General features: G+C 34.9%; 13 protein-coding genes and 1 pseudogene across 13 annotated transcripts in view; 3 read left to right on the top strand and 11 right to left on the bottom strand.

Moving 5' to 3' along the window:
- The window catches only part of LOC143532822 (beta-fructofuranosidase, soluble isoenzyme I-like), an 11462-nt gene extending 2976 nt beyond the window's left edge, over positions 1 to 8486 (bottom strand). Inside the window, exon 1 of the mRNA XM_077027760.1 lies at positions 8411 to 8486. Coding sequence (XP_076883875.1) covers positions 8411 to 8453 — 43 coding nt within the window. The 5' untranslated portion in view covers positions 8454 to 8486. The remainder of the gene's footprint in view (positions 1 to 8410) is intronic.
- Positions 8487 to 24030: 15544 nt separating this feature from the next.
- LOC143532797 (trehalose-phosphate phosphatase A-like) lies at positions 24031 to 27177 on the bottom strand. The gene is made up of 11 exons (XM_077027742.1): positions 26387 to 27177; positions 26153 to 26293; positions 26016 to 26087; positions 25840 to 25938; positions 25686 to 25742; positions 25488 to 25589; positions 25309 to 25386; positions 25150 to 25219; positions 24992 to 25062; positions 24286 to 24378; positions 24031 to 24195 (listed from the first exon to the last, which is right to left on the bottom strand). Exons 1-11 carry the CDS (start codon positions 26669 to 26671, stop codon positions 24145 to 24147), a joined length of 1119 nt encoding a protein of 372 aa, XP_076883857.1. The 5' UTR covers positions 26672 to 27177; the 3' UTR covers positions 24031 to 24144.
- Positions 27178 to 31012: 3835 nt separating this feature from the next.
- LOC143532821 (E3 ubiquitin protein ligase RIN2-like) lies at positions 31013 to 34703 on the bottom strand. The gene is made up of 10 exons (XM_077027759.1): positions 34248 to 34703; positions 34098 to 34175; positions 33858 to 33944; positions 33663 to 33784; positions 33467 to 33563; positions 33112 to 33375; positions 32908 to 33045; positions 32749 to 32816; positions 31297 to 31852; positions 31013 to 31182 (listed from the first exon to the last, which is right to left on the bottom strand). The coding sequence occupies exons 1-10, from the start codon at positions 34506 to 34508 to the stop codon at positions 31126 to 31128; spliced, it is 1728 nt and encodes a 575-aa protein (XP_076883874.1). The 5' UTR covers positions 34509 to 34703; the 3' UTR covers positions 31013 to 31125.
- Positions 34704 to 50947: 16244 nt separating this feature from the next.
- LOC143532774 (uncharacterized) lies at positions 50948 to 52935 on the top strand. The gene is made up of 4 exons (XM_077027725.1): positions 50948 to 51628; positions 51711 to 51980; positions 52191 to 52268; positions 52347 to 52935. Exons 1-4 carry the CDS (start codon positions 50948 to 50950, stop codon positions 52821 to 52823), a joined length of 1506 nt encoding a protein of 501 aa, XP_076883840.1. The 3' UTR covers positions 52824 to 52935.
- Positions 52936 to 54526: 1591 nt separating this feature from the next.
- LOC143532796 (putative glycerol-3-phosphate transporter 1) lies at positions 54527 to 56446 on the bottom strand. The gene is made up of 2 exons (XM_077027741.1): positions 55479 to 56446; positions 54527 to 55257 (listed from the first exon to the last, which is right to left on the bottom strand). Exons 1-2 carry the CDS (start codon positions 56413 to 56415, stop codon positions 54692 to 54694), a joined length of 1503 nt encoding a protein of 500 aa, XP_076883856.1. The 5' UTR covers positions 56416 to 56446; the 3' UTR covers positions 54527 to 54691.
- Positions 56447 to 64080: 7634 nt separating this feature from the next.
- Positions 64081 to 66413, bottom strand: LOC143532773 (putative glycerol-3-phosphate transporter 1 pseudogene; annotated as a pseudogene).
- Positions 66246 to 67115, top strand: LOC143532795 (peroxisomal membrane protein 11-4-like). The gene has a single exon (XM_077027740.1). It carries the CDS (start codon positions 66412 to 66414, stop codon positions 67087 to 67089), a length of 678 nt encoding a protein of 225 aa, XP_076883855.1. The 5' UTR covers positions 66246 to 66411; the 3' UTR covers positions 67090 to 67115.
- A 568-nt stretch (positions 67116 to 67683) lies between these two features.
- Positions 67684 to 69710, bottom strand: LOC143532794 (large ribosomal subunit protein eL15y-like). Its single transcript, XM_077027739.1, has 3 exons — positions 69540 to 69710; positions 68126 to 68323; positions 67684 to 68043 (listed from the first exon to the last, which is right to left on the bottom strand). Exons 1-3 carry the CDS (start codon positions 69654 to 69656, stop codon positions 67798 to 67800), a joined length of 561 nt encoding a protein of 186 aa, XP_076883854.1. The 5' UTR covers positions 69657 to 69710; the 3' UTR covers positions 67684 to 67797.
- Positions 69711 to 71880: 2170 nt separating this feature from the next.
- Positions 71881 to 76153, bottom strand: LOC143532793 (uncharacterized). Its single transcript, XM_077027738.1, has 8 exons — positions 76053 to 76153; positions 75900 to 75954; positions 74129 to 74168; positions 73802 to 74037; positions 73635 to 73695; positions 72710 to 72792; positions 72391 to 72630; positions 71881 to 72195 (listed from the first exon to the last, which is right to left on the bottom strand). Exons 4-8 carry the CDS (start codon positions 73862 to 73864, stop codon positions 72052 to 72054), a joined length of 591 nt encoding a protein of 196 aa, XP_076883853.1. The 5' UTR covers positions 73865 to 74037; positions 74129 to 74168; positions 75900 to 75954; positions 76053 to 76153; the 3' UTR covers positions 71881 to 72051.
- Positions 76154 to 77893: 1740 nt separating this feature from the next.
- LOC143532792 (uncharacterized) lies at positions 77894 to 81397 on the bottom strand. Its single transcript, XM_077027737.1, has 5 exons — positions 81332 to 81397; positions 80299 to 80440; positions 79996 to 80219; positions 79414 to 79671; positions 77894 to 78324 (listed from the first exon to the last, which is right to left on the bottom strand). Exons 1-5 carry the CDS (start codon positions 81371 to 81373, stop codon positions 78004 to 78006), a joined length of 987 nt encoding a protein of 328 aa, XP_076883852.1. The 5' UTR covers positions 81374 to 81397; the 3' UTR covers positions 77894 to 78003.
- A 9313-nt stretch (positions 81398 to 90710) lies between these two features.
- LOC143532772 (U-box domain-containing protein 35-like) lies at positions 90711 to 98131 on the bottom strand. Its single transcript, XM_077027724.1, has 10 exons — positions 97937 to 98131; positions 97733 to 97851; positions 96738 to 96859; positions 96487 to 96666; positions 93950 to 94011; positions 93431 to 93699; positions 93240 to 93347; positions 92572 to 93000; positions 91075 to 91827; positions 90711 to 90996 (listed from the first exon to the last, which is right to left on the bottom strand). Exons 1-10 carry the CDS (start codon positions 98127 to 98129, stop codon positions 90817 to 90819), a joined length of 2415 nt encoding a protein of 804 aa, XP_076883839.1. The 5' UTR covers positions 98130 to 98131; the 3' UTR covers positions 90711 to 90816.
- Positions 98132 to 114027: 15896 nt separating this feature from the next.
- LOC143532791 (F-box protein At5g07610-like) lies at positions 114028 to 116362 on the top strand. Its single transcript, XM_077027736.1, has 2 exons — positions 114028 to 114391; positions 115389 to 116362. Exons 1-2 carry the CDS (start codon positions 114028 to 114030, stop codon positions 116297 to 116299), a joined length of 1275 nt encoding a protein of 424 aa, XP_076883851.1. The 3' UTR covers positions 116300 to 116362.
- A 2316-nt stretch (positions 116363 to 118678) lies between these two features.
- LOC143532790 (putative kinase-like protein TMKL1) lies at positions 118679 to 122197 on the bottom strand. The gene is made up of 2 exons (XM_077027734.1): positions 121559 to 122197; positions 118679 to 119411 (listed from the first exon to the last, which is right to left on the bottom strand). The coding sequence occupies exons 1-2, from the start codon at positions 122055 to 122057 to the stop codon at positions 118816 to 118818; spliced, it is 1095 nt and encodes a 364-aa protein (XP_076883849.1). The 5' UTR covers positions 122058 to 122197; the 3' UTR covers positions 118679 to 118815.
- Positions 122198 to 132967: 10770 nt separating this feature from the next.
- On the bottom strand, positions 132968 to 134329 carry LOC143532770 (receptor-like protein EIX2). Its single transcript, XM_077027723.1, has one exon. The coding sequence runs from the start codon at positions 134327 to 134329 to the stop codon at positions 132968 to 132970; it is 1362 nt and encodes a 453-aa protein (XP_076883838.1).
- Positions 134330 to 144179: the final 9850 nt, after the last annotated feature.

Here is a 144179-nt window from a genome sequence, read left to right as displayed (position 1 = left end):
CTTATTGTTTATTTTTCTTCTGTTTTAAGTAATCACTACTTTCCAAACATAATTTAAAGCCATTTTTATTGACAATTAAATTATTTAACTAGAATGAAAATACAAAATTAGTCAGAAATGGTTCACACAAAACTACAAAAGTCCAATATTTTTGGTGGCGTCGTGTTATGTTGTGGGCCCGTGGCAGGCTAAATAATGATGTAAAAGTAAAACACATGATCCACGGTATAACCCTATGGCAAAGTTCTGAATAGTCCACGTCAGCTTGATTCGAATCCACGTGGTGGGGCTCCATTTGATTTATAACTATAATAATGTTGAAATGCCCATATTTGTCGTAGCACGCGATATGATTGGATATCGACTTTCAATATGTACCCCACTTTCCCAAAATATTACTCAAAAAAATAATAAAATATGCAAAGTAATTTTTTTTTGAACGACCAACAAAAATTTTATTCATCCGCTTAGCCAGCGGCTAAAGAGTATATATACCCCATAATACACCAAATAGCACCAATTCACGGAACTAAGAAATTATTAATCAGACATATACAACTAACTTCATTTAGTAAAAACATCAAACCTCCTCCAAGAATTCCATGTGATATCCGACTCCTTCGATCTACATCTTACCCACAAGTAACCCAAGGACTTTATTTCTTCGATGGTCTTTGAGTGCAAGGTTTCCGCTTGATTGAATACTCTATCATTGCGCAACTTCCATATACTCCAAATTGTAATAAGCACCATAGCGTGAATAACCTTCCTCCGCTTCTCTGTTCCTTGAATAGTGAGATGAAAATCCAAAAGATCCTTAATACTAAAGGCATATAAGGTTGGAACCTTGCACCATTGAGCAATAACCTGCCAAATAACTTGAGAACTCTGACATGACACAAAGAGATGATCACTAGTTTCATCATAATCCCCACAAAGCGGGCAACGGGTAGATTCCAAGTGGATGTTTCTTGCGGCTAGTGCCATCAAGGTAGGTAATCTTTCTTGTGCCGCCCTCCATGCAATAATACCCACTTTCATTGGAACCCAATTATTCCATTGAAAAGATGAAAATGATTGTAAACCTTGCGACTCCCGGATACATCTCTTTATACTACTAACCGAGAACTCACCCGATTGGTCTGGCTTCCAGCTCCAACTATCATTTCCTTCCAAAGACGCTACGGTTCCAAGGTAATTTTCCATGTCCTGCACCCGTTGCAACTCTGTATCGGACAGTTCCACCCGGGACCATTGCCAACAAAACACCAAGAGATCCCCAAACAGTTTTAGCCGATCCGACACCCAACATCTTTTATGCTTCTCTAATGCAAATAATTCTGGAAAACGATCACGTAGGGGGCTGTCTTCAAACCAAGCATCTATCCAAAACATAATACTAGAACCATCCCCCAATATTGGTTTGATGACTTTGTGCAGTTCCACTCCCCACTTTGATAGTTGTTCTGATACGTTATGAATTTGTTTCCACGGGCCCGACAGAGATAGTCTAGCCGGGATAAAGATCCAAGACCGTGAATTGTGATGTATTGCCCAAATAACCTTCCTCCAGAGACTGTGCTTCTCCGTTTTGAATCTCCACCACCACTTAGATAGCATTGACAAGTTTGCTTCTCTTAATGACCCGAAACCTAAACCCCCACGATCAATTGGTTCTACCACTTTCTTCCAAGCAATCCAGTTTATTTTTGATTCATCCTCCGTCCCACCCCAAAAGAAAATTCTTCTAAGTTTTTCGAGTTCATCAATGACTTGATTCGGCGCTTTATAAAGCGAAAAATAATATGTTGGCAAGGAATTCAGGACAGATTTTATCAATGTAACTCTCCCTCCGTATGACAGTGATCTTGCTTTCCAAATAGACAATCGCTTTTTAACCAACTCTATGATCGGGATCCAACTTCTAATGAGATTCATATTGGCCCCTACTTGTAGGCCTAAGTATCTAAATGGAAATTTACCTGGCTTACAATGAAGAATGCTCGCCATGTTTTCAATTTCTGATTCACCAACTCCTACCCCATAAACGCTGCATTTTTCCAAGTTAGCCTTGAGACCGGATGCTAGATGGAAGCACCTTAGAATACGCTGTAAGTTCATGGCATTTGTAACAGACCATTCTCCAAGAAAGACCACGTCATCTGCATACAACAAGTGAGAAATAGCGGGGCCATTTAGAGTACATTTCAAATCATGGAACAAACCGATATTAGTTGACTTCTTCATTATGCCGGTGAGAGCCTCCATTGCAATAACAAATAAAAATGGAGATAGTGGATCTCCTTGTCTTAGCCCCCGATTACAAGCAAACTCCATCGTCGGCGAGCCGTTTATCAACACAGATGCACGGCCCGCTCTCAGAATAGCCAAGATCCAGTACCTCCACCTTCCCGGAAACTTCATTTGTGCCATGATCGAATCTAAAAAAGCCCAATTCAAACTGTCATAAGCTTTATTTATATCGACTTTAAATAACATCCCCATCTTATGGTTAGATTTCATCCAAACAACAAATTCATTTAGCATTAGCGGCCCATCGGCAATGTTCCGCCCATGTAGGAATGCGGACTGCTCTTCTGATATCAAACTCCCTATTACCGGCTTCAACCGATTCACCAAAACTTTAGAAATGACTTTGTTTATGCATCCGATTAAACTAATAGGCCGGAAATCCTTGGGATGAAGAGGATCCTTGATTTTTGGGATCAGAGCGATGAAGGAAGACATACAAGACTGATTGAGCTGTATACCTTCGTAGAAATCATTAAACAATCTCACAAAATCCATTTCAAGACCACTCCAAAATCGTTTGATAAACTTGAAATTAAATCCGTCCGGACCCGGGGCTTTATCACTATCACATTCCCAAACTGCATTCTTTACTTCCAACAAAGAGAATGGAGCCACAAGCTCCTCGGCATCCATATCCGATATGTACGATAAATGAGGACAATTAATACCAGGTCTAACCTCCAACTGCTCTGTAAAAAGGTTTTCGAAATAATTAAAAAATTTACCTTTCACCTCCACTGGATTAGATATCCATTCTCCGTCCACCATCAACCCATTTATTCTGTTGGAAGTAGTATTACATTTAAGGATTTGATGGAAAAATTTTGAATTTTCATCCCCTTCTAATGCCCACTTAGCCCGAGATTTTTGACGAATGTCCATCTGCTTTAATCTTTCATTCTCCATAACGAAATGCCTGTATTCGGTTCTAGCATCGAGTTCGTGCTGAAGTAAAGGTCTAACCTCCGCCAATCTTTCTAATTCGGCAATTTGTTTCTCTCTTTCTATCCTCAATCCTCTTGTTCTAGACTTTTCTTCTGCCAGCCACATTTTGATCCCATTCCTAAGCCACCTTAGTTTTGTGGCAAGGGCCAAGTCTGACGGTCCATCAAACTGAAACATAATGCACCTGTTTATCACGTAGTCGTAGAAACCTTCCAAGTGTAGCCATGAGTTAAAAAATCTGAATGGAATGCGACCATAATCTGTTGCAATAACAGATAAGAGCAGTGGCCGATGGTCTGGAGCAGCTCGATCAAGTGCGGTTAGAGAAGCGTTCGGCCATCTTTCTAAAAACCCAATGCATACCAAGAATCTATCTAATTTACTTAGTTTGTCTCCTCGGTCTGACATATAGGTAAACTGCCCTCCCCCCATATTATATTCATTAAGCGCAGCTGCTAGGATGAATTGGTTAAACGCCTCAGCATTGGGAGCATTAAATTCCGAGTTCAATCTCTCACTTGGTTCCCTGACTTCGTTAAAATCCCCCATCAACACCCACAAACCTTGGTGTGAATTCCTAATCCGAAGTAAGTCAGCCCAGAGCCTGCGACGAGCTATTGCATCATTTGGTGCATAAATATTAACAATATTCATCCGAATGCCAGTATGCACAACCAACCCGGAAACAACCAAGAAATATCTTTCTTTGATTATGTTATCACAGGAAAACAATAAAGGATTCCACATGGACACTAGTCCCCCGGATCTCCCATGGGCGTCCACCACAGCCACTTCAAACATGGACCGCCCCCATAATCTACCGAACAGAAATTTACCCGAATCTACTAGTTTAGACTCCTGTATAGCTAGAAACTCCACCCCATGACACGTTTTGAGACCCCTAATCCAATCAACCTTCCTGGGATCCCCTACACCACGCAAGTTTATAGACAAAAAATTCATTGGAACACTTTATTTCCTCCTTCACCAATTATCAAATTCCTAGTTTCATCTTCAAACCCCCCCAAATCGATACCAATGATGGCACCAACCTGAGAAGTTGCTATAACCTCATCTTCCACATCTAGGACAGCTACGGTCTCCGGAACCGTTTTATTTTGACTCCCAACCAAACAATCCTGATCGCCCATTGCCGTATCTTCATTCATCATCGCGTCCGACTCACTGTTAACATCACGAACAACCGCATTTGTCGACTGATTCTGATCAGAACTCGGATGATTGGGTGGAACCGGCGAGTTTAAGTCGATAGGGATATCTATATTTCCTTGACATCGCTTTGAAGATGGGCCTTGTGTAGAACCAATTGATGGTGGGCTTCTCACTCTTCTATCCCTTTTCCCCAAAACTGGAATTGAGGAAGGCCCACCTGGAGTAAAGTGGACCTGTGAGACCTTATCATCGACCCCAGTTTTCATAATTTGACTCGGGTCCACCTTCTCCATCCCATTGGGCACAAGTTTTTCATTGCCATCCACGTTTTCATTAACCATGGCATTATTGCCTGTCCTTATCATAAAATCGGCCGCCACCTTTTCATGTAACCCATGCAAATTGTCTTCCCCATGCGGATACTTTTGGGCGGTAACTGCCTCCCCAGACTGACCTTCCGGCTTCTCACCGTTGATGCATATCTCCGGCATATCTTTTGATCGGAACTCGCCCTCCTCCAGTTCTGCTTCCGACTCTCTCCCTGCCTCTTCAGTATTTTCGACGTGACCAGTTGCAAACTTCTGATCTAATGCATTGAGATCTGACCTCCAATCATATTGACATTCCTTAACCCAAACTGGAAATATCTTGCCTTTCCAACTCAGGTTTATCTCTACTTCAATCTTTTTACCCAACGGAACCAAGATATGACAGTAGCCAATGGAATTATCCGGTTTTTCCCATGTGAATTTCGACGGGCCAACCACCTTTCCAAACATCTCTCCCACCCGATCATATATAAGATTGTCTCGCAGCTGGACCGGGATCCCGGTGATTTCCAGCCCAACAATTCTGTCTTGATTTATATCTTCTCCGAACCATAGGTTAGCCTGGGAAAACACTTGCCCCCAGATTGGCTTATGTGACTCCAAGAACTCTCTTGCCATATTTTGTTCCTTAAAGGTAATCATCAACCAGAGACCACCAATATACGAAATACCAACATCTTTAAAACTTCTGCCTATCACTGCCTCAACTTTGTTTAGAGACCTTAAGTCCTTTGCCGTACCCACAACGGACCGCCCCACACAATGATTCGGGTACATAACGCCATTGTCGTTGACCTCAAGAATCTTAACCTGAGTATTTTTTGAGCATTCCCCATTCCGAACAGCATCCTTGAAGGAGTATCCCTCCCGACATTCAGCTGACGGACCTTTCCCGGTTGCATTCGGACCACCTTTTGACGACCAGTTTTTACTACTTGAAATATCCCCTCCCCTCCGAATTGTGATTTTGTTGTGATTTTTGTCATACTTTGCTATGGAGACCGAGAGTTTGGCGTGGAGTATTTTAACCGAATTCATCATAGCCAATGTTCTGTTTAAGTCGGACACCCTTGTGTACCTGACAAAACCGAAGTTATTTCCTCTCGCATCCCTTTTCTTAGCAACATAAGCATCCGTAATGACACCATGTGGCTGAAACGCTTTCCAGAGCAGCAAGTTAGACACCCTTTCCGGTATGTTCTCCACGAAGAATGTGATCTCGTTGTCCCTGTTTGTGTTCCGGTGAATACCTCCGGCTTGTTCTCTCCCTCCTCCGACTCCATCGCCTCCTTCTCTCCCTCCTCCGACTCTTCCTCTCCTCATTTTTGACTCTATGTGCACTGTAAACAACTTAACAAGTTAAAGGATCTTGTTATCATCAAAAAAATACATTTAAATATGCAAAGTAATAATCTCCACAAACAAATACATCAATCATCCAGCCAGTTTTCTTGAAATTAATGACACGTCCTTTAATCTAGTGAGCTGTATGACGGTCCTGCTTTTACTTATCTACGATATCGGCTAAGCATTATGTATAAATGATTGTATGATTTTTAAAATTCTCTAATCATGATTTTTTTATACTGAATATAACCAAATATATTTGGGTTTTCTTTCTAAAAGCTTAGATCGGAAACCATTCGTAATGGAGCATTATAGAGGCAGCAGATAAAGACGCTACATCATCCCCGGGCATTATAGTAGCGTGAATGGGCGTAGGCGTTTCTATAATTAACTAATTCACATATTATAACTGTAAAGAGTGATGATAATGTGACAAACAATGCACCCTTATAGAACATTAAGTAATACGTATGGTGTAAGATTAATTTTAATTTTAAGTGGTTAGAAGCCACACACTTCACCGATTCATAAGCCTAGCTACAGCGACATTTATCTGTCCATTTAATGACTATATTAATTCTCAAAATAAAATACAACTACTTTCTTTTTGTTTGAAAGGCCAATATTAAATACTAACAATTGTGGGATTTATAGTTGTATTTTAAATAAAACAAAACGATTGAAGATGAAAATACAATAATATTTATTTTTCTTGAACCATTTTTCATAACGTGCCAAGTGGCTTAAAAACATTTTGTTGAAAAATCAAGAGTTAATAGCCATTTTTGTCCCTGTGGTTTGCTACTTTCGCCACTTCAGTCCAAAGTTTGAAATTTTGTCAATTTAGTCCTTATAGTTTTAAACATTAGCCAATTACGTCCCCCTGTCTAACGGCGTCCAACTATGCCGTTAGTTTTAGGGGTATTTTTGTCTTTCTCCTGTTTATTTTTAGTTAATGGTCAGTTTCGTCCCTGTGGTTTGATACTTTTGCTACTTCAGTCCAAAGTTTGAAATTTGTCAATTTTATGTTTAATTTAATCAGTTTTTATTTTATTTTATTTATTTATTTTTTTTTTTGCTACTTCAGTCCATGATGGAATTCATTGGTAAAGTGGTCAAGGTAATTCCATAAAACCGAACTATACCGAAAAAACTAAAATCGTTTCTTTGATTAATGCATAATAGTTAGGGTTTAGAGATTAACATATCGTAGTAAACATTTGGGTCGAAATCAACATCAGGAGGTCGAATATCCCACATTTCCATGTTTGCTCAAGAAATCGATGCACTAAATCGCATGTGTGTTCTTTAAATCGTGGTATTGTTCTTGAATTCGTCGAATTCAACCCTAGAATTGTAGTCGATAGGAAGAATTCAAGAACAACAGTACGATTTGAAGAACACACATGCGATCTAGTGCATCGATTTCTTGAGCAAACATGGAAATGCGGGATATTCAACCTCCTGATGTTGATTTCGACCAAGATGTTGCTACGATATGTTAATCTCTAAACCGTAACTATTATGCATTAACCAAATAAACTACTTTAGTTTTATTGGTATAGTACGGTTTTAGGGAATTACCTTGACCACTTTACCAATGAATTCCACCATGGGGAGAGTTTAGAAAATGTCTTGAAACTAAATACGAGGGGGGTATGATTATTGTTATCGACAGAGTAAACGTAAACCTGTTTTGGTCGATACTTGATGGTTTTGGGCTTGGATTATGCTCTTAAGGGCTAGAGACAAAAAAAAAACTATAATTAATTAAACATAAAATTGAAAAAATTTCAAACTTTGGACTGAACTAGCAAAAGTATCAAACCACAAAGATGAAACTGACCATTAACTAAAAATAAACATGAGAAAGACAAAAATACCCCTTAAACTAACGGCATAGTTGGATGCCGTTAGACGAGAGGACACAATTGGCTAATGTTTAAAACTATAAGGACTAAATTGACAAAATTTCAAACTTTAGACTGAAGTGGTGAAAGCAGCAAACCACAGGGACGAAAATGGACATTAACTCAAAAATCAATCATGTGTAAAATTAAAAGCCATCTTTTGTTTAAAATAATGGATAAGGCAGCTATTCATATGCGTGTGAATAAGTAGAAATATCTTACCTTTCCACAAATATTGGTAAACAAGAGTTGACCACGTAATTTTATTATTATAATATTAATAACTACTAATCGAATGTTTTAATCTTTCTTTAAGTTGCAATACTTCAAATAAATAAGTTAATAACTAAAGAACTATTAAAAATAATCAAAGATATAGGAGAACGAACATACCGTTTGGATCTGTAGAACAAGTATATGGATCAGCAGAATTCATCGATCCGAAATTAGCATCAACGGAGTTCAGAAACATGGATCAGTGATCAAACATGAAAAAAAATAATATGAATCGATATAATATTAAGGGGCAGCTATGCACACATCATCTGACATCTAATTTCACGTCGTCGGAACAGTTGTGAAATCACATGCAGGTGTTGTAGCTGTAGCATGACCCTTTCATTAATTATATCAAAGTTTAAGGTTTCATAATAATACCGTTCATCCAGTTTTTGGGTGGTTGAAAATGAAAACCGGTTCTTTGCCAAGAAAGCATAGCATTGGTCCAAGGATACACCTCCTCCACGTCGTAGGATAATAAGTTACTCTTCTCCGACACACCTTGCGGCACCCCTCTTGAAATGGGCATCGCCCTAATCGACTTTAGGCGGTCCGAGTCATGGTCAATATTAACATTAATATTATCCATTTGGTTGTGGTTGTTAAAAATGATGGCTATTAGTGACGAGAAAAGTAACATGGAGAGAAAGATTGCGGATAAGATGGTAAGGGGCCGCGGGCTGTTAGACGGCGGTATGTGGTTGTCGGCATCCGGCAACGGGGAGTATAGGGTGGAGGTGGCATGTTCGAGATCGGTGGCCATGTTGTGGTGAAGGAGAGAAAAGAGTGTGGAGTATTTATAGCAACAAATAGACATTTCTGGTATGTTGATTTTAATAGGTCAAGTCCGGTAGTTTTGAATTCAAGTATTTGCACCGGGTCGTATCAAATCCAATTCGTATTAGTCTTGTATTTTAAAATCAAATATATGATATGACCCGTAAATTGAAATGAAAATAGTCTTGTTGCTTAGTATGCGTAACGGCGCACAAACGAATCTCATGCAAAAGGTAAGAAAAGATAAAGAACATGATGATATAATGATCAATGTGACATATGTCTACGGGTACAACTATGATTTATCTCTTATTAGCTCAAAGTGTGAAGATTACAATTACAAAACAATGTAATAGAAAGACCGACTAATAAATAATTTAGCCTGACCCAAAAGCCCCCAAAGCCTTCATAAACCAACATTTGTTTGGTTCGTAGAGCAAAACCTCAATTTCAATCTTAGTGTGTTTGTTTGAAAAATAAATAAAATTATAGTTTGAATAAACTGCATCAAATAGTTTCATCTAGAAAGTTGACATTTCTTTTAAAATGCGAAAGAATTCAGTCGAAGTAAAAGTAATCAAATAGTCAAATACAATAAATTGGATGTGGTTTAATGGAAGAGCACTTACTTTACTAGTGAGAGGTAGGGGGTTCAAACCTCACTATCACCAATTTATATGGGAGATATGAGGGATGACCCTGGCTTTCCAGGGTTCGAGTCTTGATCTCATCCGGTTTTACCGGCTCCTCGCTGTCGTGCCGTTGGGCAAGCGTGGGGGTCGGGTTTTATCCGGGGAATCCCTCAATAGGTAGACCGCTAGGGGCTCCGTCCGTCTGGACTCGTGGCCGACTCGGGCTACCTTTAGCCAATGGGGGCCGCGTACGAAATATCCGGCGTTACTTAATTGGTCGTTCCAAAAAAATAGTAAATCTACATTTTAATATAATATGGTAAAGAAGAAAACACGTGTTAATTAAGCAAGAAAAATAGGTGATGTTGATAAATTACCTAACAAAGATTCATTTCCTCACATGAGTAAATCTACATTTTATTATACTGAGTAAATCTACATTTTATTATACTATGATTTAGAAACGTCGTGTTCTTCTTTTATTATAAACTAGGTTAAATACCCGTGTATATACGGGTTGGGTAACTATATTAACAAAAGATCAAAACAATGTAAAATACTTATATTAATTTGGTATTAGATGAATGGTTATGAAAATGTATTACAACGTTGAATACAATAAAATTTTCATAAAATAAAAAAAATAGATGGTAAATTTTAATTAATCTCTAAAAATTTCTTTATATACAACATTTGTAATTGCCCTATTCATTGAATATTAGAAGATTGACTCCATCTTTAATTTTAATCGAAAATGTGCGACATAAATCCTTAAAAACTTTCCATGTATATAATGCTTAAAATTTATTTAATTAACTTTTCTTACTATAACACACGATTGACACTAAAAACATAAATCATTTAGTACAAATATTAATTTGATATTGGAATTTATATTTTTAAGAAGAATAGTGTTTAAAAAAAGATTGATACAACTCATACAAATACTTAAATAAACAATACACAAAATTTTAATAAATATATTATATTATAAAGCAATATAATTAATATTTGTGTTTAACATTCAAAAAATATATATAAGCAAAACATCAGATACTAAGAGTTTAAAATAATGCTAGTTCACAAAAACTAAAAAGTATTTTAAAACATAAAAGAACATTAAATTAAATATAAAAAGCAGCTTCATTTATTCAAAGCAACAAAACATCCCAAACAACATGAAACCATTATAGGTTTGGGATAGCAACGACCGTTAGATATTTTGATCATATTTACATGTATTTTTTCTGAAAGGTATTTATTTAGATTTGATAAATATGAGCACGTAACGCCACATGACCGACAATGAAAATTACTGTTGTTAACATTTGTTTTTTTACGTGAAATAAATCAATTTTAATTAAAAAAATACAGGATAGTAAAATTATATAAAAATTAGTTTCTAAGCTTTTGAGCATGTTATTATTATTATTACTACTACTATTATTTTTGGAATAGAATAGAAGTTATAATTATAATCAGAAAGTGAAAGACTTTAAAAATCACGAATGGTTTTCAAAATTAAAGTGTTAAGTATAGTTTATAGTTTAAATTAAAAATAATTATTGAGTATAAAATCTAAAGCATTCATTTTTTATTCTGAAATTATTAAGACTATTATTTTGTACCATTAAATTGTAAGAAACAATGGAATGTCATATTAAAATTTTAAAACAAATATTGTAAAAGAGTATCATTAAGAAATATTTATTTTTGTTAAAATTAAATACTATGAAGAAAAACATGTAAGACTTTTGATGCTTTAATGTGATAAAAGAATAAGTTATGGAAAGTGTTAAATGATTTATTTTAATAAAATAATTAAGATTTAAAGAATAAAAGATAGGTTACATGGTTCCTTTTCGTTTTGCACGTGCTAAAATGTTGGTGTGAGTACCCTGTACTAAATTTTTAGTTAATGCGTTGTCTTCATCCGATATAATGCATGCCTATGCAAATTGCAAAGTTGTTTTCCTTCACATGCCCCTGTTCTAATGCAAACTTCGTAATCAACAATACATCCAACAACGATAATTTAAAATAATAATTATTATAATAATGCAACATAACACATAACGATCAAATTAAATAACACAAAATTTTGAATAAGAAAATAAAATATACAAGATTTAAAGAAATTAAAATCAAGTAATGAGTCATGAGATGATTTCCTTGGATTAATTTGGAGGTTATTTTTTTTATCTATAGCTAATTTCTTATAAGTTTATATCATAGATAAATATTCATCATTCGCAATCAGTCATACAAAACCCTTTTACCACCATCTCCACAAATTATTTTACAACAAATAATATATGTTACGTATCAACACTTGATTTATCTTTTAAATAAAAATAATACTATGCAATAGCTTTAAAAGTTAAGCTAAACGTGTAAGTCATCTCGTATTATCCAGATTTCACAAATAAATTCTTTTCTTATAAGATCTTTTGTTTATATAAGATTGAAGTCATTGAACAAGTGTTATTTAATTAATTTTCAACTCATACGTGTATTTCTTAACCATGTTCACCAATTTGAGCTATAAATGATGTTGCCAGCGATACATGCTTCAACCTAGCGACCCACCCAAATAACAAAAAAATATATTAAAAAATAAAAATAAAAACTTGTTTAAGGAATATATATTAAGCATTATTAATCAATTTCTGTCATACTTCGTACGACATTTCCTTAATAATTCAAGTTTGTAACAATAAGTAGACAATATTTAACCTCTGTCTATAACTTGTTTGACTTTTCAATGTTCATAATTTGGTTGCTTATATTAAATTAATATTCAAGTGCACGTTATATTAAACAAATATTAAATAGTTAAATTGACTAATTGAGCGTTTGTAGATGATATGCCGTGTGCGGAATTACCTATCGTTGATAAAACCTTTTTGAATAAATGCGTACAAAGATAAATTGCATTATTAAAGTATGTATATGTTAAATCTATAATATATATAAACGAAAACCCTAAAATCCTACATGTCGCGATGTGGTCGCTCCCCCTTTTTGTGAAAGCCAACAGATTGCTTGATTTTTAAATTGAGGTCTCTCATTGATTTAACCCAAATTCATGGGTATGGGTCTTATCAAAACTAGATAGCTCTTAAACGGGTTATAACATCTCATTAAATTAAAAATTAATCTTACCAATTATTTGATATGAAAATCCTATAAAATAAGGATATACAAAAATTTAATATCCAATTTAAAAAAAAAGATATTATTATAATTAATAAACAATTTTATAGTAAAAAAACATAAGCGGGTCATGGGTCACCAAATCCAGATAGCTTTTAAACGGGTTATAGCATATCATTTATTTATGAAACCCTTTTATCATTAAACCCTAAGTATATTATTAACTTTCTTACAATAAAGAAATTAAAATCCAAAAAATAAATATTAAAAAACGAAAAATGTAAAACAACCATTCTCTCAAGCCATCAGATTGTTTTATTTGTAAATGAAGGTTTCTCACGCATTTGATCTAAATTCACAGGTAAAGGTCTCACCAAACCTAGATAGCTCTTAAACGGGTTATAACATCTAATCTCATAAAATATTTGATATGAAAATATTATAAATAGGGATATACTAAAAATTATATCCTATTTTATTTAAAAAAAAGATATTATTTATAATTAAGAAACAATTTTATAATAAAGAAAATAAACGGGTAATGGGTATCACCAAACCCATATAGCTTTTAAACCGGATTATAACATATCATTATTTATGAAACCATTTTATCATCAAAACTCAAGTATATTAATTATTAACTTTCTTACAATAAATAAAATTCAAATTCAAATACACATATATAAATATTAAAAACGAATAATGTAAAACAACCCCCGTAATACAGGGGATAAAATCTAGTAAACAAATAAAAGGATCTAGATAGTGTTTGGTATAAATGAATGGAAGTTGGAATAAAATGGATCATTCTTAAGGAATGACATTAAACATGTTTGGTTGTCATGAATCAATGAAATAGATCATTCCAAAAGAATGCAATTCCTTCCGTTTATAAATTTTTCATTCCTTGAAACAAGGTGTTTTCTTTTCATTACTTCAAGAAATAGAATGAAAAAAGTCATCTACAATAATAATAATAATAATAATAATAATAATAATAATAACAATAATTAATATTATTTTATTATTTTATTATCAATATTATTTTTTCTATTGCAATATGTTTATTATTATTATTATTATTATTATTATTATTTTGTTAATTTGTTATCAATGCTACTTTTCTATTATAATATAACTATTATTGTTATAATTATAATTATAATTTTATTTATATTATCATATATATTATGATATTATTGTTATGTTATTTTCTTTATTAATTGATGAAAATAGTATGTGTGTGTTGTTTACTATTTAAAAAATAATAATATAAAGTGATGATTAATTTCATTTCTATATGGTAATCAAACAAGACAATGAAATGTTAATGATCCATTTCATTCATTTGTCCATTCCATTACTCCGCTCAGTCCATTCCCTTATTCATTTCATTACCTCATATCAAACAAGCCCTTAGCGTTTAAACCGAATAAGCTAATTGGAGTCGGGTTAAATAGGGTAAAAAAAAGTATAGATGCGAATGCGTGAATGATGTTTCGTTCATTCTTATGTGGGGGCCATGATCCTGTATTATTAAGGTCGATTCAATGTCAAGAATTTGTCTTCTCTCATTAGCGTTAACATCTGGATCAATGTCTCAATCTTTGAATCTCACTTGCGAGATATAAGAAGATGCTAGGTAGTATCCTTAATGTCACAACAAATAACATAGAAACGAGAACTCAAATGAACCTTTCTCTTATCATGTGCAACCACCCCAAGTAAACCATATCAAGTTACTGTTCATTTTGCCCCGATGGATTGCCTATCAAAGCCACAGTTTTGTTTTATCAGACGAATTGCTCACTCAAGCATAACACGTCTTAGTAAAAATGGTTTTCACTTTCTTACAAGGAATGTTTCGTTCTCCATCTCAGCCGATGTGGGGGGTTACAATACTTCTTTATAATTCTTTTTCTTTATTCCACTCAAAGAAATATAAAGAATATATAGAGAGAATGAATGTGAATCTCTAAGAGAATCATTATAGTTTCTCTATACCTATTTTCGATTTTAGAAATCCTGAGTTAGTGGTAATTTTATTGATTTCTCTAAATATATTTCTAAAATTTGAATATATCGTAGATATAGAAAAAAAAAAGAAAAGAAAACCTTTTGTTTAAGTTGTTCTTTCTAAGCAAATAATTGTAACATTTCGAAAATACCCTGTTCAATTTTGGGCTAAAAATGACAATTCTGAAACTTAAAGGGGTTCAAAATGAAAATTTTGATTTTCAAGACCCATCGCGCTACGAGATGGGCAGAGACAAGGGATCATCGCGCTACGCGATGCAGTTTTCCAAGAAACCAGGAAAAATGGGTGTCGTGCTACGCGATAGTCCTAGAGCAGGGGGCATCGCATTACGCGATGACCAGGTTAAGAAACCAGTGCCACGTGTCCACACGTGGCATTACCTTATAAATTCCGGCATCGCGCTAGGCGACGGCCTAAGGAAAAGGGCGTCGCGCTACGCGACGGTCCCCAAAACTTTGCCTATAAAAGGGGGCTACGGGTTTGAGCTAAATCATCCCACATTCACCATCACTTTCACATAGGTAACATTGGAGAACGTGCCCAAGTACCATGAAGTTCTGAGGTTCAGTTTTCTCGTGAAACGTGCAAGAAACGAAGCTCTAACGTTCCGTTGATCAGGATAAGCGAGTTAGAAGCGAATTTCTGCCAGTCTAATAGTCATTCTGCCTTAGTACTAGTATCCCGAACATTCCCTAAGGTAGGATATAAGTTTAAGTTATTTCAATTATATTATAGATAGCTTAGACTCAGTCAAGGCTATGGCCTTTAACCTTGAAATGATTTTCAAGAAACATTCACAAACAGTTTTCAATAAAACGTTACTTCAATAAGAAGTAATGTTATACAAAATTATATTTTGACGGGCATGTAGTAACTGGAAGAGGGATATCATTAGTAGACTCTTCTTGTCTAAGGTAAGTAATTCGTACAAATCTCAATCAACCGCGGGACCCGTTTACTTACCTGGAGAAGTTTACCAACGTGATAGACTCTATTAGGCCAAAGCATGCTATATCAAACGTCACACAAAATACAATCATGATTTCAAAACATTCGTAAACCTGATCAAGGTTAAAACCAGACTTATGGTCTGCAGTCTAAACAAAATACACCAACAAGGTGATCATTCAAACCTATTTGTTATAGGTTGACAATCTTTTACAATCAAGAAGGTTTATCTGACAATAACACCGACTGTACAGGTGAATACGTTAAACCTTTATAAACAGCCAAACATATTTATACTCTATAAGATAGACAGGTTGTTTGTCTTATTGAGTCAGTCAACTATTTGCATGAGATTACGTGATCTCTAAAACATTGTAATACAAATTAGAGAATAAACCAACTCAGACCAAATACACATGTGTCTGGATCCAAACATAACCGTTAAGCCTAAAAAGTCAAAGGCTACGTGGCCGCGGGCTAATGGTCATATATAGTTTCTCCGGTATGGGCTATGTGGCTCGGAGACTTGTGTGTGTGTAGGGCAGTGTCACACACACCAGATATAGCAATATATCTGCTGAGCTTGTCAAGAAAACTATATTTGTATTATGATTGTTATTTATATGCTTTTAGAGTCATAACGATTCACCAGCACATAGCTGACATATTTTAATCCCACCTGCAGGTAACTAAGTTTGATGATTACTAGATACAAGGATTAGAGTCATCCCGGAGATAGAAGTTCGTGTACTTGATGGCTCAGTTTTTGATATATCAATCCTTGTAATATTTAATAACAATATTTTGTAAACTATCAACTTGGGTATTTAATTTCCAAGTAAATTTTCAATGTAAATTAATATTATATTAAACCTTTAAGTCTTCCGCTAAAATTAACCCATAACTCTGATACATTTATAAAACAGGTACCAACTATTGGTCACACTCCTAGACCCTAAGTCGGGGTGTGACATAATTCTCTCTAAAATTAAGATAAATGTTTGTATTATATCATGTGTTATATAATGGACGATTTCCCTTTCTCCATAATAGGGGTGTTCTTCGAGTTCGTTTTTCGGGTTTCGGGTTTTTCGGGTCGGGTTTTTTGGGTTTCAAAGTTTTAAATCTTGACCCGAAACCCAACCCAAATCTCTTACGGGTTTTTCGGGTTCGGGTAATTTGGGTTCGGGTTGGGTTAATCGGGTTTCGAGTATCCTAGAAAACAAACAAAACAAAAGAAAAAAAAACACAAAAAAAATAAATAAAAATTAAGAACGAAAATGGTAAAATTAAAACAACATATTCTTATTTGCTTAAAACAAAATAATTAAATAACAAACCAACATAGCTTGATAAAACAATTCAAAAGAAGAGTAAAACTAACTCGAGCCTTAATCATATTCAATCGGGCGTGATTTGGTTGTTCGATTTCGGTTGCTATTAGTAATAAACGGAAAACATAAATTAATAATAAACAATCGATCCATAATAGTTAGAATGACAACAGTCAATTAGAGCTAAATTATGATAACTTTAGTGGCTAAGACTTAGCTTATTATACATAAAAATATATTTAATTTTAAAACTAGAAGTTTATTCGGGTTGACCCGAAACTTATGAATCAAACCCTAGAACCAACCCAAATTACTTCGGTTCGGGTTTGGGTTAGTCTTTTATCGAGTTCGGGTTCTTCAGGTCGGGTTAGTTCAGGTTCGGGTATGAGTTTTTTCGGGTCGTGTTTCGGGTTTCGGGTAAAAGTGACAGCCCTACTCCATAAAATGGTAAATACAAAAACTGATTCAGCTTTTAATAAGTGTTTATTTGCCATAGTATGCATTTCTTTTATATTCATATCAAAATGAAGTATTCTAAGTTGCCATGTGAAATTGTTTTCATATGACACATCTAATACCTTATTATATGTATGATTCAACATTTAATTTATCTTAAAACGTTTTTGTCACGAATATTTAATTATATAGTATGATAAATATTAATTTTATTTTCTGTGATAGAAAAATAAATCGAATACGGTGTCAAGTTTACACCACAAAAATGAGAGGACGATTTAGGTGGATCAGTGTAAGTCAATTAGCACGTGGGTCAGTGATGTATGTATGCACACCAAGCAGTTTGCGACAAAATGTGACAACTCAGATCGGGTCATCGGGCCCAATGTGTTCGTGTGGACCACAACTGCTTATCCACTCCATAAAAAGATATATGTATGTGGATAATATTATTTTGAAAAACTATTTTGAAAAACTTATATTATTTTTTAAGATTATAAATTGCATGGTGATTAGTATATTCATATTATTGTCAAAATACTTACATGCTTTTGTTCATTCATAAATTGTTAAAGAGGTAAAACTTAAAAGCCCATCATACAAAAGTCTCGGACAATTGATCAACGGGTATTGGAGAGAGCACTTAACACAAGTAGCGGTGTATGTTGTAAAACAAAAACATCGTACTAAGAGAGATTTCTCTTGTAACCAAGCTTCAGAGTAAGAATAAGTATTTGTTCGGCTTAACTAAGTCAAAGTTGAGTAAGACAATCTTATTTTTATTTTGCTCGGGTGAAGATGAGTTTCTATATATGTTTTTGACAGGGTGTGACATGTGGTTTTATGATGTAAGTGTTAGCCACCTTATGCAACTATCTAGTCACATTGATAGTGGCCTACCTTTGGCATGGACCACTCATTTGTACCATTTAAGACATTATGAAGCATTAAGTTTAGTGTGAGTGCCATGAGTTAGTGCAGGGGAAAGTTAAATATTTCAGGTTTCCAATGTATTCTGTTCCGCGGACAGCTAATAAATGTAGATGTTTCGTCAGTGCTGTGGCCATGGCATTATAGCAAATGTTATGTTGTGCCCATAGGGGGTGCAAATGAGCCGAGCTACTCGTGAGCTACTCGAGATTGGTTCGTTAAGAAGCTCGATCCAGGCGAGCTTAATCGAGCCCGAGCTCGAGCCTAAAAGTAAGCTCGTTTAATAAACGAGCCCGAGCCCGAGCCTCACTTATTAAGCTCGAGCCGGCTCGCAAGCCTAAACGAGCCTGTCATTTATGTAATTTTTTAAAATATATATTTAATAATTGTTAACTAAGATACATAATTTTATGAAAAAATAAATAAAAATAACTAAATAATATATATTATTTTATACATAAAATTATAATAGAAAAAAATATATAAAAACAACTATAATTATATAAAAAATAGTTGATATATAGTAAACGAGCCGAGCCCAGACCGAGCTCGAGCTTGAAAATCTACTCACAAGCCGAGCTCGAGCTTTGAAAATAGAGCTCGAAACGAGCCGAGCTCGAGCTCTGTGTAAGTTAAACGAGCCGAGCTCGAGCTCTGTGTAAGTTAAACGAGCCGAGCTCGAGCCTAGTCGAGCTCAGGCTCGGCTCGGCTCGTTTGCACCCCTATGTGCCCACATACCCGTTTGTTTGGACCAGAGACCATTCCTTTGGCCCGAAGAGGGTTCATGAGGCCCAATCCTTTAACGATGATTTACTAGGGCGACCCATGCTTTTGGCCCGTCGGGTTAGATCCAAAATTATGATCCATCGTGCTATAGAATATTGAGATGTTATCCCTTCTTTGAGTAAAGTGTCATTTTCGTTCTTGTGGTTTGGCAAATTAAGCGAATATAGTCCAGAAAGTTTATTTTTTGCATATGGAACATCCATGTTTTCTAATTCTTGCCAATTACTGAATTACATCCAAATCACTAACCCTGTTAAATTGAATCGTTAAGTCAGGGGTAGACATGTCTTTTTACTTTCTTTATTATTATATGAGTACAGTACAAACATCATCCCTGAAGTTTGCTCACATTTGCGAATTTCGTCTAAAAATATTTTTTTTCGCAATAAGACCCTCGATGTTTCCCAACCATTGTCAATTTCGTCCAAATTGTTAATTCAGTATAAATTCAACATTAACTCAAGGGTGTTACTGTCCGTTAACATGTTTGTTTACAATAGTTATTATTACACTAAGCTAAACCTTTTATATGACTAAAAATAAAAAAAAGAATAAATAAATGGATGCTATATTGGATTCAAACTTAGTAATCGTGAGATGTTATATATGCCATCGTACAAACACATACTAATAATAATAATAATAATAATAATAATAATAATAATAATAATGTAAACAAACATGTAAAAGGACAATAACACCCCTGAGTTAACGTTGAATTTAGACCGAACTAACAATTTGGATGAAATTAGTCACGGTAGGGAAAAATCGAGGGTCTAATTGCGAAAAAAAAATAGACAAAATTCGCAAATGTGTCCAAACTTCATGGACGATTTTGGTCCTTTATTCATATAATAAAGAAATAATGAAAAGACATGTCTACCCCTGACTTAACGATTAAATTTAACAAGGTTGGTGATTTGGATGTAATGGACAAGAATTAAAAAACGTGAATGACACATATACAAAAAATAAACTTTTTAGACTAAATTTGCATTATTCGTCAAATCAGAAACACGAAAATAACACTTTACTCCCCTTCTTTAGTAATATACACATCTTTTCAAAATAACATTGAATATAAAATAAGTTTCTAAAAGTAGTTATTATACTATTTTATTTAGAGAAATAAAAAATATATAAACTGTTTAATTCCTTCTTCTCTGTTGGTCAGCCTTTTAGCCTTTTAGGCTTCAATTGAACTTAAAATCATCTTAGTTTTGAACACCTCCCACCCCTTTTTTATCATCTAAAAGTCACTTTTTACAGTATCAAAATCCTAACTCTAATTCCGATATGCCGGTTCTAAACAAAATGTTACAAGCCAAGTTTAATTTTAAAAAAGTAAGGCTGAACTAAGCCAAGTTTAAGCTTTATAAATTTAAAAGATTTGGGCTCAAGCATTATCGGGCTAGTAGCTCAACATCAAACTGGATCTAACTCGTTAACACCTCTAAAATTAATCTGTTATTCATATATGGCAGTTCATTTCTTAAGATATTTGTACACTAAGTGTGTTTTGCGTAATACACAACAAAGAAGGAGAATAAAAACATTTTTATCCAGAATTAGAAGTATGGTGCATATATCAACTTGTTTGACTAGAAAAGTTGCAACTAGAAAAATGTAAAATGATACAAAAACAAAAAACAAAATAAAAAGCCACAATAGTAAAACACGGTTATATCACACTACGCTCAAGACGAGGTATATGTGACGAATAGATACATACAGTGATGAATTCAGTAATTTTATATTTGGTGTGCGGACAAAAATGGATAAGGTTAAAGCATGTCAAGTAAAAACATTATATATTATATATTATATAACATGAAAAGTTTAGCAAGCTTGTTTTACACTAATCAAATGATTCACAAAACCAAAGCGTAACAAATACATGGAATTAAGTATATAACAAACTAACTAGTAGAAAATAGAAGAAAAATATGTCACTAATCTTTTTGTGCTTAATTCAACTCATAGTCATCTGCAATTCTATAAAGTATGATAAATTAAATAAAAAAAATTCACTATATATTTTAATTTCATATTTCAAAACTAAATTGTTACTTTTATCAAACCATAGAATAATATTTTTCAAAACCATAAGTTATAGAAATACAATAATCAAATAAGAAATTAGTGGGGGTGGTGGTCCAATGGTAGAGACAAAGTCTCTTAACACCAAGGTCTTAGGTTTAAATCCCACTACCAGCAAAGAAATTTACATTTAAAAAAAAAAAAAAAAAGAAGTTAGTAGATATAGTTTTCTCAAAAGCATCAATTGGTTTGTGATGGCCCATCTTAGAAAACAGATGGGGCCTTGATTAGATTTAAAGAAAAACACTAGGGCCGTCTAAATCGCTCGCCGCTCGTTTGGAATTTGCTCGGAAAATACTCGCTCATTTTTTCGCTTGATTGTAAACGAGCCGCTCTGCTCGGTTCGGTTCGACTCGATTATTTTTAATTTATTTTTTATATAATTATATATGAACAAATATATAAATATATAGACAACACACATAAAATATAAGTATATAATTTTTTAAACCCTTTAAAATTTTGCTTATTCCGTTAATTTTATAGTTTTATTAGTTTGATTCAAGTTTTCAGAATACTAAAAGTTTGTTGACATATTCATTATATCTCACTTCAAACTTCTTTCTCCTAAAAATTTATAACCTATTATACGTTTGTCTAAAAACTACCAATTTGTTTACAAAATATATTATTTGCAGCCTTCAAACTTGTTTCGTATTGAAAATTTTTAAGTGAAAAAGAAATTAAAAAATGCTCGAAATCGCTCCATGTTCGATTGAAAAATGCTCGGTTCGATTTTTGGCTCGTTTCGTTCTTCGCTCAGTTCGGCTCGACTCGTGAACAACCCTAAAAAACACAGTCTACATTCTACACTAACTTCTTTTTATATTATAAATCAAAATTAATAAAAATAAAGCAAAGAAGATATAGGGGTCGGTTGGTGAACTAATGGCAAAGACAAGTTTTTTTAATTACCAAGAGATTAGGAGGTAGATGCTTCATGAAATTAAGTACGTATAATTGGTGAATCATAGAGCTAAAGAGTGAAATATTTATCTAGAGTTGAAAGTTTGGAGTATCAGGTTGTTTTGTTTGTCCGACATAGAATAGTTGGAACTCTTAACTAGAAAAGCATAAAATGATATAAAAAACACGCACACGCACACGCAGACAATAATACAATCCAAAAATAGTGAAACGCATATAATTGAAAAGAAGGCATTTGAATAATTTGGTTAGAGCTTTTGGGTCCATGTCTTCACAAAATAAAAGTTTGTGTTCTCACAACCAACGATACTAACTTTATCTTTTTATAATTGAATTTTATTATAAATATAAAAATATTTAAGCTAACTAAAAGCTTTGAAATGCCACTTAGCTTTGAATGCCACTGAGATAACGTAAGGTGAACATGTTGTAAGTGTGTTTGGCTAAACTTAGCTTCTTTTTTTTCTTTTTTTTTTTTTGTAAAGTTTTATTTGAATCGATATGTTTCATAAGATAGCTATAACTGAAAACGTATCATAACATATAAAGACGAAAATAAGATCTTCGTTAACAGACTAAAGTGTATTTGGATAATTCAGTTTATCAAATGCTTCAACTCTTTTTATCTGAGGTTAAATGTGGCATATGATGATATCAAAATACCTTATTTTCTTATAAAACTTTGTTTGACAAAGAAGAAATTATTGAAGATAGACTAGTCGTAATTGACAAATGGCATTGGATTTAATTGGGAATTATCCATAATCTTAATTTGACCTTTGCCCGAAGGGCACATATTAAAGAAGGGTTGTTTAATGGCTAGAGATTGATAAAGTGGAACCCGACACGAACTCAAAAACAATTATGCTTAAGCAACATAACATGACACGAATTTTCTTTAACTTAAGATATAAAAATAGTTTCAATTTAGCTTTTGACATAAATACCCGTTAAATATAAAAATAAGTCTCGCCTAAATGAAACCATAGGATTACCCATGACCAACAGTTTTAGCTAATTGTGTTAATGAGTCAACTCGAAACTAACTAAAACTCGCTTAAGCTAAACCACATTCGGGAACTTTGTTAGGTTACCCAGAACTATTTATTTATTTTTGTGATAGCTGATATTGATGGTAACTTAACCATGCAATTTGTCATTTCTTTAATCGGAAAGAAACTTTTATAACTAATGATATAATAAAGAGAGTATAAACTCAAAAGAATATAACTGATATAATAAAAAGATTAAGAGATAATCTTTACCGTGTGCCCTTCAGGCAAAAGTCAGATTAAATTTATGACTAATTCTCAAGTAAATCCATTGCCATTTGTCAAGCATGACCGGCCTTTTTTCAGTCTCTCAATCAAGTTCTATATGAAAATATGGTATTTTGAATAACACATCATATGTCTCATTTAACCTCAGTTAAAAGGAGTTGAAGCGTTCGATTAACTAAACCATCCAAATAATTGAAGAGTACAACTCATATAATAAAAAGATTAATAGATAATTAGAATGACCATAAATAATTACCAGTCCAGTAATTAGTTACATGGAGTTCATACTTAAATGGACAATTAAAGTTGCCATGAAAATTAATAAAGATTTACAGAAATATATAACTTTAAAAGAAAATAAAGATTTACAGTTGGCTGATAAGGGACTTTGGAGAAGTTCTCATTTCTACCAACTCCAATTCCTGTTGTATTATTATTCTCTATATAATATAATGTCATATAATCCTCCTTTTTCTGTGTCAAATCATGCAAGCATCTTCTTATGCATTACTAGCAAGTTGATAAATTCCATCACCTGTAATTTAAAAATAAATTTATATACTTTTTTTATTAATTTGACAAATTCACTTTTAAGCCCCAAATTTATAAGTTGATTTTAACAAACCTCTGATGGATCTCTGAGAGAATAATATGCATTGCTTTCTTTTGGGGCAGGAGTCACCAATATGCCATAACCACGATTATCCTCTCTTAGAAACTGTTTAATACGCGCATTTATTAAAACACGTTAGCATAACTCATTAGTTGTTTGGAACAACAAGATCACATATTCGGTATCAGGTCAAAACGGATAATTTAGTGTCAAATATGGTACTATAGTGACATTAGTTCAATAATAAAAGGATAATTTAGTGTCAAATATGGTACTATAGTGACATTAGTTCAATAATAAAAGTTTTTCGACACAATGATTATAGGTGTATGCAAGCCAAGCCGGCTCGTCAGCAAACTCAAGATTGGCTCGTTAAAAACTCAAATCGAACCAAAGCTTAAACAAGCTCGAGCCCATGCTTCACTTATCAAGCTCAAGCTAGCTCACAAGCTAGAGAATAAATGTAATAAATATATATATTTATATAATAGTATTTAATATATAAAATTAATTAAAAATGTATATAATAAACGAGCCGAGATCGCGTATGGAGAAACGACTTACGAGACAAGACTGGGCTTGGCTCATTTACATCTCTAACGATGATTTAGGATTACCAATACTTTCGGGCTGCTTTCAACCCGTTTGACCTTTTCTTCTATATGTATTTTTGTTGACCCGCTCATAAGTAAATGGCTATTATGATTAACAGATGTACCTTGAATGCATCTTCATCAGTTCTGTCATCCCCTACATATATAGGGAGCACATCATCACAACTACTTAAACCTGCAAAGACAGCATCCTCGTTCAGATATTATGATTTATAAACAATTTTATTAAAGAAAATAAAACTCAAACTGGAACTTCACTAACTGAGTGATTCGAGTAAGAACTCCACAGCCTTCCCTTTGTCCCATTTAAGCACAGGGCGAATCTCTAAAACCTAAGTATTGGCATTGACAAAATATAATGAAAATTTGAGGAAAAACAAGTTAAGAAATACTATTAAAATTATACCCAGTTTCTTCATACCATTCGTCCATGTGTCAATCTCAGACGCGGATAGTGTTTCAAAGTGTCTTGGACATATTGTGCTACTATATACCAATTCTGTACTCATGAAAACGTGAAATAATTTGTTTTAAAAATCATTTTTTAACTAATATACTACAGTCGGAAAGGAAGGAAAATAGTCAATATACTGACTGTACCTTCTCATCTACATTACGGTAGTGCACCGATACACAGAACTTGTTGTCTTCAACTTTCGCTCCTTCTATGTTTTTGGTTATCTCAACAAGGGCCACAAAAACCTGCTTCAAACATATACACACCATTAATATTGTGTGGGTGTATACATAGTGTGCTTGTGTGTGATACAAAATTGAAAATAAGTTTGAACTATGAACCTCATTGATCATTGGTAGAAATTCACTAGCTGGCTGGTACAAGTTTCCTTCATTGATCTATGTTCAATAAAATAACAATATTTAGATTATATGACCTAAAGATATGAAGAAATGATGATATATATGGTTATGCAAATATATTAATATTTGCTACCTCAGTAGTATGATCAGCTGGAGAATGAACGGGACCCATTATGTCCATCCCGTGACTACCGGCATAATATAGTTCTTTCAGTCCTACAAACTTGCGTACCTGAAAAAAGATACATTTAAGTATCCAACTGGAAACATTAATTAAACTTTTGGTAAAGCAAAATACTTTAAAAGTACCTTTTCGCAGCTTCTGCCACTAATAATTGCTGTTGGAATGCATTTTGCCACATTTCTCACAGCCGCACGCATCTGTTATAAAACAGGGTATTAAACATAACTCAAAATTAAGATAACTAAAATATTTAGAATCTCACAGCATTAGACATGAAGGCGTGATCTGGATTGTCCACAATCGGGGATAACGTCCCATCATAATCTAGAAACAAAGCAATCTTCTTTCCTTTTGCATTATTCACAATCTGTTCAATAGATGAAAGTGCAGACGGATACTTTATCTGCACAACAAATAATTAAAATAACTTTTAAAATCTAGTTTTACGTCAAGTACTAAACATGCTAATCAAGAGCATGATAAGAGAAACTAATACCATCCGGTTGCAGTAAGCAAGATCCACATCATTTGATGAAAAATCATTGCCATAATATTTAATTATGTTCCTTGGAGAAGAAGATTTCATGGCATCCAACCAGCTAGTAGAAAGAACATCATCAAGTAAACCAGGTTTTTTCCATGGAATTGTCAAAAAAGGGCCTTGAGTGAAGACTTCGGAAGACGAATACGGTAGCAATGATTCATGAATTCCTAATCTTGGTTTGCTAATTGGTATGGGATCAGTCAGTATGGGTGAAACATGATTAGATTTAAGATCCATCAAATCTCCAGAACAACTGTTTGATAGATTTAATTAGAATGCATACATGAAAGAAACTTAATATGGCTATTTAGATAGTTAAAACAATAACATTGCCTGTGTTGAAAGATATACACTAAAAATAAGATTTTTAAAGCAATTCTTGATTTGTTTCTCAATATATTTGGTAAAAGTTAAAACATCACCACAAATAGAAGCTGGCTGGACACAAAGACAAGAGCACATGGTGGGGACTTGAATGTTAGAAAGAACAAATTATGGTCCAATGTATGGGAAGCATTAAACAGGACAAGTATGCATGGCAACAAAACTGATGAATCATAGCTTGCTAACTAAAGACCCAGTGTATCAATATCACATACAACCAAGCAAGCATATACAGAGCTGTCTGAACATGACTAGTCAATGTAGTTAGAATAATGCACATTCACATCAAACTCTTACTAACTTATAGTTATATACTTTCGTTTCTTTATTCGTCTGTTAAATATTGCATTTAACAAGGAAATACAGTAACATACAAATTAAGGGTTGACTGCATAAAGAAAACACCTATGACCACTGATTATTATTGTGAATGACATAATGAGCCAATGTTTAATCATATAGAGAAGGTGAACTGAACCTAGACAGCATACATCACACTCAAATTCAGACAAGTAACAAATGAGTCCAGACAACAGTATTAAACACACACATACACAAATAAAATAAATTAAGAAAAACGATCAAGCAATCAAATCAAACCATGCTTGCTCTGTTCAAAACATAGAATCCATTTTCAAGATGCAAACAGAACTTTCTGCAATGCAATGAAAAGGAAACTGTAACTCCTAACTACATATTAGGGGTGTGCACGGTTCGGTTTTGGAATTAAACCGAACCAAAAACGGAAACTTTGGTTTTTGAATATCTGAAAATCGTTCGGTTTCAGTTTCGGTTTAGGTTTAGGTTTTTTGGATTTCCATTTTTTGGGCCCATAAAGAAATTTGACCCAAAATCATGAATTTGGGCCTAAACTATTTCGTAAATTAACAACTAATTGATATTATACAATAGACATTTAAGCTAAACTATGCAGTCGATGATATATCGGTTATCGGTCCCTTGGTAAAATAACATTGTAAAATATTGGTCCTGATATTATCGGTGATATTGACCGCTATATCACCGATTTTCCCAATATCAGTTCTTTAAGTCTTTATCATCAATTTCCGGTGTTTAATGCTAGTGTTTTAAGTCTTAATCAGTTCCCACATGCTACTATTGTTAGCATTTTGTAAGTTGCAAAAGGTTAGTTTGTTAACGGTTGGAGAATATACTGAATTGTTTGTGTTATATTGCTATATATACAAATTCTGCATAATATTGGACTTACATATTTATTAAACTCTTATAAATTACTTAAAACAACAAAATGAAAGTCTATAATTTCTTTTCAATTCGATTTCTTCGATTTTATCACATGTGAAACCAAAACCGAACCGTCAGTTATTGTTTTGTTTCAGTTTTTCCGGTTTTATGCACACCCTTACTACAGATTCATGAAGTTTATAAAACCTCAATTATTATATAACTTAAATCATGATTTCATGAACAACTCCACAATAAGAAGATCAAATACAGTAATTTCAATCGTACGGAATCAAAATCAAATTCAAATTCAAAACATGATGATGAATGACGTAACGAAGAATGAGAATGAAGCAGCATTACCTTCGTCGTTCGATCGAATTGAGAATTACAGAAACCCTAGGGGATATAGATATAGATAGATACAAAACGTGTATGTATACGTACGGAGATGAAGAGCAGAAGAGAATGAGAGGGTTAAGGTAGGGGTTTATATAGGGTGTAAAATGTAATTTAAGTGGGCGCGTGAAATGAAATGGAATAATAGAAGGTGACGTAATGACACGCGGAATAGAAGGGATCTGACGGGGCCATGAGTGTGGTTACAGCTGGAATTTGGCGTGCGTCGGTGACGGTTATAAAGTGTGATGGGGTTACTAATTATAGAAACGTTTTCTTACTATTAATGTTATAATAAAGTTTAAAAGATGACGCATGAGTCGACAAAGCTTAAAATGGAAAGGTTTTCATTTTTTATGTTAAATGTTCATGAAACTAACCTTTATTTTAAGGATTCTTTGTATCACAAGTTTTAGTATATAGATTACTACTGTAACTACTTAATTATTGTATTGTTTAAAAAGTATTATGCCCCCACGTCGCGGTGGGGGCGTAAAATCGTACCAAATAACATCCATGTCACACCACCGTTAATGACCACCATCACCGGAAAAAACACGTATAAAGAAAGAAATAAAAAAAATTAAACCCAACGAAAATTAAACGTAAAACATTGAACCACACACGTAAAACGTAAAACATAAAAAACAATAACTAAGTCAATCTAAGACTTGCGTGTTACAACAGGCCCGTGATACGGGAAAATTAGGCGTAAAAACATTAAATCACACAAACACACACGTTGCGACGTGTTAATTTGCAAAATTTAGACCGAAACGTAAAACGTAGAATTTGTAAAAGATTAAAACTATATTGGACAAAAGTTAAAAGTGAAAAATGTTGGGATTAAATTGTAAAACATGTTAAAGTATTGGGTTAAAAGTAAAGTATTAATAATAAAAAAAATGTAAAAGAAAAACCAAAAATGGGTACAACCCACCAAAGCCCAAGGTACAAATTATGATGCATACTTGAGTTGCTAATTGTGTGTGTGTGTGTAGTATGTTTAATACATTACCAATCGAAGAAGATTATTGTGAGAACTGCATAATATGTAAGCTACATGATACATAGATAAATTAAATTGATAGTTGTGTAAGAGACTACAGCGTCGACTTATTTGTAACAACTAAAATAAAATATACATGCTTAAACAAAAAATATAAAATAAGAGGCTAAACTTCCTCTTTGTTTTATATTTGTTTTAATAAGTGCTTATGTTTATACTATTGAATAATCGATCAATATTATTAAGATCATAACCCGATATTTATAGGGAGAGAGTTATAATGAATATACACATGGAAATAATATATCTAATAATACATGGAACACTTAAATTGAATCTAAAAGTATCAAGCGGGTGTCGTAGAAGACTTTTCGTAAAGATATCTGCATACTAGCTTTGTACTTCTTGCAAAATGAATGATATTAACTAGATGTGTGTAACTGGTATCAAACCCACGCGTGTTATGGCAAACAAGACAAGAAAAATTAAAATGTCCGAAACTTTATGATATTAGCGTACCCAGAAAGAACATAGAGTATATCTCCCTCCCTCCCTTCACTTTGTTACGCAATTTCTAACAGCTCCAGTAAAATTAAGTTTGATAATAGTTAATTAGATCTACAAGACATTTGAGTTTAATTTAGCAAACACGTTGAACAATCAAATAATAAATTAGCGCATACTGTTTTAAGATAACCAGCAAAATTAAGTACAGTTGCTAATGCCAAAACATTGTTTCACTCTTGCAATAAAAGAAACTGCAATTTGACTGAATTTAAGCCAGAATTAATGTTATGTTCTACCAAACTTTTTAGTATTTTAAATATACACGATCATCTTTATTTGCAATAGTAACAAAATGTGAACTCAGTTGGGTAAGCCCTTCATCCAACAGCCAAGTCTCTACTCTCTATTAGTCAATTTCCGTTGGTGATGAGCATGATTCGATTGAACAAAGTAATCCAGATACTGACCAGAGTCACCAGTCCGGTTTGGTTAAGCATGTTCAGGATATTAAGGAATCTGGGTTTGGTCTGGTCAAAGTAAAACCAAACCCAGATTCCTTAATATCCTGTTTGGTTAAGCATGTTCAGGTTTAGGTCCCAGTAAAAACTAAAAGATGTAACATATTGGCATCAAAAGTTCATATTGGGTCTTATCCAACCCCAGACCAACACAACCTGAAAAGACCGAGACTGGCCCGCACACTTCTGATCCAATCTTCGGTTTTGATTTTTCTATAAATTTCAGGCTTGGCTTCGATCCAGTTTTAACCGACACACGCCCTAATTTCATTTAAGTATTAGCGGGAACAGCTACAGTCCTAAGCCCCCAACCAAATCTAAAAGACCAAGTATTAAATGTATTACAACAGTTAGAGGTGGTAGACCTTCAACTTAAACTATTATTATTATTATTATTGTTGTTGTTGTTGTTGTTGTTGTTATTCAAACTTTAGTATCTTCATACATCCCCACCTTTATGGTCCACAAGAGGCAAGACAATCTGAGTTGTAAACCATAATGTCCCTCTCACATTAATAAATAAAAATATTAATTAATTTAAAGTCTAAAACACAAAACAACAAGGGGTTATATAGTTGATCAACCTTATTCTGTGTAGACCCATTCTATATACATTACAGTAAATCTTACACTGTCTGCCACCAAAGAACAAACCTTTTTTATCGGACTCAAATATGAAGAAGATTATTCACACTAACCGAAACCGAATTTGTTCGCTGCAAATCCTGCACATTTCAAACCAATTCAGCTATCACAAGAAAAATTTGAGAAAAACAAACAAAACAAAAGGTCAAAATGAAGACCCAAAAAATTGACTTCAGAACGAAAAGAAACGTTACCCGTAATATTAATTCATCTGGGACATGAGGAAGCACTTCACGAACAGTTTCCGCCATTGCAAGTAAATGTGACAGGTCATCGTCTGAAACGCGCGGGGTAGTTGTAACGTGGGGACCACCAGCATGTCCCCGATGTCTTAGACTACTGGTGGAAGGATTGATTGAGGTAGATGTGCTAGCCTGAGACGGGTTTATAGGCCACAGATTCCATGAAGAATCTTCAAGGGCAGATTGGGCATATGTTTCACCAACAGCTGCAAGATGCCTCATCATCATCTGGACTCTTCCTAAACCCGCGGGTCGGGTAGCTGTAGATGGGTCTGACCCATCGAACCCCAACCAACCCGATTCGGGTCCTAAAGGGGTTTGAATTTGATTTGGAACTACACCTGTAGGAACATCTTGGGGTTCAAGTGTAGAGCTTAGCTGGCGGGCAAGTTGTTCGTCACTAGAAACGTCTCCAGAACGAGGTACAGCATTTTCTTCACGTGTGTTTACAAAGAGCGGTTTTCGACAAGTGGGACAGGAATAATTGTCACTTAGACCTTGGTCTAACCTGATATCAGCATGCCACCTCAGCATATTTAATCATAACATAATGTAGGCTGTCTAAAAGGCTCACGACTTGTGGCTTGCTAGAAAAAAGCTCGCTGGAAATCAGCTCTTTTGCAAGCAAGCCGAGCCGAGCCGGGCCGAAGCCAAAGTAAGCTCCGCTTGTTGGTTCGCTTATTAGTCTCGTTTAAAGTAAAGCCCAAATTTTGATGCATACAAATTATAACCAAAATTTTAATATAGGGTTTGGATCCTTTCAAAACCCTAAAAAATTTAAGAATTTCAAGAACTCCTAACAGCCTATTTTTTCATTTTATATATTTAATATTATTTGAGGGTAGTTTTGTCATTTATTATATGTAACTTTGCAATCACGTATATGTAATCACAAGTTTACATATGTGTAGTAACCAAATTACATATATGTTTAATAACCAATTTACATAGTTGTCAATTTAAGTTTGCATATAATAAATTACCTACCCGCAGATAATATTAAATATATCAAACAAATAAACAAAACGACTAGTAAAGTACTAAAGTTCTTTTATTTTTTTGGAAGTTCTGAAATGGCCCGATCGTTTTAAAATATGTGTGTGGAAATAACATTTTGTAGTTTACTAATTATGCATTATGTGAATGTTAAAAACACTAATTTTTTTCCCCTTTCATATATCAATATGTGTACGAATATAAAATTAATTTAAAAAAAAAAAAAAAAACAAGTTGGCTTGACAAGCCATGAGCTGGCTCAAGTTATTTGCGAGCCAAGCGCATGCTCAACATTTCAGCTCATTAAAGTAAATGAGCCATGCCCAACCTAGCTCGGCTTGTTTACAATCCTTGTCATAATGAGATAGCAACTTTAATAAGGAAAAAAAAAGCATATGTGACTATTACCAAGATCTCAGACATGAAAGATGAAACAGATGATTACACGAGAGCTTCTTTGCCTTGGCCATTGGTTCCTGAATTTAGACAGTATGTAAAAATATTTAACGACAATATGCATCAGATAGCACTTTAAATAAAACAACAAAACCAAACTTAAATTATTACCCGACAAATTGCACATTCATCATCATAAGTTTGTATCTCTTCAGATGTCGCGTCAGGTAGAGCCCCATGAAGTGTTCTCAAAGCTATCCTCAACTTAATAAACCCTCTGACGCGCTTTGCAACCGCACTTAACAGAGCCTGCCTATGACATAAAATTAATATTTTCTAAAAACACATAATACATGAAAGTATTAAAGAGCTTACACGTATATTTAGGAAAAGAACTGCATCTACAAGATGGAATGTCATGCCATGAAGCCGCCAAATATACACATAATGACCAAGAGCCATTAACAAAGTCATAATATCTAGAACAAAATCAAAATTCCTTAAAATAACACTCTTCCATTCCCACAATGAGCCTGCTGCTGACATGTCCAAAAGCTTTGATATTTTGGAATTTGTTGTGTTGCCTGCTGAGTGATGAAGACATACATCGAGCAGTTGAAAGCCATGAACCAAAATCGCCTAATCCAAATATAATGCAGACCAAAAAACTTATTAGTCATGTTATTAAAATTAACAAAAAAAAGAAAAGAATATGTATAAGTCAGTGTACCTGAAGTGTTTCGAAAGCTATACTAAGAGGTTCAAAGAATAATAACAAAAACAGAGATGATGGTATTTGTTGGTAGATGAGTAGGCACGTTCTTATCCTGCAAACAGTAGTAAAGAATGTAGGAGACAAATAAGCATCAAAATGCTACAAAACAGAGTTAATGTGACATGAAATAGATATTTATTTGAGCAAATACCAGACTGCATCGACAGTGACAACCAGTAATAAAACAGAATATACACGGAAGTAAGTCCATGGAGTTGCAGAAGGAGATGCGTTCAACCATTCAAGGCGATCTCTGGCTAATGCTTGAAACATCTGTAAAAGAAAAAAAAATCACAAATAAACTCTAAAACAGCACTTTTAAAAAATAATAATTAAATAATAATACCTTCAAAGAGCACAATACAGTCAGCCATGTTGACCACAATCCTGCTTGAACTAGTGTTGGTGGGATTACCAATGGAAGAAATGTTCCCTGTGATGTTAACATTAAAAGTAAATCCAGAATGCTCATGAAGAATGACCATTACATTGTGTAGATAACATTGTTGATCAAACAGTCAGCATGATCTTAGTAAGCTACATAAATGCATAATATAGATATAATTCAAAAGATGCTACTATCTACCTTGTAGATAACATAATTAACTAATCGGTCCACCAATTTCCGAGATTCAGCCGCATTCAACTCAACAAAAAATATCGTCTGCATGAAGAAGTGCTTAACTACTTGTATTCAACTATATATGCATACATAAGATATAAAAAACCTGAATACCTTAAGACACAAGATGATGAGCATAAAAATGTTGAGAACAAAATTGACTACCAATGCAAATGTGGTATAAGAACTCAACAACAGTTCAAGTACTCGATTAGCAACACCAGGATGAAGAAGACTTTCACCCATCAATCCATCTGACTTCAGCTTCACATACGAAAGCTCCGACCAGTATTGAAGGCCTATAAAGCTCAACACTGTACAGACTGCCGAAACTGATACATAGCCCACACCCATGGGATACAAGGATAACTTCATCAGGGCAACAAAAGTTACACGATTTCATGAGACAAATACATGCATGATCTCGCTTAGCTTGTTAAATTCATGGAGAAGATAACAAACTATAACTTAGTTTGTACACCTCCCCCAAACCTTTCAAAGTAGCTCCTGTAATCAGATCTCAATATATGTAACCTGCATCAGAATAATTTGATATTAGTAGCCGATACATCAAAACAGCACTGTAGCATACTTCTAGTAAACATCATGATATGCCAACTCAATTGTGTAGGCCTTATTTCATAAAAGCGTTTACTTTTCGTTGCACAAACCTATACAATCACCTAATTTTCTCACTCCAGCCTCGTTTTAGCAGGTATGTGATGGTCCATTAACAAGGAGCATGAAGGTAATATCATGTTGTAGAACTATACTTGATTAGGCACATAGTCATTCAAGCAAACTGGAAATTGTGGCATTTGGTTAACTAGGTCAAATCTTCATGGACAGGACAATAGCAGTCATGCGACTATAAATACATGGGATAATATTGTAGAATAGTAACGAGGTTTCAAGTTTGTTCCAATTAAGTCACTCATACTTTTTTTTTTGTCTCAATTACGTTACTCAACTTTCAATTTTGTCTCAGTTAGGTCATTCAGCTTCCAATGAGTGTTCTAGTACTATCTTTTATACCTTCATATTATATGTTCATAAAAAACTAAAGCGTAACTAAAACCAACATTTTTTTTTTGTTGACTTAATTGGAACAGACTTAAACTTGGTTACTATTCTATCATGTTTTCCCTACATTTTTATATATACTGACTCCTTCAACCCGTTGTAAAAAAATGGGATTCTGTGTAATAAGCTTTTGATAACCCTAACACAATTCAATAAATGACAAAAGGTTAGAAGAAATTTCAAAGTGATCTAAGTAAACTGAATCGAAAACTTAACAGTGAGATAACTAAAAACCAATGATTAGAAAGCAGGCAGATGCAATAGCATCGAGTGCAAACATCAATCACAATCCAATTTAAAAAGTCAAAACAGTAACCTAGGAAATAGAAATACAGTTATCAATTGAGATCATATACAGATTTCTTCTTACATACAAGTAGAGAATAATAATAAGAAGAAGAAGAAGAAGCAGTCTTCCAGTGATGATAAGTATTATAACATAAAACTATACAATTCACAGTAGGATGTAAATGAATTGAATCCAAAACTTCTGGATCCAATTAAAAAAGTCAAACAGTAGCCTAGAAGCCCTAGGAATTGGAAATTAGAGGTAATTATTAGCTATGAAATAGAGACGATATGCAGATGTCCGTAAGCAGGAACTCAGGAAGGACGTATGTTGATGAACTGGTTGCATCTAGATTTGAAATTAGAATTAGGTACGAAAGAAAATTAAAATGAAGAGAACCTGTGTTTGTAGTGTTCATCGACGACGAGGGAAAATAGTCCGATCTTATGTTGTTGAGACGCAGCAGCAGATTGGGGCAAATAAATATTATTATTATTATTATTATTATTATTATTATTATTGCGGGAAAGGAAAGAGGGGAATATATTGAATTGAAATGATGCCTTGTTTGTTCTTCTTAACCCTAGGTACCAACTTCCTTCCTTCCTTCGGCCTACTTTCTTTTTCATGTCATCATTTCTTTCTTTCATATTAAATTAATATTATTAATTAATTTAACAACCATGTGTCAATCTAAATACAGTATACAGCTTATTATTCTTAAGATATATGTTACGAGTGATTTTTTCTAAGACGGGATGTTAAATTCGGCATTGTAAGATGACGGATCAAAAACAAAAGCTCAGAGGTATTTCAAAAATACTTTTTAGAACTACTGCTAATCTAAGTTTGCAAATAATTAGTAATTACTTGATCAATTTGGTTTTTGAAGGTTAGAAGTGGGTGGCTGGGTGCAAATCATAATTGAAGACAAAGTTTGCAAACAATTACAGTAAGATAATTTAATAATGTAATTACATAACTTGATGAATAGTGTTCGTATTGTTTGAAAAATAGCTAACTAGAAGTCAAGTCTCAGTATGACTGAATTCTTAGATGATTCAAGAGCGCTGGCTTGATTTGAATTAAATTCAAATTTCAATGATTTATATGTTAGTTTCTTTTTTCATTGTTCCATTGTTTTGATGATCTATTACTCGACTTCTCAAGTAGTTTATTGAACATTATTTTAATTGTAATTTGATTGTGTTGTACACTCGATAGTGTACTTTATTTTAATCTTGAAATGTTGATCACGCTTATTTTGTAGAAAATCGTAAGTTGGCATTGGTTTTTTTAGTTTTAATGATATTATAGAATGTCCTTTTACAAAGAATCAGTTGACGGAATCAAACTCCAAGTCATGGTCATAGGGAATTAGAGTTGTTTGTATAGTTCAAAGGTCGTTCAAACAAATTTAAAGGATAGCTCACTTGAAACTGACTCAGTTGTAAACAATATGTTATCTGATTTCAAGCATGATCCTCTCTCAGCTTAGTATAGCTCATGTACAACCTTAGTAATCGGTCGATATAATAGAGATCGAAAAGAAATAAGACAGATGCTTACATAACCATCATAATTAAAACAATACAAATATTATATGATTCTCTAAATAATTTTACTCTTAAAGTTTATTTCTTAATGAGCGTATGAATATAGTTTGAAGCCGTAACTAATTTTGTAACTAGTTTTTGTGTTTGATAGCAATGAAACTATGAGAGTTCATTATATATTATGACTTGTTTAGAATTAAACTAGAAAAAATAAAAAATTACGTGTGCTTTATTTAGGAAAAGCTAGTAAATCTTACTTATAAAGTTAGCTGTTAGAAAAATAAACAACACCTTAGCAACCACTAACCGTGAATCATAGTTTCATGATTAAGTTTATTTTCTTTTTTTATTATATTTGTTTTAACACACAATATTACGATAAAACACTATACAAAAACTTTTAATTTTGGAACGTATCTAAACGTAGATTCTCCCCTCCATTTTTAACTAACTCTCTTTTGTTTTCATTGCACATTTCTCACGATCATAAAGAGGATAAGGCACGATAAAAAATATTCATGTTCCAACTACATCAAATTCAATTTATTTGAATAGAAAGTTTACTTTCTACGTTTCGAAAATTGTATAAAAACCATATAGTTGGTTGAATTTAATAAAGATTCCCTTTTTAGAGGGAAAAAATGCGTGTAAATTGAGGATGATGTCATGTTGCTGTACACACATTCTAGTCTAAGCCCACAAAAATTGACTTAAGTTGATGCTTTAAACTTTTATTATTAAAGCTTTCAAATATTGAAGTTAGATATGAAATTTATTTTATGCCCGTAACTAACTTATAATGTGTGTTGTTATTTTATTTTCAACGATTATAAAACCCATTTGGAGTTGTTTTTATATTTTCCTAAAATCAAACAAACAAAACTATTATTATTCTTCTTACTATTTAATTAATTCTACCTTCAAATTAATACGTAGCAGTTAAAAAAACGAAAGAGCACCGTAACTATAACACAAAACAAGCTGAATATGAAGTCCATTTATCAGATACGAAAACAAACAAAAACATCACAGCTAGAAGGCACTTTTCCATACCAAATGAATATTATTCGAAATTATTTAACTTTATATGATTTATTGGTTGTAAAATAATAATCACGTGAACAGGGTTCTATAGATTAATTGACGTATGACCATACTAATTAAATTTAAATATTAAAGAATTTTGTCTATTGTTGTTGCTGGTCATTACTCATTAGGTTTGCAATTAGTTTTTATGTTTATTAAATTGGTGATTTAGGAAATTCAACAAAGAAGTGTTTTGACAGTTTAACCTCGCTTGTGATGTCAAGTAAATTAGATTTTAGCATAAGATGTTAAACGGACGAAATGTGATGGGTGAAGGAGAAGCTACTTGACAAATAAGATAGCGTCTCATCATATCATGCTTTTATCCGTTTATATCTCAGTAGGTTATGACCATGCTTGATGATCATTCAAGAATTTTATCGCCTCGGTATTGTTCTTATCCTGACAAGTTTAATTGTGGAGCTATGATATGATTCACGTCTGGGCCGGCTTAAAGCATGTGCAAGCTAGGCAATTGTGCAAGGTTTATTGAGGTTTGAGGCACGTAATTTTTTAGTTTGTTTGAATATATTTTATATATTATATGAGTTTTTTATTTCTCTTAATATATTTTGAAGTCCATATTTATAATTCGTGCAAGGCCCATAAAAACCATAAACTCTTGGGGTCGGCCCTCATCCACATATTTCACAAAAGTTCAATAACATTATTTGCATTCATTAATATTGCATAACTACTAATTTCCCCGCGCTTTGTGCGGTAAAGTCGGTCGGTAAACCTCGGGTGTTACAGTGGTGAATCAACGCGAATTCAGTCAATTGTAGCTACGTTCGTTACGTATTGGAAGCAAAACAAAATGGAAACAAAAAATAAAAATAAAAATAAAAATTAAGGTAGGCCAATGGGGTGATGTCGATTGGTCTCGGACGACGGCAGCGAGTCAACGCAGATTTAGTCAGTATTAGCTACGTTCGTTATGGTACTGGAACTAAAACAAAATGAAAAAAAATGAGGTGAGCCAAAGGGGTGACTTCGGTCTATCCCAAACGCTGAGGCAGTGACTCTACGACACTCACATAACATATTATAATTTTTTTGTTAACATATTTATAACAACGTTTATTCGGTCGATAAACTTAGGCGTTGGTAAAACCCGATCGTTGCAACGGCGAGTTGACCCGTATCGGGCGGTCTGGTGGTGAATCGGTAAAACTGGGGCACTGGTAAAATCTGAGCTTTCCGGCGAAGGGTAAACGTGAATTTTGTCGATTTCTTTTACATTTGTTACGGTACTAGAACCAAAAGTAAGTTCGGTAAACCCGAGCGTTGTCGGTACCGGACGTTACGTGGTGAGTCGGCAAAACACGAGTATGTCAGTCCCGGACGTTAAAACTTTCGTTACGAATCTAAAAAAAAACAAAAAAAATAACATACCAATAAACAAAAAAAATATTAAAAAAAATTGGACCGTTGAGGTGTGCCACTTGGCCCAATCAAGGTCTTGTGGCACCAACCATCAACTTTACTTATATACTAGTGATTTCTCGTGCGCGTTGCGCCAAATTCTGTCGGTAAAACCTGAGGGTTACATTAGCAAGCTAATGCGAACTCTGTCGGTACCAGCTACGTTTGTTACGTTAACGGAACTAAACAAAAACACATATTCTTCAAATTAATGTATTTAAAAAACCCAAAAAATTGTAGCTGCACTCATATAGCTTGTTATATAAAAATTTAATAAATTTAATACAACGTTTTTTCTTCAATTGACAATACCTGAGTGTTGCGATAGTTACTCGACTTGTATTCAGTTGGTATCGGTTATGTTTTACGGAACCATAACTAAAAACAAAAGAGATGTTTGTCAAACTAACATATAAAATGACTATTAGCATATAGAAGAAATTAAAATAAATATAAAGCAGAGCCTTATTCGGTCGGTAAGACGTTGGTAAAACCCGAGTGCTAATCTGAGTGTTGTCGGTGAAGACTGGACGTTGGTAAAACTCGAGCTTTGACATATGGGCATTGGTAAACCCGAGCGTTAGACGACAAACAGACGCAAATATGGTTAGTATATGTTACGTTCCTTGGGGACGGGGTACAAGCATAATTTAAAAAAAACAAACAAACAAAAAAACATACACATATTGTGACATTTGTCAATTTCGGGTTATTTTATACTTGTATTCTTAATGTAAACCCGACCCGTTTTGTATCCCGAACCTTTCGATATTATCAAAATGATGAATTGTATGTTAAATATTTGTTTTATAGTTGTTGGATAAAAAAACACACCCTTTTCGGTTCTTAAAATTCATCGAAAACGCTCAAAACGAACTCCAGGGACTAAAACTACCAAAATGGAGACTTGAATGACCCATTTGTAGTTTGTGCTTTCTTGGGTCTATAACCAACCCATTTTCATGAAAAACCCTTTATGAAAGACCCATTCAACTTACCCTATATATACACACCCATCTTCTTCATTTGTGCTTTCTCATTTCTTCATTTCTCTCTCAAATTATTGAATTCTAAAGTTGTTCTTCATAAGCTAATATTTCATTTTAACTAACTTATCAATACTTAAAGCTTGATGTTACAACATATATATAATATACACTCCTTGTTTACCTTCGGTCTTTCATTTCTCCGGTCTCAACCGGTTGAAATGTTGGGCTAGTAAGGCAAGGTTACATGGAGGACTTTGTAGTCCTTGTTTATATATTTAACAAATCTAACCATATAACTTGTTATACTTGCTTAACTTCTACATATTTTAGTTTATTGTTCATATTTGTCAAGTTCCATGGTATTGGGTATGTGGTGACTAGCCTCGGTTTCATCCCGAGTTGAGAACCGAACAAAAAACAAAACTTTTGTTTAAAAGCATTATTGTTAACTTTTTGAATGTAAAACTTGAGTATTATTATTAAGTTATTTTACAAGTTCCATGGTAATTGGGTATGTGGTAACCATCCTCGGTCTTATTCCGAGTCAAGGACCGAACCAAAAACCGAACTTTTGTTTAAAAGCTTTATTGTTAACTTTTTGAATGTAAAACTTGAATATTATTATTTATAAGTTATTTTACAAGTTCCATGGTAATTGGGTATGTGGTAACCATCATCGGTCTTATTCCGAGTCAAGGACCGAACCAAAAACCGAACTAAACCGAGTTCACTCGCTTAAGACACACAAGTGTGTTTTTAGCCACCAAAACTCATATTTTTCTTCAAGATTATATTTTAAATCAATTTTAGTTAATTTCTAAACATACTTGGCATGTCGGTAACCAACTTGATCTTATAACAAGTTCGAACCGATAAGGTCGTATACTCGCTTAACAAACGTTAAGGTTCTTCACAATAGAACTACATACTTGGTTAAGTCTATTTTGATTTTATTGAGTTATCTCATAACATTTATTATTTTGGGAAGTTAACTGTGAGCTTGGTCAATTATCAAGTCTCGAACCGACAAACCCAAACACTCGTTTAAACCTCGTTTTGGTATTCTTATAACCAAGGGTTTTGCAATATCGCATTTTAACCCACATTATTACTTAACATATGTTGAGTTAAAAAAAAAAGAAAAAAACTAATGAATAGAATACCGAGACCCGGTTTCGAGTAAACTTATTTTACAAAACTCGTTTCTTTAATTTCTCAAATATTTACATTTTAAATCCTAAATTTTATTTATTTACTTTATTTGTCATGTATTTTATTTTAAACCCTTCCAATACTACCTACTAACACAAGATCCGTTTAATATGGGTCTTGCTCGTTAAACCGATCTATCCGATTATTCACGACATTATCTTTCAAGTTACTTGTTAATGTGAGTATTTTTTCATCCCCCGTTTCCCATCTTTCGTTTTGGGGGTGGCATTGCATACCTATTCAAATTCAAATGATTTATACTTGAGTTTTAAACCACAACACGTATTGTATATGTTTACTTAAATAAATGCTCGATTTGGTGTTATACGCTTTACATGATTATGTGCAAATTCTTAAATGCTAAGGCGGGTAGCCTCATCAAAGTATGATCATACGTTAATTCCGAGTATATATGGTATCCCCATATAGAAAGGTGTCGTCAATGTATTCTTATTGACGATTTCATTATTGTCGTCAATGTATTATTATTGATGGTTCGTCAATGTATTCTTATTGACGGTTTTATTATCTAAATTGTTGCCATTATTTATTGTTTTCATATACTAGTTGTGGATTTCATACTATATACTTATTGTCCAAAACTATGAAAATTGCTCACCAACATTCGTGTTGACAAACTCTATTTTATGCAATGTTACAGGTTTGATGTTAGTTTGATTGGATTACTTGAAGAAACTTATTATCTTGGCTTTAGGACATTAGAAAATAAAAGAACAAGTTATTTGTTTATCTATCTATTTGGCATTTTGTATGAACAATTGTTGTGTTATTTATGATGATATGGATTTAAACGAGTTGTTTAAATATTGTAACTTTATAGTGTCATTGTGCAATGAGCAATCATGTCGCGCCTCGACGTTTCGGCCTTCATTGGTCGGGGTGTGACACATATAAAGTAGTGTTTATTCAGTCGGTAAGACTTAGGTAAAACCCTAGTGTTAATCTAAGTGTTGTAGGTGAAGCCTGGGTGTTGGTAAAACTCAAGCTTTAACACATGGCGTTGGTAAAACCCGAGCGCTAGACGACAAGCGGATGCAAATATGGTTATTCTCTGTTACGTTTGTTGGGGACGGGGTATAAGCATAATTTAGAAAAAAAACAAACAAACAAAAAAACATACACATATTTTGAAAAGCAAAAAAGAAAAAGAAAAACAATAAAATAATCAAAAATGGCTTTTGTGGCACCGAAAGGTCACATTTACTATATAGATAGATAACGTATATTGGTGTGCCACTATAGGCCGGGCCGTTGGGTTAGAATAAAGATAAACCCATCTTGGTCACGTTTGTAAAGATTAATAAGTAGAAGACGATACCAGCCCGGTCCATAGTCCACACACTTTATAAATTGGGCCAGTTTGGGCCACAAATTAAAAGTCTTAACCGTGCAAACAAACAGTTGGGTTTCAGGATCAACCTTCCCGAACAAAGTGTTTACTAGGGATGAACATATAACCGGATTAACCTTCCCGAACTATTAACAGAGGAGTCCAGGATCAAATACAAATTATTTTAACATAAAAACAGTGAGAACTAATTCGTCGTTATTATTAGGTTTGTTTTTATAAGTGTTTGTTGTTATTTTTTGTTCGTATTTACTGTTATTATGAGACGTTATAAGTATTTATTGATTTACATTTTGTTGTTATTATTAGGTTTTTTCCTATGCTGTTATAAATATTTGTTGTTAATTTTAATTCTTTTGTTGTTATTATTAGGGGTTTTTTTTTGTTATTATAAAACATTGTTTATCTCTACTATATATAATGGAGGAGTCAAGGACTTCTTAAATTTTAAGAGGTACAAGATTTGTTGCTAATTGTACAACATACAATGCATAAGATTATAAAATTTTAGGGGTAGTGTTGTCTTTTGAAACCTCATCAAGGGTTAACAATTATTTCATTCAAATATAGTTACAAATATGGTCCTTTTACTTCAATCAAATTATGTTAATTTTATATAATAGTTACATATAAACCCCTTTATCTTTACCCATTTATTTGGCAAGTTTATTTATAATATTTATTTCTTCTATATCTTTTAAGAGATTATGTTTTAAGAAAAAACGAATTTACCGTTGCGACGCGCTTACTTTTATCAACGTTTTGATATAAATTTTTTTTAGCACCCATGTGTAATTTATAATATACAAGTTAATAGAGCATTAATGTACAAGCAAAGTATGCAATTATAAACCAATAACATGTTACACATACAATCCATGTCCTACCTCAACTCAAATAACAATTACAAAACCAGTCCTTCCACTTATACCACAATTCAAATTACAAAACTTAGTGCCTTAAGTTAATAATTATATCTCATAACCCTTATAATAAATATACCGGATAATAAGTGTGAATTGGTTGTTTATCCTCTATTTTTTAGCATGACATTTAATACAATTATGAACCTATAATGTTTAAACATAGGTTTGAAACAAATTTTTGACTTTATTATTGCATGATCAAAATTATTAACATAAAATCTTTTTTTTCGTAATTACGTACATCCCTTGAACCTCTATAATATGTTTTAACATCAATTGAAGCCTATTTTCATTAGATTATATCAAGAAATATTAGCATTAATCTTATATAAGCTTGTAGCTGTTGTAAACATGTTAAGTTTCTATCAAGGAGCTTAATTGAACTAAACTCGGGCATGGCTCAAGTTTGTCTAAGACGAGTCTCAACTCAAGTTCGAACATAAAATTAAGCTCAAACTTGGAGACATTAAGAAAATCGAGCTCAAAATATATAACGTGCCACTTTATTATGGTTACTTAAAAAGATGTTATAAAAGCATGCCACTTATATCAAGTTTTAATTTGTATTTTGATCTTTAGCAAACATAAAATGAGAAGTTATGTTGATAAAATTAGTAAAAAAAAAACATCTAAAAACAATGTTGAAAAATGTTGTAAAAGTCATACAACAATTTCTAACTCGTATAAGTTCACATGTTAACTTCGAACAAAATTATAAAAATTTCATAAAATGGCATAGCGTAATGTATGCCAACTATAAAATCACATGTTACATAAATTTACGTTAAACTACATCTCATTCTCATATGTAATGGTCACAAGAGAAAGAAGAAACATTAGTTAAGTAGCCATAACGTATAATGTGCAATTCATATAGAATATGGAGTTACTGTTTATACTAGAGGTGACAATATGAGTGGGTTGGTTGGATTTGGGTGATGGGTTAGAATGGGTTTGGGTCAGGATGGATTTTTAAAATAGAGGGTTAAAATGGGTATGGGTCAAGATGGGTAAAGTTAACCCATCTTGAACTAAGTAAAGGTTAAAATACAACGGGTTTCAAAAACCCCTCAAAAAAATATTCAAACAAATTAATAAAAAAATAATAACTCAAAATATAAATCGAAAACGCAAAAAGTAAAATAACTAAAATGTTTCATCCGTCTTCCTCGTTCATTAAAAAAAACTCGGTTTTGTCTCTGTTCAGGTTCGGTTTTTTCAGTTTTTTTTTTGCTTCGGTTTTGTTTTTTTTCATTTCGGACAGTTTTGGTATATGTTCGGTTTGAATTATTTCGGTTTCGATTTCTCGGTTTCTACTCGGTTCCGTAGGTTTTGTTTGAAATAAAATTGGATAAAACTTGTTTTAGTCCATTCTAACCCATAAACAAACCCATTCTAACCTATAATCAAAAGTACTAGCATTTTCCCGTTTTGACCTTCTTATAAAATTCTTTTGATCCACCCTGACCTATCTCAATTTTAAAAGTTATCCAAATTGACTCAAAACAACCCATTTGGGTTTGTTTTGCGACCCTTAGTTTATACTTAGTCATATAATAAAAAATAGTGAAGTATCTCACTTGAATCTGTTTCAACAGGGTAACATGTCAAATCCACTTAAGCTAGCTTGAATTGTATCATAGCCAAATTTGAGTTCTAAGGGATTTTTTTTTAATTCATTGTCATTTTTTTTTCCTTTTTGAACTGCAAATTCATTTAACTTAGATGACTACTACAAAACCAAACTATCTATTATTTGCTATGGATTCTTGTGTAATGTTAATAGGTTATTATATAAATGAAGAGATAAAAATGGAATGATGAAGGAGATAAAAGTTAACATTTTGTTAAATACTTAAATCACCAAAAAATGCTTATAATAAATGTGTTATCCCAATACAAATATGTCATTCCTCTACCACCAAAACTAAAACCATTAGAATAATTTAATCTTTATTTAAGTTGTTTTTTTTATTTGTTTGAAAATATTGTATTTTACAGGTTTGAATCATTTACCTTATATTTCACACATTAACAATCTTACCACTCAATCAAAGTGGGAATGACTTACTTAAGTTGAAATATTTACACTCGATGATCTTTTGATTTTTAAATAGGACAACTTTTTTTTAAGTATTTGCAAATTTACATATCTATATTATATATAATGCAGGAGTGGGGGACCAGTTAATTTGTTTTATATGAAAACCGTGCAATGCTTATGAAATAGATATCCACATTGATGCCATTAACTTGAAAACTTACTAATAAAAACAATTAATATTATGAACTTTTGTAAAATATTGCACGACTAACAAAACTAACAAAAGTACTATACAATATATCACGAGATGATTGACAAATCAACATAAACAAAAACGAGTATAGCGTTGCAAATTGCTGACGCTGCAGCATCGCGCGAGCACCCAGCTAGTGTAGATTGGTATTATAGTTGGTAATGTTTTCTACCTTCTCATTTTTTCTAAATTGGTATTGTTTAATGCGTTCTCATGTTAAGATCATTTTGTACATGAACATTCCCCATATTATGGTTCAATTAAGCAATAACCGATTATCCAAAATTGTGAGTCGGCTTTGGTTACGGTATCTATATGTCATAAGCGAACTTAACCTAGCCATACCGAACCAAGTGCTGTAAATTTAAAATACCACCCGTTCTTCTGGTAGGATTCAAGATGCTCGCCTTCTTAGTTCACTTCTCAAAGACATATACAACTTTTTATACATCACACAAAGCTTGTCCATATGTGAAGGGACGAGAAAAAACCGAATTAACTGAATCGTACTCGAATTAACTGGCATAACTGTACTGAACAATTAAATTAACCTATGGTTTGGTTAAGCCATAACTTACTAAACGAATCGAACTGATTATACATATAACTATTTAAAACATTTCCTCGTTTGAGTCATATTATTAAAGAGTTTTTAATTACCGTTGTTTAGAGCTTTCAGCCTTTTAAGTTCATTTAGGTTGAATTTGATTATCTTTTCTTTGGCTAAAATGATTACCAATATACAGCTATCAAGCAAAGTTCTTTTATAAGTTATAAATAGAGGTCTGCTGATTGAAATACGAAAAGACAGTATTTAAGTTCTTTTTATAACCAAGAAGGAGAATCCATTTTGTTATAAATAAAGGTCTGTTGTTGGACGAAAAGTGAGAATCCATTTTGCTGGTGTTTTGAATAGAAAGTTTAAAAAAATGGTGAAGATTGGTGCAAATTTTGTAGAGTGTTTATAAAATGTGAGGAATATTATAGATGCTTAGTGATTATATAGGAAAATAATTGATTTTTTTTAAAGTAGACATTGTAACGGGAGACCAAAACACAACTACGAACCGGCGCTTTGGGGGAGGGGGGGGGGGGCGCCCCACTACACCTAGTCTAATTGAAAAGCAAACAATCAATAATAATTACAAATGCGGACAAAAATCTTGTCCTTCTTGTATCTTCTAATATGTTATATTTTTAAGACAAAATGGCAAAAGACGTTCTTTACGTTTGATCGTTTTTTCAGTAGACGTCCTTTAGCAAAAAAAATAGCAGAAAACATACTTATGTATCAAATCCTTTTCACATTAAGTCCTTTGGCTCTAACCCAGTTAATTTTTCACGTTAAATATGATCATGAGGGTATTTTTGTAATTTTATATAATTATTTAATAATTCATAATTAAAACTTAAAAAGCTTCTTTCTTCTCTTCATCATCTTCTTTCTTCAATCACCCCGTCGCCATCACTCTCCGGCTCACTCCACCACCGTCAACCACTCCGATCAACTCCCAACGCCACCACCGTCGGCCACCACACCAAACCCAAACGCCACCACTCGCTGCCAACACCACAACCACTTGCAGTCCTCCACACCCCGTCGCCACCACTTGCTGCCAACACCACAACCACCATCAGGGGCAATGAAACTGAACTGTCGGTTCAGATAAAAAAGGAAGATGAAGCAAAATTAAAAACCCTAGATCTAGAGGGATGAATCGGACCAGGTTTTTATGAAGCAAATAAACTGAACCGTCTTCTAACCCTAGATCCAAAATCAATCCTGAAATTGGGGGTTGACATCATCTTCTTCGGCAACCCCTTCGACGACGACGGAAATTGGGCGACGGTGTGTTGGCGGCAAGTGGTGGCGGCGGGGTGTTGGCGGTGAGTGGTGGCGACGGGTGGCTGGTTACAGGTGGTGGGGGCGACGGGGTGTTTTGAAGTGAGCCGGTGGTGGATGGTGGTGATGAATCAATCAGTGAGAGAGAGAGAGAGAGAGAGAGAGAGGGAGGAGAGTGTGTGTGTGTGTGTGTGTGAGAGAGAGAGAATATGAGAGAGAAATAGAAATATATGTTTTAATCTTTATTAATTTTTATTTTTTTCCCAAACTTTAAACAATCTACACAAATAGTCCCTTAAGAGTAGAAAGACAAATTTACCCTCGTGTGCCTTGCACATAACTATATTTAACGAAAAAAATTAACTTGGTTAGTGCCAAAGGACGTAACGTGAAAGGAATTTGAAACATGATGTATGTCTTTTGCTATTTCTTTCATTAAAGGACGTCTAATGAAAATCAGGTCAAACATAAAGGACGTTTTTTGCCATTTTGTCTATTTTTAATTTAAAATCAGGTAACGACTGTAACTACAAGTCGTTGAAACAGGGTCAGCTAGGCTTCAAATCAGTGTGGTGAAATATCAAAGTATGTCTATCCTTTGGACCTGGACTAGCTAAGATAACCATTAGACACGCTATTTACTAAGGGTGGCAATCCTGACCCATCTAGGTAAGTTTGGGTTATTTTGGATTTCAAATACAAAAGTTATGGGTTGTTTTGGGTAAGCTATAATGCTAAGGGGGGTTAAGATGGATATATTCAAAAGTTAAAAATAAATCACGTGGGTCAAAATGGATTTCAAATAAACGAACAACCGGTCATGATGGATAACTTGTAAAAAAGGATGCGTTACGCTGTGTTCCCGAGTCTCATTTAATAGAGGGAGATGAAGGAAAAGAGGGGAAAATATGAAAAAATCATGTTCCTGAGATTTTTTAAGAAGGGGAGGGAGGGGAAAGGATGGAAAATGTTGGAAAATGTGAACATATTATCATCCTCCCAAATTGGAGAGATTAGAAGAGAAAATACTTATGTTTGATAATAATTTTCTATCAATTCCTAAATTACCCTTATATCTAACTTCTATTATAGTTTACTTAAATGGTATAATAGAAAAATTGCAACTTCCCTTTCTTTTCCTCTTAACTCGGGAACAGCACAAATCTTTAATTTCCTTTCCTTTCCTTTCCTTTCCTTTCCTTTTTATTAAACTTAGGAACACGAAATAAAATCAAACATTTTCCTTCCTCTAGCTTTCTTTCCTGTTATAATTCCCCTTCCTTCCCCTCCCCTCGTTAAATGAGACTCGGGAACACAGTGTAAAAGTCTAAAACACAGCCGCCTGTAGTCACCGGCTCGCTGCTGCTAACCTTGAATTCTGGAACACCGCCGGTAGTCCATCGACGCCGCTCATCGCCGGTTATTTCTTCTCGCCGGTATTCCGTCGCCACCGGTAGTCCGTTGCTTCGATTTTAGGTAATGTATTCAATAGTCATAGAATCATAGCTCACGGTCTTATTAATCAAACTTTATATGTTGGTTCGTTTTAATCTGATTTATGTGTAATTTAGTATTTACCCAATGATAGTTAAAAGTTTGACAAACAGTGTTGACGGGTGGTTACCATGTTGTTTTATTTGATTTGAATAGGATAAAATGTAAATTACACTAAAGTTTTTATTATTGTGTAAAATAGAAAATAAAAAGTAATCCTCGTTTGGTACAGTAGTGTAAACGGTTGTTAACTGGAGGTTTGGTGAAACCTAACCATGGTTAACAACATACCAGTCAAGAGGAATCAAGATCATCACTTTTTCTTTCTTTCTTTCATTTTCACTTTTTACACTACACACCAAACTCGGCTGTTGATCTTCAAACGCTAACTCGGCAGCACCTCTTACTTAGATCTGGTATATATTATTTTATGCATCCTAACTCTAAATACGTTCTTCTCTTCTTTGTTTTGTTTTGTTTGCGATCAATGCTTACAAAATGTTGGCATTTTGCATATAGTATATTATTACCATACATACCACTTGCTGTATAAAATAGTCTATACATTTTAGAGAGAGAAATGTATGACTTGTTTGTTCCTTTAATCAGTTACACTAATTTGATAGTTAGGGTTGCAAACGAGCCAAGCCGCTCTCAAGCTACTTGAGATCTATCCATAAAAAGTTCGAAATGACCCTCAAATATAGCTCGTTTATTTATCGGGTCCCTTGTGTGGAAAAGATGTCAAGCCTTCTGTATTTTTTATAAACGGCCAACAAAGCCTAGTGTATTTTTTATTTTTAACTTTTTTGGACATTTATAATATTAATTTCATACTGCACAGCCGAGCTCGAGCTGGCTGAGCTTGGTTCGCTTAAAGTTTTATACAACATATAAAAACAATTATTAAGAAGTTATATAAATTAATTAATAAATAATAAACAAGCCAAGCTCGAGCTTGAAAAAACGACTCACGAGCCGAGCTCTGTTTACAACCCTATTTGAGACCCTACAGTGTTTAGTAGTGTAACATCTTGTGACTTGAAATCACTGTCTGAGTTCAAAATTTATAACACACGTTATGCTTTATAGAATTAATATTAAAATCCATAAGCTTAAATTCATAAATAGTGTTAAAACTTTTGAAACTTTTCATAGCAATTCATATGAACTTTAACAACAATCTATCTGATATTAATAAATGGTGTGCTTGCAGTATTGTAACTTTTAGCAGTTTTGCAGACCATGAGTTCCACACGCAGAAGCCTAAAACGGCCAAGAGACGACTTACCAGCAACACAATCGTTTGCATCATATACAAACACAGAAATTGTAACGACAACCTCGCCAACCGATTTGTGTAGCGTGTTACGAGGGTTAACTGCTGATCAAAAGTCTGATATTAAGGATATGGGCTTTGAATCAATAACATCATTTAGCATAGATAAAATACCAACAGGATTAGGACATTGGCTGTTGGTCAACTATGATCATAACACGAGCGTGTTAAACGTTGGCAGCACGATAATTGAAGTAACACGTTCGAAGGCGCATGATGTTTTGGGAGTGCCAATGGGAAACATCCCCGTGTCAGAAAATAAAGCAGCGAGAAAAGGCGATATTATTAGAAAGGAATGGAAAGACCAGTTCCTTTCTAGTAAAATAACTGTTAAAAATGTAACTGATAAGCTTAAATTACATAGGAAAGGTGGAAGACTTTTTAAGGCTAACTTTCTTGTTGTCTTCAACTCTATACTGGGTGAGACGACTAAGGTTGCAATGGTTAATCAAAAGTTTCTTGCATCAATTAATAATGAAGATGATATACCTAACATGGACTGGTGTGGTTATATTATAACCTGCCTAAAGAGAACAAAAGACGAATGGGACGGTGGGCGTTTCAATGGCCCGTTGACTTTTCTTGCGGTACGTTTATTTGCTAGTTTACATAAGTTGTTTCTTAACATAAATGAATAAATTATTATTGCTTTTCATAACATCACAACAGGCTTTGTACGCGTATGAACTACAGCTGAAATGCAGTCCTGAAAAGGCGATCACACCGGCTATAAAATATGTGACAACTCTTTACTTAGTTGAAGCCGAAGCTCTACTTCAAGGTCAAGGTCAAGGTCAAGGTCAAACCGATGAAGGTCAAACTGTTATTGACCAAAATGTTACCGCATGTCAAGAAAACGAGGAAGATGAAGATGCAATTCAATCAACCAATCCCGCTGGTAATGATGATACTCGGATTATCATGCATGGAGATGAGAGTGTAAGTCTGCACACTGAAATCTTGAAATCCTCAGTTCAAATCTTTATAATTTGTAAATTTGAAGTCATAATTAAACAATTAATAAAACCCAAATCGCAGACGGGCAGGCCCTTATTGGCTAATTTCTAACACAAAAGAAAATGAAGAATCATAAATAAGATCAACGCCCCTAATATCTTAGCATGTATAATGCATTGCTATAATTTGTAGATACTTCATGATGACGATATACAGCTCGTAGAACCCAAGCAGGAAGAATGTGAGTTGGATGAAAGCGCGGTTGATTTTGTATGTATCTTTCAATCTCTCATTAAACCCAACACGCTGGTTAGAGTCGTCTCTAATTTGCATCCTTTTATTTTGTAGGTTTATGTGAAAGGATACAGAGTGGACCGAAGTATTGCACCGACCCTTGTAGAGATTTTGAAGAAGCATGGGGACTTTGCACGGGCATCTAAGGTGAATTCTGTGATAATATTCGTGGTTGAGTCGGTTTGTAAAGTTTACGAGCGGATTCAAACCAATGATGTTATGAATATGTCAGAAGAAGAGGGTGTGGTGTCAGCTGCAAAGGCGCTCAAAATGGATGTGTCATGGCTTGAAGGTCTCTTAGATGGCTCACGCAAGAGGAGAGATGCGAATAAAGAGTACGGTTTGTGGTTGGAAACGAAAGCATGCATCGATTTGGCTGAAAGAGGTTTCGAGAAGGATATGATACGCGGACGTGCCAAGCTTTTGGAGGCACACCGACAGTTGAAAGAGACTTTAAAGTTTAAGGAAGCAATGCATATTGTTGGAAAGCATTTGAATGACACCAGGCTCATGAATGGTTTGCGCGTATAGGGTAATATATTAGATGTATAATTATTAGAAGATTGCCTAGGCTAATTATGTACTTTGGTCAACAGGGGTTGCTAAGTTTAAACCCTGATACAGGCTAGACTGGTTTCAATGAATGAATATTATGGTTTGCTAGCATTAGTAGGAAAATATGTTTTTTAAGTTTGCTGGAGAAGTGTTATTATAATTTCATGACATTCGGCTCGGTTAGTTAAGTTGGTTATACGGCTGTTCACAAGCAGAGCCCGAGCCATGCATAGCTCGAGCTCGCCTCGAACTTAAACCTAGATGACTCCCATTCTAGCCTTGGTTGGGTGACAAGGGCTCTTGCCTTTTGGAGTGAAGACCAGAATGACTTGGCTCGAGCTCAAAACCATGATTATCTTTTGAAGTAGCTTAGAAGTAGTAGTGATAGATAGGTGTATTGTAGTCGTTCACAAAAACCAAGATTATTCGGCTCGAGCTTGAAACTATATGGCATAATGTATGTTGGTCCACTACATGATGGATTAAGATACAATGATACATACCCAAATATAGAGGTGCACAAACCGGGTATTTTTAGGAACCGGAACCGGGCATGGTCAAAGAAGTCAAAACTGGGTCTTGGTAGGAACCGGTTCCAGGTATAGTTGGATATTTGACTGGGTTTTCCAGGTTTTTTTCGGGTTTCGGGTAGGGTTGGGTCGGATTTTGACCGGGTATTGGTGGAACCGGTTCCGGGGAGAAACCCAAAGCCTGGTCCGTACCCGCAGGTAGGGTAGGGTCGGGTCCGGTTCTGAATAAGAACCGCCGGGTCAGATCTGAAACCGGTTTTTTTGTGCACCCCTACCCAAATAAAGCCAAGCCTATCTTGACCATAAATGTAAAAGACTAATAAGTTACCGGCCAGGCAGGCAATACTAGATAACCCATTTGGTGATACTAATTGGGGCATTTTGGGCCTAAGAAAATGCTTTGCAGGTCTAGTGCAACTTGATACTTTGATATAGAGGTGTAGAAAAAACAACTGGTTCGGAACCGGTTAACCGGAAACCGAACCGGTTCCCAAACAGAATCAAACCATCAGTTCGTATAGCGATTTGGGCATTTTTCAATCAAACCGGTTTAAAACTGACCTGAACCGATCTGGATCGGTTTGGCTACTTCTATGCTTAAACCGGTTTCTAAACCGAACCGGTTTGACCCAAACCGGTTTGGAATATGCAAAAACCAAACTGGTTCGGTTTTAAAACTGGTTTGGTTTGTAAAAAAAACTGGTTTGGTTTATAAAACTACATTTCAATTTTTGTCTTTTCAGGTTTTGTGATAAAAGGGATTATTTATATTAATAGCATTTTTATAATTATTTATAATATATAACTTAATTATGAAGTTGCAAAAAAGAAAGAAGATATGAACGGACCAATCGAATGTATATCACATGATCATATCACCTGTCTGTGTTTTAAACATGAAGTTTTATGAAATTTTGTTTATGTTTTGATCAAGATTTAGTTACATGCAGGGAAAAATCTACACAGATGTGACACTGTTTATGTTTTATGTGTCATATTTGAATCTCACTCAAGTGAGCAATGTAGCGAATATCCACAAAATGCTACACTAAAATTCGTTAATATATAGAGTTGAAATATGGAGGCAGTAAAAAAGAATCAAGTAATTCGAACCATGATTTTATTATTACATGTACAATCGTACAAACATTAATATTCTATACATATCATCTCCCACAACTTAAAACCTGGAATAAAACAATAGAATGTTACATGGCCCATTAATCTTTGCTCCTCCTTAGAAGCAAAGACCAAAAGTTAATAAATATCAAATAATTTTATTCACACACCACACTGGCACACAAAAAATTTTGTTCAGACTTCTTCAACCACACCGGACGGAGGAGCGCCACTGCTTGAGCCGCCTTGTGAATCTTGACATTTTGCTGTCACCTCTGCCACCACAAGTTTAGTCAAAAACAACCCCGCAACAAAAGCCGACAACATAAGCATGGTGAAAACCGCACTCCAACTCCTTGTTGAAATATAGCCCGTTAGGACCGGTCCAATAGCCGCACCGATCGACCCTGTCCCATCAATGATCGCGGTCACGGTCGCAAGTGCTTTAGAGTTTCCTTTCAAAGACCCGTGGGTCCCTAAATCAGCCGAAACTGCGGTTGTTATGAGAGCATACGGACCGTTAACAAACATCCCAATGATTAACATAAGAATGATGTTTATGGACGTGGATATATGTCCGTAGCTTCTATATAGGTATAGTGCTGGGATTGCACAATATGTGAAGCTCGCGGCAGTAATAGCGCGGGCATCTAGCCTGTCAGATATGTGACCAGCTAGAATTCCTCCCACCACACCCCCAACATCAAACAATGTGGATAAGTTTCCGGCCGCTGTGTTTGATAAGTACTCACCATTTATAGCTATAAAAGTAATAACACAATTAGATCGACTAACATAAAAAATCCGTATAATAAATTATAAAACATATAAAATACCAAAACGGCGAATCCAAATTTTTTTTAGTCAGAGTCATACGATATTTTCTGTTTTAAACTCTAGTTAAAATGTGAGTTTTAAAAGAAAACCTTAGGAGGCCCTGCCCTGATTTTGCCCCAGGCTAGTGGCCACGAGTAACACGTACCTGTGTGACTAATGTAAAACGGAAGCCAATAAAGAAACGTATACGCAACCAACTTAGCAAAAAAGAGGCAAAACGCAAATGGAGCAACCCCGGGTATTTTCCAAGCTTCAAAAAACCCGATAGCCGAACCGTTCTCAATATTCGTGTCCGAGCTCAATAAAGGCTCGATTACACCCTTTTTGGCTTGTCTTGATTCATCTTCATCTCTCTCCACCCCCACTGACTCGGGATCAACAGGTAAAAACATAAAAACAACAACTCCAATAAAGGCAATCATCAAACCTGGGACCACCATGGACCACCCCCACCCGTATTTCAAAAAATACGAAGCGCTCAATGAGCCCGTTATGTTACCAATCGACGTGTGCGCGTTCCAAACACCCATAATAAGCCCTCTTTTACTCTTCCCGAACCAATTCCCGACAACCGCCACCACCGAAGGCCATCCGGTCGATTGAAATAACCCGGCTAGCATTTGCACCATCAAATAATAATAAAACACGTGAATGTTCGCCCAATATCCGACGCCGAACAACGAAGTAAATAACCCGGTCCCCATCATCCCGATCGTTAAAAAGATTCTTAAATTCATTCGATCCCCAATATGTCCCGAAAAGAACATCCCAACCGCGTACACAAACAAGAAAGCCAAATCAAGATCACCGAGCAAGCCCGTCCCGTTTGACCCGTCAAACGGGGCCCAGCCCGTTCCCAAAACCCACGAAAGCAAAAATGAGCCCGATTGCTCGGTTTCGTCTGGGGTTTGGGGATCGAGGGCGGTTTTGACGATGCTGGTGGTTTTACGAGCAGCATGGTAGCTGGTGTAAGCTAGAAACGTGACAGTTAGAACAATGGCTTGATGGGATTTAAATGATATGTTTGAACTTGTGATGCTTTCTATGAATTTGATTCCTAGAGGCCTTGTAATGGAAACCATTGATGAAGCTTCAATTTTGTTTTATTTTTCCTGCAAATTGAAACTTAATAATTAGAAGAACAAATTAATAATTATGAAACTGTTACTCATGTTGAATGGTACCTGTATGTACATACATCAGTTCGGAATATCCGATGAAAATTGTTTCTTACTCTATATATCTATATCTTTATGCATGCATCTGTGATGAATCTAATCCTTTATGAGTTGATTGGCTTATGGCTTACTACTTTTATAGTATAAGGTTTTATTCGATCACTTTGGAATATTATATTACTATAATGTCCTTGCATTTTCTTTGTATTTGCTACTTCATTAAATAACCTGTTTTTATTAGGTGGAGTGGAGTGGAGTGGAGATGACGATACTACCCTTTGCTTTTGTTGGACGGTGGGTATTGTGATAATTTCCTAATCATATACATTATTGTTAAGACAATTGTTGTTCGTTTACTTTTAAATTATAGGAATTATAGGTATTTTTCTTCTCACATTGATACCACAAAAAGTGAAATTGAAAGGAAATAATAGCTCTTTTTAACGGCAAGGTAATTGTTTTAAAATATGGTTTGTGAAAAATTAATGGCTGTTTACGTTAACAGTTGTATAAAAACTACAAATATAGAAGTGTCAAGTTTAAGCATATATACCACACATGGATGAACAACTCCACCTTCAACAACGCAAGACACATGTGCATAAAACATTTGGAAGTCAAAACATTAACAAACAACACCTATTAGCAACGAAAACTATTATGCGAATATAAGAGAGATCACCAAGGATACACTCAACAAGATTTGATGCAGTGGGTTGACAAAACTTTGATTTGAAAGTTAGTCAAGGAACAATTTCAAGCACTCTTAAGAGATCATCGGAGTTCCTAGCAAGCGTTACAAAGCAGCCAAGTTTCCGGACGTGGAGAAAGTTGTTTATGAATGATTTCTCCAACATCAAGAGCGTGTGAATATAACAGGAGAGTTAATCATAGAGAAGGCGGTTGAGGCGTTGAAGCTTTTGTATCCACAGGATTCTCCTGAGCATAAACTTTCACATGGCTGGCTTGAGAAATTCAAGTTAAGGCACGGTATCAAATCGTATCGCCGATTAGGGGAAACTGGCTAAGTCGACACACATGACATGGAGAATAAATTGGAGTCTATAAGGGAAAAATTAATCAATTTCTAATGAAAGATGTTTTAATATGGATGAAGCTGGTTTGTTTTACAGGTTACAAGCTGACCATTCACTTGCAACAAAACAACTTGAAGATAGGAAACAGGACAAGGAAAGACTTACAATTGTTATCTGTTGCAATAAGGATGGCTCGGAAAAAATTCCTATATGGATCATTAGTAAGTATGCAAAGCCATGTTGTTTTAAGAATGTCACTCGGAAAGAAGCATTGCAAACAACTCTTCACGTCTTTTTGTTGCACACCGAGAATACAGTGTCTCAACTTTTAAGTGCAATGGAGAGATTTAAAGATGAACTCAATATATATTTGAAGTTCATAAAAGAATAAGTGACTTCAGATTCATTTTTTACCAGACAATTCTAAAATTTTGAAATATTTTAGTAATTATTAATTTATAGTTTTGATGGGACCAATATATGGGATTTCAAAAAAATATTATTTTATTATTTTATCGATTGGGGTCTAATTTTGTACCAGTCCTAATTTGGGGGCCGAACATATTATTAGTTTTATCGAGTATTAAATTATCGAAGTTTTATTGTACTATCCTCAACACATGATAGAGAGTATCATTTTATTTCGTGTAAATGTCGATAAAGTCCCATTAAATTTGACTCAGTTTTCAAAAATGTCATTTAAGAAAACAAATTTCTAAAAACCTAAAGTTTATTTGTCATGATCAAAACTATGGTTGTAAAAATAGCGCTTAGGCGTTGCCTATTAATCGCTAGTCGACACCACACAAATTAGTTGCTAATAATTACTATTTGGTCAAAATCGGTCATACTTGTAAAATTTAGACATAAAATTTGATACATATGTATGCATATTTGAAAAATTACACATAAATTTCAGTCTGATTAATCGCTAGTCTCTACCCTGTCGCCCGACTAACGCCAATGGCGTTCAAATTAAACTTGTGAAATGTAGCTAAGCCATAGTTATAATTAAAACCATTTTGAAATGCATTTTATTATTATTATGAAAGAACATATCTTCAACCTTCTACAAATTCTAGTTTATTAACAAGCCACCACCGCCACAATGGTTACTCCATCAATACGTATTAGTCGTTGCCAAGATTGAGTCAAAGAGCCACCTTTTGTTTTGCTTTAGAGGTGGGAAAGATGGGAGTCAAAAAGCCAGTTTTTGTTTTGAACACCAATACTCACAAGAGTTATGTTTGGGGATTGAAATTGATTTACACGAACATAAATAATTTCGGTTTGGGTATTATTTTCAACATTTGTGTAGCACCAGAATTTTTGTAAGGCTTATTATATATTTTTTTGTTATTTATTTAACCTACTTCAAAAATTGTTCATGATTTTTTTAAGAATATAGCACGTAGCATATGTCATAAATGAGTTCACATACATAAGTTGCTAAAAATTTAAATGTAAACGCTATAATATAGTTAAGAAAAAGGATTGTAGATTGAAACTAAAACCTACAAAGAATTCTGATAAGTTTATCTATGTATACTGCATGTTATAGTACATATGAGTAAAATATTATATTGCTATAGTTTTCTTATTGTAAAACTACAAGAATCAGTTGCACGAAAATAGAAGTCTTGAAAAAACTAAACAATATTTTCTTTGAGACGGAAACTTTTAGTGTAACCCATTTTCAGTCGACAAAATAATAAACCATATTTGTAAATTGTAAATTTGATAATGTCCTAATAATCATTCATTTAACTTACAATATTAAAAAATAACCAGAAGAAAACTTAAAAAATAAGTAACGTTACCATGTACAACCATTTATAGTTTTGACTTTCAGTGATCTTTAAACATAAAAAAGTGTGATTGACTTTTATATAATTAAACCAAAATAGTGTGGCTTAATTGACATACACCTATTTATTTTTTGCGTGTCAAACAGGAAACTTAAGTGGATTAGATTAAAATATGTTGTATGCTACGTGTTTAATCGGTTTGATATTTATTATTGAAAATATAATCATTACAAATATTTGCATAGAACTTTTCAGCGCTTTAAATCAATAAAGTTGAAACCCGCTTTCAAATAAATTACAAAAAGATAAACACAGTCATAACAAAAAGATAAACACAGTCATAAATTTATATTATTTCTTTCACTAGTGACCGATCATGACTCTCAAAACTCAGCATTCAGCAAATCCTTCATTACATGTAATATTAAAATAAAATTTTATTAGAAAATGTACATTATTAATAAACAATAAAAAGTAAAATATAAGAAATCCAATGTCAAGGTACCCTTAAATAAAGTATTTGATAATATATGTAGATTTTAGAATTATGCCTTTGGTAATGGCAAATAAACAAAGAACATTTTGGTAGCAATAAATTTATTCTCTCTAATTTTGTGATGAAAAGCGTAAAAGTTAACATAAATTCATAATGGTCATCATATCCATTAATTTAAAAAAAAATCATTAAAATAAATGATTATATGAATAGTTTTTTTTTTTCCAAACTTCTCATAGAACATATTTTAATTATAATTAGCTATTTACATTTAATTACTCTTAACCCATATTTTTAAAAGAAAAGAATGACAACAACGTGTTGTGTACCATGATCAGTAGCCATGCGTGGTAGCTCAAACCACGATTTTCCTCTTCACCGCCCTTATTTAAATACCAAAATATTTAACTATGTATATCGACAAAGAGTTTCATAAATTAATATTATCATCAAATAAATAAAATAAAACAAATATGATTTACGGCTCTTTAAAGATAGAAGTAATATAGCATGTTGAAGCATATTAATTCCCTCATAATCAGAATTAAATATAGTTAATATATGAACAAGACATCAAAATATAATCTTAACAAGTCTATAGGGTTGTTTATGAGTAGATCCAAGTCAGAGAAGCTCTCGATTTAAAAACCAAGCGAAAAATTTGAGCTTGAGCTCGGGTTGGTTTTAAATTAAGCTGTCTTGGCTAGACTCAACTTGACTCAGTTTAAAAAAAAATAATAGTAATAATTTTCTTTCGAATATAAAATAAGTTCATAATGAGTTAAACCGAATAACATAAAAGAAATATATGATCATATAAAACCGATTACAAAATAAGATCTCATTAGCATTCGAACCAACTCGCAAGAGCAATAATGCAAGAGTTTTGAGAGTGACACATCCCTTTTTTTTGTTTTAAACATTTTTAGTAATATACATGTGTATAAAAGTAAAACATATTAAAAGTAAATTATCCGATTCACACCGAACCAAGTTAATGAGCGAGCCAAACTAAGGTAGCTTTTTAACCGAGCCGAGCCGAGCCGACTTGGCTCAGAGCATGTTTAGGATTGAGTTTGAAAACAACTTATTGACTTTTTCAAAAAAACTATTTTAAAAAGTCAGGATTTATACCTTTTAAAAAACTGTTTTGACTATTTCAAAAAAAACTAAACTAAAAATGTTTTTTGTAATAATCAAACACCTATTAACTTTCAATTTCAAATCGAGCCATATCAAGCCACGAGCTTTAGGATACAAATATACCTGGATCAAATCGATAGAATAAAATTGAAGAAGCAATGGAGGGAAAGACGTCAATTCTTGGAGCACACTTCGTACGTGGCAAGATGGTTATTTTGAGTTTGGGAAAGGGTAAATTGGTCAATTCAGCAGCCAGCTTGTTGACATTATTATTTGAGAACCCGGAGAAAACCGCATATTCGCAAATCCACATAGTATTATTCCTTTGCGTCTTCCGTCCCATGATTCACTTCGAAGATACTGGGACCCAACTTGTCCTACATGGCAAACATGCTGACGTGCGTCCTTACTTTTAACATTCATAAGCTCACACGTGTCATTATGCTATTTGTTTAGCAATTGAATTATTGTATCTGGATTCTGGAGAAATAAATTATGTTTTTGGTTTTATTACAATCCAAAGTTTAAACCTAGAATTAAAATGAAAACATAAATTAATTCATTGTCACACTCTAATTGAAATTAAGAGCATGTTTGGGATTGCGTTTGAAAAATGCTTATTTGAAAAGACAGAATTTGAGGCTTTTGGAAAACTGTTTTTCAACCATTTCAAAAATCTAAAATAAGAAAGTTTTTTTGTAATTGCCAAACATATTTTAATTTATTGGCTTTTTGAAAACACCAATAAGCAAATAAGCATTTTTCAAACTCAATCCCAAACATGCTCTAAATTACTAAGAAATATCGTTATTGGTCTAAAAAGCAAGTACATTATGAAGGCCGCTTTGAGGTACTTTCTACTCAAGTAATCAACTTGTTTTGGTTACGTCTCTATTTTCTTTGCATAGTGTTATCGATTCATTAGTCTGGAAAAGTGTTAGACAGCGACAAAACTGACGTTATCCCATGAAAATACAATTGAACCTTGTCATTTTTGTCAAAGGTAAATAGTGGCATGAGGATGATAGCAAACAAGTACATTAAAAGAAATTATGGAAAAGACTAAAAATATCGTTAAAGAATACTATATCTTTACTTCTTCAAGCTGTTAAACGTCCATCTTCAAAGGTTTATCTTCATGAGATCTTCATTAAAAACGGGATTTGTTTAAAGTTAAACGGTATTATTATATTTATATAATTAAAATGAAGTATTTATAATATTTAGTTTTTGTTTGCTACTTTGCTTCTAGTTTTCCAACAATTATATCGGTAGATAAATACAAAAGGTTTTGGCCCATCTTTAAAAACTAATTGTGAGAACATACCAGTGAGCTAATATAATGGGCTATATATCTCATGAACACACTTGATTCTTTGACAGCCCATAATGAGCCCAAAATAGAGGACCCGTTCCCTATCAACGTCTTGACAAAATGGTTTCTTTCCCAATAACTTTTTAAACCAATATTATTTTATACTATTTTGTTTATGTTATGTTTTAATCAAGATTCAGTTACATGTAAGAATATAACTACATAGACGCAGTTGCTGAGCCAAGAATATATTTTAGTGGGTTCATTAGTATTCGCCTATTCGGTGTTCGGATGTGTAATCATAGAATTTTTAATCTGGATCAGGCCAGGTCAACTAGTTATATTCCGATAATTTGAAGGTGATATCATCAAGTATTTCAGGTTTTGAATAATTTGATAATCTTATTATATTTGTGATTTAGTAGCGAAATTTGATTATCTTATTATATTTTGTTGCTTGCAAAAAGAATTGCGTAATAACATCGTGCCAATTATAAAGAGACCAATGGCTATTAAGTATTAACCATCCAGGCAATGAGAAGATTAAGCCTCGCCAAATGTCTTTTGATCCTATCTAGCATGGTGACATGACATGGTGTGTATCTTATATGAGTTTAGGGTGAAAGTGTGAAGTGAATCAACTTTCGATGGGCTTTGGGAAATATATATAAAAGGCTCAAAAAGCCTAGGGAGAAATGAGAAAGAAAAATAAGCCCATAAAACAAGAAAATATTATGCCATAATGCATCTTTGCTTACTATTCTCTGTTAGTTTGTTTATTAAAAAGTAATATTTATAATGATATAGAAGGCAAACAGACAACAAATTACGTTGCTAGCCCGTTTTGAATAGCAAAACTAAATCATCAAAAAGTAACATTCATAGAACATAGGGGTCATAAGTCATATATAACATTACTAACATTAATGCTCATGATCCATTAGACATGGCTAAAACAATCTCTACAGCCTCAGGCACTAGCAAACCAAAAGGATCAAACGCGAAGGGTTCAATTAAGTTAAATTGTTATGCACGACATATAAAAAGGAAAAAGTATGGGCTCGTCTAAACACGATCATTTTTAAGCTAGTTCCGCCTCTACAATCGACGTTACACAGTTAAATTTCATTTTTTTTTTGTGTTATATATGTATATGACACTTAAGTGACACCAATCTACCGAATATTTATTAAATGCTACACCTAAATTCATTACCAAATTGAAACTAAATATGGAGGTTGTATAAAAGAATTAGTAATAAGAAATTAAGAACCATGATCTTATGATTACCTGTACAACAGTACAAATACACATCAAATAAATTTATTCACACAAAATTTTTTTAATCAGAACTCTTCAACCACAACGGACGGACGGAGGGAGCACCATGATTACAATTTACAAATACACACACACGACTTTGTGAAAAAAGAATGAACTGCAACTTGATTAGATTAAACGTGAATTAATGTGATAACTATGATAGATACAAACTCAATAAAATTTAATCCTATTTAAACTGATGGAACCGTCACGATGTTTGAGATTGGAACGGTTATTAAATAACCGTGCTATGGATATAGCCTCCAACGGTAAACCGTTTATACAACAAACGTGGAAACTAATCTCATCCATGTTTATCGAGTTTGGTGGCCAAAAGCCCAAACAAAACCGATTCGGTCCGGTTCAAATAACACCCAAACGGGCCAAAACTAAACAATCATAAATCCAAACTAAAATAAACGAACAGCCCAATAATGAATTAACGGGTCACACACAACTACTCGAGTCCCCTTGTAAATCTCGACATTTTGCCATCACCTCCGCCACCACAAGTTTAGTCAAAAACAACCCCGCAACAAAGCTGACAACATAAGCATGGTGAAAACCGCACTCCAGCTCCAAGTTGAAATATAACCCGTTAGCACCGGTCCAATAGCCGCAACGATTGACCCTGTCCCGTTAATGATTGCGGACACGGTGGCAAGTGCTTTAGAGTTTCCTTTTAGACTGGTGGGTCCCTAGATCAGCTGAAATTGCGGTTGTTATGAGAGCATACAGCCCGTTAACAAATGTCCCAACTATCAACATAAGAATTCCTCCCACCACACCCCCTACATCAAACAATGTAGATAAGTTCCCGGACGCAGTGTTTGATAAGTAGTCGCCATTTATAGCTGTAAAGGTAAAAACACAATTAGGTTAATCGTTACAACTAATCCGTATAATACATATATAAAATACTAGCACTAGGGAACCATAACTTTTTATTCAGGGTGTCATACGATATTTTCTCTTTTTGATATACGATATTTTCTCTTTTTGATTATAGTTAAAATGTGAAACATATATTTTTTAAAAGAAAACCCCAGATGGGCGAACCTTTATCATTATCCGTGTTTGAGCTCAATAAAGGCTCGGTTACTCCCTCTTTTGCAAGTCCTGACTTCTCTCTCCACTACAACTGACTCAGGATCAACCGGTAAAAACATAAAAACAACTCCAACAACCGCAGTCACCACACCTGGGACCACCACCACCCGTATTTCAACAAATACGAAGAGATCAATGTGCCCGTTATGCTCCCGATCGACGTATTGGCGTGCCAAACATCCATAATAAGTCCTCTTTTACTCTTCCCAAACCAATTACCCGGTCAATTGAAACAACCCGGCTAGCATTTGCACCATCAAATAATAATAAAATACGTGAATATTTGCCCAATATCCGACACCTAACAACGAACTAAATAACCCGGTCCCCACCATCCCGATCGTTAAAAAGATTCTTAGATTCATTCGATCCCCGAAAAGTACATCCCGACCGCGTACACAAACAGGAAAGCCAAATCAAGATCTCCAAGCAAGCCTGTCCCATTCGACCCGTCAAACGGGGGCCACCTGTTCCCAAAACCCACGAAAGCAAAAATGAGCCTGATTGCTCGGTTTCGTCTGGGGTTTGGGGATCGAGGGCGGTTTTGACGATGCTGGTGGTTTTACGAGTAGCATGGTAGCTGGTGTAAGCTAGAAATGTGACAGTTAGAACAATGGCTTGATTAGATTTAAATGATATTTTTGAACTTGTGATGCTTTGATTCCTGGAGGCTTTCCCATTGATGAAGCTTCAGTTATAATTTGCCTGCAAATTGATACTTATTAGTTAAAGAACTGAACTGGTATGAAATCGTTATTCATATTGAATATATACTACGTACTAGCTGAGTAAAAAAACACCCACCTGAGCTAGTCTGCTAATGGAAACCGCATGAGCATGACCAATCTATAATCTACGCATATGCAAGAATCCTTTGAGTTTTGATCTTCTAATTCTTTGAGTTGATTGGCATATGCTTTGCTAGCTTTATATATTTCTGTAGTTGCTGTGGGAACCAAATGGAGAACATGCACTATTTTTTATAGTGGAAGGTTTTAATTACTTTGAAATAAAATTTCTAAAGACTCCAGACTACGACCTCCCGAAAGTCAACTTCTGAAAAACTAAAAAACATTTAGCATTAAACGTTGATTATATAATTGTATCCAGGCATCACGTCAATCGACTTATATCCTCCTTCCGATCAAAAGCCTAAAACATTAGTTTGAAATTTGGAAAAGAGTATAACGCCGTTAAGTCATTTTTAACGGGGGGTCATTGGGGGCCAACTTTTTAAAATTTGAGACCGCCAGTGGTGATAAAATGAATAGGGATTATTATCAGCCAATATCAGTCAATAGGGATTATTAAAATCCAGTAAACCATTAAATAATAAGAAAAGAAGTCGTCAAAACAAAACATAGGACGTTATAACATGTGCCAAATATTTCAAAGGAACGTACTCCAAACATCTCAAAACTTGTCCAAAATTTCACAAATAATGCTATGTTTTATTATTTTTATTTAGGTTTAATATGCATTTCTGACTTGTGTAGTTGTAGATGACACAAAACTGTTGTCTACGATAATATCAAAATAATATTGTCCATCCGTAAATAAAATTATTTTATCCAAAACTACCCCTAACTTGTGGCTCTCCCTTCCACCCTCACCAATATCTATTTCACAAATCACACATATTCTTACCCTTTGAGCTCACACCACACCATGAATGACAAAGTAGACAAGCTAGTGATTTTCCTAGCAAAGAGAGATGGTATTGACAAGCTTGTCAAAACCTTCCAATATGTATCAAAACTTCTTGTTTGGCACCAAGAAACGACCAATCCGAATTTAGCCCATCGAGCCAAACAATGCGAGGTGGCATCAGGGTTAAGCCGAAAAGCCTTTAGGTATGGACGGTTTCTTACAGGCTTCAATGCCTTGAGGAGAAATCCGGGACCCACCCCTACATATAGGTTCCTGTCGGTCTTTGCTAATGCAGGGGAAATGGTCTATTTCTTTTTTGATCATTTCCTCTGGTTATCAAGGACTGGAACTCTAGATGCGAAACTGGCTAAGAGAATGAGCTTTATATCGGCTTTCGGAGAATCACTTGGGTACGTGTTTTTTTGTGTTATAGAATTTATGATGATCAAAGAAGGGATTGAAGAGGAAAGAAGAATTAGGAGTTTACCATCAGATTCAAAGGACAGTGGTAATGAAATTAAGAAGATTAAAGTTGATAGAGTGATGAGATTAATGGCTATTTCTGCTAATGTGGCAGATTTAATCATTGGGCTGGCTGAAATTGAGCCCAACCCATTTTGTAATCATGCTGTGACCCTTGGGATTAGTGGGCTGGTCTCTGCATGGGCTGGATGGTACAGAAATTGGCCATCTTGAAATAGCAGAAATTTTCCTAAGTCCTATCTATGGACTATGGTTATGCATTTTGTTTTAAATATATTTGTGTATTTGGAAAGAAAAAAAAAATGAGCTTGTATATTATTTAACTAAAACATGATAATCGTTACGTATTATTTACTAAAACATGATAATCGTTACGTATGGCTCGACAAGAAGTAGAATGAGTTATGGTTTTGAGTTAGACGTGTTCGGGATATGAGTTTAGGCGTTCAACACTCCAAGAAATAATAGTTTTGAGTTAGATACTTAGATGTGTTCAGGTACGAGTTAAACAAGTTTAACACACCTAACCGATACATGAAATGCATAAAACATTTTAACAAACCATTCACATTTAAAATTTTAGGGCAATAATCATGTAAATAATCATATCATTTACAGTTTTACACCATAGAACTACAAATAATTATTCGTTTTAAACGTGTTGTTGAGCTAGTAAATTTAATGAGCAAATCATGTAAACAATATGATGTCTGGTAAATAATCAAGTAAGCGACCCCTTTGGATAGTCTTTTAACTTTTGGTACAAATCTAATAAGTAATAACATATAAATGTAACTCGGTTGCAATAAAAACAATGTTTGATCAAATTTTTAGCAAAAGAGCTGCAAGTCTCAAAACACAGATAACAATACCGCTTGAAAAGATAAAACCCACCATAAAGCATTTCCAAAAACACTACTTTCAACGATAACGACGAAGAGAAAGAGTGTTGTTCCTCTTCCATGTAGCCCGTCTCGAAGGGCGAGCCTTGTGGTTCAAGTGACCCCTTCCACGCAGACCTCTGTACTTCTTTCCAGCAGAAGTTAGCCCACGAAGCTCCCTGTGCTTATGCACCGGATTACAAATCCAGTTGGCTCGAGGGTCGTTACAGACAGCAGCATGTGCAGGGTCCACCAGAATGACCTCAAAGTACTTGTAAGTTGAGTCCTACAACAGATTGTTACATATAACTTAACTGGTGGTTGAATTTAGGTTTAAGTGATATAAATGTGTTTAAACAAATGGTTACCTGGTTAAGCCAGTAAGAATTGAGGACCTTAAGGCCGCCTAACTTCCTTCCGGCTCGTTCCTCTGCAACGGAACGCTTGCTGCGTTGAAATTTGAGCTGGGTCACACCCTGGTTTGTGGGCTTTCCATAAACGATACCCTTTGGGACGGGTCTCTTTCTTCCACCACGTCTCACACGCACACGATAAATCACGTAACCCTATGAGTTTGGTACCAATTAAAATGGTTAACATAATAATATTCAATAAGATTAGCATCTTTTAAGAATAATAAATGAGAAATAAGATTCAAATGTTAGAGCAAAAAGATTGAGAATAAGCAAGCTAGTAAAAAAACATAAAGAAGCAACTAATCAATCGAGAACTTTTAACAGCTAAATTTGCTTGCAAATCTCATTTTCTGAACTTGTCTTCACTGGCAATAAAAGCGTATGTAATGCCATCAGCTGCGAGTTAAGGTTAAATTTTTTTTAATGATCGGTTGTCTAACAATGATCACAGATGTATATATTTTCCCCTTCCTTTACTGTGAGTTCTATAAATCATGTAGAGGATTGAGATCAATTAGTTTCATTTGTTGGGTGATACAATATTTTGGATGTTTGTTTCACATTAAGTTTGTGAATCATGTTGAGAAGCTCCCAATCCTAAATATAAATAAAATAGTTTGATTATTTTCTATTTATTAACGCAGTCAATATGAATAAAAGATATATGTAGCTTATGAATAAAATAGTTATATCAACCGCATTGATATAAACAAGCAAGTCAAAATAATTTATTTTCATTTAAAATTAAAAGCTTGACAACAAGATCCAAAATGTAGCATTTCACCAAAAAATGATAGTAATCGATTTCCACCCTACAAAACTAACAAAAAAAGACTTCATCGTTAGACAACCGACCAAAAAAGTTAATAAAAAAAACCTAAATTGTAGCAGACGACGCTACCATACACATATATCACATGTTTATCTGTTGTAGACAAGTTACAAGTTGAGAAAATGAAAGGTGCAAGCAAAACTTTATAGTTGGTAAAAAATTATCACATAGTGCAAGTGCAATGTCAATCTAACACAAATAAGATAATGAAGCATGACTTATAGCACACACGCTATATTATCCCTTCTACAAATATTATCTTGCAAGTTACTCATTTCACAATCAGCTGTTGAAATCTATATGATTCAAACACAAGGTTTAGACTTTAGACATACGTAATAATAACTAGGCTTGCAAACAAACCGAGCCTAGTGTATTTTTAAGTATTAACTCTTTTCAAAATATATAAATAGCTAATAAAAAATAAACAAGCTGTTAAGTCAAATAATTCAACTCACTGTTAGACCTAAGGATGAAACCCTAACTAATTTAACAAAAGAAGTTGCAGGCAAAGTAAAGTAAAGTAAAATGTACCTGTTTGGCTTTATAACCCAAGCGACGGGCCTTATCGGGTCGGGTAGGGTGAGTAACCCGAACAATGGAAGGAAGCTGGCGGTACTCCCAGCACCTGACCCTCTGCATGAACCTCATCACATCCGACTGCTTCTTCCTCCATAGCTCCGACACATACGTATACGCACCTGTAATAATGTAACCACCCACTCATAAGATATTATTATTAGGGAAATGAGAGATTTATTCAAATTGTTGTGATTCTTCGTACCCATTGGTTCTTGATTTCAGGTGCTGGAAGAAGAAGACGACGATGTTATTGTTATTGTTATGTTCGAATTAGAATTAGGGTTTGTTTTAGTTTTACCAAGTATGGGCCTAGATGTTATATCGGGCCGTTCCGTTGGAATCACTTTGATGCTTTAACTCAAACTGAATAACTTTGGTCATGTTAATGTCACTAAGTATAACATAAAAAACGTGTGATGATTAATAGGGCTGTTCACGAGTCGAGCCCGAATCAAGCCAGTGGTTTCGAGCTCAGGCTCGAAATTAAATGGGGCAACTTAGCTAGGCTCAAGTTTGATTTTGAAGTTAAACGAGCTTAAGATCGAGCCAACGAATCGAGCCATTACTCGAGCTGAGCCAGGGTCAATTTTGGCTCGGTTGCAAAAATGATCCAAATCAACTCAGGATGTTGCAAATCAACTTTTTATAGCTAGTTTTATTCGAGCATTTTTCGAGCAAGCCACGAGCCCGAGCTTCGAGCCTCGAGCTTTTTGAACAGCCCTAAATTGATTAAGTGATTATTAACTAATAACACATTTTTATTTTATAAGGTCCCGGCCACCAGTCCACCACCTAGCCCCGGCCCGGCCACCTTCAAGGTTCACAGTTGTTAATTGTTGGATTATTTTAAAAAAATATGTTTATAATCCTCTTGTGTATTTATGGTTATGGTTTTTAATAAAATAGTTATCTTTTATCTATGTTTATATAGTTATTATCTTTATTATTTTTTTATTTTTTTATTTTATAATTTTATGATTATTTCTGCCTTTTAAGTTGAAATGAGGTGACATATGTTTGTTGGTCAGCAGAGTGGGTTGAATTGGGTACATAGAGAAGTGCAATAATCTTCCAAAGATATAACTGCCATACCATCATTTTAACTTAATCGTTGTGATCATTTCCCACCTATAAAAAGGAGTTCTTTGGTCTGTTTAAAACACTCAAATTTACATTTTTGTTCATGCAACTTTCCTTGTCTTATCAAATTATTGAATTTGTACATTCGAAATACTTATCGAAAATGGGCCGACACAACTCGAAAGGCTATCCATAATAGATTAATAGATTGTGAATACAAAACTAGAGGAGGCAAATGGGTTGGGTTGGGTCGAACGAGTCATGGGTCAAAATGGGTTTGGGTTGAAATGGATTTAGGTCAGAATGGGTCAACTAAAAAAAGGTTGTTTTGGTTTGGGTCATAATAGGTTAGGGTTGGAACGAGTCAGAACGGTTTTTTTTTTTAACGAGAATAGTGGCGGAAACATTTTAGTATTTTTAGATTTTTTGTTTTTTATTTATATTTTGAGTTATGATTTTTTTATTATTTTTTTTGAATTTTTTTCTAAGGGGTTTCCTATTAAAAACAAAAACCCTCAAAAAAATATTTAAAAACAATAATAAAAAAAATCATAACTCAAATTATAAATCAAAAACAAAAAAAGTAAAAAAACTAAAATGTTTCCTCAGTTGTCCTCATTCCATTAAAAAAAAAACTAAGAAATCGAACCGAAACCGAAAAGTTGACGGAAATGAAACAAAAAGCCAAAACCGAACCAAATCAATCGAAATCAAAAAATCGATAAAATTGAAACTAAAAAACTGACACCGAACAAAAACGAAACTAAAAAAACGGACACAAACGAAACAAAAAAACCAAAAACGAGTACGGAATCGACCAAAAGGAAACCAAAACCCAACCCGTCCTGTGTGAAAACTCGTGTTGGCTTGAAATCTGAACCGAACCCGTTCCAATCTCAAACTCGTTTCGTGCCGAAACCTATCTCGTGTGGAAACCCGTTCCGATCCAAAACCTGCCACATTTCCTTAGGACACTAACCCACATCGACCCATTTCTTTGAATATGGTGACCCAATTACCCGAAAATTACAAGATGAAATTTCAAATGACCCATTTTGATCAATTTAGTTAAAATCCTTGACCCAAATCAACCCATTTAATTTTTAAAACAACCCATATTGACCCATTTGAAATGGTTTGGGTCAAGATTGCCACCCCTATACAAAACATATATTAATGCGATATTAGAGCTGGCCCAAAGGCCTACGAACCTAACAAACTTTAAGGTTCTTGATCTTCCAACTAGTCGTCACGATTCAGAGTGGTTATAATGTCAAGGTACCATAACTATTTAACATCCATACATTCTAACAGTTAGCCATATAAACATACGCGAAGTCGATCAAGTTTATAAATCTACCATAATGTCCTACTAATGTTGAAGCTAGTTAATAACGTCCAAGATAGAGTTCAGATCAAGGGCTACCATTGCTCGCTTGTTGACCTTTCCGAGCACACAACAATCCTTAGATTCAGTATTCATCATTGCAACTGACCGATCAGATCCACAAGGTGTAGCAGCTGAAACCTACAATGTATGCAAACACACCTCATTAACACATTTTGACAAATAAACAAGATTTGATATTATTAGAGCATATTTGTATATTGCATAGTTTGAGTAATTATTTATATTAGTTCACTTAGTTGTACAGCTCAGCATAGCTAAACTACTCAAACTATGCAATATACACTTATGCACTAATAGCTATGCAAAACTTACATCAAAGATGGTGTCTCCAAGCTTCAACTTAATTGCTCCACTTTTGTAAACCAGCATTTTGCCAATGCGCCCATTTGGCAAATCTTTCAAACTGACGCGTTTGTTAGAACCGTCTTCTTGTAATGAGCTCGAGCTCCCGACTTTCTCCTTGCCCTTTGTGCTAACTGGGACTTGGTCCACAGGGAGTTGATCAGGAAACTTGAAAAGTATTATCTGATTTTCATCACCGTCATCCGGCCCCTAGAATTAAAGGAATTCACAGTGTTATAAATGTAAGAATTAAAGAAAAGATTGAATTTTGGAGAACCAGACGTCCCACCGACAGTCCGAGCTCTAAAGCTGAGTTGATTTTAGTCTCGTCATATACATCCTGCTTCACGAACTCTTCTGCATTAAGAACCTCTGCAATAAAAATTATAAGAAAGTAGAAGATTACGATGGAATGAATATAGTTATTTGTAAATCATGTGGTGCATGTATGTAAACGAACTGAAGGTTCAGTGAACAGTTCGTGAACCGTTCGACAGGAAGTTTGTCTATGTTCGTTTATTTAATGAGCAAACGAGCATGAACACGTCTCGTTCGTTCATATATGTTCGTGAACTTAAATTCGTTTATGTTCGCCCGTTTACATTTGAATATTTGATTAAGTTCGTTCATTTACCTTTGTTAGCGTATTCATTTAATTTTTTGGCCCATTACAAATTAGTATAGTTAACCTTTTAGGGTCAACACATTGTTTTTAACATTAATTTTAATTGGCTTTACCTCAGTTATGTTTGTCTTTGAACTGTTCATTTATACTCTTAACGAATGGACATGTTCATTTCTTAACAAACACAAACAAGAAAACCCTGTTCGTGTTTTATCGTTTGCTCGGTTAAAGTTAAACGAACGAGCGAACATGAACATGCTCCGTTCGTGTTCAGTTGTCTAACAAGTAATTAATTATTACACATTTGGGCCTAAAATTTTGACTACACAATTATTAACATCTTATAAATATCTTTCAAAATCTGTTATTTTTTTTCGTTTTGGTTTGGTTTGGTTCAGTTCCAATCAGTTCGGTTTGGTTTTTTCAGTTTTTGGTTGATGAAAAACCGAAACCAAACTGGAAAATCAGTATCTTGAAAAATATATAACTAAATCGTCAGTTTTTTTTATTTGGTTACGTCAGTTATTCTGGTTACCATTTGGTTTCATGCACATTCCTAAGTTTAATGGAGAATTCATTACAAAGGTACCTGGATCTCGAGAGCCAAGGGGTCTCGCTGGAAGACTGATCGGATAGTATGTACGGGGATTCTGTGATTTACAGAAACAAAAACACAAATGATCCAACATTATTGCAATATGATGAGTAACTGTGTTTATCATACATAATACCATAAAAAAAGGAAAATTGTCTCACCCATGGTTCTTTATACTCATTTTCAGAGTTGCTCGAGGATCCAGATTCATCATCTACCAACATATAATCATTATATTCATCTTTTGTCACGCTTGCTGATGAAAACGCGACCTTTTTCCCGGATGATCCAGCTTCATCTTTCAGATTTGAGTTGTTTTTGGTGTTCTTGTCTTTCTTTGGAGGGTCATGAGTCTTGGATGATCCAGCTTCGTGTGCTGGTGTCACATTATCTGAAGCTGCAAGTTGAAACTTTGCAAGTTTATACAAATTTATTTTGGTTACTGACTATGTCTGATTAAAATATTACAAGGGTTTTATAAGAATTACGTTTCTTTTCAACTTTAGATCCTCCTGAGCGGAGGCGTGCCTGCAATAACATAAATATAAACGATCGATGAGTTAAGGAATTTGTGATGAATGATGAATCACATACCACAAGGAATCTAGCATAATCAGAGTACAAAAGGCAAGCTTGCACTATTAGAGGTTAATAATACCTACTAGAATTATGTTATGAACACAAAAGTAATTACATTGATGTTTTTGTGGTATGATCATATTGCGAATTTACTCTCTTGATGTATTTATTTAGACACAATTTTGTAGACATTAGGGGTGCAAATGAGCCGAACTGCTCGAGAGCTACTTGAGATCGGCTCGTGAAAAATCTCGATCGAGCCGAGCTTAAATGAGTCTGAGTCCAAGCTCGAGCCTAAAAGTAAGCTCGTTTAATAAACAAGCCCGAGTCCGGTCTTCACTTATCGAGCTCGAACCGGCTCATGAGCCTAAACGAGCCTGTCATTAATATAATTTTTATAGTAATGATAATTATTATCTACCTATTCTAATAAAGTAAAATAACTGGGACACATGTCACTGGGAGATTCACTCTTAGCCAAATTTTCCCGCTAAAACTATTTTTCTATTTTTAATGAATCTTATTTATGTCAGTGTAATCAAAACATATCAATTAATCATTTAATCAAATAACTAATTACCTAAATTATAGGAATTAAAAATATGTGGATATTTATTTCAGTATAATAAAAATATTTATATCTTTAATGAAATCATATCTATCTTTTTTTATTAAATCAATTTATAAAAACTTTTCAGTGTAGAAGATGAATGTGGAAAAATTAATAAACGATATTTATAGGTCTAAGAAGATAAAAACAATAACAAATTATGAATGAATAATAATTTTATTTTCACGTATTCATTCAACCTCCATGGATCCATGGAGTTTTCATCCATATCTTTCAAATCTGTAGCAAAAACGTGTTTTAATCATGCTAATTTTATATATGTTCTCTTTTTATGTCATTTATAATGATATATCTTATCATCTCTTTTAGAATTCGCTATTCCATTAAAAAATATAATTACAGCTTATAAAATCACTAGGTTCATCTTTTCGTGATTATGAAGAAATTGTGTGAGAATGCATCACATATTCGTATGGATATTACATAGAAAATATAATTTGAACTTATTAAACTATTTAATTTGATAAAGTATAGGTTTTTCTAATTTCTATAATTTAATTGTATTTCTTTTGAGATTCCCGTGCATCACACGGGATCTAAATCTAGTTAACTAGTATATACAATGTTATGAGAAAATAATTAAATAGTATGTATTATGTTATACATGTATTCTAATAAAAGAAAATAACATAAAATTATAATTGAAAAAAATATATAACAATAATTATAAATATATAAAAATTAATTAATAAATAGTAAACGAGCCAAGCCCGAGCTTCTAGAAATTGAGATCAAAGCGAGCTGAGCTCGAGTTCGTTTGCCCCCCCTAGTAGACATGAATAATTTTATCTAAGAAGGGTTTAACTAAACAAATACCACCGACACACCGTTTGATACGACCCATAAGAAATTGCAAAAATGAATGGTGAAATATGGTCATATAACGAGTCATATAATCGGCCAGATTATACAGAAATAATGGATGTGATTAATTACAAAGTCATATATCCGTCAAAATATCATAAACAAAATATTCATAAATCATAACACAAGAGTAAGAGAGAGAGAGAGAGAGAGAGAGAGAGAGAGAGAGAGAGAGAGAGATTTACGATCGCCGTGCGGATTAATTCCCGGTCGGTTTCAGAATCAGTCTCACTGCTGTCACTGTTAATAAAATCAAATTATAATTACTTACAGATAGATCTACTTGAAATTACAAAAGTAAATGATAAATAATCCAAAATTGAAAGTAAAAAACCAACCTTTTAGGTAAGACGAGAGTCCGCCTCCTCTGACTCGGTGGCTTGGGGGTGAATTTCAGCTGTACAAATGATTGATTGATTCCGATTTAGATCTGAAATTATTAAATTAAAATACAAATAAAAGTATTGAGACCTTGGTTTTAGTTGATTTTGAGAACTTCTTGCGAGAAGATGGCGGTGGATCTGTCTCCATGGTCGCCGGAGATCTGGACGATGCCCGATAATTTAGGGTTTCGGTTGAAAATTAAAAGAAAAATTAATAACAAAGAAAAGATTCGAACCTGGGAAGAGCGTGAAGGAAAATGAAGACTAAACCACTAAGGCAGAATTGATATTTGTATTCCTTTAAAATACATGTTTATTTAAGATGATATACTTCATTGAACTTTGTTTCTAGAAAATAGTAGACATGAGACGTGAGTGTGTTTTTTAGTTGGGAGCACAACACGACATGAATTTTTACGGGATGACGTATACATGCGCCGTTTAACTTTTTTATTTTTGAACTAATTTTATTATGTAAATAACAACTAGACTCGCAAGAAGCTAGTTAATTAGGCTGGATTCAACATTTAGCTAAACTGGATACACAGTGATGCATTCACACCCATTACACTACATTTATCAAAATGAGAAGGAACATCACTTTTCTCAATCCCCTATTTTATCTAAAGAAATCTATGCATTTTAATCTTTTCTTTGAGGTGTATTAGTTAGTTGTTCGAAGATTGCCATGTTTCTTGATTTTCAAATAAACCCCGTCTTGTTGTGAATATAATAGATTGTATGCCCGTTCGTATACCCAATGGTGAGATGAATCTTTAGAAGATCTGGGAACAATCTTTGTGGAGATCCACTCGCTAATTGTTGTGAAATACCAGATACACACAAAGATGAAAAAGACAACGGATCACATGAAACGGACAGGGGCTTGATTGTGACTCTGTGAGCATTTGTTACTGGATTTTTGATCATCATGGCTCCCTTGATAGCCAACAGACCGTGGAGGACTATGTAGTTTGGATCAGTATAGCTCGCTTGATGCTTGCTGGTCGTTTATCTTTAATGTTGTGCTCAATTAATATTACTATTACTATCGTTTATCTTTCTTACAAATCAAGTGTGCAAGCTTCATTCAATTTCTGTTCATTTATGAACCCCCTAGGTTTGAATAACTTGTTATTGTTAAGAAACTAAATTAGATTAGTAGAACTTATGATTTTAGTTAGGAGTGTTCAATGAATCGGATTACGGATTATTCGGTGTATTCTGTTTGGGTTCGGATTTGAAAATGTTAGTACCCTATCCAAAATCCGATCCGAATTAGGGATATTCCTATCCTATCCGGATCTAACCAAATTCATTTCGGATCAGCTTCCGATAAAATCCGAATTTAACCAAATAATCTGATACTGAGTACAAAAATTTTCTAATTTTTTGTTCCTAACATTTTACTAGTGTAGATTCACAATAAACATACAAGACTGGAAAACACAACTTAGTATTTAACACAATTTCAAAGTTCAAACTTCAAACAATAGTCTAAATAAACAAACAAAACCGAAATTACCATGAAAAAATGTAATTTATTCGGATTAAACGAATATCCAAACAATCCGAATTTTTAAAAACTCCATATCCGAATCCGAATTAGTTATTCGGATAAGTTTATTTCGGTTTTGTTTTGTTTTTTTCAGATTTCGTTTTTCTTGAACACCAGTAATTTTAGTACAGGATGCTATTGAAACTCGAAAACCTTTAAACATGATAAAAATAATATTATACCTCTCATAGAGGTTATTTATTACTAAACAAAGTTATTTACCAATCATATTTTAAAGTACAACTGAAGACTTCATAAAAGTTATTATTATGAATAGTTCTCGTTCTTAATGATCTTTTATTCACCACACAAACTTGCTCAAGTCCTTTCATATAAACAGCATAAACTTCACTGCGCCACTCCATCGGGTATCAACACAATAGACCCGGACGTTTTCCTAGCCGCCATGTCAGCATGGGCTTGAGCGGCTTGGGATAACGGGTAAGTATGATTTACACGCACCCTCAAAGCATTCGAAGCCACATTAGCAAGCACCTCTTTCATGGCTTCACGCATCTCGTCCTTTGAAAAACTAGATGTCCTTACAGAAGGCCTGGTCAAGAACAAGGACTTTGTAGCCAGTGCAGATAAAGGTACAGGCTCAGGCGTGCCCGAAGACTGGCCATAACTCACCATATATCCACGCGGTTTCAAGCATACCAATGACCCCTAAAAAAGAATGCTAGACATGTTATGTTACAACTTACAAACATACAAGCTTTTAAATCATTAAACAATCAGAACTAGGTGCTATTAAACCCGCACGTTACGGCGGGGACGCAGTGGGAATTTGGTCAGTGTGGGTTTGACTCGTTATGGTACAGCCGGCAAGGTACCTACATATGCAATACCAACCGGAAAAAAAAAACTCAAAAAATGAAATCGTAATATGATCAAAATGGTTTCTAAAAAATTGTGATATACTTGCAAAAACATTATAATTAATTTCTATTTCCTTTTTAATAAAATAGGAAAAAACAATCATATAAATTTTTTTAAAAGAACTGTGGAGGAAAATATTATCGGAATGAAACATTTTATCAAAATTTATTATTATTCTACTTAAAATTAATTATTCTTATTAAATACTTAAATCAACTTTGGAAGGATTTAACCAAATTGTTAAACTCAGGGGACTTAAAACTGCCTAAACTGCAAACTTTAAAAAAACCTAAAAAACGTTGCATAGAACCAGATTCGGACCCGGGTAGCTTTGGTTCAAGGTATTACCATCACACCTAGGGGTTAGCAATAACCGAACCGAAAACTGACAAAACCGAATTGAAAATTAACCGACAATCTGTTATAGGTTATTTTTTGTGCATTCGATTAACCAAACATCGAACCGAACCATTCATATTTTCATATATTTTTAGCTTTTATACATCCATTCCATGTATTTCATGTTATATACCACCATTTCATTTATATTCATTTCATGTATTTATACCTTCATTTCATGTATTTATACATCCATTTCATGTATTTCTAAGTAAAAGTTTTAGCCCGAAATTGATTTTGGCTATTAACCGAACCGAACCAAACCGAAAACTGAAAAATTAACAGAATAAACCGAACCGATCAACCGAAACCGATTGGTTAATTTAATTGAGGCTAATAACCAAACCGAACACACCCGTAATCACACCTACGCATTCCAACTTATTTTTTGGTAATTAAATAGTTTCCATATTTATATTGTAAAAAATGGTGATGCATAAACTCCCAGATTGCAATATTAATAGGTAATATAATTACCTGAAAGGTGTCTATTCCAACGGAGTCGAAGACAACATCAACTCCTTCACCAGATGTTATTTCAGCAACACGGGTAACAAAATCCTCTTGATTGTAAATAATAATATGATGACATCCGTCTTCTTTGGCTTGTAAAGCCTTCTCTGCAGTTGATACGGTTCCAATGACAGTGGCACCGAGCATATTGGCCCATTGGCATAATACGGATCCAACACCGCCTGCTGCTGCATGCACCAATACCTTGTGCCCTCGTTCCACCTATATGATTAAAAGCATACACCTTTACTTATGCATGAGTCGATTTGGGCGTGCTTCATCTCAAAACGGGCCAAATATAAAAAAAAAACAACAGATTAAACAGGTTGAAAGTCACCAAACTCTAGAGATGCACATAACCTCATATAACGCTTTTATTTAAAGCCTTAGGTTAATATTATCTACGAGTTTTTTCATACAATGTTTTGACAAATGTATTGTTCATAAATATGCCAATTTCATTAGAAATATATCTTCTCTCTAAGTGTATTTATTTATCATTTGCAAGAACGTTCGTGTCGTTTTTTAACCGAAAGTGCGTCTTACCTTGAACCAAGTTTTGACTAGGAACCGAGCAGTTAGTCCTTTAACCATAACAGCTGCAACTACCAAAGGATCCATAACAGGAAGAGCCAGTGCTCTATCTGCTGAAACAATCTGCTCCTCTGTATATGTTCCCGTTGCACTCCCGGAATGATAAACAACATCCCCAATTTTCAAATCACACACTCCGGGTCCAATAGCCGTAACCACACCAACAGCCTCCGTTCCTGCAAATAATCATTAACATGTAACAACTTCATATGAATTCTAGTAATTAATGTCTGAATCATAGATTAATAAGCAAACCTGGTGTATAAGGAATTTGAGGCACATTATAAACTCCGGTACGAAAATATATATCAATGAAATTAACACCAATCGCCTTGTTCTTCACTCTTATCTCTCCCTCTTTAGGATTCCCAACTTCAACCTCCTCCCATTTCAGAACCTGTAAAAATACATTTTTCTTAATAAATCACGCCTGGCTAATGGGTCAGGCAGGTTCGGGTTATGGGTCAGAACAGGTTTAAGGTTAGAACGGGTTCGTTGGTTTAGAAAAAAATGGCATAAAAATCATAACTGGAGAAGACTCGAATAATATAACTAAAATTCTTCCATTTAAAGGATTTCAAAAAGCCTTCCAAAATGCTCCGGTGGGAATGCGCGTCAGTAGGGCTGTAAACGAACTGAACCCAACAAGGTCTAGTTCATGTTCGTCCGCTAAACTTTTATAGGACAAACGAACAGTTCACGAACAACTAAGTGAACTGAACTTCTTATTTGTGTACGTTCTTTACAGAAATGAACTTGTTTGTGAACGCTTCACGAATACATATGAACCACAAACAATGTTTTATTTGATTTGGCTAACCGAGAATGGTAAGTGTGGTACTAATTTCATAAGAATCATATTCATATGTTAAATTCACATATAAATTAATCACATGGTACTCATATATATATATATATATTTGCTTAAATCTATACAATAATATTAGAAAAATCATTAAAAAGTACTAAACAAAAACAAAAATAAACAAACACATTATCGAACGTCACGAACACAATCAAAAGAACATCCGATGAGTCTGTTCGTGTTCGATTGTTTGCTTATTTAGTTAATCTAACGAAACGAACTTAAATGAACTTCCTGCTAAACAGTTCACCAACCAACGTTCGGTTCGTTTACAGCACTAGACGTCAAACTAGTTACGAGTTAGAAATTATAGTTTGAGAATTGAAAGTAAAAGGGAACTAATTAACTTCAACAAAGAGGAATATTTATGATATTAATTAATATAGGGAAAGAAAGAAAGAAACATGTGAGTGACAATATTACCTCTGGGCCACCAAGCTCATAAACCCTGATGGCTTTTACCATTCTTCAGTTATGTTGCTGAAACCTTGATTGACGGAATGTTTGATGCTCTGCCACAAGATTGAGTGAAAATTTATAAATTGTCCTTGCAATTGTAGTTTCTTACGGTCGTGGCCCTATTGTTTTTAAATGTTTACAAAACTTTCCCTAAATAACTACTTTGTTGCTCATTTGAACTTTTTACATGTTTTAACTTTAACTTGTTAGCTTTATTATTATTATTATTATTAATAGTATTAATATTATTATGTTTGTTATTGTTGTTTTAATTATATTATTATTATTATTATTATTATTATTATTATTATTATTATTATTATTATTATTATTAAGAGAGTCAATATTGTATTAGGCTATATTTATTTAAAAAAAGTGTTTTAGGGATGAAGAAAAAAAGTTCCAGTATGTAATGTATGTTGTGTAGATGATGAAAGTTGTTTATAGTTTTTTTTTCTTTAATTGGAAGAATAGATTTTCTATGATTATATTTGGCACACTAGTTGTTGCAAAAGGTAACAATTAAATATCTTAAACAAAAAAATGTTTTCTTTTTCTTTATATTTTTTAACCGTAAAAAAAAAAATAAAAAAAAAAATAAAAACAATTAACAAAAAAAAAATGTTTTATACCAATCTAATCCAAACTGTCCTTACATAGTTACATGTTCAATAAGTACATGTTTCACAAACTTATTTAACCCATTATCCAACTAAATATCAAGCAACTTATGTATAGCTTAGATGTGAAGATATCAGAAGAAGTTGGCTGTATTCACCCCACATCATTATGAAAATGACGACAAAGAAAAAATGCATATGAACATCTCTTTTCTTATTGATTCTATCAATAGGTTATAAGGCAAAACCATTTTAACAAATGGTTTATAATTTTCTTTCTAATCTTTCATCCTATTCATTCTGTCTATTCATGAATCATGGGTTAAAATAATTTGACAAATGAGTTGTAATTTTCTTTTTAGGGATTTTTACATATTTTCCCTTCCTAAACTATATAAATTATATATTTTCCCAAAATACAAGTTTTTAATGCAAAATGTACAGTGCTCTTTAAGAATGGTTTGGGAAAATATATGATTTCAAAGTTTAGAAAGGGAAAATATATAAATGCTTCTTTTTAATTCTCTAATCTAACTAATCTATTAAAATAATACATGTTTTTCATATGGCCTTCAAATATGTCATCCACATGGGATGTCAACTAATCTATTTTCATTTATACATATTTCGTGTATTAGTGTAAATTTACCCGTTTTCGTCCGAAATTTTTTATGCGTAGTGTAAATTTAGGCGTTTTCGGACGAAAATTTGAGTCCGCCCCCCCATCGTTTGTGAATTTTTGAATACATATTGAGTCCCCCCCCCCCCCCCCCCCGATGTTTTAGTCCAAGCTTCGCCACTGCACCTCATTAACTAATTTGTTAATTACTACTCATTCAATTTAATACATTTTTATGTTAAATCATATAACAATTAATGCATTTATTAATATTTATTATTTATTAAATACCTCAACTAAATCAATTATAACTTTTTAAAACTATATTATTAACAATTTCTAATTATCTTAAGTTAGTTATTACCTAAGAAATAATAACTGGTTTCAACAGTTTGATTAATTTACTGAATTTTTTTGACATATGTATTATGGGTTTACGGGTCAAAAGTGTATAGTCTAATATTAAAGCAAGACGATTATTTCACATGGCATCTGTCACACCCCGACCAATGAAGGCGGAAACGTCGAGGCGCGACATGATTGCTCATTGCACAATGGCACTATAAAGTTACAATATTTAAACAACTCATTTAAATCCATATCATCATAAATAACACAACAATTGTTCATACAAAATGCCAAATAGATAGATAAACAAATAACTTGTTCTTTTATTTTCTAATATCCTAAAGCCAAGATAATAAGTTTCTTCAAGTAATCCAATCAAGCTAACATCAAACCTGTAACATTGCATAAAATAGAGTTTATCAACACGAAGGTTGGTGAGCAATTTTCATAGTTTTGGACAATAATTATATAGTATGAAATCCACAACTAGTATATGAAAACAATAAATAATAGCAACAATTTAGATAATAAAACCGTCAATAAGAATACATTGACGAATCGTTAATAAGAATACATTGACGACAATAATGAAATCGTCAATAAGAATACATTGACGACACCTTTCTATATGGGGATACCATATATACTCGGAATTAACGTATGATCATACTTTGATGAGGCTACCCGCCTTAGCATTCAAGAGGCTACCCGCCTTAGCATTCAAGAATTTGCACATAATCATGTAAAGCATATAACACCAAATCGAGCATTTATTTAAGTAAACATATACAATACGTGTTGTGGTTTAAGACTCAAGTATAAATCATTTGAATTTGAATAAGTATGCAATGCCACCCCCAAAACGAAAGATGGAAAACGGGGGATGAAAAAGTACTCACATTAACAAGTAACTTGAAAGATAGTGTCGTGAATAATCGGAGAGATCGGTTTAACGAGCAAGACCTATATTAAACGGGTCTTGTGTTAGTAGGTAGTCTTGGAAGGGTTTAAAATAAAATACATGACAAATAAAGTAAATAAATAAAGTTTAGGATTTAAAATGTAAATATTTGAGAAATTAAAGAAACGAGTTTTGTAAAATAAGTTTACTCGAAACCGGGTCTCGGTATTATATTCATTAGTTTTTTTCTTTTTTTTACTCAACCTATGTTAAGTAATAATGTGGGTTAAAATGCGATATTGCAAAACCCCTTGGTTATAAGAATACCAAAACGAGGTTTAAACGAATGTTCGGGTTTGTCGGTTCGAGACTTGATAATTGACCAAACTCACAGTTAACTTCCCAAAATAATAAATGTTATGAGATAACTCAATAAAATCAAAATAGACTTAACCAAGTATGTAGTTCTATTGTGAAAAACCTTAACGTTCGTTAAGCGAGTATACGACCTTATCGGTTCGAACTTGTTATAAAATCAAGTTGGTTACCAACATGCCAAGTATGTTTAGAAATTAACTAAAATTGATTTAAAATATAATCTTGAAGAAAAATATGAGTTTTGGTGGCTAAAAACACACTTGTGTGTCTTAAGCGAGTGAACTCAGTTTAGTTCGGTTTTTGGTTCGGTCCTTGACTCGGAATAAGACCGAGGATGGTTACCACATACCCAATTACCATGGAACTTGTAAAATAACTTATAAATAATAATACTCAAGTTTTACATTCAAAAAGTTAACAATAAAGCTTTTAAACAAAAGTTCGGTTTTTGGTTCGGTCCTTGACTCGGAATAAGACCGAGGATGGTTACCACATACCCAATTACCATGGAACTTGTAAAATAACTTATAAATAATAATACTCAAGTTTTACATTCAAAAAGTTAACAATAATGCTTTTAAACAAAAGTTCGGTTTTTGGTTCGGTTCTCAACTCAGGATGAAACCGAGGCTAGTCACCACATACCCAATACCATGGAACTTGACAAATATGAACAATAAACTAAAATATGTAGAAGTTAAGCAAGTATAACAAGTTATATGGTTAGATTTGTTAAATATATAAACAAGGACTACAAAGTCCTCCATGTAACCTTGCCTTACTAGCCCGACATTTCAACCGGCCGAGACCGGAGAAATGAAAAACCGAAGGTAAACAAGGAGTGTATATTATATATATGTTGTAACATCAAGCTTTAAGTATTGAGAAGTTAGTTAAAATGAAAGATTAGCTTATGAAGAACAACCTTAGAATTCAAGAATTTGAGAGAGAAATGAAGAAATGAGCAAGCACAAATGAAGAAGATGAGTGTGTATATATAGGGTAAGTTGAATGGGTCTTTCATAAAGGCTGTTTCATGAAAATGGGTTGGTTATAGACCCAAGAAAGCAAAAACTACAAATGGGTCCTTCAAGTCTCCATTTTGGTAGTTTTAGTCCCTAGAGTTCGTTTTGAGCGTTTTCGGGAAATTTTAAGAACCGAAAAGGGTGTTTTTTTTATCCAACAACTATAAAACAAATATTTAACATACAATTCATCATTTTGATAATATCGAAAGGTTCGGGATACAAAACGGGTCGGGTTTACATTAAGAATACAAGTATAAAATAACCCGAAATTGACAAATGTCACAGCATCATTCTATGACTTCTACATAGGATGTCACGTAGATGTAATGTGAGCAGTTTTCTATTTTATCATCTCTTTTTCTAAACACAGTATGGGACATTGACCCTTTTAGTTATGTTATAACACATGACTTAGTTTTTTTATTGTTTTTTAACTACCGTATATCACACGGACTCTATCCTAGTTCTCATGTTATTTATCTTATATATCCATGGGTCATGGGACAAATGAGTTATAATTTTCCTTCTAATTCTCTAATCTCTCATCTCATTCATCATAGCTATCCATGGGTAATGAATCAAAACAATTTTGACAAATATTATATATAAAGAGATTTTTTCTAATTTGTAAATTTGAGATTATAGACTTCTTATTATTTGCACTATATATTTTATTTTTCTTTACCTTTGATTTTGTTCAATTTTTTCAAATAGTGTACCTTATTTATTTTTATTATTTGAAAAATCTCGTGTAATACACGGGTTCAAAAGCTAGTTATAACTATATAAAAGGTACATCAGAATTATTTCAAATATAAACATTATCACCAACTATTCTCATGGTTCCCTCCTTTCAATTCTATCACAACTAGGTGTTATCTTGGCGCGTTGCGCCGACGTACCATCGTTGTAGTTGTTTCTCCGTTTAGCTAGACGGGTGGTTACTTCGGTGTACCTTCGGTGGTTGCGTCGGTGGTTGGTGGAAGACGCAGATAGAAGCGCTACCTTGTCAAAAAGATTTAGATGTAGTGTTTGAGGATGAAAAACCAGAAAAGATGTCAAAAGCAGATTGGAAGAAGTTAGACAAGAAGGCTAGGGCTTGCATTACTTTGTCATTGTCGAAAGATGTGGCGTTTAACATCTTGAAAGAAACCACAGCGCGTGGTATGATGGAGGCACTATCCAACATTTATGAGAAGCCTTCGGCAGCGAATAAGGTCTATCTTATCAGAGAGCTTGTGACAACTAGAATGAAAGAGGGTGGGCCAGTTACAACGCATATTAATAATTTTAATTCAATCATATCCCGCTTAGTGTCAGTCGACATTAAGTTTGATGAGGAAGTTCAAGGTCTGCTGTTATTATCCTCTTTGCCCGACAGTTGGTCGCAAACAGTGACTGCGGTTTGTAGTTCGTCTACAAAAATTACCTTTGATGGGATTCGAGATTTGATTATGGGAAAAGATTCAAGACGTAGAAGTTTGGGTGAATCATCAGACAATATGTTAGTCACAGAAGGTAAAGGTAGGGGAAACCAGCGAGGCAGTGGGAGCAGGAAGAGGAGTCGGTCTAAGACTCGTAAAGATATTGAATGCTGGGGTTGTAAAAAGAATGGACACTTTAGGAATCAGTGTCCGAATGGTAAGAAAGAGGTGAACGTTACAGAAGACGACACAGATGACGTGGTCAGTAGTGATGAGGCTTTGGCTTGTAGTGTTGAGAGTAACGTTGATGCTTGGGTGATGGATTCTGATGCTTCGTTTCATGCCACTCACTATAGTGAAACAATAAAGAATCTCAAATTTTGGGATTTTGGTAAGGTTCGACTAGCGAACGATGATACTCTGGAGGTTACGGATATGGGAGATATTGATTTGATAACTTCAGTCGATACTTCTTGGACTTTGAAAGATGTGAGGGTTATTCCAAGTTTGAAGAAATGTTTGATTTCAGTTGGGCAGTTGGATGACCAGGGTCATGATGTTAAGTTCGGGAATGGGCAGTGGAAGGTAGTCAAAGGAAATCTCGTGGTTGCTCGTGGCAAGAAGAGGGGATCGTTATATATGGTCGACGTATCACCGGAAGGAGTTGATCCAGTTCCGATGAAAGATAGAGCCCGGTTCACAGAATCTTGTGGGCAGAAGAAGGTTCGTTTTGCAAGTAACAAACCCAGAGCCAAAGTGAAGATTCAGGATGAACGAGCTAGGAAGGTTAAATCAGTTGAGGGACATCGTGACAGTGGGAGCACAGGTCGTGTTTCAGTTTCAGTTCCAGGTCGACAGTGGATTAAGAAAACCAGTATTCCAGCTGTAAAACTCTCTCCAATGAATTACTTGCTGAATATGGAGAGTGTTTGTTCTCAGGTTATCTCAGGATCCGGTAGTTCATTACAGTGGGAGCCGGTAGGGACAGAGAATGGGTCAGGGGCAGTTTTTGCCGTGATTGACGTGTTGGAGCTCAACGGGCCTTCAGTAATTGATGAGAAGGCGGTGACAACTAGAGAAGTTTAATGTTTAGATTACAGAAGTACGATCAGGGGTGCAGACGAGGGTACTCAAGGCCTCCGAGTGGGAGATTGTTGGGTTCGTAGGCCTTGTTCGGGCCGGTTTATTATTTGAAGTCAAAGAGGAGACGGGTGCGGGCGACCGGGCCCAAGCCCAGCCCAGTTTTCGATTTCTTGTTCAATAATTTACAAACCCTAGTTCATTCTCTATTTAAACAATGCTATGTACTTATAATCTTTTGTCACTCAATAAAGAATACCTAATTGCCACCTCGTGGATATAGATCAGTTTAGACTGAACCACGTTAAATCCTCGTGTTCGTTTATTGTTTTCGCGTGTGTGAGTTTAATCCTAACAGGTTTAATTCTAATTATAGTAATTTTAACATTTTTACTAAGATGGCTGTGATAAGTATGGCAACTCTAATACGAATTACAAAAACTTTATAAAACTTAAATCTCCAAAATAGTTTTACATAAGTGGGAATGCAACCACTCACGTCACCATTACCATGCCTATCTCATTGAACAAGAAGTTCAAAGTTTTCACTTATCAGCTTGACACTCACGTCTATATAATATCTATTCATAGTCACAAATAGATTAGAAACATACCTGATATATATAATTCACTACCAAAAATGAGTGCCAAACAGTTGCTTTTCACTTGATCATTTCTCTTCGCCGTCTTAATGCACTTTGTAGCGTTTTCCACACTCAACTATATGGCGGCGACACAGAACAGCACCACCAGTGATCGTCTGGCATTGCGTGCCAGTTGCCATCATTCAAATCAATGATTAAAGATGATCCAAAAGGTGTCATGACCTCATGGAACCATTCCGCAACTAATTTCTGCCAATGGCAAGGGGTTACTTGCAGCGCTCGCCACCAAAGAGTAACCCACTTGAACTTCTCATTCGGAGGCTTAAGTGGTACGTTGTCTCCTTCCATTGGAAATCTAAGCTTTCTCAGGGGAATTGAGCTCTCTAACAACTCATTTTCTGGTGAAATTCCACCTGAAATTGGTCGTCTCTATAGATTACAGGAATTAAGACTTACTAGCAACTCCTTCATGGGAAACATTCCGTCAGCCATAATGAATTGCTCCAAGCTTCAAGTCCTCTGCTTGGGTTACAATAATCTGGCTGGCAAGATCCCAGATGGAATAGGCTCATTGTCCATGCTAAGCATACTTGTCCTCACTATAACATTCTAGAGGGCGGGATTCCACTGTTGATCGCAAATCTTACATCGCTCGAAATACTTTTTCTCGGTGATTGCCAACTCGGTGGAAGCATTCCCAACTTATTCCACCAGTTAACTAAGCTGAGAAGACTTGAAATGAATGGAAACAATCTCAATGGTACCATCCCGCCTTCTCTTTATAATTGTTCATCTTTAGAAGACGTGTATTTCTTCAATAATCAACTAACTGGTAGACTACACAACAAGCCAGGTTCAGTAATGCCTCGTCTTGGATCACTTTCATTGTCACGAAATCATATAGAAGGAAAATTAATGTCTATCCCAGCAACACTCCATCTGCTCGACTTAGGTTCTAATAATTTTTGGGGAAAATTGCCTTCTCTCGCAAAAGGTTCGTCTACAACAATTTTGGACCTATCAAATAATTCTTTCATGGGATCATTACATAATTTGGTGTGTTCTGATGATGTGAACAAAATCAGATATGTTAATTTGGGAAATAATCAGTTGTCGGGTGTTATTCCTGAGTGTTGGGAGAAGTGGTCAAGTTTGGTACATTTAGACTTGCACAATAATAATTTGTCTGGTGAGATTCCAAATACACTGGGCTTTGTACCTTCAATGCAATTATTGAACATGAATGGGAACAAGATTTCAAGAAGATTCCCTTCTACTTGGAAGAAATAATCTTGTTGGAATCATTCCACCATCGATCAGAATAAAACTCCCTTTGTTGAAAGTTCTCAACCTTAGATCCAACAACTTTTACGGAAACATCCCACCCCAACTATGTTATCTTTCACGAGCTCAAATATTGGATCTAGCTAACAATAACATGTCCGGAAATATTCCAAGATGCTTCAACAACTTTAGTGTCCTTTCCGGGAGAGAAACTAACTTGGAGGCTCGGTTCTTATTCTTTTTAGGTGGTGCGTTATCTGTTGCAAGTGATTCATTGGTTATAAAGGGACAAGAGGACACCTATGAAACATTCCTAGGACTGGTAATGCTGTTGGACCTTTCGAGCAATAATTTTTCTCGGCAGATCCCTAGTGAGCTTACGACCCTTTATAAATTAAAATCATTGAATTTATCAAGAAATCAACTGACAGGAAAGATCCCTGATAAGATAGGAGACATGAAATCACTTGAGTCTTTTGATTTATCCGTAAACAATCTTTCTGATGATCTTCCTATGAGTTTGTCAATGTTGAATTTCTTAAGTAGTTTTAACGTGTCCTACAATAACTTGATAGGAAGAATTCTGGTAAGTACCCAGATTCAGAACTTAAATGAGTCTAGCTTCTTTGGAAACAAACTTTGTGGAGCTCCACTAGCCAGTGATTGTGCACCAGTTTATGAACTTGATTTAGGAGACCTAAGGAAAGACGATAGATCACATGGAGCAGATTGGGGGTTAATTATTAGCACAGTGCTTGGATTTATTGTTGGATTTTGGATCCTTGTGGCTTCGTTAATAATCAGTAAATCATGGAGGATTGCTTATTTCTGTCTCTTGAGTAAAATAGTCAAGGTATACGATTTAGGATGTAACACTTAAATATTGTTGCTATATGTTATGTTACATAAGCGATTACGAAAACACGTGGTAAAGTTGTAATAGGTTTCACAAATTTCTTTGAAATTTGATAATCATTGTATAAAATAAAATTACAAGCTTGCATTTGAGATGTGTTTTCAATCTTGGTCTTGATTGAGTTAATAAATTTCTTAACTAAAGAATCCTAGAGAAGACCATCTAACATATAGATAAATGAAACACATGTACATAAAACAATCTAAAAACCATCAGGTTGCATCCTAAAAGTCTCACTCAAAACAATTATGTTGTCGATTTCCACTCCATGATTGCGGAGAGAAGTGTGATATTAGGCGTTAAGCTCCTACTCGTCAACGGTAAATTAGTCATTGGGGAGCTATCACTCTCCTCAAACCATTGCTCTATTGCCTTGCGATCGTATGTGTAGCCATCAGCGGCAACACAAGGATCATCCATAACATCCTGAATCAAAACATCATTAGAATATCATAAAACTTATGTTATTTGAAAACACCGAAACAAAGAGTGACACAATCTTACGTTAAGTATTGGGCATATGAAGTGGTTAGGAGGGGCGGTTCGAGACACAAATGTCGATCTTGGAGCTTCATCCGCAAATGCTTTTAGTCGTTCCAATACGGAAAGAACCTGGTTTCTCAAATCAGGCCTGTCTTTTCTTCTAAGCTCGGCACAACTCAACCCCAAAACCGCTAACTCCTTGGTTTCCTCAACCGGCCATTCACCCGCATCTGGATCCAACATACCGGCTAAATCATCATTTTCAAAAGCGGTTTCCACTGCATGGGTCAACGCAATAGCTGGTCTTGCAGTCAACAGCTGCAGTATCACCATACCAAGAGCATAAACATCAGATTTTGTAGAAACTAATCCTGTCCGTTGATACTCTGGATCAATGTAACAAAGGGTTCCAGATGGACTCGTGTCTTTGTAAATCGTGGAAGTGGAAGAGAAGTCGGATTGAAGCATTGTTGAGAGACCAACGTCCCCGATTTTGCTGACGAGGTTTCTGTCAAGAAGTATGTTTGCAGGTTTTAGGTCTCGATGAATGATTGCTTTTGGTTTTGTGTTATGAAGGAAATTTAGAGCTGATGCTACTTCCCATATGATGCGGAACCGATCGAACCATGGGATCGGTGGTGTATTGTTTTTGCGAAATAATCGCTCGTCCAAGCTCCCGTTTTCCATGTACTCGTATACTAGACAACCATGATCCACACACGCACCAATCAAAATAAGCAGATGTGGATGCCGGATTCTGCTCAATACTTCAAGCTGCAAAAATAAAACTCAACTATTCAGAAATGATGCGGAAGTACGGAACAGATACAAGAGTTAGCAGAGTTTTGGGGCCAAATTCTATCAATTAGGGCCAGAGGTTTAAACGAGCCAAGTCACTCATGAGCTACTCGAGATTAGCTTGTTTAAACCTAAAAATAAGTTTGTTTAACAAACAAGCGCAAGCCCAAGCTTCACTTATGGAGCTTGAGGTGGTTGGCCAGCCTAAATGATTCCATTTAAAAAAATGTATATTATATATAAAATTATAACAAAATAACTAAAAACATATATATTGTGTTATATATAAAACTATAATTAGAATATTAAAAAAATAACTATAAACTAGTTAATAAATAAATAAATAATAAACGAGTCGAGCCTTAGCTTGAAAAACTACTCATGAGCCAAGCACGAGCCTAGACGAGCTCGGGCTGGGCCTAGCTCGTTTGCACCCATAGTTTTCCTTGTTTTTCAGCCTCTGAATTCTTACATTTACTAAAATGCGTAAATATCTGATTGACTTGATTAGCGCGTCTATATGATGTTTTTAATTTCAGTGTGGATTTTATGGTTTGCAATTTTGAAAACATAGTAATACATTACATGCCAAATGTAAAAAATTCCCAATAAAAGGTCAGTCATTTAATGTCTTAATCATTGAGTAGTTTATCAATTTTCTTGAGAGAATTCATGAAATTAAAAAAAAAATCAAGTTCTGCAAAAATTTGGAGTTCATACCTCTTGTTGAAACTGTTTGGTTCTATGAGCTTCTTGAGAATGAAGAACTTTAACCGCAGCAACCGTATGATGAAAGCTCGATTTATACACGGTTCCATTTCCCCCAGTTCCAATTTTAAGATCATCAGAAAACGAAGAACTAGCCGCCACAATTTCTTCCCACGTGAACTCGTGGTACCGCAATGAAGTTCCAGTTATGGCATCTTGAAACTTCTGCTTCTCTCGGGAATCATGTAAAACCGACTCTTCCGCGTCTTTTCTTAAAGCAGCTTCTCTTCTGAGACAGTCTTTTGCATATTCAGCCAGCCGTTTAGCAGCCTCGCGTTGCTTCCTTTCTTCTTCAGCTAATGTTTTTGCTTGCTGTTCTTTAAGTTTTAATTCTTTGAGTTTAGTTGATTCCTCTTGTTGCAGCTTTTCAACATCACTCAGCTGTGACACAAAGCAGCATGTTTTAGTTCAAGATTTACTAGACTTTGTTAAAGTCAAACGGGCTAGATTTCATTTTCAAAAACTGAAGCAGTTCCTAAATTATTTGGAGAATCTTGTGATAACCAAATGCACATTTTACTGAGAACTATAAAAGAACTAGAATTTGTGATAAATTCTGCAGATACTCAATCATGTCTAAGTATATGGTTTGACTTCAAGATTTGACTTATTATAATTACCTTTCTAGATGCGTCAAGTGTCTCACTTTGTGCAATTGCATACATCCCGTGAATGTGTCTGAGCTCAACTCTCAATTTTTCCAGCTCAAAGTTAATACCATTATTATCCTGCGTAGAACTCTTTTCAAGTCATAAAGATTAATACAAGACATGAAAACACATTTAAAAAGGCATAAAAGATAGAAAGAGACCTGAATTTCAGATGAAATTTCCGAAGGTACTTCTGTTATGGAATCTTGATCAGATGTCCAAGATTGGTTTTCACTCAAGAAGCTTCTGTTACTCGCATTAGAAACCGTTGCGTCATCTCCCTCATCAAGAAACTTATTTTCAGAACTTTCTAAAGAAGGTTTCTTTAGAAGGGTTCGGTTTATAGACGAAAGTGCTTCAAAACGTTGCATCGGTAGTGAATTTGAAAACGACTGAGAGTAAGAAGTAGCAGAACCTTGGTCTGTCCACTCTGTCACACATACAAATAACACTATAAAACAAATCTTGACTTTTGAGATCAAACGTATGAATTTTTGAAATCGAAAATGATATGGAGTTTCGCTTTTATTTAACACCATATATACTTTTTTTTCTGTTGGTTAGTTGGTAGTACTTATCGCGGTCTGTAATGGGTCCACAAATTTATGAATTCTTTTGAAGAATTCATATGGAATCTGGAAGTAAAAACTAGTCTCCTAAACTTGAAGTCAAAACGGTACCTGTTCGGTAGCTTGGTGCAAGACTTGAAGAATTGGTGGCATAACTTGAATCCCTGCTATTGCTATAACATACGAAAATACGAAAACCCTAAAATATTAAATATCTTATTAATGTGTCGAATATTTATGAATAGATAATAAGTAGAGCCGACCGAGTAAAGATGTCGACTAACGGAATGCGAAAAAATAATAAAATTTTGCATGTCGAACTGTAATTTCGATTATTATAAGAGTTAATACCTCGTAAGACCAAAAGACCGTTAAGTTAATTGAGCATTTTAAATGATTGTAGAGCTAAGTTAACTTTTGCTAAACTAAAAGGTCTAATGTACAAATTATCAAATAATTAAAAGTATAAGTTAAAGGGCTACTAGTGCCATCTCTTAAAAGTCAATTTGGAAACATGCATAATATACGTTTTCTTAAGCCGGAGGAAACGGAACTTCCATGTGTTTCCTTCCAACTTGTATAATCGTATTACTAATAAACCTAAATCAACAAACGAACGGCATCTTCATCTAATAACCCTAAATTGGTTTTACTCTCGGCCACCACCCGACTCACCGGAAATAATTCCATATTCATCGCCTGCTTCGACCATTCCCCAACAGCTTGTTGGAATCCACCACCACCACTTGCCGGCAACAGGAACACCACTCGCCATCACCGCCACTGCAACGGATTAAGTACCGCCACCGCTACGAATCTGCCACCATCGAAGGTAACAGCCTAATACGCGATTGATTTATGTTCTCTGTTTTGTTCCTACCGTTTTGAACGAAGTATCCAAAATATAAAGTTATTGGGTTAAAAGATGGAGCAAGGTTAATAATTTTTGGAAAACAGTTTTCATCCATGATCATTTGTTAATCCATTTGTTTTCAAATTGAATTATACATGTTTAAACCGCACTTCGCGAACCATACTGATTGTTTAAAATAATAATAATAATAATAATAATAATAATAAATAAATAAATAAATAAAAACATAAAATGTCGTGGGCTCTACTAGTATACACCATAATTTCACATATGGCCAATTGATTCCTTTTATTTTCTATAACAAACCTTACAAGGTTTTGGAAAAGCTGACAAGCACAGGTGATAATATAGTGCTTCATTTGTTTTTTTGTAAAAATATACAAACCGGGTATTAAATAAACAACTCTATAAATAACAATGATTGTTAAGGGAAAAAAAAATATGGTAACCTCCGAAGATAGAAAGAGAGGCAATCCCAGTTAAAGTTTATAACATAACTACCGGATTGACTAACTATAGTGAAAATGGATAAACATACAGTGAACATAACCAAATATTTAATTAATGCATGAATACTAAAATATGATCTAAGTTGCAATGAAATATTGTAGGATCACGTGCCAGTTAAGGAGTACTTATATTTATTGTGTTCTTGCTCATCAATTAAGGTACGGATTCTGTGGTATTTAAATTATAGCGTAAATATTGTTTTAATCGATCTCATAGTGTATGGGTTTTGTGGCCTTACACTGGTAGCGTCATATTATGTCCTTGTTTTCGTAATATATCGTTTCTTGAGTTGTTAGTCTTATCATAGTTTTTGATCCGTTTCATAGTATCGTGTCATTGTCATCCTTATTAAGTCGTTTCATTATATATTGCAAATTGTTATATTGCTATTGTTAAATTGATAACTGAAATGCATGCAATAGAATATATTTTATTGCGATCATTATTGCATGTTCCAAATAGACCATTGTACATTGACTTATTGTTATTGAGTTATCTTATATTGATATTGGTTATTGTTAGTGTCTTCTATTTGACCTCAATACCCGAGCATTTATTCACCTATGAGAACATAGGGCGTCAATCGAGGCACCTTTGACGTGATCTATCTGTGGCGGAGCGATTAGTCCACAACGTCTCTATATTATTGTGCGACGAGAGCACTTATTGATTTACTGATTACTGAGAGGCGTATGGATCGATCCTAGGTAAACTGTTACTGGAGTGAGATGGTTAGGTGTGTGTGCCCACATTCCTATCTCACTTAAATTATTGGTGCATTAGTCTGCAGCTAATGTGCATACTGTTACTGTTACTGGCTCACATGGGTATTTCCATAGATATATTGTTATTGTACTGACTCATAACTGATCGTTCAGCGTATTGTTACTGTTACCCGGCTCGCATACTTTATTGGTTTCTCTCTTGATCATTCATTGTATCGTATTGTTCTTCATCATCTATTGTTATGGTTATTGTTTTCTCCGTAACTGGGCAAATTTTGGCTCAGCCGTGTTTCTTTGTTTTGTGTTTCCTTTATTTGTTTTAGGTACTCAAGGGAACTGGGGAAATGTGTGATAAGAGAGTAAACGGAAAATGGCTAGACGTTGGAAAACAAGGGAACTTAATAAAAGATCTTTTGAGTGAAACAACTTTATTTTTTGTCGTTTTGTCGAGCATTTTAATTTGAATGTTTTGAACCGTTGTGCGATTATAAAATTAGGGTTAAGATTTTATTGAAAACGTTTTTAATGTCTATTATTACCGTATCGAGTGACACGTCAGCCCTAACCGGGCCGGGGTGTTACAATTGCTGTCATCTTTACTGGATCCAATGGTATCAGAATCAGCAGCCCTGAGTGAAGATAATATCCCTTTTGAAATAACATAAATCGTACAAAAGCCCGGAATGCTTTCAGAGATTCTTGATGACAGATTCTGCCCCCTAACACACCAAAAATAAAAACATCTATAAGCATATGAAGAAAACAAAATTGTCTAGAAAGAATGTGATACCTCGAGAATATGCTTTTAGATGAAGCTCCAATCACTAGTTTATTAATCTTGTTTTTCCCAATTTCTTGCTTGATTGCCTCTGCAACATCATCTGATTCAATTTGCACAATTTCCACCTCCACCTACACTCAAAAAAAAAAATCCTTAGATTGTTTACTAGAGATGACAGATTCATACTTGGAGCAACTGAACAAGAACAAACGGGCCAGAAATGATACAAACTTAAAGCAAGCATAACTTTCACTCTATTCGGAGTTAAAGGCCCACAATAATAACAGACAGAAACGTCTCAACAAGCCTGACTCTGTGACAAACCACCATAGGATTAGGCGGTTTAATCCAACCGTCATATTCAAATTTCATCATCTAGAACCTTGATTTTGGCACTGACAATTTTTCCCTAATTTTAGCAATCTTTATCTATTTTGTTTTTACCGTTAAGTTGCCAAACATGCCAAAAATATTTTCCCTATGAAACAAGTCATTTAATAATATACAAAATTTCCTCTAAAAGAGTTCATTTACTCAATTCAATAGATATTTGGAGCAACGAAACAAAAACATATGAGACCAGAAAAGGTACCAACTTAAACGAGCATAACATCCACTCTATCCTAAGTAAAAGGGCCCATAAGTAATAGACAAAAACGCCTCAACAAGCCAGACATTTTAACAAACCATCAAAGGCGGTTTGCCGCTTGCCTCTAACTGTTAAACCCAAATTCCATCACTTGGAGCCATCATTTTGGCATTCATAGTTTTTCCCCAATTTAGCAATTTTCATTTACTTCACTTTTTTACTATAAAAAAACACATAACACCAAACATGCCAAAAATAGATTTTCCCTATGAAACGATGATAAAAAATAGTTAAAAGCGTTTAATAATATTCCAATTTTGCTCTCAAAAAGTTACTTTATTAAATCATTTTTTAATGGCTCATAATATCAACAAAATAAAATTTAAAAAAAAAAAATTAAAAAAAGAGCTCAAACCTTTCTCCTAGCACACATGTTCTTGAAAGGAAGCAATTTCTCATATGCCTCACATTCAACTTCCTTCCTATAAGCCATCACAAAATCCTCTCTCACTTGAGAAACAGGAACCAAACCCACTGCAAGAACAACATTAAATTCCCACCCAACAATAAAACATGTTTTTATATCAAAACATTAACCAACCTTGAAAAGTCAACTCACTTGGTGTCGGGACTCTGGTGATTCTAGGACGAATGAAGAACAGCTTGACCAGAAGCATACCCTCTGGAACAAATTTATCCAATGCCCATTTGACAACATGTTTGGTTTTCTTACTTCCGTTTACGGCTAACGCCACCACCAAATATGAAGGTGTAGCTAATTTATTTAAACCTGTAATTGTTCCATCTTCCATGCTTGATCAATTTCTGCAAATAATAATAATAATAACCCAAAATGAATCAAGATCATAAAAGGATAATAAAATTCATAAGCAAAAGCAAAGACTTTAAAGACATATATACCAAATCATCTGAAACTGATTACTTTTTATTCTCTCTCTAGAATCTGCTTGATTTAAGGTTTCTCTCTCTAGAATGGATCCAACAAACTGAAACTAATTAGGTGTTCTGGTAGGCGTCAACAGAAAACTGATAAGACTTGTGGTGCTAAATAAATAACAACCGTGCCGTAATTACAAATAACATTGGTATTTATTTATATTTTTATTTTTTTCGTTACACATTTGGTTGTGTTATATTATTGTTCAACGTCAATGAAAAGATGATTAGAGAGAGTAATTTAATATCCGTAGCACATATTTTATTAAATTTGTTAATATTATTGTGAGTTTATTTGTACCAATTGACTTTTGAAGTTTCAAAGTCTACGTGTGTTATAAAATTCTAATATTCATTTTTCTTTGAAAAATGGTTGTTGCTTGTAAGTTGTTGCATTATATTTTGATTTTTAGAGTATATTTTTATTTCAAGAGCTCGAAAGGTAGCAAATCATTATATTTAAGGCTTAAAATGTGGAACGTACATTCTTTAAAGTATAAAATTTTTAACTAAACTTAATTCGTCTAAGAAAAATGTAAAGATTTTCAGTTTTAGTAAGGGCAAATACCATAAAAAACCAACATACTCTTTTTTTTTTCTTATAAAAATCTCCCAACAATTTTTTGCACGTAAAAGTCCTTGTACATGTTAAGTTTGAACACAATTATGAATATATTAAAGTAACTTTGAACTGGTCATCCAACTTGTTTTATGAAAACAACCCGGCTACAAAAAAATATATACGAGGTAAGGTAAAAAAGAACCTATAAGAACGAAGCCTAGGAGAAATAACTCAATAAGCACAACTCTTAATTGTCTGATCCGAAATTAAATATATTGAAATTTAATTATTCTTCATAAATAATTACTAGACAAGCAAATATTAAATCAAGATTTTAATTTTCAAAAGTTGTGGTGAATGGAAAATCAAAAGAAAAGAAAAGCTTGGTTGCTTAAAGATTATATCAAAATTGACAAACTCATACATAATGGAAATCCACGGTAAGTTCGATCAAAATCATACATCTATATAATCAGACTAAGATTATATAATCGAAAGTTTGGATAAAAAACCGAAAATATCATTTTCAAATTGTTTAATTTTTTTTTTCACAATTGCGTTCAAACTTAACATGTATAAGGACTTTTATATGCAAAAAATTGTTAAGGGGCTTTTATAAGAAAAAACAGAAAGTATGTTAGTTTTTTATGGTATTTGCCCTTTTAGTAATGCTAAAGAGACGATATTGTTGTGAACGAGTCGTCCGAATTTTTTTTCTTCCTATTCTGCCACTTGATAATTATGACTTCAACTATAAATGTTAAAATGGATTGAACGAAAATGTAACGGTTTTTAAAATTCAACAAACTTCTAGATATTCACGAGGAAACTGATAACTCTTTAATTAAACTTTTGTAATTACTTCCTTAGCTAATCATTTTCCAAGTTAAAATATTATTAACTTAAAAACTATTGTAGAACAAACATACCTATATCCGTGAAGAAACACTAAGTGACCCCGGCAGATTACGGATAATCTTAGGGTCAAGTAGATGTTTCCCACGAGGGTTAGATCCGGCAAAGATGGTTATTCTTCTGATGACCTGCAAAACAGACACCGTGAGCTCGTCACTGAGAAGGGGGGGTACCTCCTTGTGACCACCCTCCGGCGTGAGAATCAGACTAGATTGCTCTGAATATAAGTGTATATTAAGAGAAATAGCTAGAGCAGATATATGATGGTATAAGATATATGATATATGATAATAAGATAATGATACCGTTCCAAGGTGTTGGAGTATTTATAGCCGAAGGTAGGTTTCCAAGCAGGTACAGTCAGCTGTATAATATTCATTTTCTACCAACTGTGGGCTACGCACGTGCCGTGCTGGTGGTTGGTGGGTAGGCAGCGGCTGATAGTGACATGGCCGGCTGTGTACTATTCCTTTTCCACCAACTGCAGGCTATGTACGTGCCACGATGAGGGTTGGTGAGTAGGCAACGGCTGATAGTGACATTAAGTACAAGAGCGTGCTGCTCGTCGTACTGTTGTCAGTGAGCTGTCACCCTGTGATGGGCTGCTTTGGTCAGATCTTGTCTATTTTGTCCATACCTTGGCAGGTATAGTACAAAAGATCCTCCAGAAGCGTACGAACTGGCTCATTTGGGCGGGAGTATTCCCGCCTTGCTCATTCCTTCATCAGGTGACATTACTGAATTATTGAGAGTTAGTGCCTTGTGCGTGTAGCCTTACTATTAGTGCGGGTAGCCTCCGCTGATGGCTTGTATCCGCAGCTGCGGGAACAGGCGGGGTACTTCATCATTGTGAGGCTTTTCCTGCGGGAACAGCTGGCGTATGCGCGTAAGGTCTTCATCTCTGAGCATGGTGGGTCCTGCGGAAACAGTTGGTCTTTGCGCAGACGTCCCTCTTCAAGGTGAGTCTTGCGGGTCCAACTGGGCTCTGCTGGGACCTACCTCTTCAAGTCCCCCCAGTCCAATGTTCTTCTCATGAATTGTTAATAAGTGAGGTGAACTTTTGGACTTAAGCAAGGGGTTTTGAAAAGGGTTTTTAGTTTTAAGGTTCTCCGTGGGGATTCTTCCCGCGGGTTTCCTAATGTCACGTGCAGAAATTCCCGACTTTTCTGCTTGATCTTTGGGTATGATGCGGGTAGGTATGTAACCTCCTCGCAAGTCAGAAGCGTTGAGTTTCACTTGTGTAGATTCTCCACGAGGTTTTGGTAGTTTTAGACATACTGATCAATTATGTTAAACAACCAATTCCATCTTGGAGCTTCAAACAATCTAGTTCTCAACGTTCCCGCTTTGCGGGGATGTTATTTCCCTTTCCACAAGCATGGCCCAGAAGATCCTTCTTGGTTTTAATTCCCTGCAAGTGCTAAGTATGTGAAGGGTTTCGCCTTGACACTGTACCCGCACTCGTCTTATAGTTACTTGACTTCCAATGTATTCTTGGCTTCAATTCCCTGCAGGTGCTAAGTATGTGAAGGGTTTCGCCTTGACACTGTACCCGCACTTGTCTTACGGTTTCTTGGTTACCAAGGTATTCTTGGCTTCAATTCCCTGCAGGTGCTAAGTATGTGAAGGGTTTCGCCTTGACACTGTACCCGCACTTGTCTTACGGTTTCTTGGTTACCAAGGTAAGGGGGTATATTCCCTCTTATTTTTGAATCTTTGAATCTTTTTGAATCTTTTTGATTTGCTTTATAAACGTTATATGACTTGCTCATGCATATTATAGTTTAACTTGGCACTTGTTTTGCCTCATAAACAATATATGATTCGCTCATGCATACTTTAGTTTAACTTAGCAATTTTCCAAGTGTTTTGAATAAGTTAACCTTTCGACGCGCGGTTGTCAATAGGTTAATGTTCAGTTTCCTCTATCATGATTGTGTGGGTAGGACCGTCACTTTCATTTAGTGGGATGACCAAACTTCACCTATAACTGACCTGCGTGAAGGTTTTCCTCATGTTTTCCTTAGAAATTTTTGCCGTTTTGTGTTTATGCGGGTTTTGCCGCCGTCCACACGCAACGACTTACTTCCCCACTTATTTATGCGGTGAATACCGGCATATCAGTGTTTTGAATAAGTTAACCTTTCGACGCGCGGTTGTCAATAGGTTGACGTTCAGTTTCCTCTATCATGAATGTGCGGGTAGGACCGTCACTTTCATTTAGTGGGATGACCAATCTTTACCTATAACTGACCTGCGTGAAGGTTTTCCTCATCTTTTCCTTAGAAATTTTTGCCGTTTTTTGTGTTTATGCGGGTTTTGCCGCCTTCCACACGCAACGACTTACTTCCCCACTTATTTATGAGGTGAATACCGGCATATCAGTGTTTTGAATAAGTATAAAGGTAAGACTATCAACACAATGTGAAAGGAGAATCATTTCCATTAGAAGTGGCTCTAGGCCTTTTCTTTATAAGTTTGGAATTGATCTACATGTAACATTTGCGTAATTGAGCTCCATTCCATGTTCTTGGGATGGGGGTGCCATCGAGCCTTTCGAGCCGGCATGCGCCCTTTCCCAAAACTTCTTTGATAATGTATGGCCCTTCCCAGACCGGGGCCAGCTTTCCTGGGCGTTCTTGGTTCGAAGCCTCGTTGTTACGCAGTATGTAGTCTCCGACATTGAAGTTGCAGAGTTTTACCCGCGTGTTGTAGTACTTTTGCATTTGTCGCTTGTAGTTCTCTTCACGCGCTGCGGCTAAGTCTCTGCGTTCTTCGGTTAGCATAAGGTCTAACCGTCTTTCCGCATCATTGTCTTCTGGCTGAATCAAGACCCTTGGTGAGGGTAAACCAATTTCGACCGGGACCATGGCTTCAGTGCCATAAGTGAGGCTGAACGGGGTTTCTCCGGTACTGACCTTTTTCAGCGTTCTGTTTGCCCAAAGGACGTGTGGAACTTCGTCCACCCAGCCGGATCTGTGTTCTAATAGTCTTTTCTTTATGCCGTCGACGATGCTCTTATTTGCTCTTTCCACCTCACCATTACCCTGCGGGTGCGCCACTGAGGTAAAGGTGTGGGTGATTTGAAGTTCTTCCAGCCACTTTTGTAGCTTCTTGTCAGCAAAGTTGGTGCCGTTATCGCTCACCAAATTCTGTGGAAGTCCAAAACGACAAATAATAAATTCCCAAATAAATTTTTTGATATGTTTTGCGGTTGTTTGGGCTAAGGGTTTTGCTTCTATCCACTTGGTGAAGTAGTCGATGGCTACCACTAGAAACTGAACGTTCCCTGCTGCTGTGGGAAATGGGTCTGTCACATCGATGGCCCACTTTTGTAATTACTTCCTTAGCTAATCATTTTCCAAGTTAAAATATTATTAACTTAAAAACTATTGTAGAACAAACATACCTATATCCGTCATGCAAGAAGTGATTACAAACCTCCACCGTTGTAATGATAAAGATAAGATTAATAGCCTAACCTTACACAAATCTTACATCGATTGTCTACATAAGAGATTTTTAGTTCAAACACTAATAACAAAAAGTGTCTTTAGGAGCAATTTGACTTTTCCATTTGAAGAGGTGAGACTCAAACCCACACCATAAAAGTAAAATCAAATTTTCTTTTTCACTTTGAAGTGATGTCCTCCTCCAAAACCGCTATTGTGTTAAAAGTAGTTACTAATTTAATAACTAAATAAATGTTAATCTAGATACCAAGTAATAAATTCTAAACTCTTAACTTAACTAAAATTACTCACCGGCAAGTGAACCGGTCGACTCTAGTGCAGCTAAGTAAGTCCGGATATCGAACCCACGATACTCTTTAAATTACGTAAATTAGCTAATTAGACTCAACTTCAGACACGACTTATTTGTTTATAATTGTTTAAGGGGGGATTTTTAATGAAAACTAATTTTAAACTAATTAAGAAAAACAAGTAAAATAAACAAAAGACAATTAAGTAGATTTGAAATCAGATGATGAAAAACCATCTAGGCTAAAATCCCAAAAGTTTCAGTTGTCAATTAACTGGAAAAATATTTAGTTATGGAACTAGGATCCTAAAATAGACACTTAAAAGAAAACCCGAACATGACCGTTGACCATTCTCAAGAAGACACCTATGAGTTTCTAATAAGTTTAATGCACAACAGTTTTATATATTAAGTTTTCTTACGGTCACCTAATTAATTATGACTTAGTTCCTTTATAATGAAATCCTATCTTACAGCGCGGAAATCAAATGCAGTCTAATATATTCAATTGACTCGATAGAGAAAGTTAATCAATCAAACCTAGACGGACTCCTTACAAAGAATTAAATCTAGCAATCCTGATTAACAAAGACCTATCAATAACCTAGCACCTTACAACTATTTAGGTTAGCAGCACACTTAGATTTATTTAATTAAATAATATTATTCCTAAGATCTTATTCGAAATCAATCATAAAATAGTCAAAAACACAAAGTAAATGACCTAATAGCAACCTATCATATGACAAACAATAATCAAGGCAACTATGGAATAATAAAACTCAACAAACAATCTTAAGTATCCATATGCAACAACTCAATATAATTAAACCTTTTACTAGTTTATAAAACCATAACGATAAATAAATCACAAGTCAAAATCAAACATCAACAAAGGTTTATCATAAGCCAAGGCAGTCTATAAAGTTTAGCCTAGCACCATAAAATCAAACAAAACAATGATAAAGGAAATCATGGTGAAAAATAGTAAAAACGAAATATTAAAGGCGATAAAACTCGTGGTCTTCGTTCTTGATTGATTGGCATGTCACTGAATGATTCCAAGCCTTCAAAAACTCCTCACTTTAGCCCCAAATTTTCTCCAAGTCGGCTATAGTTCGTAGGATATGTTTAAGGTTAAGTTTAGGAGTCTTTATATAGATATTTTAAGTCCAAAAACCCTAAATTCGTAGAACATTCTAATAAAAAGTGGCCTATAGCGCCGTGCGGCGGGAATATGCCCCTTTGGCTGCGCAACACTCCGGAAAAAATAGGGGGCCGGTCTGACCGGTCCGGTTCAATTCTGATGCCGTCCGATTCGTTTCTTGATCCTCCGGTTCTCAAGTGTGGCTCATTTTAGCTCGTTTTTTGCTCTCTTTAACCACAAACAAGCCTGGGACCTACATTATTCAAATATGTTAGTAATATACAAATTCTAATAAAAACCGAACAAAAACAAAATAAAATATTATATAAAATATACAAAGAAATTATATATATATTTAGCATTTTATCAGCTATTTTATAAAGAAATTATAAAATATTATATATATATCCATCAATCCTTCAAAACCTTTTCGGGTGCCCTCTTCATAGAAATTTATCACTGAAGGAACCAAAGCGCGTCAATTCCAATTCGTCCTATTCGTCCACATATTCCACCTTCAATATCCCCTAATGGCACAGATTTTCCGAGCGGGACGAAGAACAGAAAATCATGGACAGTAATCATCTGAAATTGTGGAGATGAAAGCCCATGGTTTCTAGAAGTTCAATGGAGAATGTGATGACTTTTAGTGATTTGATGTTGCGAGGCGATAAATGTAAGTTCGCACAAACGTATATGATGTTCCAACTATTTAATACCCAATAATCATTGATCAACTGTTCTAGGTTCAAGGTAGTACGACTTAAATACCTAATTGCAACATCCTATAACTCCGGCGATGATGGCTAGGGTTTTTGCCGGATTCCTCCAATTTTTTGTGATTTTGATGAGTTTAGGAGTGGATTGCATGATTTTTAGGAATGGTGCGGTTATGAGCAGTTTGAAACCGCTTCAAAGGTTTATAAAAACCTCTCATGACAGGCCATTTTGTATTAGTAATAATTAATGTTTTGCCTCTTAAATCACCAATGCATTTTGGGCTTAGTTAACTATGGTGAAAATGAAAACTCCACAGTTAAGCATCCTTAGATGGGAGTATTATCAGAATGTGTAATCTCCTAGAAAAATTTTCATTGGAGCAACAAAAAAAAAATCAGTAAGTTCTTGGATGGGCATCTGATTACCATGTCATACCGATCATACAAAAACCCAATTAACCTACAGATAATGTAAGTCACGTATTGAATCAAGAGGAGCATTTGGTCAACGCTATATGTTTGTTCGATTATTTAAACTATGTACAAAACAATTATAAAGAAACAATTATAAAGTTTTGTCGAGTACTGATCACATTAGTAGGTTTTGTTTGGAAGAAATTACTTTAACAAGTTTAACAATTAATATGAACATTGGCGGATCCAGCATACAAACGGGTGGTTCCCCGGAACCACCCGAGTTTCGAAATAATAGTGTACGGATATATAGAAGACGCGTAGGAACCACCTTATAAATTAAGAGGGAACCACCTAAAAAAAATTCCTGGATCCGCCACTGAATATGAAGCAAATCACACCCAAGGTTCAAGCATGCAATCATTCAGCCCTTTCACATTAATAAATAGTTATTAATTGAAAAATATGGTCTGTATGAATTCCTAGTCGTATGCATCAACGTTTATAAAATAGGTAACTGGTAACAAGAGTTTCCTTCACAGTATAACTCAATTAAGGATAATTGTATGCTTTATTAAACTAAGAACAATCAACAAACCCTATTCAAACAAGTATTACTGCAATTGTCAAACTAAACAACCATATTGAAGTAAACCTACACCATAGTTTGCTCAGCAATACTAAGCATCAAGAAGTATAGATTATCAAGTAACAATGAATTAAGTTCGATAATAACCAGAAAGAAACTGAAATCATTCAATACTCTACACCCAGGAATGACTCGGGATGAACTAGTTGCTCATGGTTGTGGTTAGATTTTCAAGAAATGGTTGGAAGAGATTCGTTGGCTCCCGGAGTTGCCCTCGTTCGTCTCCACAGGCAGCTGGAATGAATGATTCTTTTTCTGATTCATCTTTACGGCTTTTTAACTGAAAATCTTACTTTTTTTTTTCGAGTTTTGTGGTGCTTAAGGTTCGCAAGCCAAATCCCCTGCGGTCCTCGACGTGTTTTCTCTAATTCTTTCTGACTTAGCCTTGCTTGAGGACAGCAAGCTAGTTTCCACGAGGTCTGCGACTTGTATTTTTAATTCTTTTTTAAAGTTGGTTGCGCCCCACCTCTAGGGGTGTTAAATTAACTAAAGGGAAAATTCTTAAAATGTCATTTCAGTAGAAAGAGGTTCCGATTATGCCCCTCAAATCCGAATTTTCATCTTTGTCCCTATACTATCCTATCGACGACCTTGTGTTTGATAATCGAGCCGACAAGTTACTTATCCATTCTGATCACGCCATGTGGCCGAAACACGTCATCTCCGGCATGTTTCGAAACAAATCATGTCATCCCTGGCATGTTTTGAAACAAATTCCGTCGTCCTCGGCATGTTTCGAAATAAATCTCGTCATCCCCGGATTTGTTTCAAGATATGCCGGAGACGACGGGATTTGTTTCGAAACACGATGGGGACGATGTGTTTCGGTCACATGGCGTGATATGATTGGCTCGAAAACGCGTTGGCTCGAATTTCAAACACGACGCCATCAAATGATTTGTGCTAAACAAAGTTGGAAACAAAAAAATGAAATCCTCATTAAAGAGAGGAATATTTCAGGAATTTTCCCATTTAAAAGAAAAAGGTGCCTAAGGTTGGTGTTCTTGTTTTTAAAAAAAATTCGTTTTCTAAGCGTGGGGGGCTGTTTGACGTTTGGAAATGATAAGGTTATCTCAAGGAAGGGGGACCAAGGTTGTAATGATACTGAAATATGTTTTGACTAAACCGAATATTTTGGTCTAAGTAAAATTTCGCATTTCGGCCGCCACTTGTACACTTCGTCTTCGTCGAAAGTCCTGTTTATTTTTCATCACTGCTAATTTTTTATTAAAAAAACTATTTTAACAAACATAGTAACAGTATTGTTAACAAATGTTTATTTGATCCTTTATGATGTATAATGTATACACCACCACTCCTTTTTCTAAATTAAGCTCAATACGAACTAATATTACCTAATAAGCGTAATGGGTCTAACACTTTCTAGCATATCAATCTACAACACTTTTAAGGCTTTAACAATTTATTTTCAACATTTAACATGTTTTATACTAAAAGTAGAGAACATGCCATAAATATTACGGTTATGACTTTATAAAGAAAGAAATAGAAATAAGAACAAAACAAGAAGTTTCATCATTTTGTTAAAGTGGGAAATAGTAAAAAAAAAAAAAAACCCACCTTTGACACCAAGTTAAATAATATTATACTCTAAAACCTTCAACAAAAGCTCGGTTTTAACATGCATGATATTATGTTTAGTTTCATAATAAAGCCCAATTTTAGGAAAACAATTGGCTTTACTATGGAACAAAATTATTATCATGCATGTTAAAATGAGTTTTTGTTGAAGAGCACTGAGTTGTTTAATTTGGTGCCAGAGGATTATATTAGGAAAACAACCAAGCTTTATTATGGAGCAAAACATAATATCAACTGGTAACTAAAGATTTGGATTCTCGTACGATGGTGGTAACTAAAGTTGCGAAATTGTATCTTAGTGGGTGGAGCGCCTTTTGTCTATGGGTGATCATAACATGTATTTTATGTGAAAAGGTCGGAAGAGTTGTTGGAAAGTCTTTTTGGTTTATAACTTTCATAGATAACAAAAGCCTTACTTAAACCTATATGATAACAAAACTAAAGCCTTATTTAAGCTATGTATTGTGGGCGCCGTCCATATCACATGGACATGATGGGCCGCCACTATACCAATGAGGCAATTTATATGGGCCGTCATATGGCTAGTTAACCCACAACATTTAAATTAACGAGTGGTTAGTTATTCTAGGTGGTAGTGCGTGACGCGATAACTAGCTTTTGTTAATTGTCTCACAACACAAAGCCTTAAAGAAAAAAGAAAATAAAACACGGCTCTCAAAATATGCAAATTGTGGAGGATAACTGTTTTTGGAGAGGGATAGAAATGAATCAAAACATGACAAAAAATTACAAATCCATCACCCGTTGCATTGTTGCAGCATGAAGTTGTAAGTTTTAACACTACTTTTGTGCCACATATGAAAATAGTGTACGAGAATTCTGGATTTTTAACGTCTAGATCAGTTAGAAATTCAGAATTCAAGACATTTAATTCATTATTACATATTATTTTCTTTTTCTTTTAAACCGACTAACTTACAAATATTCTAAACCTACTTTTAAATTATAGAGTTCGAGCTAACTACTTTTATATTATTTGATACGCCGTACCATGATTTGACATGACCATTAGACAAGACATTTTGTGAGGCATTGCTCGTCGCCACAACAGAGATATTAGTGACTAAGCAATACCAAAAACATGTCTATTATCCCATCTAATATTTTAAAACCAATCTTGTTACAAAACATACCTCTACTGGCAGTCGGATTTACCAGCCGCTCTCAAGAAGCAGATGATTTCATAATATGTTTAAAATTTTTGAAATTACATAAAATTTTCATAACTAAAAGTAAAAGTTGCGTAAATTAATTATCATTTAATTCAAACATATAGTGTGGCCGGCTTTTAATTGCAAAGTTTATAAATTGAAATAAAGTGATGATGATGATATCTTCGTCAACTATAAACGTTTTAGTTTATTATTGTCGGTCCCAAACCCGAGTAAAGAATGAGTGTTTGTATTAAAAAAGAGTTTGTAAAAAAGCCCTCAATTTAATAGTTAGCTTGAAGCCTCTAAAAACTTTGGACCACCACTGTTCACAATCGTACATACAAAAACCCGGGTATAATTTGATTAATCACATCTCTCAGTCAAGTGACAAGTCAAGTCAAAATACAACGAAATCACATTTAACAAAGTTCTTATGATATTCGCTTTCATGTATTTACGTACGCTAGCTTGCACACAACCTGGCCAAAGATTGGTGCCTAGGATTCAAGTGGACAGGTGTGGACCTTGGCCATTTAATACCATATCAATGCACGCACATGCAATGTACTCTAAATCATTTTAACTACTACTATAGCCCATGCATTGAGGAAGGTTGTTTTTTAAAATCGAAATGTGGATAAAAATTATCACTTTGCTACGATGTTTGAAAATCACGATAAAATGACACATTGTAAAAGTATACCTTAAAAAATAATAAAACTAACCCTGAAAAAAAAAAGGAAATTTAATAAAACAAAAAAAGGAGATGTTAAACTTGGCAAAAAAAGAAAAGGTTTGCCTAAAACATTTATATATTTTAATATAAAATATACAATTCAAATTTTGTCAAAAAAAAATATTTTGATACAGAAAATTAATTTTTTTAACGATGTTGGTCATTCAATATGTTTAGCTAACAAAGATTTAAACGTGGGACCCCCTTTGAATATTATTAAGATGCTTTATCACCTAGGCCATTTGTGATGATTATATAAGACAATAAAAAAATTGTCCCGGTTCCATTCTCAATACTCAAGTAAGAAAATGTATTTATTTAGAGCATCTGTAGTTGCATATATTTTGTGACGTTTTGGGGCCATAATGCCTGGGAACACCGCTCCCTAGGCATTACGGTGAGGAACGTTATATATATAATGTTGTAATGACTCATATTTTGAGGGTTTTGTGAGAAGGGGGGAGGGGAGACGTTTTGGAGGCATTTTCTCACTATTCCTACTTTTTGCAAAATGCCCAAAAGCTAACTAGGCGTCACATGACGCAAAATGCCCGGGTATGCCTCCTTTTGACTACGCATGGTCTTCTAAATGTAGTTTAGCACATATGGTAAGTCACATCATGTATTATGCCTAAGATTCTGAAAATGTACATACCAAGCACATATAAAATAATTGTATTTATCTATAAATGTAGTTTACTAAACATGGTAAGGCACTTGGACACATCATGTATTATTAGTAAGATCATGAAAATATACTTTAGCATCAAATTGACTTGTTATTGTTATGATCTATTATGCTTTTATGTAACCAAAATTAACTCACTAACAAATGACAAAGTCAATTAAGTCAGGTTAATGTTTTCTGAGTACTTAAAAACAATTAATTTGGCCACTTGGACATTATCCACCTAGTTCTTGTGATGTATTTCTTATCAAATGAGCTCATCCATTCATCATCATACTCCCCGAGTCCCCTCTCACCACCCAGTCTCCTATCTTACAACCACATTCGCCACTAAATACCAACAGTATGCTTGTCTTCCACCACTTCCTGTCCTAACACATGAAGAAAGAACCATTCGAGCATCTCATCACAGATTGTTTCAATCCCTAACATGTTGTTTCGAGCTCAAACATGTTGTTTTCTATCTGTGTGATTGAATTTGAGTGTTATTATTATTATATGTGCTTGAATTGGTTATTATGTTAATGCAGTTAGTTAATTTGCTAATTCAGTTATTTGTTGATTTTTTATTATTGATTATTGGATTTGAAATTATGGTTTAATACTTTTGGGTTTACTTTGACCCATGATGATTAGTTTGAAATTAAAAGCTATGAGGAATAAGATGCGGATGCGTTCAAAAATAATTAGCGATAGATATGAGTCTATGACGAATGAGATGCATGTGCCAGCTTTTACAAATTGACGAAATTTGGACATAATACAATATTTGGCTAAATTGTTGGTATAAGGATGAGTGACCCAATGTGAATGACATTGTTTCCAAATTTCTCTCTCTCTGTTTTTTTTAAACCATTTTTTGAATTAATATAACATGATTGTGATGAATAAGGTGTGACCTAGGGTGAGCAAATAGTACCAGGTACCAATAGCGTACTGAATCGAGTATCGACTTTTTAAGGGTTCTGGATCGATACTGTACCGGAATTTTCGGCATGTTACTCATTTTTAGGATTTTCGGTAGGGGTACCAAACACTTCCTTAATGTGACCTAATATGTCCTAATTGATCGTATTTGGTACTCTCTCATCCAATTCATGCCAAGGGAGTAGAACCTTTGCCAATCATGGTTATACACACCCATTTTAAATATTTTCTTTCCATTATCCAAATTATCACCTTATTTAATTATATTTTAAGTTTTTTTTTAATTTACAGGGAAAGAACGTTAATTTCCTTTTTATTTTTGAACATAAAAACCCATTTTCTAAGAGGCTATCCATAAAATTTTGAACTAGCAATCGTTTGAATTGATTATTGAATGGTTTTTACGACTGACCCGAAATTCTGATGTCGACTTGATATATATACGAGCAACAAAGAACATGCTAAAGGTGGAAATCTTTTACTCTTTTGGAGTCCACAAATGCAGATAAAATAGCTAAAACCATAGCTACAAAAACAAGCCATGTTGATGTTGTGAAATAAAAGAGTAATGATTTGATCCAAACACAACTTGAGATTTGAATTTTCACTGTGGCCGGCCCAACAAACTTGTACGTGGGCCCACGGGCAGAAGAAGTGCAACTAGACACGGGTTGGGTTATATCAAAGCATGCCAAATTTTAATGGATCAAATAATCAAATACATGCATACCCACTGGATAATAAGATTTGCCATACAAATAAAATACTAATTCCTAATAACTACAACTTTTAAAAATCGGTGAACTTACAAATTTAGAAATGTTTTACTCCTCTACTCAGTTTGACTGAAATTTAGGAGGTAAAGTTAGGGGTATTTCATCAAAAAGCCTTAGGTCTAGCGTTATCAAGGTATATTGATAACAATCTTTTCAATTGATGTGGTTTTAGACTCCATAGTTATATAAAATGTGTAATTTAAAAATAGGAATAAGGAGTGTTGAGTTGTTTTTATAGAAAAAACAACAAAAAAACAGTTAATGGTAGTCGATTAATAAATAGGACGAAAGAAGACAAATTCATACTAAACCAAATTGAGTCTAATTTTTGACTTTTTTAGGTGAATCAAAGACAAAGCAAACTCGATTTTCAAATTAAACCATGAATTGATGATCCAAGTTTGATTAATATGTATATAAAAGTAGTTTATGCAGAACACTATACACTGAACACGAAAAACAAGATAAAAAAATTGTAAAAATAAAAAAAAATATATAAACAAACACTTTGATTATTCGATTATGTATATAGCATACACATGTTAATAATGGTACAAAGTAAACATATGTTAGCAAAACTTTTACACTTCACGTTTGATCACAAAACTTTCATCATAACGAATTAAAACGGACCGAGCTACTGCCACATCGCCACCCGTAGCTTTCAAACATATAATGCACTTAACGCACTCCACCAAACCACCACAACGCACGGATACAAATACTTATTATTATTATGGTTAGGTTCAAATAAGAGGTTTGATTTTCCTAAGAAGGCTAGGAAGGAGGATATTTTTGTCTTAACACTTTTATATCAAAACTCACTTACATTAATTTAAAAAATCCACTTATATACTTACATCTTCACTCATCTCCTACATCCACCACCACTCCACCGCCCACCGCCACCACCTCGCCAGAAAAGTCCGAAAAAACACAATGGAAAACACTATGAAAAACACAATGTAAAAAACACAATGAAAAAAAACACTATGAAAAAAAAAACACGATGATAAAAACACAATTGTATGACACAATGTAGAAAACACAATGGAAAAACACAACGAAAAAAAAACACCATAAAAAATACTATTGTATAACACAATTTTGTAAAACACAATTTGGTAAAACACAATCTATAAAAACCCACTAATATTTTTTTATTTTTATATTACAATATGGTACTCATATTAAAGATAAAAAGACACTCGTTATTATGATGAATTTGTTTTTGAATAAAACGTAGTAAAAAAAAAGTTATGGACGTTTTAAAATAATGGGGGGAATTTGGCATGTGCCTTACATGTGGAGATAGAAAGTCAACAAATGTGTTATTTCTTTTATACCCTTCCCCTTATGTTCACACTTGATTTCCCCATAAACTAATCTCAACCATCCATGTTCAAAATCAATAACCAAGATTACTTCTTATCCTTCCGACAAAAACTATACTTCCTATTATAAACCTAACCCTTATTATTATTATTAATTAATTAATTAACTAATTTCATCTACTTGTAAAAAACAGGGGTTTTTTCACCCTACGTGTGCCTTACGAACGAGACACAAGCCCAGATTCCAGTTGTTGGTCCGAATCATCACCGTCCACACTCACCGCCGATCTTGATTTCACGTCACCGGACCTCCGTCCAACACCCACCAGACACCACAACCACACACAATGAAAACCAACATCAAGCAGTATCTCAAATCCCAAAACCCCACATCAAACAAACACCCGATATTACTATCCTCAACCGAATTGGCTTCACACGACGACGTATTAACCGAAATCCTCCTCCGATTACCCATCCGATCACTCCTCCGGTCAAAATGCGTGTCCAAACACTGGCGTTCGTTGATTTCAGACCACCGGTTTGCGGCTATTCGAAACCCTAACCCTAACCCACCTCACGGGTTGTTTTTACAGAGCATTGGGAATGTGGGTAACCCGGAATATGAGTTTGTGCCGTTTGATCGTGGGAATTGTAATTGTAAACCGCCGTTTAAGAAGTTGGAGTTTGATGGAGATGGGTCTACTTCAGGTAATCTTTTGTTGTTGTAGTTTGCGTGAATTAGTTTGTGGGATTGGAAATGGAATTGAATGTGATGGTACATATTAGGGATGTGTGCGGTCGGTTTTGGGCTGAAATTGAACCGAAAATCGGAACTTGGGTTTTTGAATTTTTGAAAACTGTTGGGTTCCGTTCGGTTTCAGTTTTGAATATTTTGGGCTGAAATTGAACTGAAAATCGAAACTTCGGTTTTTGAATTCTTGAAAAATGTTGGGTTCAGTTCGGTTTTAGTTTTTCCATTTGAGCTTGAACATTTTGGGCTGAAACCGAACCAATCGAAACTTTGGTTTTTGAATTTTTGAAAACTGTGCGGTTCAGTTTGGTTTCGGTTTTTCCATTTGAGCTTGACGTCTTGAACATTTTGGGCCGAAAATTTCTTTTTGGCACGAAATAATGATTTTGACTCTGAATCATTTTGTAAATTAAATTATACATCTGGACTAAAATATTTGAGTTTGATATTTATTAAATTTATATAAATTACTTAAAATAAAAAATGAAAATCTATAAATTCAGTTTAGTTAGGATTTGGGCTGAAACCGAATAAAAAATCGACGGTTTTTGAATTTTTGAAAACTGTTCACTTCAGTTTTTTTCGGTTTGGGTTCAGTTCAGTTTCAGTTTTTCCTTTTGAGCTTGAACATTTTGGGTCAAAATTCTATTTTGGCACAAAGTAATGATTTTACTCTGAATCATTTTGTTAATTGATAACTATTGACTATTATACATTTTTTTTTAACAGTGAATTTCTGTTTAACTTTTGTCACCTATGGGACTCGAACCCAAGACCTCCCAACCCAATTAAAATCTATAAATTCAGTTCAGTTCGTTTTCTTTTTTTTGGTTTTCAAACCGAAACCAATTCGTAAATTCTGTTACAAACTGTAGGTTAGAGGGCAGAGTGATCGAACTCTAAGCATTTGGATAACTGCTACAATAACTTTGTTTTGTTTATTGTGTCCTGCAGGTATAATTGTGCTTCATTCTTCGAATGGTTTAATGCTTTGTTATAGTTTGCATGAACAGTTTTGTAAGATTACAAAGTCAATTGAATACAATGCTGCATATTATGTTTACAATCCAACAATCAATCAAGTCGTCAGCCTTCCGAGACCTAATTTTCGAAGGCGACCGCGCGGTATGACGCTAGTATTTGATCCTTTGAAATCATGTCATTACAAAGTTATATGCGTTGGAGGACATTACTGGACTGATGATCTTTACACCATGGAGATTTACTTGTCGGAAACCGGGAGATGGAAGACGTCTGGAAAACCTTTTGGTAATCAGATTGATACAGAGTTTACAGGTGGTGTTTATTGGAATGATGCGGTTCATTGGATCAACAAGAAAGGGTTTATTTTTTATCTGAAGGTTAATGAGGATCAGGTTGATAGAGTTTCGACACCTGTAGTGCATGATGGTTGGAATGTTAAGCAGCATTGTTATCCTCTGGTTGAATCTCGTGATTGTTTGTTGTTTATCGACATATTTCCTCCAAGTTTGAAGCTTGATGTTCATGAAATGCATAGGGACTATTCAGGGTGGTCTGTGAAGTACCATGTTGATCTTAATCAGGTAATGACAAGATTCCCGGAAATAGATAGAATTGCTCTGGCTTTAGGCCATTTCAGGCTCGTGCAGCCGTTTGTGATACATTGTTTTGTTGAGGGTGAAAGAGAAGAAGACTCGTTTTTGGTGTTGGAAATACCTGGGAAGGCTATAAAGTACAATATTGGTTTGAAGACTTTTGAGGAGCTTTGTGATCTTGAGTTATCTAAACCGTTGAGGCTGTCTGTTGCGAGCGATGGGTTTTCAAAACTGGGTCGGTGGCCAGGTGCTTTTTTGTTCTTCGAGTCACTTTCTAAAGTTCTATGAGAATGTTGTACTTATCTTTTGTTTTTTGTGGGATACTTGTTTGATATGTGTCTGGTTAAAGTGATAAAAACGTAAACATATAGTTTTTTTGTTCTAGCTTATTCGCCCTTGATATCTTATGTTGAAACTCGGGTATGTAAGGTTAATCTAGATAGTTAATGGTTGACGTTTTTCATGGAATGTTGGTATGCATGTTTGATGTGGATGCTAATGTGTTTAAAGGAGAATGGAGTTTGATTCATTGTTAGGGGTAAGATTTGAACAATGAGACAATAAACAAAATCTTATGGGGTGTTTGGTCATTTTATGTGATCCAGCAATTATCCATGTCTTGATATCTTGAATGGTATATGTGAAAAATCTCCATTCTTCATTTCCTAGTGTATTGAAGATTTTGACATTTTTTTCACATGTAATGTTATTAGGATTTGCAGAGTTGGTAGATTTGATGGCGTGATTAATATAAGTGTGGAGTGCCATATAAAAATGTGAAAGCTGTTCTATTTGGTGTGTATTTAAATTTGTATGTTGTATTATATATGTAAGGATGACAATGGGCTAGGTTTGGCATTTCATATACCTTAAGGACGTGTTTGTTTCACAGAATAGAATGGAATTGGAATTTGTATAGGATTTGGAATTAGATTTGGAATATGAACATTACAATAGGAATTGAAATTTGAAGGAATTGAAATCCAATTTCATTCTTGACGTGCTCGCTTGACAAATGAATTAAAATCGGTTTTTTTTTTTAACAAGGATAACAGCGGAAACATTTTAGTTTTTTTAGATTTTTTGTTTTTTATTTATATTTTGCGTTATGATTTTTTCAATTATTATTTTTTTATTTTTTAGGGGGTTTTCTATTAAGATAAAAAACCCCTCAAAAACATATTTAAAAATAATAATAAAATATTCCTAACTCAAAATATAAATCAAAAACAAAAAATCTAAAAAAACTAAAATGTTTTATTCGTTATTCTCGTAAAAAAAAACTCGAGAAAAGATTTCAACGAATTCACTTGAAATCCTTCACATTTTGTAAGGATCTAGAATTCTTTTATTTAAAGGAATTTGAAGGAATTGAAGTCCAATTTCAATTCCAATTCCTTGACAACCGAACACACAAAAATAGAATTAAGATTTCAATTCTAACGAAACGAACACGCCATGTCATGAGATTTTAATTCCAATTCCTTTGAATTCTCACAAATTCTATGAAACGAACGAGCCCTAATTGTACAACCTTAACACATACATTGTTACACCCACATTTTTTTCGAGTACCTGATTACTCATTAACCATTGGGTTTACTGGCTTCCTGCGGGTTTTGGTGGTTTTCTTGGCAGTAGTTGGTTCAAATTTACATATTTGGATTCCTATCACCTAAAACCAATCTCATATTCATCCCAAAACCCAATTTTGATTCCTGTCACCTAACTTCAACACTTTAAATATTATATATTACCTGTTAACATTATATATCATATTATTATATTCAGTTTTAATGTCGTAAACGGGTACCATAGCAGTTCATGGATGACATGATACCGTCCTTGTACTTTTAACGGATAATTATTTTTGTGAAGTACCCGGCCTCGTCCTTGGATGACACTACCCTGATGTGTCGGTTTTCATGATTTGTCTACAAGCAAGGTAAGTAGGTCCATGCTGAGCGGCCCCAAATGCACTCTGCTGATTCAAGTTTTCCTGCTCATAAAAGCTTTGATGTATACATATGTTAGTGCTAGATAGATTGTGTATTTTATATCTTAATGCTAAACAAATTAAATGAATACAAATATTGTTAAATGATTCTCCTTGGAATCTTGTTGAATTATTGCATTATCAAATAAATGAACAAAAATGATTCATATTCCACACGCAATCATTTCAGCTAATCATACTTTGTATTATTTAGTCATATTCTCCATCACCTAGTAGACAATTTGGCCCATAACCATCTTTGCCAGCTAAAGCTAAATATTTAAAGAAAATGATCTGTAATTGGTGAGAGATAAAAAAATGGAATACTTGATTTGTCATATCTACCAGTTGTATAGAATCTAGAAAACAGTTAAATCTCTATGAATATTCTCAATAAGGCTGAGGGGTGTGGGGGCTTTAATGAAGGCTTTAGTGGGGGCTCCAACCAATAATATTATGACGTGTGACAGAGAGAGAAACTGGATAAGGGGGTTGTTGGAGCCCTGGCCCCTGGTGTGGAGGGGCTCCAGCAGGGGTTCCAGCGAAAATTTTTATTTTTATTTTTTTATAAATATATTCAAACAACGTATTATTAAAAAAACACACATTAATAAAAAAACACATTAATATCTAAACTCATAATTGGCAATTTTGATCTTGTTCACAAAATGGGTCAACCACCATTAAAGACTCTGACTTTGACCATTCAAGAACATGTTTGACCCATTTCAAAAACACCCTTTTCAATACAGATGTGTTGGTCATTCATCATCTCATTGTTTCCAAGATTTTGACCATTTACAAATCTTCAAGATTTTGGTCCAATTTCTTCAAGCTTCTTACAAATCTGCTTTATGTCGGGCCGAAGAGAAGGCGAAGGCGAACAACAAGCCAACGCGAGTTGCACAAACTTAATAATAATATCTTCATTAACACGACTCGGACCACCGTTATCATCTTCAAGAACATCCGGATGGTATAGATCCGACATCCGGTGATCCAGCATTGCATTTCTAACCGCGGTTGGCAAATGCAAGTCTTGATCGGGGTTTACTTTCCCATTAATCGGTTCCTTGCCCGTTATTAATTCAAGCAAAATGACCCCAAGATTGTAGATGTCAGTTTCAGTACTAGAATCTTTCATTTGAGTTAATTCATGGGCTTTATAACCCTCAACAGCAGTGTCTTCTAGCATGTCTTGTGCCGCTGCTGAATTCAAGAGAAGATGCAGACCAAAATCTGATACATATGGTTGATAGTTTCTGCCCAAAAGTATGTTTTTTGACTTGAGATTTCCATGGATGATTGGCCTTTGAAGGCTTGTATGCAGATAATCTAATCCTCTAACAACGCCGGTTGATATCCTATAAATGATTTCCCATTTGTGCGAGTCTCCGTTCTCATCTGCTCAGCAATAATCAAAGAAACATAAGCTGCCGTACGAATGTGGTTACTAAAGAACGTTTGGATTTGCGTTTTGAAAGTGCTTATCTAGTCATAATAACCAGTTTCTAGTTTTTATCATAGTATATAGTTATTAAAGGCGGTGCGCCTTATCGCCTAGGCGATTTTTTTAGGGCGAGTCGATGGTATAGCGACTTCCTTGGCAATTTTAGGAGAAAAATCTGCAGTTCAGAATATTTTAGATTCTTTTTTATTCTTAACCTTGATTTTATTTGGTTTTCTTTGATTTAGCACTTAACCTATTTAAACAACTTACCTAAAATTCAACAAATTAACAAAATTAGCTCCAACCACTCATTATATTGAACGACATTGCTTGCAAATCACAAAGCAAGATCTTTTGGCTTTTGTTTTAATATTTATTATTTTATGAAATTTTCTTTTTCAAGTATGAACAATTTGGATATTTTGGTTAGTGAATTCCAAAAGTGATATATTCTATTGCAAAATTCTTTTTAGAAGTTTTTATTTAATTGCGCTTTTTTATTTGAGGCCCTCGCTTTTTTTGCGCCTAGGCTCTCGGAGAGGCCTATGCACCTTAAGTGCGTCTAAGCATTTGATAACTATGGTTTTATGGTTTTTATATGCTTTTGCTTACACTAATCTAGAAAATGGTTGTAGGGGTTAAGTTTTTATTTTTAATAGCAAGGGTCACTTTGGTCATTTCATGTTTGTGTTATTTATACACTTACCTTTGTAAAATATTATTTAAACAGTGCGTGACACAATAAAAACAACTACTCTGTAGCTTTTATCTATAATAAAAATTGGCTTTGGTTATTCACATACTATTTGACCTATTCAAACACCCATCATACGAGTTGTATGAGACCTATACGATACGACTTGTATGATAGGTGTATCACAACATGAAAAAGGATGACGGTACACACACAAAAGTGTACAAACATGACATCCCTAAAATTTACCCTAAAGTAATATAAGTGATTCTTATTTCTTACGTTGAAAAGTTAACTGATTTCGACTCTTGAAAGTAAAATGTCGGCCCAAAATTGACATACTTTGGAAGTATTATAATCAACGGCATGTGAAGGTTATTAAATATATGAAGACAATCTAATAAAAACAAAGATCTAAATTGATGACCAGAATGACCCGGCATAGCCTCCCCACATGCATATTATATATTTTATCCAGTTAAAAAACCTTTAAATATAGAATAAATCCATATTTTCTATATGAAGAAGACTGCCAGGCAGTGATGAACTAATAATTGAGATGAATAGTTAATTATCATTTTGAGTAATTATATAACTGTATTATTATAGAGCCAAAAATTGACTTTTCAAGGGCAAAAAGGTCATTTTTTATATGAAAATTAGGCAATGATACTATTTTGTAAATTTGGTAACAAATTGCTATCCATCACACGGTCCTAATCTTCAAGATATCAACAAGATCTTGTAACCTTTGACATAAAATAATGAGTGGTATAAAAATTGTTTTTAAATAAAATATGTACTAGAAAATCATAAAATAAAAGGTCGCTTATTTACCCCAAGTAAATAAAATTTTAACCTGCTTGGGTTGAATATGCACAACAAAACTTGCACATATTACAACATTGCCAGTGCTGTAGGAGCTGGCTAACACATAAATTGCATCAAATGGTTGTACAGTACAACCACTTAACGCATCACAGGTACCCTACTGACATAACTTCTGCTTGCGTCAGCTATTTAACATTGCCCAAATATTATGATTGCTCAAAAAGGCCACTATTTCATTTAGAATCTTTAAACAAAACCCAAAAGTAAAATCAAATCTTTATCATACACAAAGAAATTGTCATTGCCTAACAAGAACTTTATTTCATTCAAAATAAGATTACAAAAAAATAAAATAAAATAAAGGGCACCATTAGAATCTTTAAAGAAAACGCAAAAGTAAAAATCATATTTATAATCATACACATAAAGAATATATCATTGGACCGAAAATAACTTTATTTCATTCAAAATCTTTAAAAAAATCAGAAAAAAAAAGAATAAAGGTCTAATATTTTTTTATTTTAATATGCAAATCAAGAAACTAAAGATAAATGTGCATAAAAAATAGAAAATTACCTCTAATAAACTGAGCCAAATTTCCTCTCCGGTAAAAAGGATGAACAAGAAGCTTTTCACCTCTAGGTCCAGAATAAAACCCACAAAGAGGCACCAAATTAGGATGCTTAATAGACCCTAAAAGTTGTACCACACGCATAATCTCTTGTACTTTCCCAGTAGTACAAGCTGGCCTCAAGAATCTCAACAACAAAACTGAATCGCCCAACAAGTTAGCTCTATACAAAGTACCATAACTTGACTTCCCAATCACTTCACCAGGAGCATCCAATATGTCAAAACAAGTGAGATCTTCACCACCTTCAAACTTAATAAAATCACCTTTGACTTCTAAATCTTCAACACCACTTTCTTTAAACTCAGGGTTTGCTTCTTGATCCCATGACTCATTTGTTTTAGCCCCTTTTGCTCTACAAACACAAATCAAGAAAAGAATAACAAGTAAAACAAAACAAGAAGATAAAGTCACAATCAATATGATAATGTGTCTTTTCTCCATTTGGGTTGGAATCTAGAGGATCTACAGGATCTGGGTCGGGTTTAAAGATTCAAATAGACCCCATTTAGGTGAGGATCTGGGAAGGAAATATGAGATATGTTTGGTGTTATAAGAAGACAGAAAGAGAAGACATTAATAATAATATTGTTGGGAGAGTGAGTTCCTTCTCTTTCTGTTACAAGTGCAAACAGAGAAGAGAATGGATGTGGGGCTTTGTCTTATGGGAATCAAATCAGTTTTCTAGGTGCATTTGCATTAAAGAAACCTTTATAAAATGATCTTATTTTTTATAACATTGGAAGGTGCTAATTAATTTGGTAATTATTGTATTTACCATTTTTATTAAAAAGAAAACTTCTTGTCGGTTGTTAAATATTAGAATTAAAATATTTTAACATTATAGAATATTATTATTAATATTAATGGGTTAAGTTATTCTACAAATTAGGACAAAAATTAGAAGGATGAAAATGATTTATAGCCACACAAAAAAATCATTTCAAACAAAATTAATCAAAAAATTATAACTCAAAATTTAATAAAAAAACATAATGCTGAGTGAAAAATATCATTGTTTCTTTTTGTTTAACATTGTGTTTTGTGCTTATTTTCGTCATTGATTGTGTTTTTTTTCTTGGCATTGTGTCTATTTTTCTTGATATTGTGTTATGTTGCTCAACGTTGTGTTATATTTTCTTCAACATTGTGTTATATTTTGTGATATGTTGTGTCTTTTTTTAGTTATAATTGTGTCTTTGATCGCGGCATTGTGTCTTTTCATCGATTTTTTTAACGAGAATGATGGGTGAAACATTTTAGTTTTTTTTTATTTTTTTGTTTTTTATTTATATTTTAAGTTATGATTTTTTTATTATTTTTTTTGAATTTATTTTTAAGGGTTTTTGTGTGGTCATAAATCCTTCTCACACTTCTCATTTTTGTCTCCCTTTGCATTTTAATTTTTCCATATTATTAACAACTTTTAGTAATAATTATCAAAAAATAAATAAATAAATATATCCAAATTTATTACCAAATTAATGATTACATCGAAACAGAAGGTAAACAGGTAACAAGATGTGTTGCTACCCAAAACTCAATATTTAAAAACCACATTGATTGATTACCTGAAAATAGTTTTAAAAATATGCCAGCACATAACTGGTTAATAACATTGAATAACTCAAAACATTTTTATTACTCGGTATAACTACAAGGCTAAGAACTCGATCGAGACAACTCAGTGGGACACGACTTGGGGACTTAGCCAAATGGCTTAGGATCCTCCCACACCACCTTGGATCCTCACACACCATTATTTTTTCTATACGGCTCGTATAGGACTATACGGTCGTATAACATCTGAATCATATCAGTTTGTGTCGAAGCTTGTCGTTCATTGTCTGTAGTGCCCTATACGGTCGTATATACAATTTTTTAACTTTAAATATCAATACGTTAATATAATCGTATAGACCTATACGGGTCGTATAGGGTTATACAGTCGTATAGACAATTTTTTTGACACAGTTTTAAATATTAATACGTTAATAACTTACATTTTAATGTATTAAGGACATAACATACGGCTCGTATAACACTATAAGGCTTGTATAGTTGTTTTTCGGTAGCGGTAAAGAAAGGCTGACTTATTTCTGCAAAAGTTTTCTATACGGTCGTATAGCCCTATACGACCGTATAGGTTTTATGGTGTGTCAGATAGCAATACGAGCCATTTAACACCTATACGGCTCGTACAGGTCTATACGGTCGTATAGGTTGAAAAAAGCTATTTTTTCTGTCCCCCCTATCAGTAATGCGTAGCCTATAAAATGGTTTTATGTATATGTTTATTTGCTAGGGATATGATCCTCCTACACCACCCCCATATGCCTATACGGCTCGTATAGATCTATACGGTCGTATAGGTTGAAAAAAACTATTTTTTCAGTCCCCTTATCAGTAATGCGTAGCCTATACGACCCTATAGGCTTATACGAGCCGTATAGGCATATGGGGGTGGTGTAGGAGAATCATATCCCTAGCAAATAAACACATACATAAAACCATTTTCCTCATGGCTTCCACTACCGTTAAACCATATATGTAAAGGATCCAAACACAAGTATTCATTGTTGGACCGTTAGGCATTCTAATAGCGGTCCACTATCCTCAAACTTTCTTTATTTTCATATTAGACCTTGAACTTTAGCTTTGGCATACTGACTAGTTAGCCCCTCAACTTCCAAAGTTATCAAATTCGACACAAAGTTTTCAGGGTGTTACACACTAACATATGTACGAACATCTTGTGTGGTTTTTTCTCACTTTTTGGGTATTTCTGTGTGTTTTCGCTTGTTGCCGCTTCTGCCGTGGATGCCTATTTAAGTAAATTTGGTGGTAGACATGATTGTCATGGATGACTTTCCCCAAATATTAACTTATTTCATGTTTCCTTTTCTAATAATATGAATTGACACAATGACATGGTCATAATGGAGTCTTACAATTCACAAGCTTTTTGCAAAGTGATGTGGTTTGCAATTTTGCATTGTGGATGATTTGCTTTTGGACTTCTCTGTTCAAACATCCATTTTGCTAGTTGGACATTTTGACCCATCTATACGAGTCGTACAACTCATACTACTCGTATAGGTGGCAGCTTTTTATCAGTATCCGTTGACCAGTTAATACGAGAAGGCCTATACGAGTTGTATGAGCTATACGAGACAATTTGAATTTTCATATATGAGTGGAAGCCATACGAGTTGTATGGGCTATACGAGATGAATTTTAAATTCTTTTCTACTGACATTAGTAGCATTTATTTGTAATGAATAAAATTGATTTTTTTTCAAACGCAAATACGAGTACTATTGGCTACATGACTTAAATTATTAAACACAAGAAATTCTCACTATAAAAAACACTTATGCTACAACTTTTCTAAAATAAATATTTTATCGGATTTTTCTTATGATTAACTGAGAAATCAATTATTTCTCGTCTCATTGAACATATGGAATACCCTACAACATTCTAAGCTCGTTTATAGCTTACTTTTACACTGCTGAATATTAATTATTTATTTTTTAATTAATTTTTTTATGAAAAATACAATACTAGTTAGACAGAAATACAATTTTTGTCTTTTAAACATTGTCAGTTTATGGATTATGTCCTTTAAAAACTTTACTTTCATTCCTTATCCTTTAAATGACAAAGTACCTTGATTTTTGTCCTTTAACTTAACGATCATCCAAAAAACCCGTTAAGTCCATGCTTGAGAGGGTAAAACGGTAATTCCAACCCTTTGTTATTAATAATTAATAAAATTTTTAATATATATTATTTCACTTCTCTTTGTCACACACACACAGTTGCATATCTTCCACATCCACACCCCCACCTTCTTCTCTGGCCAACCCTTGCCGGCGCACAACATCGAACATGTGCACACACTCTCCGCTCTACTTTGTATGCTCTGTCTTTTTACTCCAACTTTAAACCTAACCCTTACCTTCCTCTTCCTCATATTGTTCAGGGACAGATCAGAGCATCCACAACTCTCACCATACAGCCACCACCATCTATCTCGTTCATCACCAGTCACCATCACCTAACTCGCCGCTACCACCATCATCTCCAAAAACCAGTAGCATAACCAAATTTTGCCACCGCCGGTCACAGTCACCATCCCCTAAAAATTGGACTCTACTGCCGCAGTCCACCACCACCGCCACTCTGGGCATGTTCCTTGGTCTATGAGTAGCAAGAAACGAACAAACTGGTCAATTATCATAGATAGTTTTGCAAATTGGGTGGATTTCTTGGGTATGCTAATGAACACGAAGATGATTCCCATAGTGCGAATCGGATGGATTCCATGTGGTGGTCGGAAAAACGAGATTTCGTGCACCATTAGTTACCCAAAAAAACAAGATGATTTTTATTCAAAAAGGTTCTTAATTTGATGATTTTATGTCAAGCATTTTGGGGTTCATCAATGGGAACTTATAGTCGCCGGTGGTTAAGAATCCATGGAAAAAAGATAGATCTGAGCCTTGGTGGATGGCTAAGGTTGAATGAGAGAGAGAGAGAGAGAGAGAGAGAGAGAGATTTAGGTCTAATAATATGTACTAAAAAGTTTTTTAAAAATAAAGGGTGCAATTACGTTTTCACCCTCACATGCTTGGCACATGCAAGGACTTAACGGGTTTTTTGGATGACCGTTAAGTTAAAGGATAAAAATCAAGGTACTTTGTCATCTAAAGGATAAGGAATGAAAGTAAAATTTTTAAAGGATATGATCCATAAATTGACAATGTTTAAAGGACAAAAATTGTATTTTTTGTCTACTAGTTATTAAAAAAGAACAAACTCTTAGATTTTCAGTCTGTTTCTCTCTCTTTTTTTAATTTACACCATTATGTCATGTCATATAATTAACGGTGGAATTTTGTTTCGTGTTAAATAATTTTCAGAATATTATATCGTGTCAAATAATTTTCATCATACGAACCCGTGAGAATCTCGGTACGTATGAAATTATTACCCTACCTATACAAGTCGTATAACCTACACTACTTGTATAAAACTAGTCACACACATGCTCTTTTAGATTATACTACTCGTATAAGTATTTAGTCAGGTCAAACACCGTTTGAGAAGCTGATATGTATGATCTGAAAAGGGTGCATAAAGATTAAAAATAACTCGTATAGGCTATACTAGTCGTCTAGTGGGTGTATAGACAGTATACAGGTAGTATAGGCTATACTACTCGTATAAAATCAACATTGTCTCGTATAAGTCATACGACTCGTTTAAGAATTTGGTCAAACACCTTTTACAAAAAGCTGGTGGGTTTCAGAGTACAGAAGTCTATACGACTCGTATAAGCTATACGAGTCGTATGGCGGGTGTCTAATTAGCAGGACCCTTGCTTTTTTGTGTTTTGAATTTTGGGAATCCCTTATGGGTGGGGTCGGCAAGTTATATGTACTCGGTGGATTTTTCAAATCCAGATCTGGCATTTGGTTTTGAGTCCAAAATTGAAACACCTTGGTTTTGGCATCTTAGGTTTTTTATAAAGCTTTAGTGGCGTTGATAAAACTTATATATACATATGAACTTGTAAAATGTTTGTAGAATTTATAAGCACATAAATTTAATAAAACTGTATAAAATAAATGTATTGATTAATTTAAGTCATGTTTAAAGACTAGAAAAGCAACACTAGATTTTAAGTATCCGAAAAGATGGTTTTGTATTGTTTTAAGCTATTTCAAGAATGCAAGTGTACTTTCAACTTTGAGATGTTGCTTGAATGATACTTGGGTGACTTACGATTGGTCTAGACCCTTTTAATCTATAAAGCTCTACCTATCTATGCCACATCTAGTCCACCATATCTAGGGATATCTATATGAATTTTATGCAGTCCCATGTTTAGCCATATTTTCTAGGCAACTCTTAATGATTTGTCACTCATTTTGAGCTTTAATGGTTTTTTTTTTTTTTTTCACACTTTGACCTAGGGATGAGCTCAGTAATATACCGGGACTGACCGCTACCAATTTCGAAAACCTCAATCTTGAATTTCTCAAAAACTTGGGTACCGGTACTAGTACTGAAAATGCTTGGTTCGGTACCGGTACGACATGATACCGTATACAAAAATTTGGTGAAAAACCGTACCGGTTGCGATCCCGATATTAATAAAAACTTCGTATCAGAACATGTTACCATTTGCTCATCGTTACTTATACCTAGTCTAGAATTATGTACAATCATGCATCCGCTAAAGCTTCATATTAATATTTAAAATTCTAAATTCAGAGACCCGCAATCTGATTTTAGACAGGTCGTGCCTAAGGTTGCCAATTCCTTACCTGTTTTATGACATGATTAAACGTGTTAAATAAAAAGTACATTTATCTAAATTTATATTAAAAAAAATAATTATGTTGCTAGACTTCATTGTTTTTCCTTCTTGATACATAAAACAAATAAAAAAAACTATAGAAATAAGATATAAAGTGGTTAAACATGTCATTTTTATGTTTGATACTCATGTTAACGTCGTCTTTCACCTATTTAACATGATTAGACTTGTTTTGCTAGTGCCATTTTGTTAGGAAAATTTGTTCTTAAATCCTATATATAATTTTGTTAGGTCTAGCCTCTTATCATATTCTATTTTCATATCAGGTTGTTTTTTTACCGTAACAAATTGTTTTCTTTGTTTAGCCTCTTTAGTTTATAAAGAGGACATATTAATAAAATCTTTTTTTTTTCTTCCGTATGTAGTACCTAACAGTAGACGTGCACAAAAAAACCGGTTCCGTATCCCAACCAGAACCGACCCGGAACCGGTTCCGGTTCGTACCCGGTGGACCCCATACCCGGTTAGGGTATTATTATACCCGAAAACCCTACCCGGACCCATATATTTTCCCAAAAATCGGTTCCTACCCGGAACCGGTTCCAACCCGGTGCCGGTTCCTACTCGAAATAACCGGTTCCGCTGGGTTTTTTTGAAAAAGAGCCGTTGTAACCGGTTCCAAAGGTAATATAGCCGTTGTAACCGGTTCCAACGGTAATAAAGCCGTTTGAACCGGTTCCAACGGCTATATTACCGTTGGAACCGGTTTTTGAGCTTAAAAAACTATATAAAGGCTTGATCAATCACTTGTTTTACCACTCCAACTCAAAAACATTAAGAAAACTTATCGGTTTACATTTTACACCAATTTTTTTTCAATTCCATTCCACCCCACTGGATAACTAGTTATTATGGCAAGCCAAAACAAGGGCAAAAGAAAGGCGGCGGCTACATTCCGTTTTTATTGACCCGTTTCGAGCCGAAGATGACCCCGGAGTTGCAAAGATCCTCCCTCATAACCGCAACGAAGAAGTATGGCGGAATTGGGATTTGGTTGTGTTGCTTAATGGAGACTTTAAGGCTCGTTACAAATTTTGTGGCACTTATTTAAAGCATGATTCAAACTCTACTTTAAAAAAGCACATCGAGAAGAAATTTTGCAAGGCGTTTAAAGAAGTTCCCACCACGGTCCAAGCCGAATTGGGTAAAGATGGGGCAATATTTCGTTACAACGTGAAAGCGGTTCACGATAGGATGGCGAAGTTCGTGATTCAACAAGGTTTGCCGTTTAACCACTTCGACAACCCTCAATTGACGGCCTTGATTAGAGAGACTCTTCAACTGCGCTACACCCATGTAAGTCGTACCACTCTTCGACGTCATTGTCTAAAGTTGTGGGAATGTGCCAAAAAAGATTTAATTGATTTTTTTGACACTTTACAAATGGGTGTCAACTTAACTAGTGATGTTTGGTTGGCACCCCATGGGTTACCAGAATCGTACCTTTGTGTGACCGCGCATTGGATCGATCCGGCATCTTGGCAAATGATGAAACGCACCATCGCGTTTAAAAACTTTCCGTTTCCACATACCGCCGAAAAATTGTTTGAAATTTTGGATGAGGTAATAACCACTTTTAACTTGAGGAAAAAAAATTTTTCAATGTCGTTCGATAACGCTTCTAACAATACAAAAGCGGTAGACAAGTTATATATAAAATATACACCACTTTGCTACGGAAAGTTTTTTCATACTCGATGTGTTGCCCACATTATCAACTTGGTTGTTCAAGATGGTCTTGACAACGAAACCATGGAGGGCGGTTTGAGATTATTTAGGTTGATGTTACAAGATATTTTCAAAAGTAGAAAAATAAGACATCTTGAATACAAAAACTATTGAAAGTCGGTTGATATAAAATATTTGGGGCCGAATTAGGACGTTCCAACCCGTTGGAACTCGACTTGTAATATGCTCGCTTGTGCTTTTTCCCAAAAACAAACTATACAAGCGTTTCATAGAACGCTAGTGAATCGTTGCGAAGCCGATATGTTTCCAAACGGTGCTTGGGATAATATCGGTTACTTCTTGGAGTATCTTGATGTTTTCAAAATCGCAACAACTAAATTGTCGGGGGTTTACCATCCTACTAGTTGTTGGGTGTTGCAAGAATTATACAACATCTCCTTGATTTTCAAAGAGTTTGAAAACAAAAATGATCTTTTCGATCATATTGTTGATCCAATGAAGAAGAAGTTCCTAAAATATTTTGAAGGAATACCACCCGTGTTTACTTGTGCCGTTGCTTTAAGCCCCTACATAAATGTTTCCGGGGTTGAGGCGTTGATCGAGGAAATATATGACAACATGGGTGCGCACGAGATCGATCCGATGGCGTCGACGGAAGCAAAGGATTATTTCAACAAATCCCTTCAGGAAATCTATGACCATTACTTCAAAATTTATGGTCCAAGCTCAAAGTCGAATTTTATGAGGCAAGCAACATCAAGTAAGCCATGCAAAGACAAGCTTATAAACTTGGTGAATGCGGTTCGTGAGTCGGCGGCAAATCGACAAAGGGGTAACACACCAACTAGTGAACTTGGCCGATATAGTGGAGCAAACTATGGAGAAGGTGCAACGGTCGAGGATGTTCGCAACCTTGACATTTTGGCATGGTGGAAAGGAAAGCAAAACGAATTTCCTATTCTTTCCGCCATGTCTCGTGACTTGCTAAGCGTCCAAGCTTCAACGGTTGCTTCGGAATCGGTTTTTTCACTTAGTGGAAGGATATTATCGATGCGAAGAACCAAACTCACTCCGGAGTCCTTAGAGATGTGCATTTGCCTAAAGGATCATTTGGACGCGGTGGATCGTATACAAGACAAAGCGAACTTTGAAGATGAAATACCACTTGAATATCCAATTCAAGAGATGGAAGAAGAATATTCGGGTGAAGAAGACGAAGTTGTAGAACTCGACTAATTTTAGTTTGTATTTTTTGTATTTGTTGTAATCATTTTTGTATTTATTCTAATCATTTATGTATTATGTAACACGAATCAATTAATATATGTATTTTTAAAGTGTTATTTGTTTGTGTTAAATAAAAAACTTGTCTTAAACACTTAAACTAATTTTTAAAAATATATATATATATATATATATATATATATATATATATATATATATATATATAATTATAGAACATTACACAACGAACATATTGCAAAACGATTAAGTACAAACATTATTAAACATAAAACTAAAAATAACAAACATTGTTCGTTGTTTTCGTCCCGCCATCTACGACCATCAAGCTTTGTTACCGGCGGCGGGGGCTTGACTTGTAGAGCCGGATGACTCCCCGGCTTCTCTTTGTTTGACATCCAAATGCTTTTTTTCCTTTCAATACTTATTGGTATGCTTTCGAAGGGTGGAATTCGATGCCGCCTTCAAAAACTTGTCGCGGTATTTGCATCGCGCCATCTCCTGTGTGTCGGTCATGACACACAGGTCATAGTGAACCCAAACCTCGGGGCATCTCGGGGTCTCGATAACCATAACAACTTCGTCGTTGGTTGCCATTGGTAATGGTTAGTGGTTTAACAAGTGGATTAACAAGTAATTGAGGTGTTTAACAAGTTAGGGGAGTTGGTTAAGAAGTTCTAAACCTAGGACGTCTATATATAGTAAGTGGGGGTGGGTATAAACATTCAAAACCGGTTCCAACGATCTAAAAACGGTAATATAGCCGTTGGAACCGGTTTCCAACGGGCAAAAATGGTTTAAATAAGGAAAACCCGTTGGAACCGGTTTTCGGGTATAAACCGGACCCGGTTCCTACCCTACTCGGTTCCACTAGTTCCTGATATTTGCCTACCGGGTCGGGTCCGGTTCCTACCGTCAGGAACCGGTTCCATTTTGTACCCGGTTCTTAAAAAACCGGTTCCTACCCGGTTCCGGGTTAAAAAAAAACCCGATTTGTGCACGTCTACCTAACAGCCTTTTAAGAAAGTCCATTGTGGCCCACAAGAAAAGGAAAGAAGCAATAGATGATTACTCTATTGGGCCGCTGAAAGCCCTCATGTGGCCCACTGCTATTAATATCTCATCGGCTCATCGGTCCTCTTTCATTTTCTAAACCGCCAGCCAAGGACTGTGATTGCTTGCTTGGTACGATGTCCTAGCCGAGTTTATAAATTTAATATAATATAATACAAAGAAAAGAAATGAAAGAATCCGGACTTGTGGCCGGCTCGGGCTACCTTTAGCCAATGGGGGCCGCGTACGGAATACCCGGCGTTACTTAGTTGGTCGTTCCAAAAAAAATGTGTGTTTAACATTTCCGTAATTTGTAGAACTAGTTTAAATTATTAAAATTGACTATATCTAAGGAAGGATCCACAATAATCACATGTAATGAGTGATAGATGTTGGACGTAATTACCAACTTAATAAGCCCGTCATGTGTAGGTGATCGGGTTGGACCTGTTGGGCCTATGGAGTTTATTAATATGTAATGGGCTTATGGAGTTGCAATTAGGGTTTTATAGTATTTGGTAATGTCTTGGCTAGCAAATTAGGTTATCTATATAAACCGAGTTATGGTTAGACATTAGAAAAACACACATATGCAACCTAGTTAGGGTTCATCTAGAGAAACACGAGTTATGTGTAATAGGGGTCTTTGAGTTATATTTCCTCTATAATATTGAGAGTTATTCAATATTAATTATTGTGTGTTTACGATCTGGTGAGCTATATCAATTCGTACTTGAATAGAATTACTGTTGGTATATAGAACACGCAAACACAATGAGATAGAGAACATATGAAATGATCAGAAGCTTTATTTTAATTTATTGAATTGCATACGTAACAAGAAGAACAAGAAACAAACAATCCCAACAACTTGTATGAAACCAAATAGACAATGCAACAACATTGATCTTTATTCAAATTCAAAACGCATAAAACCGATAGCTTCCGATCCATCCGATCCGATCTGACTTGGTGGTATTCAAAAGGAATTCCTATGACAAGCAAGATAAATCTTAAGCCACACATTGGAAAGAAAAGTTAAGTAAGAACTTCTCCATACTTTGCTAGCAAGCAAAGGAGCAACCACTACCCAGAAGCCAACTATAAATCCAAGCACAATGCTGATTATGAATCCCCAATTCCGTTCATCGTCAGTTTGTTCTTCTCCCACACTTGAATCAGGTGAAATCCCTTTCTTGTTGCATGCAGCAAGAGGAGGCCCACAAAGTGTGTTTGACATGAAGCTCGACTCATTGAATCCCTGCAGCTGAGCACTTGTTGGGATTTCTCCGGTTAACTTGTTGGAAGACAAATTTAACCAATTTAAGTATGTCAGTAATTTCATTTTACCAATATCTTCTGGGATTATTCCGGTTAAATGATTTCCAGACAAATTCAACCAGCGCAAGCTTGAGAGGCCAACAAGTTCTTTTGGAATGGTTCCAGAGAACTTATTAAATGAAAGATCCAACATTGTAACTAGATACAAAATGCTGCTATGTTCAAACACTCTTCCTTTAGTCACCAACGATGCACGACCAAGAAATCGCAATTGAAATGGCGCATCATATACCACAATTGGACTTGGTTGTTGCCTTCCAGACATTATGCTGAAGTTGTAAAAACATGTTGGGAGGGTTCCTGAAAGATTGTTATGAGCAAGATCCAGGATCTGGATAGACGAAAGATGACAAAGTTCATATAGGATTTCACCCGTCAGCATGTTTGATCTGAGGCTGAGTAGTTTCAGATTTGTTTCTTCTCCCTCTATCAACGTCGGTATGCTTCCAGTGAATTTATTCTCAGCAAGTTCAATAATTTGTAAGCTTTTGGAATTTAAAAGAAACGCAGGTAGCTTTCCAGAGAGATGGTTATTTTGGGTGTTGAACGATTGGAGGGAAGATAAGCTCTCTATAGATTGTGGGATTCCACCAGAAAGATTATTATTCTCAAAGTCTATATCAGATAAATCTTGCCAATTCATCCAACAATCTGGAATAACGCCTGACAGGTTGTTATTGGCTAGACCAAGAACTTGTAGCTGTGTGTCTCTTTTTAAACGAGGACACAAGAATTGCTCAAGAGATCCTGATAGATGGTTGCTTGATACATCTAGAACAACAAAGTCAGCTTCATTGAATTTTGCTGGTAATGGACCTTCAAAACGGTTGTTACTTAAATCTAAGACTGCAGCTGGCGCAAGGATACTGAGATCTTCAAATAATGTTCCCCGAATAGAATTATGAGACATATTCAAGAATTCAACACCAGAATACAAGCTCCAAAACCAACTAGGAATGATGTTCGAAATTCCAGCGTTGCCTATGTCTAACTTTGTCATATTTCTTTGTGACTGAATCCATGAAGGAAATTGAGGGCCAAGATTCCAAGAACCTATTCTGAGAACACCAAGTTTGAAAGGTGGGGCCCAATTCTTAACGCTTAGTTTTAGACTTAGCCCATAACGTGGTCAATGCGGTGAGATTAGCAAAGTGATCTTGAGTGACATCTCCAGTCAACATATTATGATGCACACTTAAATATTTTAAGTTCCTTAACTTTCCAAGACTTACTGGCTGGCTTCCATTTAATTTGTAGAACGAAATCTCTAACCATTCCAATGATGTTAAGTTCCCTATTTTGTGAGGGAGCTTACCCGACAGATGGTTAACATTAAGCATAAGCTCTTTTAAGAATGACAATCTTCCTAAAGAATTTGGAATCACACCAGAAATAAAATTGAACGCAAGATCAAAGGTGATTAGATTTTGAAGTTGTCCAATTCTAGCTATCTGATATACGACCTGTAAGGTAGTTAGCACTAAGCGCCAGATACTCCAACTTAGGTGAATTACATTCACAGAAGTTATCCAGAAGCTCCAATACACTTCCACTAAAGTGGTTAGATCGAAAATCAACATAAGTTAAGCTACAAAGATTTCCAAACGAACTTGGAAGCGTCTCCTTGATTTCATTTTGTGACAAATAGATACTAATGAGAGAAGTCATGTTCTGAAGACCACCAAGAATTGAAGTAGAAAGACTGCTGATACTAAGGTCTATGGACACAAGGCTAGTAACGCTTAACAATCCGCTCAAGACAGATGTTGAGTTCATAAAATCGTTTTCAGAAACATGAACCACTTTTAAAGAAGTCATGTTTTGAAAACCACCTACCCTACCAGGAACTGGACCATGGAAAAGGCATCTAGTCAAATCCAAAGAAACTAGCTTACTTAGACTAAAGATCCACCAAGGCATTAAACTATCAAAAATATTATAAGAAAGATCAAAGGACAGTCAGTGAAGTAAAATTAACCTTGGTTAGATGATGTGGAATTTGAGTAAGATTGCTTGAAAGTAGGTGCAATTCTACTAAAGATGGAAGGGTTTTGATCACTTGAAACCAGTCAGATGCACTACCAAGATCATAGCCAGACAAATCTAGGTATTTCAACAATCGGAGACTCGACAACCATCTCATATCGTTCACAGGAATGTTACTTAGATATGGCCCGTTTTTTAGATCAAGGACAACCAACATGGACAAATTCCCTAGTTGGGGAGGAACTCCACCGTAGAAATGTGACATTGAGAGATTAAGATATCTCAAGTTCTGAAGAGAGCCTATGAAACTAGGAATTCGAATAGCTTCAAAATCGTTGCAGCTCAAGTCCAGGTACTTGAGTTGCTTCAACAACAACAAAGAATGATTAATTTTACCTCGGACCATCTGAATTGAAGCATCTTCGAGTTCAGGATCAGGGCCACGAAGGTGAAGCTCTTTGACATGGCCGCTGAAGTTATCACAAACGATTCCATCCCACATGCAACAGTCGGTATTCACACTGCTCCAAGAAGAGAGCCTGCTGGCATCATCTATGAGATCTTGTTTTAATTGCAGAAGTGCCGGTCTCTCATCATCAACGCACAAAACCTGCTTCTTATTATCATTACAAAGACAACAAGTTATACACAGGGTTAAAGAAACGATCAGAAGCCAAAAAAGCGATAAAGATTTCATATAGACGTGAGTTTATGAGTATAGAAATGTTGAAAACATTGGTATTAAAGGTTGTTTGCTGGTAACTAAATGTGCTTGGACACTATATATACACACACACTCATGCATGCAGACTCGATTGCCAAGAGGCCTGAAAAATCAAACCCTTATGATGGTGCAAGAGTTTCTTGATATTGACCATCATATGAAACTACTAGCATCAATTCATTTGGCATTATACAAGATATATTCAAGCACATGCTATTGAAAAAAGTAGCGGGGACCATTATTGTGTAATGTGTATATGTCCAAATTCTATTGTACATAAAAGTGATTAGAAAACTTTGGAAACAAATTCACCAGGTACGTAGAAACATCGCCAGGGGCAAATCCGCAAACTAAGGTTCGACTGACTGAGTCAAGCGACACACATACTTAAGTTTTATTTGATTCGAAAATTTGGGTGAACCGCCTTTACGATGTAATGAACGTGGCTGATTTCAACCAAATTCGTGTCGTCCCCGCCACTAAAACCAGGAGCGGATCTAGGCACTTTGGACGGGTTCACGTGAACCCACTGAGTTTCGAAATTTATATATAGAATACATATATAAAATTATGAGTGTGAACCCACATATATTTTGAGAGTGAACCCTTCCTTTAAATTGGGTAAACCCGGGTTTGAAACTCTCCTTTCCAGCTTCTTGTGTTAGTCATTAGTTTTATTCTTTTTTCTTTCTTATTTTTTTTTCTAATATCTTTTAACTAGTTTACTAAGTTAGGTTTCTTTTAGTTCTTTAACCATCGCTAACACCAGAACAAAACACAACCGTCCTCCACCTTGATCGCCCCTCTCTTAGTCTCCACCCTTGTCTTCAGATTCCTTCACTTGAATCTTCACAATAAGTTAACTATTTTGTTGTTTTGCTTAAAGTATTTTTGTTTATTTATTGAAGTTAGAATTAGAACGAATGGATGATTATGTCAAAACTTGTTAATTGAATTAGACAATTAGTGATATTTAAATTTGATTTATAGACATTATGAATATTAAAAGATATTTCCAAAGTGAACGTCAAACATTCAATCATCATCTTCAAAAAGATAACAACTTTAAGTATTTTTTTTAACTTAAAAGACAATCATATCCAGTTTATGTATGTTTTCGTTTCTAAGGCAGTGTTTGTTTTATTGTTAATGTATCGTATTTTTATAATGAAATGAACCATATACGACCCAAACCGTTGAACCGACCCAAATCTTCGAACCGACCAGAAAATTTTTATGCTCGGTTGTATAAATTAGAGCATCTAAAAACAGTGAACCCACAAAGAAAAATCCCTGGATCCACCACTAACTATAACGCTTGGGTTTTACTAACGCCTGAGTTTTACCGATCAATAGACGTTCTTTTAAATATTTTATATGTTAATTTAACAAAGGGAAAATGACCAAAATGGCACACGCTTCCGTTTTTGAACGGCCGCATCTAGACACCTATACATTTAAACTGTCCGGCCTGATCGCTTTTTAAAAATCCAGTTGTTTACTTATGGGGCCGACCGTTATTAAACAGTCGGTTCGATCGTTTAATAACCTTTAGACAATTGGTCCGACTGTTTAATAAATGGTCGGCCAATTAATGGATCTATTCCTTTAGGCCTTTAAATCTATTCCGTCGGGCCCTCGTATCTATTCTGTCGGGCGTTTGTATCTAATTCGTCAAGACTTCATATCTTTTCATAACCATTATAAATGTTTAAGTTTTGTAGGTCCCATGTCGGGTGGATCAAACAACGTCTTTGGATCAACCTAACTTAGTGCTAGCGGAAATCACACTAAGCAACCAAGAGGTCTCGGATCTTGAGTTTATTTTCGGTTAAGGAAAGGAGAGGTTAGAGAGAGAGAAAGTAATAGAAATCTTGCAAGAGATTTTCTTATGTATATCAAACTTCAAAAACCAACAACTTGCTTCTCATGGCATGCTCCCTATTTATAGGGAAGCATGTATGAGAAATATGATATGTCAATTGCCCAATGGGCTTCTTTTACAATGGACCGTGGCCCAACAATATACAAAATGACCCGTAGGCCCAAACATATAACTTAAACAATACAAAAGACTAAAAATACAAAATGGGACTAACAATCTCCCTCTAGTCTTTAGTATTGAAACCCGTCGGTGTCGTAAATCAGGCATTCGTCCTCGGTCAGTGGAAGTTCAACAAGTCTATGCACGAACTTGTTGAAGGCTTCCACTATTCGGTCGGTATTCTGATGGCCTATATCCTCGACGGTTCCCAGCGGCTTCTTGTAGAGCTTCTTCACATCTTCAATGTGGAGTCCCATAAGCTCATGCTCGTCAAACACTCTGATCTCATGCATACCACGGCAGTGAATAACGGCCTCGCCGGTTTTGTTATCAAATTCCCAAGCAATGAAATCTCGGAGAGTGTTGGGAAGATAAGGCTCGCTATGATAGATCTCGTGACATTCTTTGGGCGCCTTGTATCTCCACATCTTGCGAGGCTCTCCGGTAGCCGGGTCTATCTCTCTTGGGTTCCGGTATCTGCGACCCTTATTTGGCTCGAAGTCCTTGTAGTTGACTTTCGATTGACGCTGCAGGTAAGTCGGGACCCAACTTTCCAGCGTACTCCCAGTAGCACCAGGACCTAAAGCTTTCTGAAAGTAATTTAGATCAAGCTCAGGTAGAGTCTTCAGCTCGTGATGAGTAAGATAAATCAGATCCCCGCTGTAGCGTCTGATGGCCCAAACCTTATTTCTTTGATCATATCTAGCATATACGATCACTGAGTCATCGTGATATGGATAGTTAAGCACGTGGGCAGACGCACAGTCCGTGACGATATGTGTCTTACGCTTCTTCTTTGGTGGTGGTGCAGGGACAGGAGCTGTTGCAGGAGCCTCTGAAGCTTGAGCAGGAGGAGTATCTGGATTTGGCGAGTAATTGATGTCATCTTCTTGTTCATTCACCGCCATTTCCTTTTCAGTTCCCTCTATGAACTCCTCAAAGCTTATACCTGCATTAATAAAGTCAACGATTACACCTGTATTGTCTGTCGAAGAGATGAGATCTTTGTGTAAGCTTTCAAGTATCGAATCATCCTCTCTGACTTTACTGGCTGAGCCGGTGTTAGCAGGGTCTTGAGTATCATGTTGAGATTGTGGAGGTGATTGAGTGTTAGCTCCACCTCCACCTCCTGCTGTCCCTGCTCCTCCATCTCCTCCACCACCGTTGCCACCGTCGTCATCATCATCATCATCAAAACTGTCATGTACGTCATCGATGTCGTCATCTTCTTCATCATCATCATCATCCTCTTCGTCTCCATCATATCCACCACCAGCGCCGCTAGATTGGCCGCCCTGTTGTACTAAACGACCAAAAGTCGCCTCTCCCTCTGACACAGCAACCGATACTCCTCGCATGGCCACAGAAGGACCTGCAGCTGGTTGCGATCCACCAACTTGAGAAGTCTCACCAGACCTTCTCCAAGTTCTAAAAACAGCATTAAGCCTATCCTCCAGACCATGAAATTCGTCTTCCTGAATGCCTATCAGGTCTGAGGCCGCTTGGTATTTGCTCACCATCTCTTCATTTGTTTTGAGCTGTAGCTCATTCAGACGCTCTTGATCTTTTAATCTTTCCTTGATGGCTTCCATGTCCGATCTGAGCAATTCAAGAGAGGTGGAGGAAGCGAGTTGATTTTCCAAATCAGCAACTCGTGAGTTTGTAGCTTCCTTCTCAACATCCCACCTTCTAGTGGCATCTTCAATTTTCTTGTTAATGCTTGTTCTGAGAGCATTAGCACTTGGTAAATTTCTTTCAAGTGTGCCCAATCGATCTCCAAGTCTAGCGTGATCGGCTCTCAGATTAGCATTCTCGGACGCCTCATGATTCATCAAAGTTTGAAGATTTTGGATGCGGGTGTGGAAGGTATTGGTCAATAACCGTTGATTTTCAGCAACTTCATCACTTGCTGCTTTTTGCTCTTCCAACACCCGTATCCTTTTTTTTAGGGTCGCCTTTTCCTTTTCGTCCTCTAGAGCCCTTTGCTTCATCTCCTTGATAAGCTTGAGGAGGGCAATCTCTCGTTCTGCCCTTTTGGCGTTTGATTCCTCTAGTGCGACGATCCTATCTAGGATAGGATCAGCGTATACTGGAGGTGTCGCAGACATCCCTCGTGAGATAGGTTTGGGAGAGATAATGGTGGATGGTGGGGTTGTGGTTGTTATGGGTGGTGAGGTGGTTGGCAGGGGTAGGGTGATGGCTTGGGTAGGTGAAGTAAGGACGGTTTTGCTCCATATGCTTGTAGTTTGAATTGGGGAGCTGAAAACGGAGGAAGTGAATATGGATGATGTTGGCTGTGAAGGTGGTGTGGAGGCTTGGGTAGGTTCAGGGTGAGGTTGTTGTTGAGGTGGTGAGTGTGGTGAAGAAGGTATTTGGGGTAGGAAAGTTGGAATTGGTTGGTCTGTAGATGAGGGTTCAGGTGAGGAATCAGGTGAGTCATGGAGTAGGTTTTGGTTTTCTTGGCTTTGGATTTCTTTCTGGTTTTAGTTGGTTTGAGGGCAGGGATTTGTATTTTGGTCACATTTAAGGATTTGAGGGCTTGATCTAGGGCTTCTTTGGTATTTTTTGGTTGGTCTGTGGGCTTGTCTTGTGAGGGAGACGTGACATGAGACTTGGTTGACTTCTGGGAGTCTCCATGTCTCCTCAAAAGTTTTAGGGGCGGCTGGCCTTCCTCCTCCTCCTCCTCAAGCTCTATTGCTTTGCCCTTTTGTGCTATCTTTCTCTTCAAATCGTGTTTGGCCTTTGTTCTATCTTCGGCCGGCTCATCGGACGAATCTTGACCTCCTTCAGTTACCAGTTCTGAATCACCTTCTCCTTCTTCAGATGCCTCATCCCCAGCAGGCTCTGTGTCTTCAAACAATCCAAACTTGGGCCCAGGTCGTGGTCCAGTGTATTGATGACCTCTGCCCTTGGTGCTCAACAGCACGCCAAATACTGACATCTTGATCTCGTGAACGTGAAATGGCTCGGGGTATGACTTCTTGTCTTTTGCCTTCTTGTCTCCGGCCATTGAATGTCTGGGATCATATCATCCAATAATAACTGCACAAATCTTGGGTACATCAACCATGTGGCCCCACTCTTGATATTTGCGAGCATGCACAAGAATATACGTCGTGAGTAATTAAACTTCTCTTTGTTGGTCAGTGCGTACATGACTCGAACCCAATCTATGCTCATGCTGTCAAAACCGCCTCGAATATCTGTGAAGCAGTGTGTAATGATGTGGAAGAGGAATCTCCAATACGGTGACAGATGGCTCTTCTCTAAACTTTTCCTTTCCGTATCATACCCCATTTGCGTAACGAATTCTTCCAACATCTTCTTATTTCCTCTCTCATATTTGTAATCAGACTGGTCGTCTATCTTTAGCACCCTTCTAATATCCTCCTCTGTGATAGTTAATTCTTGTCTGGCAACTTTCGTGGTGAAGGACATAGAATCATCAGCAATTTTGGCGAATGCCCAGAAATCTAAGATCCACTTGTAGTAGATTGCTGGATCTGCGGTGATGGCATATGAAAGGGGAGATTGCCTGAGCCCCTTGACCATAGGAGTAAAAACCCTGTCACCCTTAGCTTTAGGCAGCGCTAGAGTAAAAAAGTTGTTATGACCCTGAAATGTAAAAACAAAAGATCATGAGAATCATCATTTAGACAGACCAAGACAAAATAGATATTTACATGGATATTAATAATTTATACATTAGATAAGTTTGATTTAGCATTATGTACATTCTAGATATAATAAGTTAATAAGTTAACTGTAGTCAAATTACAAGTTAATAGGAACAAAGGTATAAAGAATCAAGTTCAGATTAGTCAACAATTTCAAACAGTGTGTTTGAGATAACAGATCAGTTGCATTGTGTTTGAATTTCTGAAAAATTTCCAAGTATGAGTTTTTCGCATGAGAAAGAGTTTCGCTTCGCATGGTCAAGCGAAGCGAAACAGAGAAGTGTTTCGCTTCGTATGGTCAAGCGAAGCGAAACAGAAAGTGTTTCGCTTCGCATGGGCAAGCGAAGCGAAAGACCCTTCAAGCGAAAAACCTGTACTTGGTCCCTTTTAGCCACTTCTCACTTTACTCAAGATCAGCGAAACAGAAAGTGTTTCGCTTCGTATGGTCAAGCGAAGCGAAACAGAAAGTGTTTCGCTTCGCAATCGGGCAAGCGAAGCGAAAGACCCTTCAAGCGAAAAACCTGTACTTGGTCCCCTTTAGCCACTTCTCACTTTACTCAAGATCGCCTTTAAGCGAATTGGGTTTCTGGAGGGTTTGAACTTGAGGCCCTTATGATTTCTAGGTCAATTTGCCCTATGAATTGATGAACAAAAACTTAAATCTACAAACTTTGTACAATTAACCCTAACACTAATAAATAATGATGATACTTAAGTTTTACAAGGCCAAAACAGATTAATCTTTAACAGATGAACCAATTTCATATGAAGATCAATTATGAATTGATCCGACGTCTCATTTTGAACCGTCGTTTCAATCCATAAGAACCTAGAAAATATGAAAATGAATGATTTATGAAGTTTTGATGTTATACCGAAGGTGGATACACTGGATTCAACGGCATAATTGTAATATTGAGGACCGGATACTTTGAAGATTTGAAGAAAATCCGGGTTTGTGTTTGAAGATTAGAGAGAGAGAGGAGAGTGAAAAGTTAAAATCTTTTGGTGAATAGTAAAAGAGATTTTAGGTTTCTCTTATATATAGGGTCAGCCTATCTCGCGATAAGGTCAAAACAACGTGAGTATTCACCGAAAATGCACTCTCAGTCCTCGGTTTTTAACAATATTTGCATTTTCAAACCCGAAAAACATTTACCCACCGAATCCAAGCACTAAATTGTTTATAAAATTTTCTTTTGTTGGTCCATAACTGTTATCATTTGCACGATCGATCTCTTTTGTCAAAACACAACATAATAATAAATTTTTTTTTCTTTTTTTTTTAAATAAAAAATAAAATTTAAAATTAAAAAAAAATTAAAAACAAACATAATAATAATATTAAATTCATTTACATAGTACTTTCTTTGATTAATTTTCAAAGAATGATCGCGATATGGAATCATATTAATTTGCAAAGCTCTATATATCGTTTCCATTATGAAGTTATTGTGACATAAGTTCATCATTGACTGTAGATATTGTCTTTCTTTTCAACTTGACAAGTGTTTTGATGCCAAAAGTGATACAATTTAGGTAAAATTAGGCACGGTGCTTATGTGGTCCCCACTCAATCGGACATGTTACTGATTCCGTCATATCTCAGGCCTACTTTGTGTTAACATATCACCTCAACTTGACTTAAACCTTTCTTAGTTGATCACAGTACACTTATTAACAGATTGACTTACTATACATTGAACACAATACACATGACACTTTGTGCTTTGCACACTTGACTCGATCTAGAAAGATTAAAATAAAGCAGAAGTTCAGGCCATAACAATCAGGTCGGATAATACCATATTATCGCGGAGAGAAAGTCCAAGGCTTGAACAAAAGAAAGAAAATAAAACAAAGCAGAAGACTCAGGGCCTTAACGATCAGATCTTGTATGACTACAAACATAGAAAGTCCAAGGCTTGAGTCGAAAATAAATGAAGAAATAAAGCAGAAGTTAAAATTCCTAGGACTGACTCTTTTTCTTGATTTTTCTTTTTCTTTTCTGACTCTTTTGTTTTCTTTTTCTTGCAATTCTTGACACTTTACTTGACTCAAAGAAAATTTACACTGACTTTCATAAGACGACTGTGATCAAGTAAAGAGAGGCTTGGGTATGACATGTGTAGTTACATTTTTGCCTTCATAAATATGACAACACGGAATCATGCAACCGCTTCATACTCGTATATCCACTAGCACCGGCAAGAATTTAAGTTTATATCACTTGACACTTACTTGTTTGTCAAGCCTACCTACACATCAATGAATGACCTTGGAGCCTTTTGTTCTTTTCTTTTAACGCGCTAGAGTTATTACAAACCAATATACTATCACTTTCCATATAGTCGGATCAAATTCTCTATTCTTTTAATTTTTGACTCCCTCTAAGCAGGAGCCCCCTCTAAATGGGACA

The sequence above is a fragment of the Bidens hawaiensis genome, unplaced genomic scaffold, assembly GCF_021521415.1.
Source record: "Bidens hawaiensis isolate Kalapana, Puna unplaced genomic scaffold, B.hawaiensis_p1.1 tig00009543_1, whole genome shotgun sequence".
NCBI classification, from domain to species: Eukaryota; Viridiplantae; Streptophyta; class Magnoliopsida; order Asterales; family Asteraceae; genus Bidens; species Bidens hawaiensis.
Note: the sequence above shows the minus strand (reverse complement) of the source record. Positions and strands in the feature narration are given on the sequence as shown.

Bases quoted from the DNA above. Each gene is read 5' to 3' on its own strand.
- LOC143532821 (XM_077027759.1), bottom strand. From the start codon at position 34,508: ATGAAGTTATCCTTGTATCCCATGGGTGTGGGCTATGTATCAGTTTCG. The intron at 33,945-34,097 runs GTAGATAGTAGC...TTAACATCACAG, and splicing joins TTAATTATGTTATCTACAAG to GGAACATTTCTTCCATTGGT. The intron at 33,376-33,466 runs GTACACTGACTT...TATTTGGATTAG, and splicing joins TAGCTTTCGAAACACTTCAG to GCGATTTTGGTTCATGGCTT.
- LOC143532796 (XM_077027741.1), bottom strand. From the start codon at position 56,415: ATGGTTTCCATTACAAGGCCTCTAGGAATCAAATTCATAGAAAGCATC. The intron at 55,258-55,478 runs GTACGTGTTACT...TTACTTTTATAG, and splicing joins GTTTTACATTAGTCACACAG to CTATAAATGGTGAGTACTTA.
- LOC143532797 (XM_077027742.1), bottom strand. From the start codon at position 26,671: ATGGATCTTAAATCTAATCATGTTTCACCCATACTGACTGATCCCATA. The intron at 25,220-25,308 runs GTATGAAGAAAC...GCCAATACTTAG, and splicing joins GATTGACACATGGACGAATG to GTTTTAGAGATTCGCCCTGT. The intron at 24,379-24,991 runs GTACATCTGTTA...CGTATTAAACAG, and splicing joins CTGATGAAGATGCATTCAAG to TTTCTAAGAGAGGATAATCG.
- LOC143532790 (XM_077027734.1), bottom strand. From the start codon at position 122,057: ATGGAGAAAAGACACATTATCATATTGATTGTGACTTTATCTTCTTGT. The intron at 119,412-121,558 runs GTAATTTTCTAT...ATTGCTGAGCAG, and splicing joins TTTGGCTCAGTTTATTAGAG to ATGAGAACGGAGACTCGCAC.
- LOC143532770 (XM_077027723.1), bottom strand. From the start codon at position 134,329: ATGACAAAGTTAGACATAGGCAACGCTGGAATTTCGAACATCATTCCT.
- LOC143532794 (XM_077027739.1), bottom strand. From the start codon at position 69,656: ATGAGGTTCATGCAGAGGGTCAGGTGCTGGGAGTACCGCCAGCTTCCT. The intron at 68,324-69,539 runs GTACATTTTACT...CCAAACTCATAG, and splicing joins TGGGTTATAAAGCCAAACAG to GGTTACGTGATTTATCGTGT. The intron at 68,044-68,125 runs GTAACCATTTGT...AATCTGTTGTAG, and splicing joins ATTCTTACTGGCTTAACCAG to GACTCAACTTACAAGTACTT.
- LOC143532792 (XM_077027737.1), bottom strand. From the start codon at position 81,373: ATGGTAAAAGCCATCAGGGTTTATGAGCTTGGTGGCCCAGAG. The intron at 80,441-81,331 runs GTAATATTGTCA...GTATTTTTACAG, and splicing joins ATGAGCTTGGTGGCCCAGAG to GTTCTGAAATGGGAGGAGGT. The intron at 80,220-80,298 runs GTTTGCTTATTA...GATTATTTGCAG, and splicing joins TCAAATTCCTTATACACCAG to GAACGGAGGCTGTTGGTGTG.
- LOC143532795 (XM_077027740.1), top strand. From the start codon at position 66,412: ATGAATGACAAAGTAGACAAGCTAGTGATTTTCCTAGCAAAGAGAGAT.
- LOC143532772 (XM_077027724.1), bottom strand. From the start codon at position 98,129: ATGGAAGATGGAACAATTACAGGTTTAAATAAATTAGCTACACCTTCA. The intron at 97,852-97,936 runs GTGAGTTGACTT...TTGTTCTTGCAG, and splicing joins CACCAGAGTCCCGACACCAA to TGGGTTTGGTTCCTGTTTCT. The intron at 90,997-91,074 runs GTAAGATTGTGT...GTTTTGATTCAG, and splicing joins TCATATGCCCAATACTTAAC to GATGTTATGGATGATCCTTG.
- LOC143532791 (XM_077027736.1), top strand. From the start codon at position 114,028: ATGAAAACCAACATCAAGCAGTATCTCAAATCCCAAAACCCCACATCA. The intron at 114,392-115,388 runs GTAATCTTTTGT...TGTGTCCTGCAG, and splicing joins TGGAGATGGGTCTACTTCAG to GTATAATTGTGCTTCATTCT.
- LOC143532774 (XM_077027725.1), top strand. From the start codon at position 50,948: ATGAGTTCCACACGCAGAAGCCTAAAACGGCCAAGAGACGACTTACCA. The intron at 51,629-51,710 runs GTACGTTTATTT...ACATCACAACAG, and splicing joins GCCCGTTGACTTTTCTTGCG to GCTTTGTACGCGTATGAACT. The intron at 52,269-52,346 runs GTATGTATCTTT...TTTATTTTGTAG, and splicing joins ATGAAAGCGCGGTTGATTTT to GTTTATGTGAAAGGATACAG.
- LOC143532793 (XM_077027738.1), bottom strand. From the start codon at position 73,864: ATGTTGGTAGATGATGAATCTGGATCCTCGAGCAACTCTGAAAATGAG. The intron at 72,631-72,709 runs GTGGGACGTCTG...CTTTAATTCTAG, and splicing joins CTTTAGAGCTCGGACTGTCG to GGGCCGGATGACGGTGATGA. The intron at 72,196-72,390 runs GTAAGTTTTGCA...CATACATTGTAG, and splicing joins TTGGAGACACCATCTTTGAT to GTTTCAGCTGCTACACCTTG.